Source organism: Saccostrea echinata, unplaced genomic scaffold, assembly GCF_033153115.1.
Source record: "Saccostrea echinata isolate AGI-Se365-2 ecotype Australia unplaced genomic scaffold, CSIRO_AGI_Sech_v1 ptg000015l, whole genome shotgun sequence".
NCBI classification, from domain to species: domain Eukaryota; kingdom Metazoa; phylum Mollusca; class Bivalvia; order Ostreida; family Ostreidae; genus Saccostrea; species Saccostrea echinata.
The window spans coordinates 14,545,293-14,657,505 of NW_026889764.1; the positions used below are offsets into that span (position 1 = coordinate 14,545,293).

At 33.0% G+C, this 112,213-nt stretch overlaps 3 protein-coding genes across 3 annotated transcripts; 2 read left to right on the forward strand and 1 right to left on the reverse strand.

Annotated features, from left to right (window-relative positions):
* Positions 1-20,097: 20,097 nt before the first annotated feature.
* On the forward strand, positions 20,098-21,405 carry LOC133187906 (thyrotropin-releasing hormone receptor-like). The gene has a single exon (XM_061323304.1). The coding sequence runs from the start codon at positions 20,098-20,100 to the stop codon at positions 21,403-21,405; it is 1,308 nt and encodes a 435-aa protein (XP_061179288.1).
* Positions 21,406-61,369: 39,964 nt separating this feature from the next.
* LOC133187568 (inter-alpha-trypsin inhibitor heavy chain H3-like) lies at positions 61,370-100,561 on the forward strand. Its single transcript, XM_061322980.1, has 12 exons — positions 61,370-61,877; positions 76,542-76,699; positions 79,208-79,318; positions 79,556-79,803; positions 85,622-85,785; positions 86,165-86,456; positions 87,151-87,854; positions 88,703-88,775; positions 90,271-90,366; positions 91,051-91,164; positions 98,171-98,581; positions 98,981-100,561. The coding sequence occupies exons 1-12, from the start codon at positions 61,776-61,778 to the stop codon at positions 99,259-99,261; spliced, it is 2,754 nt and encodes a 917-aa protein (XP_061178964.1). The 5' UTR covers positions 61,370-61,775; the 3' UTR covers positions 99,262-100,561.
* Positions 100,562-101,353: 792 nt separating this feature from the next.
* LOC133187907 (uncharacterized) lies at positions 101,354-105,762 on the reverse strand. The gene is made up of 7 exons (XM_061323305.1): positions 105,688-105,762; positions 104,749-105,387; positions 104,234-104,596; positions 103,236-103,639; positions 102,972-103,071; positions 102,780-102,865; positions 101,354-102,644 (listed from the first exon to the last, which is right to left on the reverse strand). The coding sequence occupies exons 2-7, from the start codon at positions 105,377-105,379 to the stop codon at positions 102,582-102,584; spliced, it is 1,647 nt and encodes a 548-aa protein (XP_061179289.1). The 5' UTR covers positions 105,380-105,387; positions 105,688-105,762; the 3' UTR covers positions 101,354-102,581.
* Between the last annotated feature and the right edge of the window lie 6,451 nt (positions 105,763-112,213).

Genomic DNA, 112,213 nt, shown 5'->3' on the forward strand with positions numbered 1-112,213 from the left:
CAGAAATTGATTTAATTAACAGTAATCAAGGCCGTCGGAACGGGGAAGGAGGGTGCAATCGCGCCCTCTTTTTTGAAATATAATAACACTTATGCAATATAATGTTAGAAGTAAAATAAAATCATTTTTTTAAGTTAATTAATTTGCCTGTTTAAAGTAATTACCAGTCCTGTTTTATTTTGTTTATTTGATTTGTGAAGAAATGACTATTAAAATGCACCCCAAACATAAGGAAAAAATTGCTCTGAGGAGGAACATCCCTCCCAGACCAACCCAGAGGAGTACCTGTAAAGTACAAAAAGAATTCAAAGAAATGAAAAGAAAACAAATCAAAAAGGAAAGAAACGAAGAGAAAACAAAAAGAACAGAGAAAGAAAAGACAATAGGCCCGTGAACCATATCACTTACCTGAGTACACTGGCTAGATAAAAGAAAAGCAAAAATCAGTTCAGTATTGATCAGAAGTTTAAATACATACAGGTATATATATATATATATATATATATATATATATATATATATATATATATATATATATATATATATATATATATATATATATATATATATATATATATATATATATGTCCCCCCCTCCCCCCTCCCCGCCTCACGCCCTTGGATGGGCAGGGGAGGAGGTATTATTTGAACAAGCTTGAATTTAAACTAACTGAGGATGCTTCCGTATTTATATAACTAATCATGGTTTTAAAAGGTTTTTACAGATTTTTTCCCTATATATATTCCTATATTTATATGTAAAAATTTGATCTATTGTGACCCCGCCATAACCCAAGGGGTCATGATCTGAACAAGCTTAAATACATGTATATACACTACCCGAGGATGCTTAACCAGTGCGACTAAATATGGCTTAAATTGCTGTTCTTGAGAAGAAGATTTTATTTTAAAGATATCACTTAAATCTATTCTTCTATATAACTTTGATCCCTTGTTGTGGCCCCATCCTATCCCCGGGGATCATGATTTAAACAAACTTGAATCTGCACTACCCTATGGTGCTTGCATATTAATATACTTGTCCCCTCTAAAATCTTCCCCCGGGAAAACTGGCTCTAGAACAGAATTTCCCCCCGGAAAATAGGCTCTAGAGTAGGATTTTTCCCACGGAAAAATGACTCTAGAGTAGAATTTCCCCCACGGAAATCCCACACCAGATTCAATTTTTCGGGGGGAAAATCCTACTCTGTGTAGTAGTTATAGAGTGCAATTTCCCTCAGAGCCAATTTTCCTTCCAATAAAAATACAATGGCTGTACTTATGTTATGAGGGGGAAGAAGGAGGGACACATTGTTACAAGTGTCCCTTTTTCAAAATGGTGACCAGATGTATTGAGACATACGAAGAATGAAAAATGAAAATTTTTAATCTCATTTTTTTCTCAGCAACCGTCCAACCAATTTTTTTTAAAGCATTAAAATCTTATTCTTTTCATCTGGTCTCTGAGTAAGGAATGCCAGAATTGGAAATAAACAGAGTCGAGTTGATAAAATGTGCGTGTAGTGTGCATAATCAAGAGATTAAGGAATAGAAGCATACTTGATCATTGTCTTGTGCATTTGATTAGCGTTCTTTTTTTTTTAAAGTCCAAGAAAAATATTTCCTTGTTCACATTTTCTCTAAACAGTGATAATGTTAAGCAGCCAATGCTTTAATGTGTTCTCCTTAATTACTTAACAAAAAAATAATTATTGGCAGCAAGACAGCCAAAGACTTTTTCATAATTAAACCCAACGCAAAATAAAATTTCAGCCATTTATCAATTGTTCGAATGATAATTATTGATTCAAAATCGATTTAAAACTTTTGTAAGCAAATGTCCCATTGCAGTCCATTTAGTATGGTTTCTATAAGTTTTTCGAACGTTGCTGGGGCATTACATAACCCGAATGGCATTACTTTGAACTGAAAAAGTCCTCGTTTGGTTGTGAAAGCTGTTTTTGGCTTATCTGCTGGGTCCATCTCCACTTGCCAGTATCCAGAACACATATCTAATGTTGAGAACAAAGGAGCTCCATATAAGTGGTCGAGAGACTCGTCAATACATGGTAGTGGATATGAGTCTTTTATAGTAGCAGCATTAAGCTTTCTGTAATCTATACAGAATCGAGTACTGCCATCTTTCTTTTTCACAGGTACAATTCCAACTGCCCAAGGACTCGTTGACGGTTCAATAACACCTTTTTCTAGCATCTCATCTATATTGTTTGTCTACTTCCTCACGCATATAGACAGGTAATCTGCGCAATGGTTCTTTGATAGGCACAGCATTTCCTGTATTTATTTTTTGCTTTATGATGTCTGTTCTGTCAAAATCCTTACTATCTGCAGCAAAAAGAGATGAATGTTTCTGAAGCAATGATCTGAGCTTCATCTTTTGCTTTGCACTCAGATTTTTGCTAGATCTCTCGTACAGATCCTCTATTACGGGATTAAGCTGATTCAAGTCTGTTGAATTCATATGATGTGTGTTTCCCATGACCTACTCAATTGGGCTCAGAGTGGCAACTACTGTGCCCTTGTCTAGAACTTTTACATCTGACGTCAAATTCCTGATACTAATCGGAATGCAGTTTCCCATATTGGGAAGCACTTTCCCTATTAAGCTCTGTCCGACCTGATGATTTTTTTATCTGGCTCAATCAGTCCAATGCCTCTAGGTGTCGTTTCCTTTTCTTTGAGACAAATATCACAAGAAGTAATGATTTCGGTTCTAGGTTGAATGCTCAGTTTATTTGCTACTGCTATCTTGTAGCAACCAACAACCCCATCTGAAATCAATGGTACTTCATTTCTTCCGAATTGTTTTCTTCTGTTTGTCAAGTCTATGGTACAGTTATTCTCAGTCATGAAATCCAGTCCCAATACACCATTTACAGACAGTTTTGCTACAGCTACTGTATTCGTGTAAGATCTATCTCCAATGTGGAAATTCTAAACTGTCTCCCCATACACTTCGACTGGTTCACCGTTTGCAGGGAGAATATCTCTAGTAAGCGATATGACCTCCTTTTCTCGCACTGGAATTTGGTTATACAGTACTTTAGAAATCAGTAAGGCAGTGGGACCTGTGTCGACCAACATTTTCGCTCGAATACCATTGAATGAGACCTCAACATAGATACCTGGATCACAGGTTCTGATGTTTATTCCAATACGAGCGTTTTCCATTTGTTTCAATTTCTTGTTCCGCTTCCAAGGATTTGTAGAAACAAACTGTTTGGAAGGTTGTTGATGCTCATTTCTCTTCGTCTGAGATTTGGTCTTCTGAGTATATCCATCTTTGTTTCTTCTTAGAACTCTCTTTGCAAATGACCCTTTCGTCCACAATTATGGCAGGTTACTCTTTCTTTCCAATTATCTTGAAAAGAAGCTTTTTGGACTTTTTGGCTTGAGTAGTTCCTTTGTTGAGGCTGATTCTCGTTTATGGATTTTATTTCTTGTCTCATATCAATCATCGCTTTTCCCATGTATTCCATGATGAGCTTGCTTAGTTCAGAGATATCTTTTGGTGTCTCCTTGTTGCTTTTTGGTCTGTAGAAACCTTTATTTTCAATCTGTTTTTGCTCCGCCTTACTATAGGCTTCTAGCTTTATAGGATGTCTGATGGCTTCGTTCAAGTCTCATGGTCTAGCCTGCTTTATACGTAGTCTCGTATCTGAGTCGGAAAGAGCATCAAGGAATTGCTCCTTAGCTAATGTCTCCCTGTCATCAGTGGGTACCGTTGGATAGGCTAAGTTAGTTAATCTTCTTATACTTTGTCCCAGTTCTTGAAGTGTTTCTGTTTCTTTTTACGCTCCCTCGACTGTGCTCGGTAGAGCTCTGTCTGATTTGAGGGTGCAAATCGCTTGCTAAACGCTCCAACAAGCTCAACATAATCGTTAAGAGCATCACCGGACATCACCGGACAAATTACCAAGCACTCCTTGTGCTTGTCCTCTCGATGAAACAGCTAAGTATAGTCCTTTCTCACGTTTGCTCCAATTTCCAAGCATTGCTCAGGCATCAAAGTGAGATTTGTAATCCTGCCATGATCTGGTTCCATCATACGTAGCAGGTTTTATATTTGGTCGACTTCCACCAAACATGGGCTGTTTGGATCCTAATTGATCTGTTTACCATTTTGCGCTCTGCTCTTGAACTTTACCCTGGCCCGTCTTGTGCTTTATTTTCTTTTTTACATCCTTTGTCAGCCGTTTCCGATAAGTTATATATAAGTTTTCTCAGCATTTGCCTTTAGTCTGGCGACAGAAACCTGTTCCTATTTTGTATAACACTCTCAATCAACTCCATCTCAAAATTTCTCAGATTGGCTCAGTGTATACTTCTCTCAATATTTCTCAGTGTTTGGTTATATGTATCCCACCGCTGTTGTCACCAGTAAATGTGACGTGTAACCGAGCGGGTGTTACAAAAATAATCAAAAATATTTACAAAAATATTATTTCTAAATTTAGACTGAGTTACTTGCTCAAAAAGTGATTCATGGGAAAGCGCAGATAACTTCTGAGAACCTAACAAAGAGAAATTATATACAAAAATTTGGGACGGGTAATAATTTACAGTGCAGGAAACTAATTTTGTTACAGCATCGATGCTGATTTGAATGCTTCCTTTGCTTGCTGATTTGAATGCTTCCTTTGCTTGCTGATTTAATGCTAGTTATCCTTATCCTGATGCTGTTTTATAATTAGGTCAATGCTACCGGAAGTAGCATCATGCTTCCGGAAGTAGATAATGAATTTCAGCATTGCCATTTAAAGCAATAAAAGTGCCTTTTACAATAATTTGATCATAATATCTCACTATGTATCAATAATGTGAATACTTTAACCGATATTCTTTCTTTCTTTTTTAATTTTTTACTGAATTAAAACTCATTGATTTTCTGATGCTAGTAGGATAATGCTGATTTTATGTAGGTCAATGCTGGTTTTATCCTTTGCTTGCTGATGCTGATCCTGGTAATGCTGTTTTTTAAATGCTGATGCTGATGCTAGCTCGATCCTGATGCTACTAATGCTTATGCTGATGCTGGTTTATGTAACAAAATTAGTTCCCTGCACTGTATGTCTCCAGTTAACTCTTCTCACTACAGCTCTATTTAATTGTCTCAATTAGGTCTCGACTGCTGGCTCACTTATTTATATCTAAGTATTACTTTATTTAGAATCTTTACTTAAATGTAAGATAGGGAAGGAAAGACTTGTTCAGTCACGTCTAATCCCTGTCCCACCGTAACCTAAGTTTTTTTTCAGCAGCTGAACTTCTAGACTGTCCTACTAACTGTGTGTATATGCACTGATAAGACAGCGCTTTTATACCTTTTCTAATTAGTATCCTTGATTTTCATTGGCTATTGACTATGTAATCTTCTCTCTACTAGAGAGTTCCTAATTTCTAATTCGAATTAATTCTGATCATGACAATTTGACCTAACGACAAATCACAGTATTTGCAAACAAAATCATTGTATTGACCATAGAATTTGTGAAATGTTGACTTTAAATTAAACGAGATTGTTGATTAACTTGTATCATCAACGTATTTACCAGTAGCCTGTCTCGTTTTAGAAATTGTTCGTTCTTGCAACATGATCTGGAATATCTTATCAAATGAGAACCATAATAACCCCATATGCAATTGATAATGGTGTATTACTAAATAGATAGAGATATTCAATGTTTTGTATTAATTTGCATATGGAATTTGTTCCGTGAATGGGACAGGATTTTTTGATATTTTCATGACTGCAAAACACGAGTAAAAAACATCACGTCTCGTGAGTGAAATAAATTCCATATCCAAATACAAAATATAAATTTTCTATTTATTATAAAACCAGAAACCTTGATTCAAGACAATGTCGCCCGTGTGGCGCAGTGGTTAGAGTGTTCGCTCTAGAATCGCAGAGTAAGGAGTTGATCCTTACGTCGCGGGTTCGAACCCCACTGGGACGTGGAGACCAGTCCTTCGGATCAGACCGTATAAACTGAGGTCCCGTGTAGGTGCTGGCACGAAAAAGATCCCTCGCTGCTCAATGGCTCTGAGTGTCGAGTATAGGTCAAAATTTGCAGCTCTACACCAGCAAATGGTGGTGGCGTCTCCATATGAGCGAAAAATTCTCAAGGGACGTTAAACAATAGACAAACAAACAAACAAAACATTCAAGACTAATTCAATTTCTACCATAGAGTTATCTGTTCAATATTCTGATATCATTTCAACATTACTTAAAATTATGATATTTAGTTCTTCTGAGATTTTTATTTTTAAATTTTTAGAAACATTCCAATCTTCAAACATTATTTCAACAAGTCAAATTCCAATTTTTCGATCAAATGCTAAGTCTTATCATCCTATTAATCAAAGTAATGTACACATGTTTCTGAAAAAGGAAATGACTCATCAACTGAGAATTCATTGGCTAATGATACATGGAATACCTTAAATCGACAGCGCACTCCTTTGTAATTAAGGTCTTCGTCTCCAACGGAGGACCTTATTGTTTTCGTTATGTTTCCTTTTTTCTCTATTGTTATTCTTCAAACCGATTTTGTGCACGCAATATCTTGGAAACGGCAGGGTTGATTTTCACAAAACTTTCAGATCTGATAGATATTTATTTGATCTTGACCGGAAATTTTATTCGTTTATGACGTCACTTCCAGTCGTGAGATATGGACGATTTTCTGATTTTCATGGGGTCTGCTTGTCCTGGAAACTCCTCCTACATGTAAACGACTTAAGACACATGTATTGAGTTGGTTGAGATTTTCAGTGAAGATAGAGGGAAGTTTGTATGTTTAAAACTTTCTAGGGCAAAAGGCGCCGAAGCTCGGCAGGGCTCGAAAAATAGGCTCACAAGCATTTTGCAAAATTTGATACGTTTTCTTTCATATCTTTATACCTGTAAATATTTTATGAAAACATATATATGTATAATAAATGTTGTGCAGAATAATAAGAGCTTCATTTCATACCAAGAAGAAAGGGGTTGACCCCTCAAATTAGGGGGCTCATAAGGGCAAAAAGTCTTTAATCTATAACTCCTTAACGATCAATATTTTGTTATAAATTACTGAAGCAAAAATTTTTAACTTAACAATTTGCAACTATATGTATTATAAAATTGGGATCATATATTACGTAATAAGGGTCATAAGGGGCCAGAATACCAAATCTTTACACTTTATATCTAGAAGAGGGGCAATATTTTGATAAGCAATATTAAACAAAAGATGTTCAGAATAATGTTCTAAACACTATTCACCCTTTCAATGTTTGCAAAACGGCCCCAATAAGTACTTGGAGGGCTGATCCCTAAATATTTCAATTCAGCATATCTCGATAAAGAAAAGAAACTTCTGAATAATTGTTGAACAAAAAAAATCTTCACAATCACAAGACCTTTCAGTTGAAATAAAAAAAGGGGGCTGACCCCTCAAAAAAGGGCTCAGGGGGGTCAATAGTCTTTCATCTATAACTCTTTAACGATCAATATTTTCGTATAAATTACTGAAGCAAGAATGTTCATCTTAAAGATATGCAACGATGTATTATAAATTGTGACCATATATTATATATGTATATATCTCAAAAAGGGGAAATACTTTGCAATTGCAATATTGAACAAAAGATGTTCAGAATAATGTTCTTAACAATATGCAATCTTTCAATTTTTGGAAAAAGGTCCCATTAAGGACTTGAAGGACAGGCCCCTAATATTTCTATTCAGCATATCTCGAAAACGAAAAGAAACTTCTGAATGGTTGTTGAACAAAAAGTCTTCAAAATCTCAAGAATTTTGTTTGATATCAAGAAAAAGGGGTTGACACTTCAAGTTAGGGGCTCAGAGGGGCCAAACGTCTTACATTTAATACCCTTTAACGATCAATATTTTATTTCAAATAACTGGAGGAAAAATGTTCATCTTAACGATATGCAACAATATATTATAGAATTGTGATCACGTATTACGTATTTATGGGCCATAAGGGTGTCAGGATGCTAAATCTTTGACTCTTTAGATCTCAAAAAAGGAAACATTTTGATAAGCTTAAGAGCAAAAGATGTTTAAGATAATATTATATATAAATCAACCATGTGAAATGTAAGGAGGGAAATCTTTATATCATTATCGTTTAACAAACATCTTAATCAGAATCATTTTCAATTTATCGAAAAATCGGACGGAAGACCAACTCGTTGCTCACAACGAGATCTCATCTAGTTGAATACTATATTTCTGGAAATCCAGTGACGGTCATGAAACATCGGACAGGACTAGGAAAGAACAGCTGCACTAAAATGAGAGATGATAATCAGGATTAGACTGCAGGGAGAGAGAATTATAACAAGGGACGGATAATAGTAGTTATATACATCTACAGGCATGAACTTTATTGCGGAAGCATCAATTAGCAGATCATCGTTCTCTGTAATTGAATCCTCAGTATATTTCATGTCAGTGAGAATGAGAGCAAATTACAGTACAGTTACCATGTATCGTGGTATTTTATTATTTATCTACAGCTCAATACACAGAATTTAGACACTCATTTATCTATATTTACATTTGCTGTGTTTTTTACTAAGCCAACTGTGAAATTGATTTGAAAGTCATTTTTGTGTATACTCACGCGTAGAAATATACACGGTGAAACTCGCGCTAAAGTGACGTCACAATGAGGCTACAGAGACGTAAATAAAAATTTAACGATAAAGGGCAGCAAGAAATTCAAATATTGAGTATAATATCGGTGCTTTTAAACTTGTAAAATGTAAATATAAGGAATGTTTTTAAGTCTAGTGTGAATTATTGGTGTGTAAATCACACAGACTTCCCAGCTAGCACAAAAACATTTTTAAAATGTTTTAAAAACATTTTATTAAAATGTTACGAAAACATTTTTAAAAAATGTTTTAATCACGTGATTTTGTATGGTTTTTTAAACGTTTTTAAAACATTTTAGCAAAATGTTTCAGCAAATGTTATCAGAACATTTTCCTTAAATGTTACTAAAACATTTTCGAAAATGTTTTATTCACATGATTTTGTATGTTTTTTAAAACGTTTTTAAAACATTTTACCCAAATGTTGCAATGACATTTCTTTCCTGAAATGTCACTTTACGTTTTCATTAAATGATATCAACATCAATTTGTATGACTTTAAAATGTCTTTTCATACATTTCATCTTAATAATTATAACTGAATGAATTCACTTTTTACAAATTTTAATACAAATCCTTATTTAATATGAAAAAACATATTATAGTTCCATTTCCGGTACAAGTTCTGAGTTATTCTGTTTTAACCCAACAGGTATTTTTAAAGAATAAAAATCCATTCTCTGAATTTAAAAAACAACAGAATCACATAAATCCTTCACACAAAAAAGAATAAACAGGCTTAGATCACTGTTATCATTTACGATCCCGCAAAAAACATGTATCTACATGTACATGTGTAAGTTCCACAGAGCGGCGGATCTATTATATAAATGGAATCGCACACATTGATCAAGTTCACAAGAAGTCTGTCCTGAATTGAATCAAGAAGCTCTTCTTCTGTAAAGCAGAACCTGTAAACATAGAGACAATAGTGTTTAAGTCATCCGTCTACATCAGATCTTTAAATGATGAAAATATAAAAGAACATTTTTTAAATCTTAAAATCACAAGAAATTTTCCCATTTACATTAGTGAAAAGAATTAGAGTTGCTGCATGTTCATAACTAAAACACAATAATATTATTAAAGAGCAATTATATTTACGTACCAAAGAGTTGCTTTTATCAGCTAGTGGCGGTTCTTCCAAATGTGGCAATTTGAATGAAATTCAAGTCTGTTGATGGAACTGTCATCTAACTGCAATATGGTTTCATGTTTCAGTATTAAGATATAAAGAGTTGTGATCAACATAAGACAAGGAGGTATATTTGTTGTTGCCTAAAGTATTCAGTTCAAATGCATAATAGCTTTGTTTTTGCTACAGATATGCATACAAAAATACAATGATGTACTGGTAACAGAAAAGTCACTTATAAAAATTATCTTTTGAAATCTCTGATGAAATTATACTCACAAGGCAGGTGTTAATAATCCAGCGCTAATTCCTCTGGCTTATATGATGCAAAAATCTTGTTTGAAAATCAGCAACAAGAAAACGCGCACATCCTGTTTACCAGAATTCAAATTTTTGCCTAGATAAGCTGCAGTCCACTGAACACTCTAACGCGCTGCCCAGCAGGAGAATTGCATAACAAGGTTATCATGACACTGAAACTGACCAGTGAGGCCACTCCTAATCTGCTGCCTTGGCGTGTAGGAAATATGATGCAAACAGACGAGATCGTCAAAAATCAGGCCGTGTTAATCATTGTAACAGTTTGCTTATTATTTTGTTTTCTTTTTTAAACTAAAGTATCTTTAGTTTATTCAGTGAACTTTATATTGATTACATGTCTGTCAACTCAATAAGAATTTTTGAAAAAAGGAAAGAAAAATACAGGGATAATGTTTTTGGAACATTTTTAAAAACAATTCTTCATTTAATCTCAATCCTCTCTGGATATTCTATATATTTTTTTTCAGAAACTTTCTCGGGAAAAATTGAATATTTTTAAAACATTTTGAAAATTACATTACAAAATATTGCATCAATGCTAAATAAAATGTTTTAGTCTTTGAAAGGATAAACGTTATAGTCAATGTTCTAAAAACATTTTTACAACATACTTTAAAAAAAAAACCCATTGATATTAACAATGATATAAATGTTTTAAAAATATTTTGAAAATGTTTCTATAGAATGTTGCATAAATTATAAATAAAATGTTTCAGTTGTAGGAGGAGAAAACGTTTTGTTCAATGTTTTAAAAACATTTTCACGACCAACACTGAAACATTTAAATATTAAACTATAAGCAATATTAAGAATGTTTTAAAAACATTTTGACAACGTTCCTTCGAAATGTTTTAGAAACGTAACAGTACTATATTTCATATATATAGAAGAGGAATGTTTTATTTCATGTTTTAAAAACATTTTTATAACGTAATATGAAACTGTTTAATATATGCAAACAAGACATACCTTTGGAATCATTTTTAAAACGTTTCAAAAACATTTTTTAAAATGTTCCTTAAAGATTTTACTTTAACCTTTTTGAAAACATTGTAAAAATGTTTTTAAAATGTTACAATGGGAAAGAAAAATGTTTTTAAAACGTTTTAAAAATGTTTACTCTGAAATGTTTTGAAAAAACTTTTTTATAACTGCAATAAAATGTTTTGGAAATGTTTTGTGCTACCTGGGTTGCATGTAGGCATATTATTCATGAAGCGCTAGCGCGCTTCATGAAATATGCCTACGTGACTCAATGTTCACTTAGATATTCAAACATAATAGAGTCAAAATTGAATCACAGCTGTATTTATACCTGCTTGTTCCATAGATAAACTTCAGCCTCTTGGTTTTGCTTGAAAAAAAAAAAACAAAACATATAGAGATATTCAAGAGCCATGAATTCCATGAATGGTAAGCACTAGAGGTTGTTTTTGGACTTTACAGCGAAACACCCTTACATAATGTACATGTAGTTGTACAACTAAGGTGGTATAGCTGTAGATCCCTAAACCTATCCTTGATCGCTGGAAAGTGAATTCGAACATGAAGCAATAATGAATGATAACTTAGCACTTTCGAAAAACCAGAATGGTAAGCTTATTTAAAAAAAAATGCAGATGAAACATTTTATTACATTTTCAACAGTGAAATACTGTGATTTATTCATTGAATAAAAGTGATATTCTCTCACAGCGTGAAAGGATACATAAGTGATATTCTCTCACAGTGTGAAAGGATATCAAAGTAAGTAAAATATAATTTCTGGTATGCAATAAGATTGAAATAGTAACTAAACCATCTTGACAGAGACTAAAACTGCTGATTTCTTCCCAAATACAATGTCTTGTCATCTTACAACTGCTAAGCCATGACGTCTCAACTGCTCAACTATGACGTCACACAATTACATTGTGTTAAGAAAAGACGGAGGCAAAGGGAAAATCAAAGAAAATGTAATAAATAGAAAATTCAATGTTTTGTAGTTGGATAAGGAATTCATTTCACTCGTGAGACAGGATTTTTTGATATTTTCACTGCTTCGCACTCGTGAAAATATCAAAAAATCCTGTCCCACTCGTGAAATAAATTCCATACCCAACTACAAAACATTGAATATCCTCTATTTATGCATTAAATTTTGAACAGTTTAGCTTTAAAGTTTGGTAACCATCATGTGACCCCGTCTAGAAGTTTCAAGGTAGCGCCTCAAATGAATCTACGCCGAAAAAAAAGTCCTGGGACTACTCTGATCAAAAGACATATAAAATTATAAATTTCACAAAATATGCTAGAAAAACAGCCCTACGACGTTACGTTACAGAAAATAACGTTCTACTAGCATTTTTCTTTTAAAAAACCGAGAAAAAACCATTAAAGGAAAGCTAAAAGTCTACATTATCAATTGACAAAAACTCGTTAATTTTTTAGACAGGGCCATTTTTGATGGTTCGTGCATGGCTCTTAAGCTTGCTCTTTGACCAAACGATAGGTTGCATTTGCAAACAAGATCGTAATCAAAAAAAAATTGCAAACTGCGGAATTTAAAGATTCTAAAAAACCATGTAACATCAACATATTTGTCAGCAGCTTGCTTCTATTTAAAAACATAACTATCAGAACAATCTTTTAAGTATCGAATCATTTGGGAGATAACATGCAGGTGATAGGTGAATATCAGATATATTAGTTTAGTATATCATATATATAAACAGGGGAGGTTGACGATGCAAAAGTTGAAATCCTCCCTTTCGTCACTTAGTTTAGTTGTTACATGTAGTTTGTCATAAACATATATGTAGATAATCATATATGTATATAGTCAGTAAAACATCAAAGTGTGTTTATTACATATTAGATGCGTTAATCAAGTAAACAGTTTGTTTGGAAGACTAGGGGTAAAGAGGATATTTTTAAGGTGTAAATGTATTTTGACCCCCTTTAACCCACCCTGGTGTCTCAAATTTGGATCCAAGTGTAACAGGGGTATCACTATGGAAGTATATAACACAACACTCCTGTCAGGGTTCATCAGATTTATTGCACAGTGGAGTGATTATATATATATTGTGTTGTATTAGCCCTGTAAATATCATAAAACAACACTAAATATAATGTAAATAATTATCACACACAATGTTCATTATTTTACATGAAGATAATAATTAGATTATCATCATTTATAATATTTACACTGTCATCAAAGGGAGATAACTCTTGAATATATAAATCTTTACATATTACTCCCATAATAGTCATAAAAAATATATTCCAGATTAAAAATATATAAATCTAAATCTCACCATTCTATGGGAATAGGCTTTCCCACAAATTGTTAATATAGAAGTATCTACATGAATGGTGATCTGTAATTTAATACAATTTATTTAAAAATATTATCCCTTAAAAATATATCAATTGCTCACTTTGAACAATATCATCAAATATATCTTTGATCATCATAAAAACATATAATCTGATTAACATCAAATTACTTCTGTTAAATACTTAATATTGATCTTGTAATCAATAATAAATATACATCATAAAATAACTTTCTTTCAAATTCATTCATTCACTTTAGTCAGTGCAAATGGAAATGACTTTTGCATACTATAGGATGAACATTTAGAATATGAAATAATATTAGTAACATACCAGAAATGGAAATCTGTCCAAAGTCAAAAATGTCTTTTATGAATATATATATAGTCTGGTCAAATCAACCTCTGAACAAAGAATGGTCTTAATAAAGCGGGAAAACTCCAACCCAGTCAATAGAACCAATAGAATCAGACCTTTCAAATCAATAACCAATAGAAACCAAAATAACAATGACCACTTCCAAAACATCTGACCAATGCCCTTAGGTATATATATGTATGTACAGGTAAGGGAGAACTAAGGGGTGGATCTAGGTTTTGAATAACAAGTTTAAATAAAAGTTAAAATATATCTTCTGGCAAGTTCTGTTATTTTATTTTTGTACAAATCCAACACTATTACACAAGGGACATGAATTTTGTGAATTTTGCCATTTTAGTATAGAGACTAACTGTTCATTGTAATCATGCAGACAGCTTGCCAAATGCCCTGGAGTAAAGTAGATTATTACAAAAGCTAACAGGAATTTTGATAGTTCTGAATTTACCCTTCGGGCACCTGCAGAGGAGAGATACAAGGAAAGTCAAAACTGTTACCTATATATCCATTGATGTTTTACATGTACACCAAAATCGGTTCTGCACTATCTGGGAAGAGGCAAGAAAAGCCCAAAGTTTCCGAAAGACTCAAGGTGAACTAGATTATATAGAGTTTTAGTAACTAATTTGCTCAAAAAAAAAAAAAAAAAAAAACGCTTACAATAATTTCCGAAAAGAAGGACTTGGGTCTCATTCCCCATTTGCCGCTTCTATTGGAAATGAAAGAGACTTTCAGACAGTTTTGGCTTTGATATGTCACAGACATATATTTTCTATTCAAAAGAAAATCCGCATGTAGTACAGATGGAAAATATATACATGTATACTAGACAAAATTGCTAAGGCACTACTTATAAGCCTCAGTTGTTAATTGAACATTTGCCTAATCGGCACTAGCATTTCTATCATATGCCATCTTTACCGATACCGTGGAATTGACAAATTTCTTAGTGTAATGACAAGACCTTTAAGGATATCCGCTTCTCAGCAACTTCAAGGATAACGCTTAATTTTATTGTTTAATTAATCAATTAAATAATGCATAGCTGGCTTTAATCCTCGTTTGCTGAAATACATCTGAGATTTAATAACTTTCCCTAAATAATGGTTTTTATCTGATCAGCATCGATATTTAAAAAAAAAATATTGGAATTTAAGTGTGACATGAAAATTGAAGTCATATACACACAATGAATTATATAGTCAACATTGATCTTAAATTTTAGAACTGATGTTAATGATAAACTATCTTTTTTTCAAGAAACTAAATATGTAATGATCATTTAGACAAAGATAACTACATGTTTTCTGGTTTAAGTACTGAAATGAATGATGAAATTGGACAAAAATTGACCATTTGCTAGCGATTTAACTATATGTGGTTTCGATAAAATATATAGAGAAAAATGAAACTTTTAGCAGAGATCTGTACATGTAATTTGACTGTTTGACTACTTAATTTAGAAAGTAACATTTTTGTCAAAGTTAAGTTTGAAAACGCATTTATTTAAAATAACCGACCGTAGCTTTACCAGCCCTCTTAAAAAATGGCCGGCACTAAATTAGATGAATTAGAATTTTGTCTCCAAAGCGGCATTTTTGGATCTGGTTAAGGTTCATTGTTTCTCGGATAAATGAGAGGAATAAATGACTAATTCTTTTATAAAATTACATGCAAAGTTAAAAAGCCATACCTGACAAATTTTGTTCTAGGTACGAAGAGATTTTGTGCAATCGAATTATCCTTTGGAAAATTATATAACCGTCAAAACAATTTTTGCATAAATAAACAGATAGCTTATTATAAACTTTCCCGGTGTACTACAGAATGGCTGCATCCAGAATTAGAGAATTAGAAAGTGACTTTATAAGCTAGGCCAGACATTTTGTGTATCGATTGATTTATTGTATGTTGTTTTACGTCCTGTCCGAGAATTTTTCATTCATATAGAGACGTCACCATATACCGTGGAAGGGCTTCAAATTTTTACCTTTACTTGGCACTCAGGGCCATTGAGCAGTGAGGGTTCTTTATCGTGCCAACGCCTACCGTGACGGGAGGCCTAGCTTTTAAGGTCTCATCCGAAGGACCCGCAAGTTTCACTTCAAAGTGCCAAGCGCTTGGCTAAGGAACAGTTACTACTTATTTTTTATCGACTTAAGTCAGTCGCGGCCGCGATTCGAACACGCGACCTTCCGATCACGGAGCAAGCGCTCTACCGACTGAGCTACCTTGACGGTTTTTGAGTATCAAAGTGTGGAATAACAAAAGGTTTCGTAAAAAATCCCGAAGTCCTGTACTGAGTAAAAGTAGGTAAAACGCGACATATGAGGGGTTATCAAAAAGTTCGTGGACTGATTCGATAAAATTAATACTATGTAGTCGTTGATTACAAAATTTATAGGGAACTCAAAACAACAACATTTGAAGAAGAGTTGAAAATTTCAGCTTGATATGTTGATTATTTTCCAAATTATCATTAAATAAAAAGGGAATTATATGATCACCCGGCGCTGTCGCCGTTTAGTTTCATGACGTCCGACAACGTCATTAATTCTCAAAGCACGGTCCTTCTGCCTCAATACACTTATCTTGATGAGATTCTCTGGAGTAAAGTAAAGACCTAAATCCGTCAAGTTTATATGACTTTACAATGTCATGAACTCCTGATTTCAATGCATTAATATTGTAAATATTAAATCAATACATAGGAAAAGATCCTCTCTTGATTTTGCCACATAATTTTCTTGTCGGAGTTCAATGTCAACCAATGATCAACGTCACTTTTCGACGTGACTGACTTTGGACACCCTGGCTACAAATCGATATTAACCATGTGTTTCTTTTCTTGCTGAATCTCTTTTGGATTTAAAAACAAGTACTTTAGATGAATTTTATTTTTCTGTAGCCTGTTTAAACATTTTCTAAGGCTATGCCAGGTTTTCCAGGGGCTGAAACCTAACCTTATAGAATGTTGTAAAATAATACCCTACCCCCTTTCGACGTTATTTTTAACCCCCTTTTTGTTTGGATATTCAAAATAAAATTTACGATAAAATTTCATTAAATGTACTGAATGAGGTAAAACTTGCAACTTTTACGAAAAAATTGTGTCATATCACTTGAGTGAAATAATGGGATTTTCGGATGTCAAATGCTCATATAAGAATAAGTTTTTCTCAGTTACACTCAGGTATAAAATACGTTCTTTTCGAGGCTGCGCCGCCTGGACATACCATTCCTTACAAAAACATTTACTAAAAGATAAAACCTATGATTTATAGTTTATTTTACAGTAAGAAAAGATGATGCTTATCAACTGTTTAAAAATTCATTGGTGTACATAGCGGTTTTATTTTTATGGCGCTAGTCCACGAACTTTTTGATAACCCCTCGTAAAATAATTATGTAGCTATACGTATACCATACAAAATTCCAAATTTGTGTACAAATTACGTAATTAGTTAACTAGTATATAAGCTTAAAGGCAGAGATTTTAAGCACCGCCTTCAAAAATACCTGGTCTGTGTACCCCTGTCAATCAAGTGCATTAAGGTACATCACTGAGTGCTAGAACTTGATTGACATTTACTTACTAGTCCCTGTGTATACCCTGTACACCTTGTTTGGCACTCGTCGTGAACTTCAAATTAACATTTGATCCTTTGATATTTACCAAACATGGTATAAACAATTCAGAGAAGCTGTATTACTATGGAATTTTTAGCTTGATAATATATATACACACCTTTAGTATTTGAAATAATTATGATATTCTTTATGATAATATCTATCAAAATTTGGTATAACTTTTTTTTAAAGCTCAACAAATACTTTGATAATTAAAATTTTTTTAATGGGTGGGGATGCTTTGACACACATTCAATTACAATTAATAAAAATTATTGAGATTAAACTTTATTTACTACTTTTTATTTCTAATTTAAAAACTTCTCAAAATCCCAACACAGGTAAAGTTTGATTTCTTTGGCACTCTACTGTGTATTAAATCACTTCCTGTGTATAGGGATTAGGAGACAGATGACCACAGGTAGACTGCTAGCCCTCAAGGCATTCACACCTGTACAAAATAAGCCCCTCCCTCACCTGGAATTTACCACCCGGTAAGAAATCTCTGCCTTTAAGTACATGACAGACTCTGGTTTACGACGAATGCCCTTAAAATATGTTCTAATAACCTTTCTTTTTTAAGAATACTAATTAATTAATGCAGTACCAAGGATTTAATAAGATGTTAGAATCCGGAGAGTTTGATATTTCAAAGGTAATTTTTCATTTCCCCTTCATTAGAAATCACGTTGTCATGAGAACCGTATGGAGATTATGTAAGTGTAAGACTAGCAAATCAGATTTATATAATCATTTAAACATGTTTTTAAAATTAATGTTCAACAGGGAGAAAGTATTTTTAACTGAGAAATAAAATTATACGCCACAATAAAATCTTTTTGTCTCTCCATTATAATGAGTTATTGCTATTTAAGTGTTCTCCAGTCATAATGGTTTGCTCAGCTTTCAATTTTCTTTTTCGGCACTTTCAGGTTCTCTCCAGTATAACTTTCTTGTCTTCTCCAAAAAGTCCTTGCAAGTCTGAAGTTAAACATTAAAACCTAGAGAGCTGATGAATCAATGTTGCTACAGAATTTATATGGTTGTCGGAAAATACGTTCACAAGCAACAATAAAGGGAAAAAACACCCTACACTCAGATCTCATTTTGTCATATATACTATATAGGAATGTATAATAACTGTATATACAGGCATAATAGCTGTAATTTTGTGCTAAAAACTTTGCTTTATCCAAAGGATCTTCTACTGTGACCTAGTTTCGAAGTTGGTGATAATTGGGCGACGTGACAGATATCCATACAGACGAGGTTTCGTTTCCATGACAACTGTTCTTCGTTAAGCAACTTTGAAGTCACAATTAACACATTGGGAGAACTGATTTGAGCTTCAGTAGGAGATTGAATCTAAGTAGACCCAGCCAGAATCCGCCGGCCTCAAGTGGTCTTCTATCTGTGGTACATATTTTTAAAAGAGGTAGGTTGATTTAAATTTATATTTCGTAAATAGAAATTTCTTAAATCAGAGGATTTAAATGTGTGATTTTGAAGGGTTTTTATGGTTGTATTTAAAAGGTAATCTCATGATACTGAAGCAAACTAAAATCTTTGAAATTCTTCAAAATCATATGTAAAGGTCGTACTTCGAAGAAAAGAAAATTTTCGATGATGTTTCTAATGCACAGAACCATTATTAATATCCCATAAAACTACAGTCCTACTGAGTAGAAATAATGAAAATTTTATTTCTAAAAATTAAGCTATTAAATGTAGCCAGATATATTAATTACATACATAAGAATTAGGCAATTTAGTCAGATAATTATTGTTCAGTAATACACCAAAAACGAAAGCCAAGAGGGTCCATTCGAAATTCGATCATTTTCTCTTACCATGTATATAATTACTAACTTGTCAGAAGCTCGATCTTTAATGTATTAACAGAGAAATGAAAGATTAGAAGTGATAATTTGAATTACATTTGACGTCTATAAAGATCATGCTCGAGTTATTCTAGCCTTTCGGGAAAAAAAGCTGTAGATAATTGCTTGGTTAATTAGAAAACATACGTTTAGAATTTTAAGAAGAAACGGAGAGTATACTGCATCCCTAACTTCGACTGTACATAGACAATACTAAAAACTTAGTTTTAGGTATGTAAGAAGCTTGGTGTCTGTGATATTCCACATTTATGTAACCTCGAATCTCTTACCTTTAAAAAAGGCAATATTTTACATTTAAATGAGTTGTCTTCCATTGGTTCTTCATATATTGTAACCTAAATTTTGATTGGTTAATTAATGTTTTGACATTTTGAATGTAAATCTTAAAATGACGAATGAACCTTCCCAGCTTTCGTAATTTAAGGTACAGGGCACAAAAATTTTCTTGTAAAATGTCACCCTTGCCATGAAAAATAATTGGAAACCATAATATTACAGACGATAACGATTACTGATACATGTAATGAATACTTTTAAACCTAGGGTCGATTTATGAAATACATGAAACTAATTTTCAATGCAAACTAGAACTAGAATTGTTGAGATACATTTATTGATATCATACATTTCATTTCTAGTGCAGGGATATGCTTAACGTTTGAGTGACGAGTTGAATTAAAGATAAAACACGGATTCTGAGGCGGGTTTAAAATGGCGTATTCTCTCGCAGATGGTAATTCAACGTCATCACTAACAGCCTTAGTTAACTCGACGCAAATTCCTTCTGATTCGATTCGTACCGGATTGCAGATATTTGTGAAGAATGCTAACCGTTATATTCTACCAGTCATTATTGCCATCGGAGTTCTAGGGAATGTGATTTCCTTTCTGGTGTTTCTCATCACTGCTCTCAAAAAAATTTCGACATCCGTCTACCTAGCAGCCTTGGCGCTCTCTGATACAGGTTTTCTACTCTGCGTATGGATTGTTTGGTTTGACAATATGGACATGCATTTCTTTCACACGAACGGAGTGTGTCAGATCGTTGTCTATTTGACGTTTGTTTTCAGTTTCACTTCTGTTTGGTTTGTTAATGCATTTACAATGGAAATGTACATATCTGTTTTTCATCCCTCCAAAGCTGCGAAAGTTTGCCGCCCGGTGTACGCTAGGATCGTAGTCGTCTGTATTTCGACCTTCGCGGGCATTTTCTATGCCTTCTCGCTGTGGGCTGCAAACGTGGTGAAGTATAAAGGTGGCCAGAAATGCCTCTTCATGCAGAACGCCGAAACAACAATGATCCTGTCTATACTAGACACTTTTCTCACTCTTTTGATCCCTTTCCTGATGATTATATTTATGATTACCAGGCTCCTGGTGGATGTCTCTAGCCTTTACAAACGACAAAGTAGCTCTAGGGAGTGTGGTAACGGAAATAGTCGCACCGATGCAGGAACTGACAGTATGGCGACCGAAGAGCCATCCAATAGCGAATCTCCAACCCGAAATCAGTCAAATGAAGCCCAGGGAAATCGTGCCCAGTCCAAGTTAAAACAAATGTTGTTAGTGGTCGTGATGGTTTTTCTGGTTATGAATTTACCAAGTCACGCAATCCGAGTCCAGTCATTCGTCCGATCCTTGGTTGATCATACCTACCGAACGGACGCGACCGAAGCCCTCTGGCAACAACTGTTTCAGATCCTCTACTATCTGAATTTTGGTGTCAATTTCATCCTTTACAGCTTGTGCGCTAAAAGTTTTCGAGTCTGTCTGATGCGACTTCCATCTGAGCTCTGCCAGTCAAATTGCCGATGCATCCGAGTGAAATGGACACGTCTCTTCAGTGTCTTTACTAAGAGTAAGGACGTGGACGAAAACGAAAGAAGAGCACTGGAACATTCTCGTCTCGTTGACATCCACCTCTCTGCCATGCACCTTTCACAGATCCCATCATTTGACAGTGAATACGTCTGCAAATCTCCCCCATGTCTCTTAAGCCCCGACAGCACTGCAGTATAATCATCACATCTAATACTTGCTCACATGTGAAAAAAGACTTCTCACAATAGAAATAAAACAGCTTCGAGAGCAAGATACATCAATTTAGGTCTTGCCCAGCAATTAAAAGTGAATTTTGTTTGTCATCAAGAATTCCAAACTACAAAAAGATCTGATGAAGTGCAAATACTCATAGCAACAAATAAAAGGAATCCCAACTAGATGCTATTGAAAAAGGTGGTCAAAGGAGGTGAGAGAGGACCCGTCCAGGGGCGTGCGACGATCTGTAGATATTGTATAAAGCGCTTTCTTCTGTTCCACAGTCTTATTTATAATGTTGTAGTGCGTCAAAGTCCATGTTTTTTTTTTGTACTCTGACAGTTTCCCATTATTTAGGAAGAGTTTTATTGTCTGTTATCTACTTTATCAAATAATGACAATTGTCTATTTGATTTTTTAAACACTTTTACTGACTTTTTCCTAATGTTGATGTAATAAATGGCCTGCTATTTTCCGATATGTATCGCATAAAAAGAGAACGAGTAAAACGTAATGTGATTAACGCAATGCAATTGTATATTTAAACTATTAAAAAAAATCTGATATTTTTTTTTGTTACATATATACATGTATGTTGATTATCTGTTGAATATTCTCCAGCAATACTAAATAAAAAATACGAATGTGATTAATGAGATGTCTTGTTATCACTTCTTATTCATTTTTTTTTCCAAAAAACATTTTTGCATTGCGTCACTGCCAAGTTTTTGTAAGGACATAGTTTCAACCACATCCTAATTAATTTCAATGTATTTCCCTTCAAGAAAAAAGATTTTTTCCATCCCTCAAAGTTAAGGCTATTATAAATGCTTCAATAAAAATATCTGAAGCCAAGGTTTTTTAAGGCCAAATGTAATATAATATATAAAACAAGGCGATGAAAGCTAAATAATAGTCTTTTACATAATTCATAGCCGTACATTATTAGTCTGCAAAAAAAAAAAAAAATGGGATCGGCGAAAACAGTTCTAATAATAGTTTCCTGTACATACACTAAACATAAACTGTTTATTTTATTGATTTTATTTTATTTAAATTGCAACTGTAAATTATGCAAATAACCTCAAAAATCTCTTGTACAGGTACTACATGACTGCATTTCTACAGCGTAATATTCCAGAGAACAGCTTTCATAGCTTAAACAATTTTGTCAGTTTTGTTGCTGGTATAAATGCATGTAATGCTTTAATAATTAAATATTAATATCGAGCCTGTGCCCAGAACTACATTATACTAAAAATGTAAGTTTAGATATAAATATGATCACAATCAATTATTCTATGTGTATATGTATAGCTTGAATATCTGTACATCTGTATATCTTCACATCTGTAGAAAATGTATAATGTGAACATACAAAAAAGGAATGGTAAGCAACTTCCAAAGAATCAGTAGAGTATTCACATATTGAATGATTTACCATCATACTTATAGTCCATCACTGAGTACACCTCTCCTTAGACAACGAAAAGAATTCTGGATTGGGAAACTAGGTACAACCTTTCTATATGGTAGCAATGACGAAGTCGATAGTGTTGGGAATCTTTCAAGTCCACAGTGTAGCAATGTGAATATGATGGGACTTTTTTAGAGGCGTGAGCGCAGTCATGGTTTTATAATAAACCTATTATACACGATGTATCTTTTGATTAATACTATCTTATGTAAATAAACAGTTAGATTTCATCACATTCACACCAAACGTTACTCTGTCCCTTTATAAATTTTAAATGGTCTATTCGAAAAGACTTTTAAAAAGTCCATATTTGAATTGTTCAACGCCAGAATACAGGCTCGGACTTGTAATTATGGATATTGCAAATCATAGGCTTTTTAAAAGGCCACGTGTTAAGGGAGAGAATACTTACCAAGTAACCCGGGGGCCTGTTTTACAAAAGAACTTACGACTTAGACCAAAATTTAATTTTGCTTATAACTTTCTAATTTACATTATATTGAAAATGTTTTAATCTTTTTAAAAGGAAAGTAGAAAAATATTTCTACGCTAGGAATTTCAAGCAGAATCATTCATTTTGCAAAATTTTATAATCAGCTAATGTTTTTGGTCTTAGTCGTAAGTTCTTTTGTAAAACGGGCCCCTGCATGTTTCTTTAACTTAAAGGATAACTGCACTTAACGCTGGGTTTTGGGTCTTCTGCTGCTTTTATATCTTAACCTTATTTCACTTTTGTATATTCACTATGGAATTCTTTCAATTTGGCACCAAATTTAAATGTTAAAATGATTTTAGACTGTGATACAATAAAATAATTCTATGTTCTTTGTCCCTACTGTTTTCCAAATATAGAGAATTTACACTTACCTTACTTGATTAAACATTAGATATACATGTACATGTAAGAATGACTCTAAAATTAGACCAGATAAATAACATGTATTAAAATACGTAATTACTCTTTCCCATCTCCCTCTTTATCCTGTATGACACAAGTACACTATTTACAAAGGTTACAAAGGTTTCAAAATGAAATTAAAAATAGGAGCACGTGCATGTAAGTAAAAAATATTTGAATCGATGACTGACAAATCAACGTGTTCGAGAACATTGTCTTAGTTAGCACAAAACATACTATCTTACAAGTCACGTGACGGAATTTAGTATTCACAGAGTTACCTGAGGTAAGAAATCACGTGGTGAATTATAATATTCAACATGCCACAGCCCTTGGTTTCAACAGAGAGAGAGCGAATGTGCGAAGAAGCAGTTTTTTTTTCTCTTTTAAACCCTTTTAAATCCTGAGCGCATGTTTGTCTATCAATCTCCTTTTGACACAACATCATTAAAGCAAATATACAACTACTGTTAAACGGAGAACAATAGACAAACATGCGCTGACTATATATAAATTCAGTAAAAAGTGGGCGTTATCGTACGGGAATTTTAGAAATTATGATGACCCCCACCTTTGAAAACAGCTTTGTAGTTCTTAAATACATATTTTTATTTAATGTAATTACGTAAAGTTGTAGATTACATGTTGACCATTCCTGCAATTAGAAGAAAAATGCTTGTTTTGAAAGTTTATTTTGTCGCAATTTTTGCATGTTATTAAGTGCAGTTATCCTTTGCTAAAAAGGAATTACGCAGTAAATATTAGTACTATTATAGTAATATTCGTAATTACGAAAGGGTCCAGTCTTCTATTCCAATACATTTCAGGATGAAGTTCACACCTTGTATTTCTTACAAATATGCATCGACTATTGCTTCCAAACTTTTTAATTACAAAAATACAGTGTCTAGATTTTAAACATCTGAAAAACAATTCTCCTGCTTGTTCATTTCTTCTTTCCCTACAACTATATTGTCCTACTGGACACATCATTACTGGTGACGTAAATATAATTAATATTAAGGATCTTAAACGATTTATTTGAATAGGGCCAACATTTATGGAATTCTGATATTTCAACTGGCGTGAAAATTTAATAAATATTATGAATTCTGTCGAAGATTGCACCAGGTGATGGGCCAAACATGAATAAGACGACTTGGCACTTTGTCAGAATGGATAAGAATATTAAATGGATGTTGAAATCTCGCAATAAACGATTGAGGGGCAATATGAAAACCATTATCCTTTTGCCTTCATTAATTTAGAAGTGAACAAAAGAATTAGATAGATTACACGATCAATATATTGGTCTCAGCTGACAAAGCAGCTAATAACATTGTCTTTATAATACTTATAATTTTATTTTAGATGAACCTGAACTTATCCAAAATCGTTTGTCAGTTTCAAATATTTTTTTTATATTCCCAACAATCAAATTGAATTTCAATTACCATACCTATACCGCTGTCTAAACTACATAAAAATCCTTTCAAAGATACATAGCCGGTTCCAATAAATGTTCTACCAGGCCTCTTTCTTTATTCCTAACCAAAATATTAACAGTAGTGACGTAGACGCTTCATGAGTACTTACGACAACATATTCTAAAAGTGGTGTTAATAAGATGTAGATACTTAAAAACAAAAAGTTAAGAACATTTAGAAAATTTGAAATCACAAAATTTTACCAAAATCAAAAACATCAACACGTACGACGTTTCAAAACTTTATATAACCATTAACCACGTAAATCAAAGTCCAAACTTTTTGACATCATAGACAGCTGCTTTTCAATAAAAATGGAACTCGCAAATTTACCTACCTTGTCATTGGCCATCTGCAAAATTATTTTGTTAAAAAACATTCTGATTTTTACACACAAGTACTCCGAAGTTAATATTAAATGATGCTTAAGATCCTCATAAACAATACCTTTGCGTTTTTTGGGATCAAGTCTTTGAACATGACTGTTGGAATTCTCATGGATACTTTAATTGTGCCTATTTATTAGCAGACCTTTTTTATCATATGAAGCAGAATTTATTCAACAACTCAACATGAAAAGGAGAAGTATCTTGCAGTGGCCTTCAATTCGACTTTAGATTTATCGACGACGTTATATCAATCAACATATTCATTTTCATTCTTATCCCATAGAACTGGAAATAAAAAACACAACAGAGTCTACCTCAACTTTTTCATATATGGATATTTTACTAGAAAACGTCGTTAATGGCAACCAAACAAAAAAACTTTATGATAAACGTGATGACAACTTTTCTATCGCCAACTTCCCTTACTTATGTAGCAATATAACATTATCAACAGCATATGGAGTTTGTATCTTCCAGTTGATTCCATACACAAGAGATGCTCTACGTTCAAACAATTTCGAAAACGAGGCAAATTATTGACAAATACATGTAAGTTGATGATACAAGAATATCAACAGTCCTGTTGAAAGCAACATTTCGCAAATTCTATGGTCGATACAATGACCTTGTCAGCAAATACAATCTATCGTTAAGTCGAAGGTTAACTGATGTTTTCTCATACAAATTGTTAGGTCATAATTTTCACACTGAATTGTATCCGTTTGCCAGAAAATGACAAGGAGCACACCACGGGTATGACTGATCGACAGAGGATGCTATCCCCTCTATGGCACCCAATCCCACATCTAATGGATTGAGGGGGTCTGTGTTTGTTCTGCTACCAATTTATATTATTTCAATGGACGTTTACTGTTCGTTATCTTTATATCTCGTATATTCTATCAGAACCCTGTAAGAAGATGGTGAAATAAGATATTTGACATGATTATGTGCACTGTTTAGAATTTACCATTCAATATATTACAAAGGTGTGCGATGCTGTGTGTAATAGAAACCTTTTTGTTCCTTAAGTTAAATAAATTGGTACCGGCATATATGAGTACACTGTAATTTAAAAATAGAACATGCATAGCTCGGGAATCTCAAATTTAAATGCATACGAGGGGTGATCAAAATGTTCGCGAACTATCTCTATATTTGCAAAACCACAATTCAGATAGGAATGAAATTTGACACACATAGAGTCATACACATGTTCTATAAATAACAGATGTCATATAATGTTTTGCTCCGTGATTGTGACGTCACAATGTGAAAATGATGTCAACATGTAGGTGATTTGTGACAAAAAATGGTTGACTTACTCGAACAACGAACGGCTGTAAAGTTTAACGTATATCTCGGAAATTCCTGTGCAGTAGAATATGACAATTTGTACAAGGTTTATGAAGACAAAAGACCTACCAGAAATTCAATCATTAATCGGATTGATTGTTTTACTGAAGCAGAAAGACGGTTAAAAATGATGTTTGTTCTGTTTCCCAGCGAAAGCAAGCCGGTAAAAAGATGTATCCTTAGTTAAGCAATTTGTTTTGAAAGATCACCAAGTTACAATTGGAAAAATAGTTGAATATCTGAACAATAATAAAATTATTAAATCCTTAAATTATCGTTTACTTTAGACTTTAAACAGATATTTTAAAAAAAGAAGGCGTCCATACTGTTTCCACATTAGATAGACCATGCTTCTAAGTCAGAGGAATCGGGTTGTGATGGTTACCATTCTAATTCTGGGAAGGGATATCCTTATCCGCCCATCCTATTGCCGAGAATTGGCTATTTCTGATAGATGGTCTGTTCTTGTTATAAAAAATAACTTGCAGGGTAAGAAATATAAGACTCGTAAAAATCTCTTAGCTTCTTTGAACAGACCGCTACAGAGCTTGTCACGTGACTGCCTGGATCACGTGATTCGCGCATGGGCAGAACAACGGCAGATGTGCATTAAAATCGGAGAGGACTACTTTAAAAAAATAATGAACACTGAAACCTCATGTTATTTCTTTTAAGAAAGTAATTCAAATTAGTTCGCGAACTTTTTGATCACGCCTCGTATTTGGTACACTTTAAGATCTCTTAAAATGAAATGTAAAACTCAAAAACTCCAAGTGTGACCTTTACCTTACTTGTACATATAGAATTGAGACTCATACATATATAAATGTATCAAGTCTCTACTATGAAGGAAACAAAAGTTAAAACTTATTTGATAACAGACGGTTAAATTACATGGAAATGCCTTAAACACATTGTAAATGTAGGCTCCCGAATGAACATTACATGATTTTTTTTTCTCTCTCTCTCTGTACTTTTTTGTTGTTACAAAATTTCGCATATACATGCTAAAGTTTATAATTTGTCTTTCAATCAAATATCATTGATTACTGATATCATTGTGGTTTTATTTTGTTTTCTAGTTTGTACGTTTTAGAAGAAATTCGTTAAACTGATCTCACTAGTGTTTTGCACCACCTTAGGTATTGAGACGGTCTGATATTAAAATAATCCTAATGTCGGACTGCCAATGGTAACTTTATAGACTGCATGCAAGAAAAAAGGGATGACATCACAGCAAAGTTTTAATTAAAATTATTTCAAGGTGAGAAAAATGTTCTAGTAAACGTATTTACAATTAACATGTCGTATCGTTTGGAATAAATAAGAATCCACAAATATCCATTGGCTGTTCAGTCCAATATTATAATCATTTCATTAAAAAGAAATGACGCAATGCACGTTCAAATAGTTTGAAAAATATACATGTATATATATATATTAGAATGGATAAAATGGCAAATAAAACGAGATTAATTCAAGAAAATAGATTTGAAATTTACTTGCCAATATTTCAAAAAAAATGCCATCTATTCAAAATCCACGGAATACATGTAATTATAATGAATAATACATCTAAATCTTGCTTCATTTTACAATCTTCTTAAATATTGTAGTCAAATTATTTACACTAAAAGAGTTAAAAAGGGGCCTTTCCCTGTTATCTACTTTTAACTAATTTCATTCCCTCTTTTCCTCTATTTAAATTTAAATTCTATTTATATACTAGTATGTGCTTATTCCCCGTTTTTAATTATAATTTTTCATGCAAAATTCATTTGCCATCAATATTATTCATTTTTCTCAGTCTACCTTAAAACATTTCTTATAATCATTCATTAGATTATTTACTTACTTATTGATTTATTTTTTTTAATATGTTTTCAATATGAATACATGTGTCAACACGATGTTATAGGACTTAATCATAGTAAACGGATTGCAGACTGAAAGCAAAAGTGGAGCTTTCATTGATTAAAACCTTTGTTTAGAAGCCCCGGCAATGACAAACATAGGTAGCAAAATAAATGCTCCTTCGCCAAGCGCCCAGCACTCTTGAAGTTTAAGTTCTGTGTCTTCCGTATACGACTATTAAACCGAATAAATAACCCTTTATCCTCAATAGCTCAATGTGCAAAGTAAAATTCTAAATTTTAAGTCCGTTGCCAGTTTTTGGTGAGATCTCATATTGGTGAAAAATCTCTAAAGGGACTTCAAAAATACTGCAGTTCTTAAAAGTACCAGGAATCAAATGCAGACAAAATTCAACAAATGAATCATGTGTCTAGATTGAATATCCCAACTTAATAACATACCACCAACATGTACGTCACTAAGAGAGATCCTTAAAACGTATTCAGATGATGTTTGCGCATGTGGAATTTGCATAGACATGTCGTCAGGGAAAATAAAATTTTAATTGTTGTATACCTATTCTTTTAAAGAGGTTTGTTCGCCTGTAGCCAGATTGGTCAGTTGGTAAATCACCGTCCAGACTTCAGAGGTTCGATTCTTTGCAATTTCTGCCTTTACATTTGATGCGAAGAGAAAAGATTGAATCAAACATGGTGATAACGAACAGTAAACAAGCTCAAAAGTCCATAGGAAAAAATACAAATCAGGAGTAGTGCAAGCACGGACCTCTAAGAACATCAGAGGTGGAATCAGGTACCATTAAGGAGTGAGCATCCCCTGCTTAATCGAGACTGTTGAATAGAAGAATAACAGATCTTTTTGCTAAAATCTACAAATGAAATGTTACCTTTTTGAGACTCTGTAGTTTCCAATTTACCGGTTCATATTTTGAAAAAAGACAATGTTTGCAAAGAACACAACATTACACAGATTTTCTAAACTAATTCATTGGACCTGCAAATTCGTATACAACGCGCTTTCCAAAGAAAGTCACAAAATGTATCCCAGTCGTAAAAATGATTTAACAGTATGCAATGTATGTTCATAAAAGTTGATTTAAAATGCCAATTTCAAAATTCTCTGGAGGTCCCTGACAATTTCCAATTCTCGCTTGAGACTTCATTTTGCATAATGTCATTCACTCATACAATAAAATACATCCAAATGTTTACTGTAAAAACTAAAGTCATTTGAAAACTTGTCTTCGTTATCTGTTTTTTGTATCTTCATTTCTCTATTTCTATATATTTACCGATTATATTTCTATATCTTTATATTTTATTCCGTTCTACTTAAAGAGGAAAGTGGTCTTCCCTTTGCTCTGCCCATTTTTAATCCCACATAACACAGTAAAAACCCAATAGTCTATCTAGAACCAAATTAAGAAATGAATTCTCAAATATGCGCTTATCAATGAACTAGAGTGTTCCAAAGAACACATGTGTCGCCTACATTATTCATGTACCAATAAAGATAACAATAAATAGAAGGGTGGCCAGTTATTTATTTGCTACAACATTTAAATGATTTATAATAGCAAAGAAAACAATCTACAAATATTAAGACTGATAGATCTTATAAAATCTGACATTCAAATAGAAATATGATTCACCAACCTGCAAAGCTAGATTGAAATATGAAATTTAAATTACACATTAGAAATATTTATTTTTCATTTTAAAACGACAAATGCGGCTTTAATCAAACTATCTTCCGGAAGAGATTTCAGCCTTCCTTTACTGAGACATTATCAGCCTACAACGATCCTTTTGGTATACCGATCCCAATGAATTTTCAGGCAAAACAGCATGCATGCTAAATAGTATAAATTTACCTCCTAAGTGTCAAAAATATGCTGTACATCGGCACAATCGACTATCGTGAAAAGAAGTTCAAAGGTCAAGTTCACATGTCACAAGGTCGGTAACCCTGAAATTTTACAAAAGCCTGAGTGCCAAGCAATTTATGTGCAAAATATCAAATCCATATCTTTTACAGTTCTCGCGATAAAGAGTGTGACAGACGGACAGACAAAAGCCGGGTAAAGTGATCCCTCAGTTTTGCTCTGCTCTGCAGGTGACACAAAATCTAGTAACTCTTTGATTTTGATTGTTCATACTGTACATATGCTTAACTCGTGCTAAAGTAGATTCTGTATTTTAATAATACATACATGTAGGTTTACAGCAACGATGATTGCTTACAATCAAACATTCCAATTACTAGTACATTAGATATTAGAAATTTATCTGGAGTTCTATGGAGTAGAAATTGAATTTGATACAGACGTTCAAGTACAATGATCTCTAAGAAAAAATCTCAATTTTAATGCAATGTTTCCCTTGATTTAGGCAATATATTGTAACTCTTTTTGTAAGAGTAAATAATATTGCAGTCATTTCTAAATAAATAAATAATGTTTTCCCTAGAGCAGAGATGGAATAATTGTAACACAGTCAGTATGGAGCAAGACAAAAAGTGAAAGACAAATCTAATTTGTAAAAGTGGTGAATATTACGGTAAGAAGAAAATCACTGAAGGTGATTTGTCAATATCCAGAGTTCATTTCGGACACATCAGGGTCGTTCAATCATTCATTATGCACAACTTCGCATCAAATCAATTAAACATATTTCATGACACGAATGAACACCCAAACGCTTCTAGAAGACACTATAAATGGTAATATAGTAATTTGTCAATAATTAAACAAAAGAGTAAAATTAGGAAATACTAGTTTTCTTGCATTTACATGATTTCCATTATTTCCTAATTATAATCTCTACATACGAAAAGCAAATCCTAAAATTTATCTGATGCCTGCCACAGTTATGTTGAAGAAGCTAGAACGTGACGTGGGGCTCGAAACATAAAGCCTGCAAAGTTTTTGACTTAGATAAGGTCATAAGTGTGACTTAGACGCAGTTGTATGACCTGCCTAAGTACTACTTAAGTAATACCGTTACGTAATCGATGTAAGCAAGGACTTAGCTAAGTCAACTCTGTTGACAAAACTTCTTTCAATATATTTAGTACATATTGATAAATTGACTTATTTCTTGATGAAAAGAATTATCAATGAAGCATTGTTATGTTTTAAATATTAAGTCGACGTCCTTTCCGATAATAACACGTAAGTTATATTAGTAGTATGATTCATATTCAATTCTAAAACTGTTAAATATAATACTTAATATTGAAAACAAATCTATAGGCGACACAAATAATGACATGGATATGACTTTGGTTATCATTTTAAGCAAGTTCCCACTCTGGCGTTTGTTAATACGTTTTTATTTTGACAAATGTTCACTCCCTTCGTTTTTGCCGTATAGCATAAAACCAAAATTCTCGCTACTTGAAATCGAAATTCGTATCTAAGAAATAAAAAACAATAGATAAAGTTAATTTTTTCCCGATGTATCAAAGAAGTAACAAGCGAAAAATATAGACGATTTCTGATACAGATTGTACATGTAAATATTTGCAATCAATTTCGAATATAAATATTTTCGAAAGTTATTTTTGGTCTGTCCCAAGCTGAGGATTTCTCTCTCTCTCTCTCTCTCTCTCAAAAGTAAGTGCACCCTGTCAGAATCCGCGCTAGTGAAATATGGAAATAACGAACATTATTCAAGCTCACAGTCTATTTAACCAGTACAAATCGTGGGCAGTCACACGGACCTCTAAAAACATCGTAGGTGGGATCAGGTGCCATAGAGGAGTGAGCATCACCTGGGAGACAAAATTCCCATACGCAGGTGATAAGGGTATATTGCTAAATAAGTAAGAGAAGCTGATGATTGAAGAATTGAAGTAATCACGTTTAACATAAAGTTTTGTTGTTAGGTTACCATTAACGTCTTTTTCTAGTAGAATATCCAAATATGAAACAGATTTGTCAGACTCTGTGGTATCTTTTATTTCAAGCTCACTGGTATATATCGAGTCGATATATGAATGGAAGTAACTATTGTTAATTGATAATACGTCGTCGATATATCCAAATGTCGTGTTGAAGGCCAAAGCAAGTGTTTTCTTCTCATGTAGAAGTTTTTAAATAAATTCTTCTTCATATGAATACAAAAATAGGTCTGCTAATAAAGGGGGGGATTAGTACCCGTGGATTTTCATCAGATTGCTGGAAGACCTGATTTCCAAAAACTACATATATATTATCAATCAGAAAATCAAGCATCTTTTTAATATCAAATTCAGAGCACTTGTGTGTACAATCAGTATACTTTTTTACAAAATAATTTTGCAAATGGCCAGTGACAAGGTAAGTATATTTACGAGTTCAATTTTTATTGAAAAAGCAGTTGTCTATGATGTCAAAAAGCCTGGACTTTTAATTTTTTTGTGGGGGATGGTGGTATAAAGTGTAGAAAAGTCATACGTTTTAATGTTATTGATTTCAATAAAATTTTTTAATTTCAAATTTTCTAAAAGTTCCTTTGAGTTTTAAGTATATACATCTGATTTACACGACATCTCGAATATACTGTTGTACGGTACTTCTGAAGTTTCTCTTTCACTGCTGTAAATATTTTAGTGAAGAGTAAAGAAGGAGGCTTGGTAGAACATTTACTGAAACCCGCTTTGTTTTTTTGCAATTGTTTGTAATGATTTTAGTGAGTTCTGGAATCCAGTATAGGTATGGTAATTCAAATTCATTTTGATTGTTAGGAATATTAAAAATACCTAAAACTTACATATGGTTTTGAAGAATTTCCCCCTTAGAAACGGAGCTTGGGGTATAAGTTCGATTACCACTTGCAGAATTAAATCCTAGTTCCTCTAAAGTACAATTGAAATATTGGGCCTTACAAACAAAGACAATGTTGTTACTTGCTTTGTCAACGGAGACCAGACTTACTGATCGTGTAATCTAATTCTTGTTTTACTTTTGCATTGTCGAAAACAGAAGGATAGATGGTTTTCATATTCCCCTTCAATTGCATAATGCGCGATTTCAACATCCATCTGGCACGTTTAATCCATTCTGACAAAGTGTCAAGGTCTTCTTTTTCATATTTGGTCCACCGTCTTGTGTAATCTACTTATTTCATTATATTTATGAAATTATGATGCCACTTGAAAGACGGGGGTTCCCTTAACTTTGGCTCTCTTGTAATAAGTGATTTCTGGCCCTCACTATTAACTATATTTATGTCACCAGTAATGACGTGTCCAGCAGGACTATAGTTGTAGAATGAACACGTAATAGGATTATGTATCAGATGCTCGATATCTAGACACTGTAGTTTTTTTTATAATAATTATAACCTTAGAAGTAATTGCCGATGTATATTTGTAAGAAATACAAGGTGTTGACTTCAACTTTAAATATGGTGAATACAAGACTGGACTTTTTTTATGATTAAGAATATTGCTTATATTGACTGCATCAATTCCTTTGTTGGTAAATTGAAGTTTAAGGAACAAACAAGTTGTTTGACCATTATTTTCTTCTGATGAACGTGGCGGTTTTAAGAGCATACCGCTATTGCACATACACCTTTCCTTTTTAATGCATAATATGAATAAATGGTAATAGTAATCAATGCTGTATCTGATTAACAAGCACTTTATTTTAGGTCTCTGCATGTAGTTATCGGTCTCAAACTCACTGACCATTTATCCATTGAGGGGACTTCTGCAATCCTGTCTCTAAGGGTTCGAAAACGTTACAAGTCATATGTAGAAGATAGAATGAAATAATGCTCAAAAAGATTTACATTCAACGTAAATTTAAAGACCAATTAATATAAATACTTCTAGTTTTATCAAGAGTAATCATTCCTTGCTGAATGATGTTTACTTTTAAATATTAGACCTGAATTCACTCCTGGATGAATCATAAATGTACATCTAATCAAAGAAACGTATTTATTGAACTCTTTTCACTAGTTAATAAAAGTTTGCGGTAGATTTAACAAATCAAAAAAAAGAAAAGCAAAGCTTGCGGGAAAAGGTGAACGAATATATATATATATATATATATAGAGAGAGAGAGAGAGAGAGAGAGAGAGAGAGAGAGATACAACATAGATGTAAAAACATGTTATAGATATCAGGAACTTCAAAGGTAAATAAAAACATTTATCAAAAGTTTACTTAAATCCAAAATCGTAACTACAAATTGGATTTTCGATTTGGTTTTTTATAAGTTTATTGGATTCTAAAAAACATGTCAAATTAATAACATTAATGATAGTGTGCTGTAAAAATGGGAAAGTAAAGAAAAAAAATGACATTTACTAATGTAAATTCAAAAATTCTATTATCACCTTCATATGGAGTTTATGTCTCAAAATTGATTTGAAATTCAGGAGCATGCTCTACGTACGTACCAACAATTTTTTTTTAAAAAAAGGGGCAAGTTATTGACAAACAATTTGAAGATACAAGGATATCAACAGTCCCGTTAAAAGTCGTTTAAAGTCAACACTAAAGTCAACGCATTCTATGGTCAATACAATGACCTTTTCAGAAAATACAATGTGTCGTTAAATTGAATGTTGACTGAAGTTTTTTATACAAATTGTTAGGCAATTATTTCCACACTGAATTGTCTACGGATTTTTCTGTTAACCTGATCATGACAAGGAACATATGGCAGGTGTGGCTAGTCGACAGGGGATGCTTACACCTGCATGGCACTTGATCCCACCTCTGATGTTTTTAGAGGTCTGTCTTTGTTCTGCTCCAAATTTGTATTGTTTCAATGGACTTTTGAACTTATTTGCTGTTTCGTAATCTTCATATTTTGCGATTGTGTTGCTTTATTAAAATGAATAAAAATAAATGTACATATGATGGACGGTTGAAGTTGACATTTTCAACATATAGATTTATAATAAATAACTCTCATAGTTAAATGACATTGATGAATAAATATAGATGAGGAATATACTTAATATAAACTCATAAAAGACAAAAATGTACACTAGGTCAAGATCACAATGTCCGTGGGCCACAGACAGACTAACAAAACGTCACTGTATCTTTACAATCCTTTATACTTGTAAATACAGTCATGTAATTACAAAAAATATGCCTTGTGTAAAAGAAAATTGAACTTCCTGATACTATAATAAGCATAATTAGAATTGAAATAATAAATAACCAACATGATGTGAAAATCTTTTATCAATAAGTGCATGGCTAAAACTTATTCAATTGAAATAAATATTCTCTTACTTTGCCAATAATACAAAAGGCTTTACCATTATAAGCAAAGCTATCAAAACATACTTTACCACTATGAGCAAAGCTATATTAAAAATATAAACTTACAATTGGTATTATGCACACTAACAGAGCATTTTGCTTCTATGACAGTAGTATAGCGCGAAATATTACAAACTCATATCGTGCAATTTAAAAAAAACAATGAAATCACGTGATCACAAGAATTGAAGTTAAAATTTACCAAAATATAGAACAATACATCTAACTTAAACTGATTTGAAAACTGATAATTATAAAAATATTTTTTAATGAATTTTTTTTTTAACTTTAGCTTAAAATAAATTCTGTGAATTACCTCAATGACAAGCAGTGTATGAAACAAAGAAAAATAACTCTAATGTAAAATCACCATCACTCATTGAAATGCTAACACCAAATATACTTTTACTCCTATATCGGATGAATCGTTTTTATCTCTTATAAAAATTACTGGATATTGTTGCACCGATGCTTTTGCCTTATGTGCGTCACCGTTTATTTTTTGTCATGAAAATTTCAAGTTGGTTTTATGAAGAATGGATCTCTTTCGTGTTCCCAAGAGTCTATTACAGCTAAGGTCTTTCTAAAATTAATATATATGTATATTTAATTTCTTAGAATACTTTGTAGGCAATTCTTTATTAAAGGAAGTGAATAAAACCCCTAACACATTATGGCGTTTACGTTCAATAGTTTAAGCCATCTTCAAGTTCTCTTATACTTAGATACTAGTGAATCAATGTTCTCTTAAATTCAAAATATTATTCAATTAATGTTTTATGGTATTTCCTGATAATGCAGAATCACCTCTGCCAATTACGAAAATAATAAATTCATGTGACTCATTTCCGACCTCTTCATCTGATGCAACATTATTCAATAGACTGAGTCAGGGGAACCCCTGACTGTTTTTCACCCTATTATGACTCTTATTTTTTAACTTTTCAAAACATGTTTATTCACAACCTCGTTAAAAAATATGCTACATAGCATGGTAGAAGGTAATGGAATTAAGCAACCAAACAAACACAAGGAATTCCCACAATAAATTAACAGAAAAAATTAATCTCGTTAAAAGGAATAAAAAATTAAAAATTTCGCCAAATGACATTTAATGAATAATATTTACATCAACTGAATAATATTTCCCTTTCCCTTCTCCCATAAAATAGGATTTTCGAGTATAGGCATTTTCCCACAATTTTTATCTTATTGTCAAAACATTTAATAGTATTTTCTCATTTTCATTTTTCAGACCCCCCCCCCTTTTTTTGAAAAAGATGCTACGTGTATGCTATCATTTCTGGTTAAGTTAATCCTTGAATAATAGATGGTTAATTATCACCCTCTTTGTTTTCCAGAAATATAGAAAAAGAGCCTTGCAGCGGTACTTTCCACTAAACCCACCCGTTACATCCTGAACCCATTCCTGAATGTTACTAAAGATACATCTCACCTGAGAAACGTATTTAAGAGATTTTTCCCCACTAAATTGGGAACATTTATTAGTAGAATTGCAAAATCAAAGACCAACAATACGGACCAAAATTTTCAACAAGAAAAAAAGACAAAGAAAATCAAACATATACCTTGCATACAAAAACGAAGTCCTAATATTAATGATTTTGGTGTATCATTGTTTATTCTTTCACCATAGAAAATGATTTGTCAGTAACGTCACTCTTACATACATGTAAGTACAAGGGTTTGAAACAGCAAAGCTCTTTCAACTTGGGTGTGTTAGAAAATGTTTTCGGACAAAGTAATTTATTGTGCACTGAGGAATGATATTTGATTAAATAACTATAATTTATTATACGTAAACAACAAATCGAGTCTATATATTCAATAAATTTGAGACAATATACAATGATTTTATATTTTGCAGTCATAGGATTCTTGGTGCAAACACTTGAAGTTTCTTGACGTTAGGTGAGGTCAAACAACTTGCTTCCACACCCGTCAATTTTTTTTTTTTATATATATTTCAGTTCCATAGAATTTTCATGTCTCTTCCCACGTCAAAGTTATAACTAAAGCAAACATGTTACTTTTTCCCTAAAATTTGTTTATAGAATATCGGATATCAGTTAGATTATAAAATCACTCTCTACGCAGTTTAGTGTCAAGTTTTGGAAACAATGCAAATTCCTTAGGAACTATGTCCCGGCGAAAAGCAGGACGTCGTAGTTCATCAAAAAATGCTGATATTTCCATCCTTAAAAAGCTGCTACCATTTAATTGTTTGGGTTTTAATCACGAGTAGGAAATCCATAGCAGCAGCTAAATGCATTCAATTTTCGCCTCTTTTGGGTATTTTCCAGCCTACACACATAAGTATCATAATTTTAATGAAATAATTTTTATTTTCAATATCTCGGTTCTCCAAAACGTTCATTGACTTTTTTTCACTTATGACCCTATTTTCAACGATTGATCATCGATATATAATTAGCAATAAAGCGGTTATAAGTTATTTAATTCAATTGAAAAAATCGATTAATGACATGTAATAAATAACATTTACATCCACTGAATAACATCTTCTTTATTTCTTATGAAAACCACGGTCGTTTATCAATACTTACACATCACTAAGCAAGCCACGTGTATAGATTTATTGAGTTCCTCTTCCATCAATTAAACAGAGCGTTGTGTTTATCTTAATATTTTGAAAAGTAATTTATATACCTAAATAAAAGCTTAGGGCAAAAATCAAAATAGCTTGGGGTATATTTAAAAAATTGCTGATAATATTCGATTGATAAAAAATTAAAGATTTTATAGCAGTTGAGACATTGCATTGGATCAATCATGACCTTCATGTCGACTTTATATGAATATATATACGGACATAAATATAAACAATAAAATGTCTTTCTTTGTTAATGCGGGAATTAAAGTTGCAGCTATTGCAGAAAAAAAAATATAGCTAACCTTTAACGTCGGTTTTGGAACTTTTTCGCTCGCTTTTGTTGCTTTATAGAGTAACTTAATTTCACTTTTGTGTATTTATCAAAGATCCTTGCCAATTTGGAACCAAATTCAAATGTTCAAATGATTTTATTTACATTTGCAATTATTTTTCTTAGATGAACCTATTGAAGAGAAAATATGTTCAATTCTGTATGAACTTATTAGGGGGTCAGAGGTCATGGCGTGACCGAATCGCACAGCGAGATGATATCTTGTCTACATATTTCTGTCCCGGTGACACTGGTTTCGGAACTTCTAAGCCGTTAAAGCGATGAAAAAGAAAAAATTATTGTATATGTTTTTTTTTTTTTTTTTTTTTTTTTTTTTTTTTTTTTTTTGTTCAACAAATGATCATTAGTTCTTTCTTCGGTGTGAAGAATGTTTTTAATTAGCCTAAAATCACGCTAACCTTTTTAACCCGAAATTCCTTTGAAGGTATGTAAACTGAAGACGATACCACCGCTTTTGAATTCATTTTAAAGAAATCATACAATAATAGTATTCTCATATCGATGTTTTTTTTTTCATTATGAACAGATATTTCCTGAACTGGACTGCTGAACATCAATGTAGGTATTCAAATGTTGGAGCGAGGCGAACTCTCAAGACCAAACAGCTTCTAGGTCATTGGGCGTCACAACATAGCAATACGGCCATTCGTTTAATAAATGCATTTTTTTTTCAGAATATTCGTCTCAAATGTAAATAAAAGTAATAAACAAAAATGTTAAAAAGTTCACTGGAAAATGAACTTGGTTGGTACATGATCAAATCTTCTGAGAAGCCCTTCGGGCTTCACAGGATTTGATCAAGTGACCAACCAAGTTCATTTCCCAGAGAACTTTTTAACATTGTTGTTTATTTCTAAATTGTACCGTGATACAATAAAATGATTTTATGCTTTGACCTTAAAACTTTCCAAATATGGAGAATTTACACTTATATGTACCTGCCCTTGATTGAACATTTATTTGATTAAAACATATAAACACTAACATTATACGAATAGGTCTAAATTTTGACTGACGTCAATAGTAATGGCATGTATAAAAAAAATACATGATCATTTTTGCCATCTCCTTCTGTATCTGTATGGCATAAGTACAATATTTACAACGGTTTCAAAACGAAATTTACAATATAGCTGCGCCCATGTACTACAGAAGATTTTAAATCTACGCCATAACAAAACAACAACAACAACAACAACAAAAGTCCTAGTTAGCACATAGCATGTTACCTTACAAGTTATGTGACGGAATTAGTATTCACAAAGTTATCGGTAAGAAATCACGTGGCGAATTATAATATTCAACATGTTCCAATTCATGATCACAATAGAGAGAGCGAATGTTAAAAGAACTGTCAAGATATTTCTCTTGACCATGAGAGCATGTTTTGTTTATGAATCTTCTTTTGACACAACTTTAACAATGTAAATATACAACTACATGTACTGTTAAATGGAAAACAATAGACAAACATGTGCTGACTATGTATAAAGTCAGTAAGAAGTGTGCGTCCTCATTTTCGTATATAGATTCAAGTGAAATATATAGAGATAACGAACAGTATTCAAGCTCAGAAGTCAATTAAACATTACAAAATAGGTGCAGAATAAACACGGACCTCCAAAACATCAGAGGTTGGATCAGTTGCCATGGAGGAGTGAGCATCCACTGCCGACTGGTCACACCCGCCGTGTCCTCCTTGTCATGATTGGGAAATAACGGAAAAATCCGTCGACAATCCAGTGTGTAAATAATAGCCTAACAATTAGTATGAAACACGTCAGTCAGCATTTGACTCAATGATAAATTGTATTTGCTGACAAGGTCATTGTATCGACCATAGAAATTACGAAATGATGACTTTAAACGAGACTGCTGACATTCTTGTTTCATCAACTTGTTTGTCAATAATTGACCTCGTTTTAGAAATTGTACATACGTAGAGCATGTTCTTGCGTATCGAATCAACTGAGAGATATAAACCCCGTATGCAGGTGATGAAGGTATATTGCTGCATAAGTAAGGGAAGATGACGATTGAAAAGATAAAGTCATCACGTTTATCATAAAGCTTGGTTGTTAGATTATCATTAATGTCTTTTTCAAGTAAAATATCTAAATATGAAACAGATGTGTCAGACTCAGACTGTAGTATCTTTTATCTCAAGCTCACCGGGATATATCGCATCGACATAAGAATGGAAATAACCATTGCTAATTGACCATAAGTCGTCGATATATCTAAATGTCGAGTTGAAGGCCAAAGCAAGTGTTTTCTCCTTTTCACGTATAAGATTTTGGACAAATTCTTCTTCATATGAATACAAAAAAAAGGTCTGCTAATAACGGGGCGCAAAGGTACCCATGGAAATTCCAATAGATTGATGGAAGACTTGGTCTCCAAAAACCACATAGATATTGTCAATCAGAAACTCAAGCATCTTTTTAATGTCAACTTCAGAGTACTTGTGTGTACAATCAGAATATTTTTTAAAAAAATAATTTTGCAAATGACCAATGACAAGGTAAGTAAATTTGTGATTACCAACGCCTAGTTAAACAGATTGTACATCGAAAATACATGCACATACTTTAATTTAGTGAAATTATATAAGGTTGCAAATTGGATGTTGACTTTCCCTGCAATAAAAAGAAAAATACTCATTTTGAAAGTTAATTTCGTCGCAAATTTCACTTATCCCTCATTGCAGTTATCCTTTACCTAACCCACTTACGCGGGTTAATTATTTTTTCTGCAACAGCTGCGACATTACATGTAATTCCCTTACTAACAACCGAATAAAGCATTTTATAGTTTAAATGTACATGTAGCAACAGTACAATTTGTATTTTTAATATATATGTAATGAAAACGCACAAAAGACGAAATGCACAGTAAAACATATTTTATCTTAATGAAATACCTCTATATTTTTATAGATCATCGAAAAAATTGAAATCGTTGTATATTTATCATAAAATACGTAACTTTATTTTTTATATGCAGAGTTTAATTATAATTTCATGCGAATAGCGCTCTCACAATATTAAGTATATAAATACATGTATTTTATTCCGAAGAAAACTTAACTCGAGGAACTGAAAGTTCTGTATCAACATGTTTACGTTCTTTGTCTATTCCATATCAACAAGTACCCTTTTGCCGAGATAATAGCAAATCATAACTTAAATAAATGTTCTCCATTTTAGAATATTAGTCAATTATAATGAAGAGTATCCTGGGCCAACTGAGTGAAAAAAAGTAACGCATATCATTTTCGTTTTTTAACCTCGGCATCAGATGTAGCGTTATTCAGTATACATGTACTTAGGCAAAAGGTCCGAGTGTTTATCACCATATAAGGATATTATATTAAAACATTCCTCAAAAATAAATTGTTTAACAACTTCACTGAAAATATAATGTCACTTCGAAGATACAATAAATGATGAGTTAAAATGTCGATGTTTAGATCTTTTCTCAAAATGCTCATTTCTATCCTACTCTGGATTTTATTATTGGCAATGAAGAATGCTCCTTTCGATTCTACTCTGTCGAATTTTCCTCTTGATTCTCCATTATTATTGCCAATGTAGAATGCTCCTTTCCATTCTAATCTAGATTTGTTTTTTGTCCATCTAAAATGATCCTTTCTATTCTGCTCTAGATTTGTTATTGTCAATGAGGAGTGCTTCTTCGACACCGCTCTAGATTTATGGTTGTCGTATAGAATGCTTCTTTTAGGAGATATTTTAAAAATACAACGCTCCATTGTTTATGATAAATAAAAAGACTATATCATTTTGCTTTGAAATCAGTGATCTTAGTAGTGGTAACGATGTGACCTTTATTAGACACGCTGAATTTCTAACTTTTAAGTTCCTTGAAAGTAAGCATAGTTTTTATGTACATGTATCACAGTTCACACAAAGATAATTGTAATATGTAAATATTTAACACATGAATAATGTTAAGGCAACGAAAAGTAATCGATCTCGAAAAGTCTATAAATAATTCAAATCTGTAAACAGGGCAGGGCATAAAAACGGACATCTAGAAATTCCAGAGGTGGGATAGGTGCCTAGAAGGAGTAATCATCCCCTGTCGATAGGTAACAAACGCCATAAGTCCTAAGAATTGATTAGGTAGACGAGGAATGATGAAAAGTTCTGATCTATTTTTCAAAAGTAAAGTGTTTTGAGTGTACATGTATGTTCATTCAAAGGGTTTTTAAAAAGCCACAAATCATATTTAGAAGGTAAATATGAAAGATGTTCAAATAGCTTTAAATATTTTTAAAAATGCATGTTACAAAACAAAGAAACAAGAAAAAAATGTAGCTTTGGAAGAGGAGAAAATTTTATTTTTCTTAAATCTAGCAATGTTCCCTCACATGTAGATTATTAATCATAAATTAATTTCAATCCTGTGGTAATAAACTCTTGGAGTAACATTAGCCAAAAAGGGAAAAAAAAAATTTCATTAAGGTCAGACGACACATTCCTCGAATATATATGCTTTTGTATCTCTCCTTAATATATTAAACTGTTAATCATTATTTCTGAACTGTTCTTAAACTGTCTTTTAAAAAGGTGCCCAAAAATTATACTATTGGTAATTCCAGTAGGATTGTATAGGAAGCATCGTCCTCTGTTATCGTACAAAAATGTCCAGTAAATTACCTCGGTTTTTTGTGAGCAAAAGTGTCAAGGTAGCAATACTATAATGACAAAGAGCTAGAGCCACGAACTATCAAAATGTGCCTTAAATTTTAGACAAAATTCAAGTTTGAAATCACAAAGCCTATCATATGTTATATTATAGTGCACAATGTCATGCTACTCTACATACATATTTTTTCCACACAGGCCACCGTCTTTAGCACATGCGCAGCATCAAATGCACCACTGAAGTTTAAAAACCACTTTAAAACGTTGATTTTACGGTAGTTATTTCAAAATTTGAATGTGGCCACACTCAAATACCAATTCCAAACTTTGCAGACAGAAAAATATTACATATATGCACCTTTATGCAAAATATCTTAGAGGTACTCGCGTGTGGCCAGTATGAATTTTACATTTTATGAACGTTGAGCTTTCAGAAATTGAAGCAAGGTCCTCCATTTTAACAGTAATTATGAGTTCATTATGTAAGTAAATAGCTGAAATTAGTTATTAGTATATCAGATTTATTCTTGATAACTATGTAATGTCTAATCTGTCAATTATTTTGTTGTAGAATATTATATAAATAATGCACGTTTTTGAGGGTAACAGTTGAAATTGACACCCCAAGGAAAACCATTGTCAACCGACGCGTCAGCGGAGGTTGACAATGGTTTTCCGAGGGGTGTCAATTTCAACTCTTACCCTCAAAAACGTGCACTATTTATTTTATTATACTGAATGTCTTATTGATTTCGGGTGTCGTAAGAAAAAATTCGGAGATAGTCGTTAAGTTCACGCTTAGAAAGCTTTCAAACTCCCCGCTTCTATTTTTCTCAATAAGAAAGCTTCGGAAAAGATTTACCAACCTCTTTATTGTTTGTTTGCTACTCAAAAAGTCCTTTATTATCTAAAGTTTGCACTCGCAAGGATGTTTCGTATGTCGTTCGTTATTTTCAAGTAAGCTACATCGGACGTAAGCTTTTATTGACGTCGTTTATTCGACTTCTTTCAAACGCACAACCGACGTTTTGAGAATTCTACGGTGAACCGTACGCGCATGATTTGAACGCATGTGATATTTTCGTAATGTTACCCGTTGTCAAGTGTGTTGCTAACGCTGAGGGTAATATTACGGATTGTTAAATGCGTCTAAACCAATCAGATTTTAGTATTTAACATGAAAGTATAATAACATAAAAAAACATTTAACATGTGTTATTTCATATAAAATTTAACATTACATTCTTTTCATTCATGCTTACGTACATCAATTGACGATGACGTCATAATTTGACCTTTTTGACGTATTTTCTACATACAATACGCAAAAATCATGCGAGTTTTGTACATGAAGCGGAAGTAATTTGATTTGTTCATCACGCACTATTTTAAATGAAGAAATCTATGGTATATATGTGTTCAAGATCGGTTAATTATGTTCTCAATCTAATCATCAATAATTGTTAGTAAAATATGTAGCTAACACTAAAACACTACGCACTAAAACACTAAGCCCCCCTTCTCTCAGAATGACTCTCTCTCTCTCTCTCTCTCTCTTTCTCTCCACTTTGCCTTAGCTTCTTTTTCTTCTTTATAAGCCTTTCACGATGTCTTAATCTTCCTCTTAGAACCTTTTCTATAGACTTTCTATTCTACATACTTAGCCTACCTATTTTACGATGTCCTTTTTTTTCAAGTGTAAGAAGCGATACATAAATACTACAAGTATTAAACATTTTTGAAAAGAGCTCATTTAGAGACACTTTTAAGTTTGAACAAAAGGGGGGACCACACCCGTTTAAAAATATAATTTACGACTCTTTTTTTTTTGACGAACACAGAAAAGGGAAAAAAAAACTTCTCCAACGCGAGGGGGGGGGGGGATTACACAACTCGGAAAATGTTTTGACAAGGAAAAAAAAAATCCTGAAAGAGGGTGCGGGCGGAAGACACTTCTCGTGAACAAGCCGCTATATAGACTCTTCTTTCCAATTGACAGGAGTCCATGTTTCTTGTGTGCGTGGAAGGACATCTATCGGTTACTTTATTATAGAAATAAATAACTCTTAAATTGAATATCTGCGGACCCCACCCCCTCTACAGATCCACGCATACGTGTATGAATCATTTTATATCTATAGAAAAGTGTCCGACCAAATGTCAAATGTGTCCGAAATTCTATTCATCTGAATGCATTTTGAGGTAAAATACCGAGATGATCCAATTAAAATGAAAAAAAAAAGTTGTCTAACTCACGATTTGCACACATTGGTTATATAAAATAAAGTATAAGACAGCGGCACTACGATGTCGGTCATGCCTTTCCAATACATGTATTTTGGACCCTCATTTGCTATTAGGTGGTTTGCCTACCGGCTTTCTAAATCACATCTAGGGTTATCAGACAAAGCATGGATCGGACAGCTTTAACAAATTAGATCATAAAGTCAAAAAATAAGATTCAAATGATTAATAGTGTTACCTATAAATAGAAGGGAATCCCTGCGGAAGTTATAATATTTCTATCCAGATCAGATAAAGCTTTCCAGAATTTATTTTATCACAAAATAATGTAGTATGTAGCAGTAAGTCAAACGTCTATAGTATTAGATACTTTTATACATAACTAGGACTCTTGCAGCGCTCATAATTATGTACTTTCATAAAATGATACACAGTCTAGGGGACACAGATTATTCTTACATGTACTATAGGATATAATACCAAACCAGTTTACACTCGCGAGCAGTTATCATAAATTGCAATATGAAATCAACACAGGTCTTCATTTTATAATACATTGATAAACTATCATTATGCTGATCAGATACTTCTCTATTCCAATCTTAAGGTTTTTTATTTTTTTTAAGAATAGTTTATATGATTGCAATGGAATTTATTAACGACGTAACGATGTAACGTATTTAACGTTACGTTACAAATAATGACGTTCCTCATGCAAATTTCAATCAAAACAATGCCATACTGTAAAATCTCTTCTTGAAAAAGTATAATAGATATCTAAAAAAGAAAAACAGTAATGACACGCTAAAAGTCTATACTATCTATATTGAAATCCTTATTAATTTTGGAATTAAGGCACATTTCGATGGTTCGTGGCTCTAGCTCTTTTTGGGTAAAATTTTATATTATTGAAGATCGTGTCGTCTGACATTAACATAACTCATCTTACATTCTTTTTCAACCGATAAATACTTGCATCCGATGTAATGTAATTCTTTAAACTCTTACTGTTTATTACTATTATTATGTCCATTTTTATGACATTTTAATGTAAGCTCTCATTAAAATATATGCATTGTTAACCCCGACGAAAATATGTTGTCTTTTCGAAATATAATAAACACATATTTAAAATAATAAATTTGGTTATAGGTACCCAAACAACTTAAAGCATGTGGTATTGCAGGTGTCATAACAGGATTTAGGTTGAGGTTCACGTAAATTCACTTATATATATATATATATTATATTTTAGCTTTAAAGCTTAAAGTGAAGTTTCTTTATGAAAAATTTTAAAAATATGTATATCTGTATCACCGTATCTTCTCGGTGGGTTATTGCATTACTTATATAGACAGGTCTGAAGAACTTGTAAAATTTAAAATGCATTGCGGACAAATATCAACATGATTTAGTTCTTAAAGACAAACAACTTGTAGCACTGACAAATATACAGAAGCGTAAAGATACTTTCATTCCAATAACAGCGTGTCACTTTGCATGATTTTCACAAATTGATTACCATATTACTCATTGATTTGGTGTTTGATTTCAAAGAAATCAATACTACTTTGAAACACAGAACCCAGCAATACCACTGAAAATACTGACCAATCGAATTGCAGTAAACAACAATTAAAAGAGGAAAGGCAAAGCATGCTTTACTTCCTATAATGATGATATCGATAGTTATATAGTATAACAGTAGCAGTGTAACCTCACTCATTCCATGCTTTAAATTTTCTTACACGTATAAACTCTTGCGTTAAAGAGTCGCTCCTTTTACGGAAAAAAATATCATTTTTATTTACCTCTTAAACTTGACAAAAACGAAAAATGACATCAAATATAGAAGTATTGGTATGGTAAATTATGAATCCATGTATATTTGCTAAGTTATCGTGTCTAAAAAAAATTCTCAGAAGGAACGGGGGTAGGGTTTACACGAAGAATTCGTCAAGTGCGTGTGGTCTGATGTTATAATTCTCATTCATTTCCAGTGCTGATCTTAAACACGTGCTTGAACAACGATACTTCTTTGCATTTTTCCAGGTTTATATACGGATTTTTTTTTAAACTGAATAAAGCAATAAATATACTTTGTCATTATAGTTATTTATTTTCGTATCTGTTCTAGTACGTATGACGAACACCATATTACGCCGCATTCGTTGTACATGAAAACAACATTTGTAGCGTTAACTGTATGTATCTTTTAACGTCAAATATCTAACCCATTTCTGCAAGTATTTGTTCTGAAATAGTCAACCGTTACATATTGCTGTTACACATACAGTCGCCATGGTTTACGTACCTGAAAGGTCATAAAAATCTATATTGAAATGTGTGCAGTTAATAGTTTTGTGATATTATTCAGCTCGATGTCTGAAATTATCACCATAATATCTATTTCAACAGTTAGGTATCTGTGTCATAAATTGATATATTATGCGTTAATCAGGCTTTATATATAAGTATTGATAATATGGATATCTTAACAAATTTCTAGTTCAGGCCACTATCATGAAAAAGGTAAAGTGGAACATGGAGATAACGAACAGTATTCAAGCTCAAAGTCCATTTAGACAATACAAAGAGCAGGGCAAACACGGACCTCCAAAAACAGCAGAGGTGGGATCAGGTGCCAGGGAGGAGCGAGCATCCCCTGCCGATCGGTCACATCCGCCGTGTGCTCCTTGTCATCATCTGGAAAAAACTGAAAAATCCACAGACAATTCAGTGTGTAAATAATAGCCTAATAATAAGTATTTGACTTAATGATAGGTTGTATTTGCTGACAAGGCCACTGCATCGACCATAATCTTAGCCAAATGATGACTTCAAACGAGACTGTTGATATCCTTGTTTCATCAACTTGTTTGTCAATATCTTGCCTCCTTTTAGGAAATGTTCATACGTAGAACATGCTCTTGCGTATCGAATCAACTGAAAGACAAAACCCCACATGCAGGTGATAAGGGTATATTGCTACATAAGTAAGGGAAGTTGATCGAAAAATGATTGTCATTACGTTTATCATAAAGCTTTCTTGTTTAGTTTCCAAAAAAAGTTTATCTCTAGTAAAATATCCAAATCGAGTCGATATATGAATGTAAGTAATCATTGTTAATTAAAGTACGTCGTCGATATATCTAAATGTTGAAGGTCACAGCAAGTGTTTTCTTCTTTTAGTGTAGAAGTTTTTGAATCAATTCTGCTTCATATGAATACAAAAATAGGTCTGCTAACAAGGGAGTGCAATTGGTACCCATTGAATTCCAACAGATTGTTGAAAGACCTGATCACCAAAAACGACGTAGAGGCATTGTATTGTCAATCAGAAACTCAAGCATCTTTTTAATATCAACTTCAAAGTACATGTGTGTACAATCAGCCTTCTTATTAACAAAATTATTTTGCATATGACCATTGACAAGGTAGGTCTATTTACGAGTTCCATTTTTATTGAAAAAGCAGCTGTCTATGATATCAAAACGCCTGGACTTTAATTTATCGTGGGGAATGGCTGTATAAAGTGCTGAAAAATCGTACATTTTTTATATGTTAAAATTTTATGAATTAAAATTTTCTAAAAGTTCCTTGGAGGTTTTAAATATCTGCACTTCTCGAATACACTGTTGTACAGTACTTCTCAAGTTTCTCCTCCACTGCTGTAAATATTTTATTAAGAGGTAAAGAAAGAGGCTTGGTAGAACATTTACTGAAACCCGCTATGTATATCTGTTTGTAAGGATTTTTATGGAATTTTGGAATCTATTAGGTATGGTAATTCAAATTCATTTTGATTGTTGGAAATATGAAAACTATTTAAAACTGACATATGGTTTTGAAGAATTTACACCTTAGAAAGGGAGCTATGGGTATAAATTGGATTACCACTTGCAGAATTAAATCCTAGTTCCTCTAAAATACAATTCAATTAAATGAGCCTTACAAACAAAGACAATGTTACCTGCTTTGTCGGCGGGGACCAGTACATACTGATCGTGTAATCTATCTAATTCTTGTTTCACTTCTGCATTGTCGAAGGAAGTAGATGGTTTTCATATTGCCCCTCAATCGCTTCATGCGCGATTTCAACATCCATCTGACACATTTAATCCATTTTGATAAAGTGTAAAGGTCTTCTTTTTCATATTTAGCCCATCGGAGGGGTAATCTTCTACTGAATTCATAATATTTATGAAATTATGACACCAGCTGAAAGACCGGGGTTCCCTGAACTTTGGATCTTTTATAATAAGTGATTTAAGGTCTTTATTATTTACTATATTAACGTCACCAGAAATAACGTGTCTAGTAGGACTAAAGTTGTAGTATGAAGAAGAACATGAAGACGTTGGAGGATAATGTTTCAGATGCTCGATATCTAGGCATCGTAGAGTTTTTTTTCTTTATAATTAAAACGTTTGGAAGCATTTGTCGATGTATATTTGTGAGAAATACAAGGTGTGGACGTCAACTTTAAATATGGTGGTATACAAGACTGAACCTTTTTGTGATAAAGAATATTACTTATATTAACTGCGTCAATTCCTTTTTTGGTATATTGAAGTTTAAGGGAAAAACGGGTTGTTTGAGAGGTATTTTCTTTTGTGAAACGCGGCGGTTTAAAGAGCCTATAATTTGCAATATCCATTATTACAGATCCGAGCCTGTATTCTGGAGTCAAAGAATCCAAATATGGTCTTTCTTTGACTTTTACAAATAGACTATTCAAATTTTTTAATGATACAGATTAAAGTTTGGTGCAAATGTGATGAAGGCCTAACTGTTTATTTGTAATGAATCAAAGGATACACTGTGTATAAAAGGTTTATTATAAGACCGATGTCCATGACTACGCTTAAATCTCTGTGTACTGTTAAAATGTCCCATCATATTCACATTGCTACACCGTGGGCTTGAAAGATTCCCAACACTATCGACATCGTCATTGCTTCCATATGGAAAGGTCGTGCCTAGTTTTCTAATCTAGTATTTGTCTTGTTGTCTACGGAAAGGTGTATTCAGTGATGGACTATTAGTATGATTGTAAATCTTTTCTAGAATTCTAACTTTCATTGGCAAAAAAGAATGATCAGGAAATTAAAATGCTTGTATAGAAGCTGCTGGCCCCCTTGTTAATTTGAAAGATAATGATTATCAAAACTAATAAATAATAATAGAATCTTAAAAGTGTAAGGCAGAAACACAGACTGCTGGAAAATCATAGGTTGGACCAGGCACCAAGGAGGAGCAATTCGACCAGCCATGTCTGTTGCAAGCGGACATTCATCGGATGAACGACAATCTATAGTCAAAACACTGTGCTAAAAATTGTTATCAGACAAAAGATTGATATAAGAAAGCATATCTAAGAGGGCACCTAATAAGGTGACTTTAGAAATTCAACAGCATACCTAATAAGGTGTGGGAACATTTACGTTTATACCTTTATGAACTTTTTCTTAAATGTTATCTATTAAAGGATTTTCTTGGGAATTTATGATATTATCACTTACCTCCTTCTAAAAGCAGAGTTTCACACAATCAGATATATTATTTTACTTGCAATGTTTGATAAATTTGAGAGCACTGCCAGAGATATAATTTTCAATATTATTTTTTTTTCTTGACTTTACTATACCGGCAGCAGAGATTAATTATCAAAGTACAATACGTACACACAATCAAATTGCATCACTGTCTTCCTTGGAAGACGGTATACAGAGTTAAAGAATTTTACAGTCTTCGGATTATGCACTTCCTCTCTGTTGTGATTGGTAGAAATTGCATGATGTAAAAAAATATTAATTATTTCCTTTTCGATTAACTTAACACTTTTTCAAAATTTTCAATCTTACGAGGGGCATTTGAAAAGTTCTGAGAACTGCTTGCTAAAATATTAACGGAAGTTAATAAGCTTGATACAATTGAAAAGAGCTGGAAAATTTGCACTTATATTAACGTAATTTTCTTACATTTATGACGTAATAACTCCAAAAATGACGTCAGAATCTCGATTGTTTGGCATACTGAAAAGTCGCGTTTTTTGTCCACATGAGAGGATTGAAAAAGTGCTGTCGAAGTCTTATTTAAAATGATATTTCAAAGAAAATTTGCATGGACGTAGGTAAGACTGTAAGAATGGGACAGTAAATCAGCAATTCCATATTTCATTTTTTTTTTTTTTTTTTTTTTTTTTTTTTTTGCTTGATTAATAAGCACAGTAATGTTATCAAAGGCGTTCATAAAAGATTTTTATTTATATGACATAGCTAGATTTTTAGTCAATTATTTAGCTCTCCACTATATTAAATAAAAGATCTTCTATATAAAACTGATGTGTAACAATGCAGCTGCAGTTTTCCACAAATATATCTTGAGTATCAGGACCCTTACCGTTTACAAATAAGACGTACATAGTCTTCCCCCGGACTTGTTTCTGTGCGTATTTTTTCATATTATTTCAACTTCGGCGATCCAAAACTCACTATTCTTTTTGACTTTCGACTCAAAAAAATACATCTGAGTTCCATTACCATGTACAATCTTACTATTTTCCATGATTTAAAAAGTTCGAACATATAGAGTTACAGTGGGGTCTGAACTAACTGGCGCCATTTTGGTTTTTACGAGAAAATATAGGAACACCCTTAGCTTAACCTCTCTTGAGCTTTAATCGTTCCCGCAAAATTGGTTAAAACACCTGACGAACTGATGCCAGCAAACTCTGTAACACCATGCACTATTCTCTTGTGATTGTCAACTTTGTGATTTTCTCACAGGAACGTCTTTTTTACCCAATGTTTTTCGCGAGATTCGATAATAACATGCTATGTTTGACACATTCTTAAACCATCTCAGAACTGTAGGAGCCCCTGAATATAAGTTCATATGATAGACTATAGTCTATGTAAAACTTTTTCCAACTGGCAGTTGTGTCCGTTGGCGTGCATCGGAGTAATGAACAAAACTGGACTTTAAAATTTTACTTCACTTAAATTGTGTCTCTTGTTACGTCATTTTTATGGTCAGTATGCTAGACATTCAAGATTCTGACGTCACTTTCGGAGTTATTACGTAATAAAAATTACAAAGTGACGTCACAATATGTGAATATTTTTGTGATCTGTCCAGTGATATCAAATTCAGTAATTTCCGTAAAATGGTTAATATTTTATCAACCAGTTCTCAGAACTTTTCAAATGCCCCTAATAAATGGCAAAAATGAACCTAAATAGCACTAATTTTTATAGGAATTACTATAAAAAGAGCAAGAGCCACTTAGGGCCTTTTTGGCCCTGAGAATTTCTGAAAAATCAAAACTGCTCAGTTTTGGTTGAAAATGCAGTATTTATCACTTGGATCCTTGGTGACCGTGTATCTATTGAACATGACGTAATTTTTTCTGTAGTCAATGCATTATGACGTCATAAAATGCGTCATTTTTCCCATATCCTGTAAATTCCTTTAAAAATGGCCCAAAATTGAAGTATTTTTCGATATTTTATATAGAGCACAACCTCTGATCCAAAATATGCAATTACATAAAGAAAGATCTGTTTCTGAAGATCATAAAACATGTTTTAATTTTTGGATCGTGGGCTGTGCTCATATTTTAATTCTTTGCTGAAGATAGTCAAATACGCATGTTTTCTGCAAAATTCAAGAACATTGCATTTTCTCAAAGCCTCTTATCCAATACCTGGATCCTCAAAAGGAAATTTTGTTATAGGAAATGAAAGAACAAAGTCTCTATTTTATTTTGATATATGCTGTGGGACAAAGGGTGATAGTCAATTAATTGATATAAGGATAGGGCCATTTTATGCATAAAGTGAACCTAGCTCTTTCTATATCTTTTATGGTTATCAGAAATGTTCTTTACTGCATGCAAGCATAACAGCTTGTATTATTATTATTTTCTTTTGTATGTTTTACACTGTCTTTCTACATGTATTTTCAATTAGATGATCGGCTGTCTCCGTTAAATCCTATCAGCATTTAATTGACAATTATTGACAATCTATTACATGGATAGCCAAGCGTCTGGTTGAACGATACTAGCATTAATAAAGAAAATTGTCTTAGGATTTTCCTGTGGTATTTACATGTTTTATTTTTGACTCCTTATATAGTCTAGATCCAGTTGGTCAGCATCCTCAGAATGTCAAGGTTTTGTGATTTCGGAACTCCACACAAATCCTTGACATAAGTCGTCATTTAAAAGTTGGGCTTGTGGTTACACATGACGTAATGGGTAATTATAAACAAACCAATGAAAATATATTTTTCAAATCCGTCGTTTTCAAATTGCCCAACTCAAGAACATATCTTTTGTGATTGTAAAGGAGACCGATCTTCAAAAAATAAATCCCCGATGTTTCATTTAAAGTAACTAGTCACAAATCCTACAATATCGACACGTTCCATTTTAAAGACGAGAAATATTTGTTTACAAAACTTACCTACAATAAAAGCTGTTTTCTGATTGGTTCCAGTCCTAGACCAGGAACAAATGAAATAGTAGCTTTCTAGCCCAGCTTTTAAATAACGACTTATGTCAAGGGTTTGTGTTGAGTTCCGAAATCACAAAACCTTGACATTGTGAGGATGGTTGATCAGATTTCAACAAAGTTTACATTTCCACTATGCGATGATGCTTAGTGGTAGAACTCCTTCCTTATACGTTTTTATGAAAGACACCTTGGAGCTATGATTTGAATTAACTTCAAACTGTATTACCCATAAACGAACCTTCAACATGAATGTAGTTTATTCTGACTAAATGGTTCTTAAGGAAAAGCTTTTGAAATGACCCACCCTGTTAATATTAATTTCTCCCTTTTTTTATTACCCCCCCCCCCCTTTACAGGGGATATGACCTTGCAAATTAAATATTTTTAAAAAAAATCTATGTACGTTTTGCTTAAATATGGTTGAAATTGGCCCTCGAGAAGAATGGGAAAATTTTAACTTGACCTCACAATGGATGGAAACATTGAGGGGTCAACAGAGCAACACTGGTGACCTTATATTAATCCAGTCTAACAGACAAAAACAAGTTGACCTGGATTCGAAAATGGATGGTGGTATTTAAATTTCAATCCGAAAATTAAACAAGTTCATGCAAACATTATATCATTAGAAGCTCAAAGCTCATTTAAAGGGCACGTGTAAAAAGAGTAGCTATGCCATGCACTGCATACGTTGAGCAATACACGTTCTTAGAACCAAGAGAAGGTGAACTTTACTTTCTTCTTAATAGGAATTCATTTAAAATCTTGAAGGGCTTACTCTATATTTTATGTGTGTGCTTTTTTGATTTGAAAAAGTAGTTTGTATTACATAAACTTAACCTGGTATAATATCCATTAACAATCTCTTATTGACCTCGATTTAAAAAATGGTATAATTACACCTCTTTATCGTTTAATTTTTTAAATTTTTCATCCCTAAAAGAGAATATTTGAATAGTTGTTATGAATTTATATAAATTAACTTTGGTATAGGTCCTGTGAAATCAGAAAATAATCATACATATTCAAGACAGAAACAAAGGATATTTCTGAAATGTCTAGTGCCTTAAACCTATATCCTATCTTCATATTGTAGAAAATACCTGTGAGAGTAGTGTTTTTCAAAAAAAATAAATAAATAAAAACAAGATATATTTGTGAAACACTGATGCCCCAGTAGGGCAGCTTATGGCGAAGGTTTAAGTTTCTCAAATGCAGGTCAAATTCCAAGGTCAAGAGAACAGAAATTTTGTTAACCAAAGAAAGGTCTTCCTGTGAAATATGAAAGCCCTACTACCAACCGTTGAAAAGTTATGACAAAGATTAATGTTTTATGAAGTAGGTCAAACGTAAATAATGTCAATGACAAATGCTCAAAATTATTTGCACTCTGTGGAAATTCTTGTAACGTAAAATACACATATGAAATATAAAAGTCCTAGCACCAACCATTCAAAAGGTATAGACGAGGATAATATATTTTATAGTGGGTGAAACTCTAATATTAAGGAAAAAGGGTCATAACAGTTAGTGACCAAGAGAAGGTTTTGTAACAAGAAATACACATATGAAATATGAATTCCCTAGAACCCACTTTTCAATAATTATGGCCAAGGTTAAAGTTTCTAAAAGCAGGTCAAACTCCAAAGTCAAGGTCAAAGGATCAAAATTGTTGGTACCCAACGAAAGGTCTTTTCACAAGGAATACACCTGTGAAATATGAAAACCTTAATACTAACCATTCAAAAGTTATGGCCATGGTTAATATTTTTTCAGAATGTGTCAAATTCCAGGGTATCTACAGACAGGGAAGAGTTCTCTTTTTTGCTTGGATTGGGCAAGTGGAAAGTGTGTATATTTTTCTCTTTTTTCCTCAAAGGGGTTTGTTTGTATAGGTAAGTTCTTACAGGGCCATAGATTTGAGACCATGTGAGATGCAATATATCTCTACACTAAACAAACAGAGTGATTTTGTTACTTCATGTTTATTCAAGTAAATTGGACTAGAGGACACTGAGACTTCGATAAGGTTCTAGAACTGAGGTTTCCGAGAACGTTGTAAACTGGGGCTCCGAGAACGTTCTAGAACTGAGGCTCCAATAATGTTCTAGAACTGAAGTTTCGATAATGTTCTAGAACTGAGGCTCCGAAATGGTTCTACAACCGAGGCCTCGATAAGGTTCTAGAACTGAGGATTCGATAAGGTTCTAGAACTGAGGCTTCGATAAGGTTCTAAAACAAATTTTGTCAGAAAATGAACTTGAAGTTTTTCAAATGAGCACAATTTTTACAATATCAAACAATCGAATTTCTGTTTTCCATAACTTTATCATTTTTGGAAAATATTTACTTTAATTCACAAGGAAATGTTTAAAGAACGGTAACCTCGTGTACGTTTAATACTGAACACAGGGGGATGTGACAGGAATTGTTTAATTTTCTAATACGTGTTGTATGGAGTACAATAACCATACCTCACTCGAAGCTTAAGGAAAGGCAAAGTATTATAATACATTTATCTCAATATGGTGCTGGTAGCAATGCAATACACACTTAAATATTACAAAAATCTGTTTAATTTCACTATGTTTATTATCACTTTCTTAAAAAAACGTGTTTGATACACACTAATTCGTAAGGTCATCAAGTTGTATATTAATCTTCTAATAATATGTATTATTTTAAATAAATGTCAATCCTAACGTGCTCGCTTATGTGTGTCTGTCTAGATCTGTCTGCAACATCAACATGTGTTTTAACATCTGACCATGTCTACCTGCATGTTAACATGTATTATATATAATAATAATTAATGATTATGTAATATTGGCATACATTTTAAATACCCTTAAATCGACGAAACAATATGGATTTTAGGGGTAGAATAACGTTTAATTCTTCTGAGTTAAGTCACCTTCATTGTTTCAAATTGAAGGTAACTGAAGTTAAGATTGTTTTGATATTATTGGCATTGTTCTGCTTTGGTTTATATATGCTTTGATAATTCTTGAAGGTCAGATACTTTGCTAATGTAAAAAAAAAAAGACTCCTTAACTCAGCCCCTTTGAAATCTCTTAATTTTGTTCATATAATTGAGCTGAAAAGCTCGAGTGAGCTTTTCTGATCACCCGTTGTCCGTCGTCCGTCCGTCTGTCCGTCTGTCGGTCCGTCTGTAAACTTTTCACATTTTCAACTTCTTCTCAAGAACCACTAGGCCAATTTTAACAAAACTTGGTACAAAGTATCCTTGGGTGAAGGGGAGTGTAAATTGTTAAAATAAAGGGCCAAGTCCCCTTACAAGGGGGAGATAATCAAGAAAAGACAAAAATAGGGTGGGGTCATTAAAAAATTGAAATATATAAGAAAAATCTTTAAAAATCTTCTTCTCAAGAACCACTGGGCCAGAAAAGCTGAAACTTATATGGAAGCATCCTGGGGTAGTGTAGATTCTAAATTGTTCAAATCATGACCCCTGGGGGTAGGGCGGGGCCACAATAGGGAATCCAAGTTTTACATTGAAATACATAAGAAAAATCTTTAAAAATCTTCTTCTCAAGAACTACTGGGCCAGAAAAGCTGAAACTTATAAGGAAGCATTCTACGGTAGTGTAGATTCTAAATTGTTCAAACCATGACCCCCCGGGGTAGGGGGGGCACAATAGGGAATCCAAGTTTTACATTGAAATAAATAAGAAAATTCTTCTCAAGAACCTCTGGGCCAGAAAAGCTGAAACTTATATGGAAGCATCCTGGGGTAGTGTATAATCTAAATTGTTCAAATCATGACCCCTGGGGGTAGGGCGGGGCCACAATAGGGAATCCAAGTTTTACATTAAAATATTTAAGAAAAATCTTTAAAAATCTTCTTCTCAAGAACCACTGGACCAATAAAGCTGAAATTTATTTGGAAGCATCCTGAGGTAGTGTAGATTCTAAATTGTTCAAATCATGACCCCCGGGGGTAGGGCTGGGCCACAATAGGTATATTAAAAGGGGGAATCTGGTAAAGAACAGCATGGCCAAAGTTACTCAGGTGAGCGATGTGGCCCATGGGCCTCTTGATTGTTTTTATTTTTTGTTTGTTTGTTTGTTTGTTTTTATTATGAACTATCGCATCGTTCTGAGAGACGTACCAAATTAGGGCCTATCGTGTCTTTTAAATGCATTCATTAATTTAAACGTAAATGAGGACATCTTTAAAAATATGTTTGTTTGACCTCTCCCGACCGACTGACTCAAAACTTTTTTTTAACCTCCAGGAAACAATTACTTTTTTTTTTATTCATTCAGAGGTTTTCTCATCCCATTAATAATTATTTTCAATTTGTAAGTGTTTTTTGAATAAAAAAAAAATTCCCTGCCTATCTACCAATTTTTTTTTATTCTGGGTCGGGAGAAGCAAGCAAACATTTTTTAAAGATGGCCTGAAGCATATTTCTTTTTCTTTGAATAAAAAAATCCTCTTTTGAACCCCTCTTCCCAGCGAAAAATAACTAATTTGAATGTTTAATTATAAATTCTCATTTTTTTTTCGTACTTGCTGCAAACTTAAGTCATGCAGAAAGTTAATGTTTTCTTTGATAACGTATTTTCTTTCCAAAGGCTTTTTTTGTATTCTTCTAAAAGGTTGTAGAGTTCTGGAACTAATCATGGATTTCAACACGTCAATGACAAAGGTCTTATTCTACAAGGTACTTTTTAAGTATTTGTTTTCTCAAAATCTTTTGCGTCTTAGTCACTTTAATTTTGTCATAGGCTAGGGAAATAAATAGTGGTTCACAGTATAAGATTGCAAAAAAATTGAAAAGTGCTCGGTCAGAACTCCAGATTTATGAGTATACAGGTAAAATGACTTCAGACATTAAATAATAATATGGTTTTCCAATTGAAGTAATTATAGAGAAGTTTCTATTTTTAAAAAGCATGGCAAAATCTTTCGTCGAAAAAACAAAACAAAATGAGGAACAGTCTAGTCTACTTGTGCATGTATCAAGTTTTACTGAATTTGGACCATAAATATGGTAAGAATGGTAAAATTGTAAAATTGTTTTTAAACGCTATTTCTCCTAATACATGTATGAAACATCGTGAGAGGTCAGGAAGAGAGGGGACAGGAAGATTTGCTTATTTTTTTTCAATCAACTCCTATATCGGTTATGTTGACTAAGTTACGTAAAGTGAAACTCCATGACAAAGTTATTATTGGAACTATCAGAGATAGAATTAAATTTACATGTACTTTTAAATACATATAACAACTATGCAGTGAGATCTTTGTAACTTTAAAGCTTGAAATCCCATATGTTAGTAAGCGCATCTCTCGGAAGAAAATCTGTAGATTTGCATACTTAGAATTGAATTGAACACCCAACCCAGCCCCCAACCCTCATTTATAATTCACGGCCCTTTTGAAATATAAAATGGTGTCGGTAAGTGTATTTGATATTTATTGAAAGCTATACATAAGGAGAATAATAATAAAGCCTGACAATTGTATTGACGTCAAGACGTTACGAACAGTTTGTGCTAATACAATTTAGTACTGAAATGTAGACCTAACAATTGTTATACAACATAACGAACACTTGAAATTAAGGGAGTGTGAGTTTAATTTAAATAACTCAATTCGTCGATTCATAAATGTTTCCAAAGCAAGGAAAAATCGAACTCAATTCGTTGATTCATAAATGTTTCCAAAGCAAGGAAAAATCGACAGGGCACAAACACGGGATACAGCCACAAAGGGCTAACCATATACTTGACAAGTAAAATGTGTCAATCTGTGTCAAGAAATATTAAACATCACAGAATGTGGGTTTTCTTTCGGGGGAGGGGGGAGCTTAAATGTTTACTCCAATAGTGCTTGATACTGAAAGGAGCAACATCTCTAAATAGAGATGATGTGGCCGGGCAGCTTCTGCGTCACTCGAATTTATCTTTCAAATGATCCGACAAAAACACAATTAAGATCTTTGGATATACAGAACTTTTCGTAAAAATAAGCTCCATTCCATTTTTTTTGTTTCTTCGAAATTTTTTATTTACCTCAATATAGTTTTGTGTTCCTACGTAAATCGATGACCTAGCATCGTTTTTTCTGATAACGCAAGTCCACCTAGATGTTAAAGTCTAGGTAATTTTTTCTCTCTCTGGCTATTAAAAGCTAAACCCATACAGCTATGCGGTCTGGACAGTAACTGGGAAGTCTCCAGAATTAAATGTGTTGAGTTTTGAATTTAAGAATATCGGATAGCTATATATAAGTCAAGGTATTGAAAATCGATGTTTTAAAAAGTTTAAAATAATACTAGTGTTTTGTTCAAGTCACTAATTGCAATGTATGGCAATTAAAGAATTTCTGCCTTGCCATATCTATTATTTTTGATTAAAGGATTTCACATGAACTGAAACCAACTCGATGATTAATATCCGGTTTGAAAAACTGCCCACTATTAATTAGTTTTCAATTTTGGCATTTTAATTTCTTTTTTTATCTGATCTTGTTTCTAAAATTCAAACGCTACGTAAGAAAATAAATGCCTCTATTTTGGTATCTGACAGTGACGCGATAAGCTTCGTTAACAGTAAGCTTTATTTTGTTGTTAAATATCGCATCCGATCACTAATCTTCACTTAGGAAAATATCAGATTCCTAATCAAGAATCTATTAAGTAGCCATGTCAAATCCTCTCCTCGTTTCTCGAGATTGGGGGTTCTTTTCCGTTTTATTTCCTTGGACCTTGCCAGTGTTATCCTTCTGGTTATCGGTATATAAAAAAGAGATTGGATCCGCTCCAGAATCAGGGGAAACAAGGATGCATTTGTCATTCATCAGTAGAACATTTTGGGTGGAAGTGTGATTCTAGGGCTGGGAGCCAGGACATTTGTCAGCGCTGGCTGTTTGCAGCTCCTCTTCAAATTTTGCCGGTGATGCGATCGTAAGCAGCACCGTCAAATAGCCAGGCATATACCATGAAACTTAGATGCATCGTTCAGATAACCGCTCGAATTGCGGAAAAGGAGACTTAAATAAGAAAGAATAAATTGCTTTAGACTTTTTTTTATTTTAGCATACTCTTAAAATGTGAAGGCCTTTATCGACACTGGCTGCTTAGTGTTCACACGTTGTAGGAGCTTGTACATTCCAATTTACATGTGGGAGTAAAACTATGGCTGACCTTGAGAATAATCTTGGATATCTTTGTATGTTTCTTTGTGTTGGATTATCGTTTTGCTTTACCAATTCCTTGGATCTAGATTTCCAGCCTAAGGTACTTAGTATGTTAGTTTGTAATAACTAGGATTTTCTTTCCCTTATGTTATTTTTTTTCGTTAATGGTTCTTCATTATCACGTCCTTAAAAAAATAGGACAATAGTACTTACATTGCAAGTTCCGGTACTATGAAACTAATCAGGTGAGGTCAGGTTGTATTGATGCCAGAGTACAATTATCAGTACATCTGGAATTGAAATCATCAAACCTAGCTACAATGTAGTCACGACTTCATAGTTTGGTTAAAATAAATCATAACACACAGAGCCTGGATACCAACCAAATTAAATTCCGAAGAATGACAAACCGATTAAGATCAGAAGACGTTATAATATATACCGAAAAATAACATAATGGAACATTTTGAACATTTTATTACATACAGTCAATCTGTTGGAGAGACTGTGTATGTATGAAATATATTATTTATAACCTTATTATTAATATATGTATCTATAATCGTGAATAATATATAGAGATCGATGACATTAGCGTAAAAATACTTTTCTGGCACCTGTAACACCTAGAATGAGTAAAAATATATTTAATTATGTTGTATTTGTGTTTCCATGACATTTTTAACGGAGCACTTCTACTTTTTTTCATAATTATGATAATTATATGGGGCACCTGTTCTGTAAAGTCCTCAGCGAAGACTATGTTATTCCCCCTAATTATCAATATCGGACATCGAAAACATTTATCTTAGGTGAACTCATTATTTTTGTTATGAACAAGTTGTTTTCAGTATTTGTTAAAATGTTAAAGATTCTTTGGTTACTGTTTTGTCCTATAACGGAGGGATAAATTATACCCCACCCCCCTAAATCTCTCTCTCTCTCTCTCTCTCTTTAGAAAAGTGGTTTTGATTCTAATGTAACTCTTGAACGAGTTCCTTGATATAGTGATCTCCTGAATATATTTGACAGATATCTAGCTCTAGTAATTATTCTAAAAGGAGTATGCATGTTGACACTGAAATAAGACCCGCGCATCTTTCAACATGTAACATCACATTTCAAAGTTGTCCGTCTCCGTTTTCAAGTTGGTATCTTATAGGTAGTAGTGTATTATTTAAATGTGAGTGAAAGCATGGTGAATTTAAGAATGGTGAATGCCATGTGGTATTCATGAAAATTGACGTCCATTAAAATATTCATGTTCAATTTAAAGAACATGAAGTTTTTCTATATGTAAACAAGAAGAAAAAAAAGTTTCCAGTGGAGACATTCATGGAAAAAGGGTAAACTGAGTACCATTCTTCCATGAGAAATAAATTATATTCCACTCTAATGAAGCGGAAATGCCTAAACGAGATTAACACGTTGTTCAGCATGGCGAAATGATGTTGATGGCCTTCCCAGATACATTTGGCGCGCTGCAGTGTAATTGTTTTTCCATGTGAATAGAGGCGTTGTTTTGACTGGCTAATTAATGCTGGTGTATTGGTCATCCCTTTGTGTATTCATTCATAAAAATGTGTTTCGTGTTAAGACTGCTTTTCAAGGAACATTTATACAAAATTTGCGCATAACCTGTATTCTAAGCATATCTTTCTTCGACTGTTTTTTAAAGTTCCGTCATACTTGTCATGAACAATACGAAATTTGTCGGTATGAAATACTATTTGCATATCATGAATTGAAAAGGTCTACGGTAAAAAGACAGAATCACAGTGCTAAAAATAAATAAAGTTTCAATAAGCTTTGTAAACTTGGAGCCATCTTTGGCAATTCAGGTGGTATGTCAAAATTAAAACTTACACTTACTCTGCATACAGACTGATATGCATATGAAGTATTTTTTTTTTTTTTTTTTTTTTTACATATTTCTGGATGAAAAGTTGGGCTAAAAGCTTAAATATAGACTATGGGTAAGATTAAAAATATTGAAAATATTCTGCTAGGGTGTAAAGTCGGTAGGAATATTTCTACTTTTGAATGTATATGATATATAAAAAGTACACTGTACTCGGTATAAAAGATAAGTGACCACGACATCTAAATGTAGAAATTTATAGCCTATACGGGAATTCCTTTGGTCGCCACCCCTAGAACCACTCAATGAACAACTCCATGCTTCCTCTAGAGCAACAATGCCAGGCTTCTGTTTCTACCCCGAGAACCACACCAAGAACAATACCGGCTCTTGCTTCCCCCCCTCCGAACCCCTTTACTTCATGAATTATGCCAGCTGCAGGCTTCTGATGTTATTCCGCCACTCCTAACCCCCCACCCCCCGCCCTCAGGCCATGAAAAGTAACTGTCTTCTGTCGCACCCCCTGTATCACTCAATGAACAATGACCAGGGATGGGGTCAAATATTTTCAAATGAAATCGATTAAATTACATTTACTTTGGATTTAAAAGTAATCAATTACAAGATGACTACAGACATTTTGAAGAAATTGATTACATCTGATTACTTTTCTAACGTAAACATGATTACTTTTGATTCTACATTACATTATGTTTAAAAGGCTTTCTTCTTACAAATTCTTTGTTTGATGTGGGAAAGAAACAATATTTTTACAGTACATTATATTTCTTTAATCAGTACTCATTTTACACTCTTTTTAATTACATTTAATAATCATTTACATTTTTGTCCCCCGCTTTCACTGAAAGTAGGGAATTTTAATTTGGGTCTGTCTGTATTTCTGTCTGTGTGTAACACTTTCGTCCAGATGATATCTCAAGAAGCCTTTGAGCTTTTCTAATAAAAATTTTTTACACTCTGTGTGTAACACTTTTGTTTCAAGATGATTTCTCAAGAAGCCTGTGAGTTTTTGCAATGAAATTTTATACCACAATTCCCTATGACATAAAGAAGACCCCTATTGATTTTGAGGTCAAAAGGTCAAAAATAAAGGTCATAAATTCATTCATTCTGTTTGTGTGTAACATCTCCATTTCCTGGCAATATCTGTAAAAATCTTTGAGCTTTTGCAATTAAGTTTTATATCACAACTCCTGACGGCTTAAAGAAAATCCCTTATGATTTTAAGGTCAAAGGTCAAGGTTAAAAATCATACATAACAGATAACATATTTCAGAAGAAAACTTTAGTTTTTTTCGGTATCTTTAATAAAATTTAATATAACAGCTCACTAAAACGTAAAGAAGACTCCTATCGATTTTGAGATCAAAAGATCAGAGGTCAAGGTCATAATTTCATACATTCTGTTTGTGTATAGCACTTTCGTTTCCGGACGATATTTAAAAAAAAATTTTTTTTAGAAATATAAACATCACTAAGGTACAGTACCTTGAACTTAAACCGGCTTTTGTTGTCAATCCGCCACCATAGACCCCCCCCCCCCCCCCCCCCCAGTCTCTCCTAGAACCACTGCATAAACAATTCACTGTTCTCTCGCCACCCCTAGAACAACAATACCAGACTTCTTCTGCGAACCCCTAGAACCACTCCATGAACAATGCCAGGCATTTGTCGCCACCACTAGAACTATACCATGAACAATGCCAAGCTTCTGTCGCCACCCCTAGAACAACTCCATGAACAATGTCAGGCTTCTGTTACCACCCCTACAACCACTCCATGAACATTGTCAGGCTTCTGTGACCACCCCTAGAACCACTCCATGAACAATGTCAGTCTTCCGTGACCACCCCTAGAACCACTCCATGAACATTGTCAGGCTTCTGTCGCCACCCCTAGAACAACTCCATGAACAATGTCAGGCTTCTGTTACCACCCCTACAACCACTCCATGAACATTATCAGGCTTCTGTGACCACCCCTAGAACCACTCCATTAACAATGCAAGTCTTCTGTGACCACCTCTAGAACCACTCCATGAACAATGCCATGCAGGCTTCTTTCGCCACCTCCCAAAACCACTCCATGAACAATACATGCCAGACTTTAGATCCACACCATAAACAGGACTAGACTTCTGTTGCCATTCCTAGAACTCCTTTACTTCATGAACTGTGCCAGGCTTTTTATTGTCATCCTGTCATCCCTAAACCCCCCTTACTCCGTCAACAATATCAGGCTTTTGTCGCCACTCTCGAACTTCTCCATGAACAAGGTTTACGTCTGCTTTCTTGACGAGCAAAAACACAGAAGCTGACTTAATTTGTGAAGAGAATTGCCTATTGGGAGAGATATAAAAAAAATTGTCTTATTTTGTACAATTCTAAACTTCACGAAACAAGCAATGTTCTTTGGCCTCAGCAAAGATTCATAGATGGGGAATTTAAGGTTCCTTCAATGGTCGAAAGCTTAGTTAATATCACATGGTACTTGAATTTTTATTATAAAATATGTACTTACCATAGGAAAAGAAAATTATGAAATTATTATAATATTTCTTATCAAAATGGATATATCACGAGTCCTGCTTTTTGGAGAATAGTGAATTCTAATGAGTTTCAGAGATTAAGCAAACAATTAACGAATCACTTTCATGCTTAGGAAAAACAGTACTTAGGTATAATAACTTTATTACTGTAGGAAGGAATAAAAGATCTTATAGTCATCAGGGATATCAAACAACTCGCAAAATCTGGCGCCATTCTTGCTCCAAAGTAAATATGATTAAATAAGAAATATTTTAAAAGGCTTTAAAGATTATGGCCATACCGTATAACATTCATCATTAATTGTTCCGCAATAGTATGACTCCAATAATTTGTCAGTAAAAATGGAGTTTTTAGTGTTTTGTATGTTTTAATCAAGGGATATCTGTACCAACATTCTTTTTTATCTTAATAACTTGTTTTAATTCCAACATCTTGTTTTTATCTTAATATTTTATATATATATATATTGATGCTTATTCGTTTCATTTGTTTCAATTTTTCAAATTTATTTTAATTTCTTTATCATCATGTTTTCTTTTGGTTCCTGGTAGATTGATTGATTGTATGTTGTTTTACGTCCCATTCGAGAATTTTTCACTCATATAGAGACGTCACCTTATACCGGTGAAGGGCTTCAAATTTTGACCTTTACTCGGCACTCAGGGCCATTGAGCAGTGAGGGATCTTTATCGTGCCAACGCCTGCCGTGACACGGGGCCTCGGTTTTTGAGGTCTCATCCGAAGGACCCGCAACTTTCACTTCAAAGTGCCGAGCGCATGGCGAAGGAACAGTTGCTACCTATTTTTTATCGACTTAGGTCTGTCGCGGCCGAGATTCGAACTCACGACCTCCCGATCACGGAGCGAGCGCTCTACCGACTGAGCTACCGTGAACGGTTAGGTTCCTGGTAGAACATAGGGCCTCAGCAACAGTCCTCCAGCGCACTCTGTTTTGAGCAGCCTTTTTCAATTGTTCCCAGCTATGTCCACACTGTCTGATTTCCTCTTCGCACGACCTTCGCCATGTAGTCCTTGGACGCCCAACCCGACGTTTGCCTTGGGGGTTCCACTTAATTTAATTTCTTAATATCATTTTATATTGGCATTTTTACAAACTTTCTTAAGTATGCCTAATCACTGACATACAATGTACCTCAATAACTTTCAACTTTAGTTTATTTAATGTGCATAAAATGAACATCTTTAGTTATTAAAAATATCTTTCTTTGTTATCTGATATATCATCCGAAACTAGAAAAAAAGAATGGTGGTATCTCCCACACAATTGTCCTTTAACATAACCTGTTTACATTTTCGACTTTTGCTAATCACAAAAAAGTTTCACCAATCTTAAGGAAATTCAAATTTATGCAAATCAAGGGTCAAGGTCACTCCAAAGATGAGGTATTACTAAAATATAAATGGTACCCAGAGTCTCTGAGGAGACTGTGGCATTATTTGTTTGAACTTACAACAAACAAAAGAAGCATTGGAAATATTGAAAATTCCAATAAATACAGGTCGGTCTTCCTATGTGGCAGATTATATTGAAATCGAACTAAAACTCGGTGTAGGAGGAGTAGCGTTTTGAAGATTTTTATTGTTAATAACCATGCATATTGCAACATCGTTTGTCAAAAAAAGGAATTTATACTCAGAATTATGTAGATCTCAGTATAGTCTACTTGTATATGAAGCTTTTATGAAGTCGGAACTTAAATTTTTGAAAGTGTTAAACATGATTTTCTATTTTTAAGTAACCGTGGCAACATTATTCGACAAAATCAAAAATTAAATATACTAAATCTGTAGAAGGGGTAGCACTATGAATGAATTTCACTGATATTCTTTTTTAAGTGACGACCAGCAGTCGATATAAAGAATTCGGTATCTTAGTGTAATATCATTGCGTACTATAAGATTTATTTTACTTTTTCTTATTTTTTTTAAATTTATTATTGTTTTCTTTAAAATAGAAATAAAGCTGTAGTAGGACGAGTAGCGTTTTGAAAGATTTATCTCCAAAAATTCTATATTTAGTAATCATGACAGCACCTTTCGTCAAAATCATAACCAATATATGGAATACTGCATCTTAGTGTAATTTACTTGTACAATAAGCTCTATCAAATATAGGCTAGTATCTGCAAGCATATTCATCTAATGCATTACGTCGCGAGTTCGATTCCAACTATGGGCCGTGGAGAACGGTCCGTACAAACCGACATCACATGTCGCAATAGATGTTGGCATGAAAAAGATCCCCCACTTCTTAGTGACCATAATTGCCGACATCAGGCTTTAAATTTGCAGCCCCTCATCGGCAAATGGTGGCGTCCCGAGTGAAAAGGACGCAAAGAAGCAAACAACCAATCAACTTAACACTTAACGTACTTACTTATTGAGGTCCTTTTTGCCTCTGTCCAAGATGGTTCCTTGTTTCAGTTCTTCCTCTCTATCCTATCGCCAGCTGTTTCTTGACTGGTTTCTCTTTGTCCTGTCATGGGGGTTCCAGGTCAGCACCAGCTGCCAATTTATGCTGGATAGAGGTATCCGAAGGGTATGTCCTATCCATCCCCACTTCCGGCGTAAAATCTGCTCAACTAGAGGTTCTTGACATACTCTTTCACACAGCTCTTCATTCCTGGTCTTTTTTTTTTTTTTTGGCCATCCATCTGATTATTCTATAATTTTTATCTCCCTCTGTAAGATGGGGGATACGGGGTCAACGTTTTACATTGGCCCTTTCCATAGGAATATATCAATTTCTTAACATAGGAATATATCTATTTCTTCATGGATACAATGTACAAACTTGATTTCAGTCAAATTATGAAGATTTAAACAGTGTACAACACGTAAGCCTTTTAATTCAGGGGCACAATAAGACTTGGGGTTTTAGCATATTTTGATTTCAAATGAGAAACAAAACTGTATATACTTTTTTTACCAAATGCATACAATTTTAACATTAAAATGAATGTTTTTTTTTCATCTGATATACGCTTACCTTTCCTTGGCCGTATATGAATAAGACATTTAAACTCTTGCATTTCATTACTTACAATTAATACCATTCAGTTCCCTTTTCATTAATAATATGTTGTATGTAATTTGTATAGGTATGATTATAAACAGAAATTAATGCTTGGTTTAATTCAATGATTATTTTCTACAACAAAGTTGAATTGCATTCGTTCTTTAAGACTTCTTATTTCATTTGATCTATATTAAACAATTTTTGCATTGTTTTTGTATTATTAGTCATGAATGACTTATCGACACTTCCTTCCGTATCTTTGAAGAGTTAAAGGAAACGACTACTACTTAAAGAAATGTGTACACCAGTACAAGTCTTTGTGTTTTTCTGGTTTTCTTCTTTTCCACGTCTTTCATAATCGGAATCATGTGTATTCCCCATTAATCATATTTTACAAGATCTCCTGACTTACAAACAGTATTACCAAACTTCCTCAAAGCGATAAATTGCACTCCATGCAGTCATCAAAAGACAGATTATTCTAGAGTTCGTGTAATCTATTAAACTTAAACCAGCATGACACGTATATAGACTTCAGAGCCTGCCCCAGTGGCCATTATGTTCCTTGTTTACACTTCCTCGTGGGTTTTTTTCCCGCCACTGGCTGACCAAAGAGGAAATGTGTGCAATATATTTCAAACTCGCAGACGATTGTCAGGTGATAAGCTTCTGGTGATTTCTCAAGGTCATGTACGCAGTAAAGCTTGTAAATCAAATCAAACACGATCTCTCTGATACTTCCACGGAAGATTTTCATCTTTATCTCTCACCGAAGCCTCTGGAAGATTTGAAATGGGCGTTTTTATAGGTTAGAATGGCCCTGTAACATGTAAATAAACCTTGTATAAAGTGGAATCTGTCGTTTGATACTATTGTGTTCATTTGAGAAAAAAAGTTTCATGAGTAGTTTTAAGCCAAATGCATGTTTGTGCACATTTATTTGAAGTATTTCTTTCAATGTTACCATTTGAAGCATCAAATCATATTATACAACAAATGCAGGGTACAGAAAAATTGCTAAAAAAAAAGACGAATCTAAAATAGGCTAATTAAAAAATACATGGCATAAACAGGTTCCCTATTTTTCTGGTAAAAACTACTTACAAATTACTTATTTATCTTATCCGAACACTTTTTTCGTATACAATTGATTACCTTGTAAATCCAGCTGCTATAATTATATTTTCTAATGAAGAAATGATCGATTGCTCAAATAAACAAAACATTACGCCCTGCGATACAGTGTATTTTTCAAGTATTGCTCTGTTTCAGTTTGCTTTGTTTGCAAAAACAATTAGATTGAGATAGAGAGATATATTTTTCCATCACTGATTTGTGGGGGTTTTAATTGAAATATTTATTTTGTTGTTTGCTCACTGTTAGAAACTTATGTTTCTCCTTGTAGAAACAATATAGTCGCTAATTAAAAGATGGATCTGTTTTGGTCTTTGTTAAATGTTTAACAGGCAGAACCTTTAAACATATTTAACCCATATGTGTTACAGTGTATATTTGCGATAATTTAGAAGGAAAAGATACAATCTTAAATGTAGTTGCATATCATCAATCCTTTTTTTTTTTATTCATTAAAGAATTTTTTTAGATTAGTGAATATATTGTATGGGACTTTCAACCACTGAGAAAGTGCCCAGACATTGTATCGTAGTCGACTATAGTATATATATACTGAAAGTGTCCCAGATCACTGGCGGATTTAAAGGGGTCCCAGGGGTCCCGCCCCCTTTAGAAACCAAAAATATACAGATCATTAAGTCAATTTTGGGGTGTTTGATTTCGCATTAATTATACCTAAAATATAGCTAAAATGAGTCAAAAAACTGTTTAGAAAAATTCCTTAAACCTGAGAACTTGCGAGAATTCTGCCCACACCCCGACCGCCAACTGGTTGCCCCCCCTTTTTTTTTTCAAGAATCCTAGATCCTCTAAATAAGCCATGCATGGAGTATAATATTCCCAGTTAGCTCCATATATATATACATGTACCTTCCCAGAATATATATATTTTTTTTTTTGTAAAAAAAAAAGTGTCCAAAAATGATCTTTATCTTTACAGTATTCATTTGCGAACTGGGTAAATAAACGATTAAAATGCATAGAATTAAACTTTTAACCTAATGATACTTTTAAGCTTTTTGTGTGTTCAGAGCAAACTTTGCACATTTTGTGTATGTAATTTTGCAATGTGGTGTTTGGTTTTTTTTTACCCTTACTTTTTGTGTCGCCTGCAGAGCAGAGCAGCACTTAGGGATCACTTCACCCGGCGTCTGTCTGTCTGTCTGTCTGTCACACCCTTTATCTCAAGAACTGTAAGAGGTATGGATTTGCTATTTTGCATATATATTGCTTGGCACTATGGCTTTTGTAAATGTCTATGCTTACCGACCTCGTGACCTTTGACCTTGACCTTTGACCTACTATTCAAAATAGTTCATAGATTTTTTTTACACCTTTAATGAAGGTACAAAGCAGGCGACACATGCGTTCCTTGGAACACTCTAGTTGATTTAGTGGTTAATAAACAAAACTTACTTCGATATTCGCCAAAGGCTTAAATTTAAACTTTTTTGTTTCAGAAATTATATAATATCCCTGTACCTTAAAGCATGCATTTTTTGGTCAATGCAAAACACCTCTTGAATTTATTTTTACGTCAGCGGGTACACGCTGCAGGAATAGGAATGTATATTATTCACTGTTTGCATTACTTGTTTTCATTGTCCGACTGTCTTAACAAGGAAAAAATGAAGCACGAAATGAGCGTAGTGTATTTGGGCGCACCGTTTGACGTTGCCAGGTGTTCGTTTTTTTTCAACAGGTGCTCCTCGATTATCATTTTTGATTACAATAGGTTTAACCCTTTCAGATCAGAAAGCTAGAGATAGCGAAGAGTTACCGAAATCATTACAATTAATTATAGGTACATGTAAAACCACAAAGCACAACAGATGGAGGAAATATACACATGATTATCCTAAATAGGTTCTTGTTTCACGAAGATAACATTCACATTAAGACTGAAAGTCGATTAGAAATATATATTTTTTATACATATTAAATATATTCTCTCTATACATTTCAAAGCTTACAAAATAAACAATTTACATGTAGCGTTTGAATTTTAATTTTGCATATATTGCATTTATATACATTTCACCAGTTTTTACGATCATGGTGAAGACAAGAATTTTGATAAATCTATTATTATGCTATGTAGAGTAATCTCTATTCAAAAAACTGAAAGCAACTAATTTATGTGAATATGCCACAAATGTGAACATTATTTCACCAAAGCAAACTAGAATAGGACATGAATATCTCATTTATGTCAGTCGTTTAGTATTAAGAGTCTTATTATGTCGCGGTGAATCCTGTCCGCTAACCGACTTAATTCGGTGATGTTTCAAGCTGGCATTTACGAGAAGTTATCCATATAAATAATAATCAAACACCTGAAATAATTTATTTCATGCAATGGTATAAAAATTCATAGATTCACAGTGAACTTTGGTTAACCATTTCAATAGATTATAAATTAAAGGTTCAATTTTAAACATTAGTAATAAATACGAATGTATGAAAGCACAAAAAAAAATTTATGTATATTGGTCTTAATTTTATTCCTTGTGAAATTTATATACATCAAAATGCAATTATAAAGTACAATAATAGATCGATACATTTTTTTTTATCTACTTTTGCACAAGGAAGTGAAAATGTATATCATGTCATATGGTTAATGCTAATTCAATCGACATGGTAATTTTTAAGCACTGTTTGCACAATTGATACATTTTAAACGAATATAATCAATTATTGTTAAGATTTGATTTCTTAAACTTGTGATGAAAACATCAATCTAATAGAGAACGAATTGCATGACGTTTTTTCTTTGGAAATACTTTATGAAGATTAAAATTTTAATGTTTATCAGTCTCTCTCTCTCTCTCTCTCTCTCTCTCTCTCTCTCTCTCATAGGAAGTACTGTTTACCTTTTCAGGTGCTATCAGTATATACCATCAGTATATACTATGTAAGGATGTTACTTTGAAAGATGAATTGAAATGAAGAATTAAAATTTTCTTCTTGAAAAATGAAGAGGTACCACGTCACGAATCATCAGCCAATATTAGAAAATTTAGTTTAAAATGAAACCAATTTAGTTTAAGGAAATCTACCTCACCCTTATTGATGCATGTTTGACTAGTATTTGCGTGTCTACAAAACCGAAGAAAATATATTGATGCTGCCAATGTGTCTGAAAGTATTTTTTTTTTCCCCAAAAAACTGGTTTGTTTGCATGATTTGCTCACTCCTACAAAGTTATTGTGATTTATACAACCATTCACCACGATTATTTAGAGTTCAGTTTTTTTTTACATCATATAGACAAATGTTGTTGTTTTTTTTTCCCAGTAAAAATGGAATTTGTAAATTTACATACTTTACATGTTTATACCTTGCCATTGGTCATCTGTCTTTTTTTTTTTTTTTTTTTTTTTTTTTTTTTTTTTTTTTTTTTTTTTAATATTCTACTTGTTCACAAGAGCATGTTCTACGTAGAATCAAATTTCTAAAATGAGGCAACTTATTGACAAATAAGTTAATGATACAAGGATTTCAACATTTTCGTTTCAGGTCAACATTTTGCAAATTCTAAGGTCAATACAATGACCTTGTCAGCAAATGCAATCTATCGTTAAGTCGAATGTTGATTGACGTTTTCATACAAATTCTTTAGCTATTATTTTCAATTTTCGTTTGCCCGATCGTGACAAAGAGCACACGGTGAGTGTAACCGGTCTACAAGGGGTGCTTACTCCTCCATGGCACCTGAGCCATAGTTAACCTATTCAAGACGTTTAGGAAAGATAAAACATGTTTCATAACATTAAAATGACAGTCTACAGGAAATTGTTGGTCTCTGTCTTTAAAATTCTACGAAAAAGAGCTTTCAGACCTTTGAAGTATTTTATCATTTAAAAAAGGGGTCAACGTGATGCGAATGAAACATGGCTTTTGTAAAAACTAAAGCTCAATAGCAACTTTTCAGCTCAGTTGCCCATTTGGTTGGTAAGAAAGTGTATTATTTTTTACACTGACAAAACTTTTTCCCTTGCGTGGCTACTGTTATTATTGCGTTCTAGCTAATTAAAACAATATTTTTTACAGTCCGTTGAATGTACAACAAAGTATGATAGTATACTAACATGTTTATATTTTACTTCAGTGGGGTCAATCTAATATGCGATATTTAATGGAATGCGATTTTTTTCCATTCAAAAAAAAAAAAAAAAAAAAAAATCAGAAAAGATGTCTCATGCTCTCTTTAAGAAACGAAGTAGTATTTCCATATTAAATAGTGCATTTGTTCATCATAAAACCTTTATGTCTTCATAACTTGATATGTTACTTTGATGACTACAAATATAAGTAAAATATAATATACATAATGTCGCCCGCTTGGCGCAATGGTAAGAGCGTCTGCTCTAGAGTCGCGGAGTAAAGATGGATCCTTATGTCGCGGGATCGAATCCCATAGACTTGCTCAAGTCTCAGGGTTTTTTTTTTTTTTTTTTTCAATTTTTTGTTTATTTTGTATTGCTGTCTTCTGCTCTATGCCATAGTTAAATGTTATCAAACATTTATGTTTGACATTATCAACAAGTATGAAAGAGAGCAGTAAAACAGAGAGACTTGAGCAAGTCTACGAATCCCACTGTGGGACGCTTAGACCGGTCTTTCGGATTAGACCGTATAAACCGAGGTCCCGTCAGGCGTGTCGCAGAAGGTGCTGGCATGAAAGATCCCTCACTGCTCATTGGCCCTAAGTGCCGACTATAGGTCAAAAATTTCCAGCTCCCCACCGGCAAGTGGTGGCGTCTCCATATGAGTGAAACATTCTGGAGAGGGACGTTAAACAACAAACAAAGAAACAAATATTAGTAAAAGCGTATACTATTCGAAAAGCTAATGTTGGGTTAAAGTTTCAAAAACGGTGATTCGTAGCTACTATTTAGATATGCCAACTTAACAGATAATAACTAAAGATTTAAACACTCGAAAATAGGACACATATCATCTATAATTAGAATTCAGCTTCAGCATTGTCCCAGCATAGGATCATTTTCCAAACATAGCTGATTTTACAATTTGCAATTTTGCTTAAAGGGATTATAACTTCTTCCGGACTTAAATCAAATAACATGCTTCAAGAACAGTAAACAATCTTACAAATTTATACTTTAAAGGGGAAAACTAATTTTTACTGATTCGTTTTGAAAAGCGGAAAAAAATAAGATTTTATGAAATCTTTGGAAAAATTATCTGTTTGTATATATGTCAGGTAAATCGTTCAGATCGCTTCATTGTCTGACGGAAATAGGACATAGGTTATCAATTAAAATTTATAATTGAAAAAAGATCATAAAAACTTTTACACAAAATGCATTCTGTTATTCATCAATCATAAAAATGAACCCTGTCATAAAATTTGAATTATATTAGCCGATACACGTAACCTCCATTCTGTAATTAGCTGAATCGCCGGGATTCCTGAAATATAATTTATTCTGTAGTTGGGGTTTCACACACTTTTTTGGTGGAGAAACTCTCCTAGAATTTCATTGATATAATCCTTCAAAAGAATAACTAATGAATCTAATATTCAACATGAAAAATACAACAATGTACCAATGCATTTAGTTCATGTTTTGAAGAGTTAGGTGTAACTTTAATGATCTTCTACGCACGTTTTTTCCACTGAGGACCATGCGATCAAGCGTTATAAAATGTTGTTTACACATATTTTGATTTATTACTTTGTACCATTGGTCGTTTTTCATGTTAATCAAAAACAGCTTACAGTGAGAATTAGGATTTGTAAAATATTAGACAAAGTACATGTATTCATTTGTCTTGTTCTTCAAATAATAAAAGCAGCATCCAAACAGTAGCCGTTTCTTTCCAATATTCCAAGGTGATACATATTATAAACGTCATCACCCTCAAATCATTCTAGACAGGATAAATAGAGTGTACAAGTAAAGACACATAAAATTATCATCTTTATTAGTAAAAGCGTATAAGATTCGAAAAGCTAATGCTAGGGTATAAGTTTCAAAAACGGTGATTTGTAGTTACTATTTAAATATGCCAACTCAACAGATAAAAACTAAAGATTTAAACACTCGAATATAGGACATATATCATCTATAATTAGAATTTTCGATTTAATATTGTTGCGTCTCCATTTCTTTTTTTTTTCTTTTCCAGACAACAAGAATCGTATCTTTACATATACAGTCCAGTATATTGTACCGATTTTCCTCTACTAGTGTGACAAGTACTATAATTAACGACGACGTCAGAGCTAAAGAAACCACCTTTGATGTCACTCTCCCCGAGGCAGCTTTCATCTCCAACTTTACACTGTAAGAATACTTTATATAAATGTAACTTATGTTTATTGACATAAAATCTACACTGTACTGTTGATGTTAAAGAAATATCTAAGACAAAAGTCTTGCAACATTTTGCGATATAGTTTGGTGCCCTAGCCCCAGGATCATGAATCAGTTTTAAGCTTGAGAAAAAATACATCTTTTTAAAGTTTCGTTATAGATAACACATAAATTAAATTATTAAATTTTCCCTTTCATGTTATTAATCTGTCAGGGTTCTAATTTATATAGAGGGCTTGCGGCAGATGTGACCAGTCAGAAGGGGATGATTACTACTCCTAAGCACCTGATCCCATCTCTGGTTTCCCAGTGAATTCATGCCTTTTGCCCTGATCACATTTCGTATTGTTTACTGTAAAATGAGAATAATTATAGTTTGTTACGTTTGCCTTTTTCATTTATGAGACTGCTCCATGACCCTGGGGGCAGGGCTGTAGCTCAAAACTTTTACTCCGTCAAAGGAGTAAATCGAGTTTAAATGCTAAAATGATTTATTTATTTTAAATGAAACCACAAAATCTTCCATTTATTACATACACCCCCAAAGAATTCGAGATAAAATACAACACAGAGTTTGATACATCTGTTTCATGTTTGGATGTTTTTACATGAGAAAGGCATTTTATGGCTAACTAACAACCAATCTAAATGATTGACGTGATGACTCCATCGTCAACTTCCCTAATTTATAAAGCATTATACCATTAACAGCTTCATATGATTCGATAAGCAAGAATATGTTGTGCGTTCGAACAATTTTTTTAACAATAGTTAATTCCATTCATATGTCGACACGATACAGTGTATATCCCAGTGAGCTTGAAATAAAAGATACTACAGTGTTTGACATGTCTGTTTCATATTTGGATATTTTATGGAAAAAGACGTTAATGGTAATCTAACAACAAAACTTTATGATAAAAGTAATGTCTTTGACTTTTCAATCGTCAACTTCCCTTACTTATGCAGCAATATACCCTCATCACCTGCATAGCGTTTATATCTCTCAGTTGATTCGATACCAAAGAGCATGCTCTAGCTACGTATAATCACTTTTTAAAAGGAGTTGTTATTGACAAACAAGTTGATGAAACAAGAATATCAACAGTCTCGTTCAAAGTCATCATTTCGTTCTATGATCAAAACAATGACCTTGTCAGCAAATACAATCTATCATTAAGTCAAATGCTGACTGACGTTTTTAATACTAATTTTAGGCCATTATTTACACTCTGAATTGTCGAGGGATTTTCCCGTTATTTCCCGATCATGGCAAGGAGCACATGGCGGGTGTGACCAGTCGGCTCACTCCTACATGGCACCTGATCCCACTTCTGATGTTTTAGAGGTCCGTGTTTGCTCCACTCCTGATTTGTATTGTTTGAATGGACTTTTGAGCTTGAATAATGTTCGTTATCTTCAAATATTTCATTAAAAAAGGCAAGTTACGGATTAATAAGGCGATGATACAAGAGTATCAATAATCTCGTTTAAAGTCAACATTTCGCAAATTCTATGATCGATACAATGAACTTGTTTGCAAATACAGTCTTTTGTAAGTTCGAATGTTGGTTGACGTTTTTCATACAAATTTTTAAACAATTTTCATACTAATTGTCTACGGATTTGATCGTTTCCCGATTCATGACAAAAGACGGCTGTGGTGACCGGTCAACAGATATATATATTCCTATGTGTCACCTGATCCCACCTCTGATGCTTTATAGATCCTTGTTTGTTCTGCTCACAGTTCTCATTGTTTAATTTTATTGTTTGATAATTATAATTTTCTTCACATTTCATTTATAATATTTTTAAGGTTCATATATCGTTCAGTTAAAATGAACTTTACTGTGATAATGTGAATTAGATATATATTATCATAATCATTTTTGGGGGACATTGTATATCCCCCTAAAAATCAAATCAGCAATATCAAAAAGTGCTTTATTTGAATGGGCAAATGGAGAAATTGTGAAATTCACATATTATCTTCTATATGATGTAATTTTGTTCCCAACTCGTTTATGGTTAAATGAAGGTTTATAGTTTTGAAAGTATTTATAATCATAACCTTTTCTTAATACTTGTTTATCTGTTTCTGTTTGCATAGATCAGAGGAAATTCGAGAAGACAAATTGTTTCTCATTTTTTGTTTTGGTTTTAATCAGAATAATACCCGTCATTTCATGATATAGATAACATTAGCTAGAGGTATTAGACTTTCTTTCAGCAAATTACACAAAAATGTTACTACATACTCAGCTTGCATTTCCTCTGCTTTTAATTATATATCAATATCACGATTACAAATGACATTTCATAAAAATTCTAACACTAGGATTAACTTCATTCATTAATTATCACCTTCTCTACTGAATGTCATCTCCAAAAAGATGGTTAATTTATGAATTTATGCCCCCCCCCCCCCCCCCCCTGAAATGATGAAAGCATATATTACAGAAGAAATATTTTTAGGGAGATTGATGGAAACATTTATCCAGGAGAAATTAAAGAAAAGGATATTGCTAGAAATACATATGACAACGCAAGATGGAAGGGTCATTCTGCTGGTCACATACAAACTAGGTACAAATTCATACTGAAATGTATCCATTGTGTTTGTAAGTATCTCAGATGTATAAAGGACATTCCATTCTTTCATATTCGAAATTAAATTCAGAAATTTGTAATAGGAAGATATTGATCTGCATATTTAAGTTTTTCTATCACTTTTCTTTAACAACATAGTTCTTTAATATGCTATCCAATGATTTGTACTGCAGTTAAATGTTGATAAATAATGTATGACAACTGTTGTTTCAGACCAAGGGACACTAACATGTTCAAAATTTCAATAAATATCGCGGCCTTTAGCGAAGTAACCTTCATTTTAACATACAACGAGTTGTTACAACGACGACGAGGGATCTACGACCACACGATCTATGTGAATCCCGGTCAGATAGTAGACAGTTTGTTAGTGGAGGTCACAATACAAGAGTCACGTGCCATCACCCAGCTGCACGTGTCACCACTAAGGAATGATATTCTCACTGAACACCAGAACAGAAGTGAGTAAATTAAATAAAGATACGCATGATAGAAGGTTCTTAGCTGCGTGACATTGCTCTTGACAAACTTCACAGTGTGCTTGCTGATGGGGCAAATATCGTTTCCATTTACAGTCCCTGAAACGTTCTACTTTCCCACTTGAACGGTGAGCGAACGCTGAACGAACGGTGAACGAACGCTGAACGAACGCAGAGCGAACGGTGAGTGAACGATGTGTGAACGCTGAACGCAACTTTGTGAACGATGTGTGAACGGTGAACGGTGAGCGAACGCAGAACGCGAACGGAGCGCAAACGCGAACGCAAAGTGAACGGTGAACGAACGGTGAACGCTAGATGAACGATATATTCGGAATGCCTCTGATCTTTTCCTTGCATTGACTATTTTATTGTATTATAATGTCAGGTGCCAAAAAAAAAGTAATAAATAAATAAGTAAACCAATAAATGAATGAATAAATAAGTAAATAAAATAAATTCTCCAAAATTGTCCTAAGAAAGACGATTCATGCACATTAAGTTTTTAATCATACGATTTTTAACGCATTAAAACATTGCAATTGTTGCCGAACGCTGAAGTATAAAAGATATTTTTTTTAGTTGGAAAATAAAAATGTTCATTCTTATTTGATAACAAATCAGAGAAAACTTCTGACTTATAGAATGAATTAAAGCGATTGTAACATCCATTCATATATCTCCGTGTCAAGGCGATTTCATGTAAAGTAATGAAAAAAATTAATTACAAAGGTCAGTGGACGTTTTGCATTTATACGCTCGTATTTTAAATTTTAATACAATAATATATTATGTGTCATTTCTATTTTTCATGATGATTTATTGAGCAGACTTCTACATGTATCTGTAGATGGCCGAGATTATACTCGAACAAGAAAATACAAAGATACATATTCATTTTATTTGTTATAAATTCAATTTTCAGAACTTGATATTTAAGTAATATGCTGTTATAATTTTTATTAAACAGACAAATGAGAGAGAGAGAGAGAGATTCCGTTTTAGCCCCCCCCCCTCCTTCCTTTCAGGCTTCACTAAATGTTTGTACCTATATCAAACAATAACTCTGAAATTTTTTTCTAAATATATTAGACAATGAAAGTAACTTTTTTTTTAAATCAACAAATCATATCCATCTGTTTGACAGTATTACTCGTTTTTATTTTCCTGCTTCAAGTTCACACGAAGTCCACGTGCTTGTCCTGTCAATCAAAATCATTCGACCCTGTGCAGGTGTGAAAGTTTCGTCACATCGAAGACGAAGTGCGAGTATTTCCAACAAGTTATAACATTTATTTTTATCATTTCTAGATTTGATACCAACATTTGAATAATAAATGAATAAAATATATTGGGCATTAACACTTGAATTTGAAACATACTCTCTGCCAATTTCAAATACCACCGCCGACACGTGTACATTGTGAACTACTATTGTTTTGTGACTTTTTTAGATGCATGTTTGTTTTGAGACTGAAATTTTTGTTCTAAAAAAGACCTTAACTTTTTTTAACAGGTTAATTAAAATTTTCTGGAAATACAGTACTGACTAAGTAACCGATTTAGGGGAAAAGGGGGGGGGGTTAATCATATCGAATGGCAAACATATAAAGTTACGGTGAAGAAAGAATTTTTTTCTCTATAACTATAGACTTTACATACATGTATTATAGTAGCGAAAATTCTGTAGTGCATTACATTTTAAATAAATATTTCCTTTAAATACACTATCAATTTAATTCGCTCCAAAGATAATAAATTAACAGGATATCCGCAGTACTATGTATAACTCTCAGAACTAGTTCTATCATATTTTCTGTAGTAACTGAGTTAAAAAACGCGTTAGAAATAAATATTTTCGTAATTTTGCTGCGTAATTATTTGACTTAGATAATTATATCTCCATTAACGATTTGTCGTCTTTAACAAAACAACAAAATTGCCCTTAGTTAAATTTAATATTTCAGCATCGTTCTACATAGGTACAGAATGTGCTTATAACAACATTTATTTTCCAGAGTAATTTAATAAATAACCTAATAGCTAAGTTAGAATAATAAAAATATATATCTTAGATATTTTCCCCCATGAAATAATGATTCTTCAAACACGATATGTTAGTTATTAAATTAAAAAATCTGTAACTCCTTACCTACAAAAAGATAAGTCCTTTCACTTGGGAGTTCCGAATGGCAATGAAAACTGAACGATAGGTGAACGCTGAACGCAAGGTGAACGCAAAGTGAACGGAACGAAGAGCGAACGCTGAACGCTTTGTGAACGGTGAACGCGAGCGCACGGTGAACGGTGAACGCAAAACTGTGAACGGAGAGCGAACGGTGAACGCACGGTGAACGAACGGTGAACGCACGCTGAACGAACGGTGAACGAACGGTGAGCGAACGGAAAAATGGGAAAGTAGAACGTTTCAGGGACTGTAACCATGCCTTATGACGTCACAGTGAACATACAAATGGTATAAAAATGGTATATTTTTACATTGTACCTTCAATAGACACATCTGTTGGAATACAAAGTGTAAAAGTAAATATTTGAACAAAGAGATTGTATGAAAATTACACGTTAATCTCAGTAGAAGAGTCTCTTACCTTCAATGTAAAACTTTTTTTTCTTAAATTAACAAAAATCAATAATTAATTTATAGATATATAATATTAAGAAAGAAGGTACACAAACCTTAAGAAACCTTGGGATCAAGTGGTTATTACTTACGAAATATCAAGAATTCTTCCTCTTCCTCTATTAAATGGTAGAACTTTGAAGACAACATCGAAATGAATTTGAATTTGCATGTGCAAGGAGTTTGCTTTTGATTTAAGCAAAAAATAGATAGATACATGTATCTTACTATTTGAGTACATATACATTTCATGTCATTTGTTGATAACAATGTTTGAAAGTCTATGCTTAATTTTAATTTTAAAAAGAAGTACTAGACCTGGAGGCTTGTGAAAACTTGGTTAACAGCACCATATAAACTTAGTCCTTGTCAAAAATTTGTAACGAATCAACGTCAAAAAAGTAAAATTATAATTAAAATAAATCTCTTAAAACTTTCACAGCGATTATATAACAATAATTTAATATTATTGTCACGTAGCAATACATTTCATAGAGGGACATTTTTAAGTTAAAGCTTAGTTGTAATTAGATGCAGTAATTGGACAATTTAAATTCAGAGGTAAGTTTTGTTACATTAGTAGCCTTGTCTTTTCTCATTTACAGCACTAACTAACTAACCTCTATTGCCATGTAAATTTGTAGGTGAATAAATCACATTGTGTGTACGGTACAGAGTGATAAATTTCTTGATTTGCTAATTAAATGTCCTCACATTGTTATTTATGATAGGTCTTTAAAATATTTGATAATAAAACAAACATAATGTATGAGAATTACACTGACCTCAAATTCTGATTTTTTTCTTTACGCGACATACATTTCGTCTTTATGAATAAGCCATAATTTGTTTAATAGAACACGGTTTATTTACAAGTTGCTAACATACACCTTTTTTCCCTTTTTTTTACCCTTAGCATTTACGAACTATAATAGTGAATTGTTAAATCATGAAAGTTTTGAAATTATTCAACAATAGTTTCAAAGATTCTCAGTATTCATAAATCGTCATGTACTTTTTTACTTTATAACATGAAAGCAATTATAAAAAGAGTCAAAATCTTTGTTCTCAGTTTTCTATTGGTACTTTCTTATTTTGTCTTTTAAAGATCAGAAAAGACGAAATGCCAAAGGAGTATTAAGGAAAAAAAGACGTGAAAGTTTTAAATTATTTTTTCAAAAATCAATCAAGGCCTCAAGGTTGATTTGCAATAATCGTTACGAAGTGTAAATTGATGTATAATTTCAAATAAAAATTTCGTTTGGTATTTTATTTTTTAAGATCATTCAATGATGAATTCCAAGTTCCCTTTAGCGGAAAAAATGGCCTTCATGTACATGTACTTTTAGTGGAATATGAATTTTAAAATGGGTCTATATAAAGCTACCAATGACAAAGCCGGTACATGTAGTTTGATATTTAAAAATATCAGAATTGTATTTATTTATTACAATGTTTACCGTTACAATCTTATTTTGAAATAATTTCATTTCCATGTTTTCTATAAAATACAGTAAAATATGGAGTTTGCATTTTGGTGTAGTTTTATTTCTCATGTTATTTGTCTCTGAAAAACTTGAGGTAAAAGTAAATTTTATAATTACACGTGTATATTTTCTTTTGTTTGTTTTTGAAGTGATGATTAAGTGATAAATCTCCCATTGCTCCGTAGTACTTTTGAACTCATCACTTTGATTTCTTAGCTGAAGCGAAAAGTGAAATAGATGGCGGTATGGATCCACATATGGTAGTGCAAATAAAAATTTCAGAAATTCACTGTTAAGTAAAACTGTGTGGGATTAAACATACTGAAACATTGATCATGTGAAATAATTATGACTGCCCTTGGCTCGAGTTTGGGATCCACTGTAAGAATCTGTTTCGGAGATTGGTTTTTCAGCAATGGGTATTTTAGTTATTGTTGTGCAAGCTGGATTTTGTCATTGTTTATGACATTTATAGTAAGTATGCTACCAAAAGCAATGCAATGCATGAAAGTCCAACTGTATTAAGATTCTTACATGTATTATATTGACCCTGAACAGTTTTATTCCTTCATTTGTCTTTTTTTTTACGATACACTGCAAAAGTTTCCGCAGTACTGTACAATGTTAGTTAAATCAAAAATTTTAATCAAATAGTGATAAATGTAATGTTCTGGATATTGGACGACTCTACTAACTAGGTGTTTTGTAAGAGTTAACCATTCTGTACATACAGATTCAGAAAATATAAGCCAGATTAATAATCATTAACATTCTGGAGATGCCAACTCCATCATTTCAGAAGGAGCAAATGGTAACGCCATATACATTTACATAATGTGACCTCAGAGAATGATTCTCTGCAAATTAATGTATCCACGGTGTGTTTATCATAATTTTTTCTACACAGATAAGGTTCTTTGAAGTCTTAATGAGAAGTTTCTTGGCTTTTGATCACTTAAAAAGGTCATAATATTCAAAGAATATATAAAGTTGATTCATGTAAAAGTCGATCGAGTTGAGCTTTTATCCTACAAAATATGGATCAAGGTGAACAACAAATAATATAAACACACACACACACACACACACACCCTCACACACAATGTCATTGTTGATTTTTAGGTCTTTGTAGATTTTATATTTATTGTTAGTTTGTTTCTGTTGTAAAATATAATTTCAATAGCTGTAAAATATTATTTGCCAATACAACGTATTGTTGGGTAGAATTTTGACTGACACGATTCATATTAATTGTAAGATAATCGTTTCATACTTCGTATGATCAATATAGAGAATGTCACTGGTCGACAGGGGTAGTGTTTTTAGCAGTTTTACCCTGTTTATTGCGAATCGTATTGTTAACAGAATTTATGAGGGTGATCACCTATGTTTGATGTCTTTTCTTTTTTTCATTAAATTATGCAAAATAGACTTCATTAAAGAAAAACCGCATTGTTTGCAAAATAGAATTGCTTATGTTTTGGAGAGGTAGTCTTTGAAGTTGAGATCTATTTAACACCATTATTTAATTAGTATTCTTTAGGCATATGCAAAATAACGTTACCCTTTAAGAAATTGATGATATAGGTATTAAATTTCGGTAATACAACAAAGATATAACTTAAAACATTTATCAAGCAACTCCTTTTACAAATTTCTTTTTCATGTTTAGTTCAAAATATCTATGCATCTGTTCGGAGACCTTCACTGACTTCTGCCTACATTCGCTACAATCCTTCACCAGAAGATCAGAAGAGGGCCTCGATGCAAGGAATGGCGGGGTTATTTGTTGTTGAATATGACGTTGAAAGGACCACAAATGTTGGAGAAATTCTGGTAGGGGCTTAAATGTGCAAAACATTTCTGTGTAAGAAATTTTACGCTCACTGTTGTCAAACTTCATTTTTGTGCGATTAACCTTTTTAAGTTTTGCATGCAGGTTTCTTGCCCGAGCAAGTACATTAAGTTGAATTCTGTTAGCATTGTTAATTCGGTATAAAGAAATCGCAGAAGAAAATCATGTTGCATTTAGTAAAAATGACAAAGTAATTTTATTCTGAGTACATCATTCAGTAATATACAAAATGTTGTAGGAACTCCCGACTGTGAGAACATAATGCAAAACAAAGACAGATGAAGTTTGCATCTCAAGAGTTTTGCGGCCCTATTCCCCGATTTCCTGAGATGTTGTCCTTATAATGCTTATTTATTATAGGTTGTAAATGGTTATTTTGTCCACTATTTTGCACCGCAAGGAATACCAAGGATGAGGCGGAAAGTACTTTTTATTTTGGACTCCAGCGGCTCGATGATAGGAACGAAAATTAATCAAGTTAAGATTGCAATGTCTGAGATTCTGTCTAACCTCGACAATGGGGACAAATTCAACATCATTCAGTTTGCTGGTAACGTCACAAAATGGTGGAACCGCTCGGCGTTAGTCGAGGTTAACCAGTACAGCGTGAATGCCGCCAGAAACTTCATAAATGACATAAAAGCGGACGGATGTGAGTGTTCTCATGATGTTGAAAAACTGTTTGTGTTGCCCTGTGGTGGCATTTTGTCTTTTCCCTACAGTTTATGGCTGTAAAAATGATATGTATTGTGTGATATAAACTGCGCAGACAAGATATTAAAACTATTGTCTACTACTTTCTTTATGAATGATGATAATGGTGTTAATGGCCACATATTTTTTTACCCCTATACAGCATTTAAATCATTTTCTTGTAACATATACGTTAGTCACCTTTGAGTTCACAGCCTGTTTTGAATTTTCTTCTTATTCTTCATATTAATATTTCTCTTACTGTTACAACCATCAGAAACAGTTTAATAAATGAGCCACGGAAGTTGCACCAACCTATAGGACAACGCTCTTTCCTCTTTGCTTTTTCTTGTGAAAATATAAAACTCATTATAACCGATAACGCAAAAATGATAAACGGATTCCAGTGTGAAGATTAATCCTAAAAAAGGACACATTATTGTTAGATATCGGCACTCTGAATAAGAAATACCAAATTGCTTAGATGAAAACTAACCTTTTTTAGAAATAGAAGGAAAAAACCAAACAAGTTCAAAAACTGTTCTAGATTCAAATTTGTTTTCCTTTTGCATGCTTACATTTATTTTGTTTTTGGTCCCATTTTAAAATCAGCTTTTAACGTATATGAAGTCATGATTTCATACATTGCGCAGGGACAGACATCAATGCTGCTGTATCGAAGGGACTGCAACTGATCCAGGAGGATGATGAAGATGGTTTCTCTTCCTTAATAATCTTCCTCACAGATGGTGCGGCGACGGAAGGAGAAACAGATCATTCTAAAATACTGGATACCATAAGCAAAATAAATAAGAAAAGCATTCCGATTTTCAGTCTTTCGTTTGGCGAAGACGCCGATTATGGGTTTCTGAAAAAGATGTCAGCTCAGAATAACGGGTTTGTTCGTAAAATTTACGAGGCATCAGATGCATCTCTCCAGCTCACAGGTTTTTATGGTGAAATTGCATCCACTTTATTATCAAACTTGACCTTTAGATACTTAGATGATACCATTGTTGGAAAATCTGTCACAAATACAATTTATCCTAGCTTCTTCGAGGGATCTGAAATCATTATCGCGGGAAAAATATCAGAACTCAATATTTCAGCTATGAATTTAGAAATATGTGGTACGAGTTCTAAAGGACCTTTAGAGTGGCGAACCGCAACTGGAAACAATATATTTGATTTAATTCAGGATGCTCCAAGTGAATTAGTGGCCTCCAACTTTTCAGATATTACAGAGAAGATATGGGCATATATGACAATCAAACAGCTCTTAATTAATAGGCTTCGTGAACGGAATAATACGGCAAGAATAGAGTTAAAAAAGAAGGCTCTGGAGCTTGCCTTGAAGGTAATTATGTAAATTGGTGTCAAAATCAGATATTTTTATAGCAGATATAAAGAGAACCCTGCACAGATGGTCTTATGAACACAGTAAATTAAGAATAGGGTTTAAACCACAATTTATATTTAGAAATTGACTGCATTGTACTTACTCCTTTTTCACTGTCTTAAAAAATCTACTGATGGAAGAGCGTCACCATGACGAGTTATTCAATGACTTATTCTAATTTAATCATTTTTGTTGATATCGATGTACCTGTAAATCACTAATGGCCCTTATAGAAATCTATTACAAAAAGATCGATGGTAAAAGAATCTTATTTGTTTTAAAACTATCCTAACAGTGGCTCGTGGTTTCTGCGTAGTAACTCGGGAAAAATCGGGATTTGTAATGTCACAGGAAGAAAGTTTGTCGTTTTCACACCCTTATTTTGTAAACATCGATAAACAAGAAGATGATATTTTTAAAGCATTTGAATGCAGCATCTTCAATCAAAAGACATTTTCGAAAAAAAAATCTACAATTACAAAATGAATATGTACAGAAATAGGTCTTTCGCGATGTGACGAAAAATCTTACAAATTTGATTTTACACAAATTAAAATGGCACGCGGTAGAAAGTCTCATAGTTAGAAACTAACCCACATTTGTTACGAACATTGAACTCTATTGTAACAAAGGTGAATTTGTGTCAGGGGTTGATATGGTGGTTAAAACTTTAAAACAATTCAAGAAAAGTCCTTAGCCTTGACTGAGAAAAGCATAAGAATATTGATTTACGACAACAGAATATAATTTGCGACATCCAAAGAACGTCTTACTTGATACTGTATTTATTATTTTCATTGTTGTAGTATAATTTTGTAACACCCCTGACGTCTATGGTGGTGACAAGACCACAGGACGAAAATGTGATTCAACCCAATGGTAAGAAATAAAGACGGTTCTTGATTTATGAAGTGTCATAAAAATCTTTCTAAGCAAGGCTTGTCTTTGAAGAGACAACTTGGTAAATATTTAAATAATTACTCTGGTTTTCTCATTTTCTGAACGAAGGAACTCGCTCTGTACATCGTCAGAAATTTTTGTAAATTGATAACACAGACATAAATTATTATAATGTATATTATGCCAAAATATTTTCGATAAATTTCCTGTAATATCATTTCAGTCCTTATATGATATATAGTCGCCCGCGTGGCGCAGTGGTTTGAGCGTCTGATCTAGAGTCGCGGAGTAAGGAGTTGATCTTTACGTCGCGAGTTCGAATCCCACTGCGGGACGCGGAGACCGGTCCTTTGGATGAGACCGTATAAACCGAGGTCCCGTGTCGCAGTAGGTGCTGGCACGAAAAGGATCCCTCACTGCTCAATGGCCATAAGTGCTGAGTATAGGTCAAAATTTGTAGCCCTCACCGGCAAGTGGTGGCGTCTCCATATGAGTGAAAAATTCTCGAGTGGGACGTTAAACAACATACAATCAATCATCTATGATATATAGAAATTCTCAAGAGAAGAAAGAGCAAATAATTTTTAGGAATTAGTATCATTAAGGACAAGATCTATTCAATAAATGGTACCTGCAGATTTCTTAAATTTCATAAATGAATTCATTTAATGATAGTTTGTTCAAATAAGGTGTATCGGAACATAATTTGTAGAAAGAGACAACAACAAAAGTCATATTTTAAAGTGTCAATTTCAATGAGGTATGAGTAAACAAGATATAATTATGTTAGTTTTGATGAAATGTATCCAGATTGCCTACAGACTCTCCGAAAACGGTAATTTCTTTGTTCTTGTCCCATTCTTTTGAAGAAAGATTGAATATAATAGACATCGGGATTACTTCTGACATGATTCACAATGAAAAACATGAAAATGCTTCATTTTCTATAGTACATGTGTTCAATTACGGTTGCAAAGTACGGGAAAATGCAAGTTGGAAAAAATTGCGATGTCGTTATAGATAGAGCACGAAAAAGACAATTTAAACTCATTTACCAGATCTTACCAGATCTTGACCTTTGAGTTGCTCATGAAAATAATATAAAAAATGGCTATTTTACAAAATCGCCATTTTAACTTATGTATGAAATTGGTGTACATGAAATTATTCGCTTATAGAAGTTTTTTTGTATTTTTTTCTAAATGATAAGTTTGATTTGTTTCAGCTTACCATGGGTTTATTTATATTGTCTTTTCTAATTTTTTTAGCTTTAATATTGATAATATTTAAGCTGATTATTGGTTATTTGTGTTTTTTGTTTATTCTATTATACATTTTTTTTCTGTTTCAGCTGACTATGGTCTGTTTTACATTACTTCTTTTCAAATTACTTTATAAATTTGATACACCTGAAACACTAATTATGGATTATATGATTTTCTTTCTTCTTACTTAAATCTTTTTTTTCTTTCAGCTGACTATGGGCTAAATGATAGTCCTCATTCTGTATGGGGCAGTGCCTTAACGGGAAGCAAAGGCTTGGCTCTCGCTGGAAATTCTCCTTCCTTTGGTAATGTTAGACAAACATACAAATGTACGAGTAAACGATTTTAAAAAGTTAAATCAATTTTTTGTATTGTATGATATATGTACGTCAATCTGAATGTAGTCATTGTACAGAATACGCGAGGCAATGGAAATTATCCTTCCTTTAATTTGGTAATGTTAGTCCAACACAGGAGTGAACAGTTATGAAGGTTTAATATTGAATTTTGTATTGTACGATAATACTCATCCTAAGAGATATATATTTTTTATTAACAAAAGTTCGGAATGTTCCTGTCGAAGCCGAACTTTTACACCATTTTAAAACAAATTTAAAACAATTACTGGTAGCGACTTAAAATAGTTTTTTTTTTTTTTTGTGCACAACTTGTACAGTTCACACCATTACTTCAAAACAAACTGCAAACAATGCCACATAAATACTTTATTCATTTGTTACATGCATTTATTTCATAAACCATGTACATGGATTGTTTGGGGGATGTGTATTCCAGAAACTTGGACATGGTCTGATGTAATTTTAACCTGTGGTCTTGAAGAGAGAGCCATCCTAGAGATTAATTAATGCTTGTACTTTATCAATGATCTTGCTTTTCTCTCACCATATCATAAACACATGGAAATCATCTAATATTGCTATAAAAATTACAAAAACAAGTTATATAAAACTAATATATTCTCTTTAAAGTTGATAGTGATCCTCATTTTATCGTACGAGTCAAAGGTCTGGACTCCTCAGTATGTTTTGATGTAATGGGGACCGACGGAGATGTTTACAATCTTGTAAAGGATGAGATCTCAGGTAGGTCTATTGCTTGTCATCAGTTTCCATTGTAATTCACTGCTTTATTATGTGAAACTGTCAACAGTGTGTTGAAAATCGTGAAAATACAACAAGATTTGTGGCAATATTTATGTTGACATATGCCATCATAATCCGTTTCTCTGAAGAAAAAGTGAAATTAGATATAGCGGGGCAATCTAAGCAAAATTTATTTAACTCTTGTTTATTTTCACAGCTTTAAACACATCTCATGTCATACAATGTCCCTAATTTATTACAATTTAACTGTGTTTAGTTTTTTGTATCAAATAAGGGGACAAATTCGGCTGTTACCATACCTTGTCCTTTAAAAGATAGATGAATATTTTCAATCGTACAATAGTGATATTAAAAAAATGGTAAAATATGACACTGAAAGAATCTACGAATGATTCTCAACCTTGTGATTCTAAATGTTCGTATTTTTCTTTAATCGATAGCATAATGGTTGTACTACTTCTTTCCTGTATCTATACATAACATATTATTAAAGATTTCTTCAAAAACTCTGTTGACCTTAGTTCATGTTAGCTGTGTCATTCAATCGTGAAAAAGACAGTAATTGTGTAGAAAAAAGATCTATGTAAGTCATTAAGACTATTGTTATTTTAGTAATTATGATTTAACTGTCATTGTATTTGGCATGCATGGCCTACATTTGAAAACTTTTCTTTATTTAAGTGATTTCTATAACTCATGTCTGCTAGGTAAACCATGTGCCATAATTATGAACTAATTGCATAATTCTTTAGCAAACCATTTTAGCAATTAATTAAGATGTGCAAAAATAATTAAATTCTGGCTTTCTGATAACATACTTTTGAAAGATGAAACGAACAGAATGAACATGATTGTAGTTTTCAAATGAAAATTAAAAAAAAAAATGTATTCAAGAACGTTTACAACGTGCTAATGTCCAAGGTCCTCATCATATTTAGGAAACGTCTAGTGTTATAAAGAATTATAGATGGAAAGACTAAAATAAACAATCTACTATTATCACACGTTATGTAGAGGTTCATCATTACTGTTGGGGCAAAACTCAGCTACAGTTATAACATTTTTTTTTAAATATAAAGTACATCAAGTCGAAAGCATATATTAAGCTCATGCTTCCTTTTCCTACACCATACAATCAATCAATCCTTTCCCTACATTCAATTAAAGAGTGAAATTATAGTTTGTTATCATCCCCAACAACAAATGCAACAAATCATAAATTATATTAACACTAGGTTTAATCGCTGTACAGATGCTTTAAATCATGCAGTTTGCCAACAATAAAACTTCACCAACTTTTCTGCAAATTCTTTGCACTCTTTGACAGGGATCGTAGCAATATAAACCTCACTTTTAGATCTTATACCTAATAGCATATGAAGTGAATGTCACTTATATTGCATAATGAGATCGTATCGTCGAATTGAAATTTGGCACAATACTTATTGAGTGAAGCACATGGCCATTGTACTTAAAAACTTCTCGAATCCTAACGATTAATTTACATCAAGTGTCAAATTTTCTTAATATTAATGTATTAGATATAAAGCGAGGCTTTCTCCACTGATTGAACTTATTTTCTGCACTAAAACAAAAAGTTGAATTGATATTTGTTTATTAATTAGATTTGATACAACACTGCCACGTAACTTTCTACAATCCTTAGTATACTGTATTTCATGTGAATGTCCTAGCAAATATATCACATCACCCAAACATTTGCAATTGTTTCCAATAAGGAATTTCTTCAAAACATCGTTAACTTTATACAAAATACGAATTGTACCACTTAAGATCTGACGAGACTTTCCTCAGATATCTGTTTTTTTTGTCTCTTTCTCTCTCTCTCTCTCTCTCTCTCTCTCTCTCTCTCTCTCTCTCTCTCTCTCTCTATATATATATATATATATTAATAATTATCATTATCTTTTGATTTCTACACTGTTTTCAAAATGTTTATAAAAAATATAAAGACCAACAATTTTAAAATCGGCAATTCAAGTGATATCCACTGGGATTTTATAGGAAATACCATTACCTAGTATCCAGCATAAATGCCTGCAGGTAATGCACATTAATTTTTGTGATAAATTTGTTAAAGTAGCAATATGTAAAGTTCTGATGAAAAATATATATCATCGAGGAACGTCACGTTTTATCCAAATTTTTTTTATATGTAAATATACCTCACGAGTTAGCAGAAATGTTTTACATCCTTCAATTAAAGAAATCCCTGACTTGAAAACGAAAGTATGGAATATGATCAAATGTGTAGTGTGTAATTGATGCTTTGTCGTCAGTTTATTTCTGACATGGTTTTTCCTTTTCTGGCAGACCTTTGGTTGGCGTTGAAAGCACATTACTAATTTGTACTCATTACAGTAAAGGAAAATACTCATGATCAAACCAAATTAATCGAAATTTGCATTCCAACAATCTATGTTTTTCTACACATTTCATGCTAAACTTGAATAGCCTTTCACACTAAATTTGAATGAATATTGCAGTTTATTAATAAAAGAAATCCCATAAATTCCATTCAATAATATCTAGCGTATAGCGATGGTCTCGCCAAACCCCGATGGTCTGCGCCAAACCCCGATGGTTTGATGTCGGTACGGACGCCAAGGTCCGATGGTCACGCCAAAGTCCGATGGCTCGTTTCCTATGAGACGCGCTGCGCTAAAGTGCGATGGTCTGACACGCCAAAGTCCGATGGTGCCGAGAAACAATCAACGTTTATGACGTCACAATATTCCGACGTCAATCCTTGACGCCTTTGTCCTGCATTCAAAAGCCATCAGTTCAGTATTCGTCCTCGCATACAATTTTACCGATTTTGCTTATTGCTTGCACCCACCAGAGATATTAGGGCTAGTCCTCGCACACCACTCGACTGATTAGGGTTAGTCCTTGCTTCGCACCAACCCGAGAAATTTAGGGTTTGTCCTCGCACACTAGTCGAGTGATTAGGGTTAATCTCGCACCCACCCAAGATATCTAGGTTATAGTTGTTACACACTTTTCGAGCGATTAGGGTTAGTTTCGCACCTATCCGAGAGATTAGGGTTAGTTTTCGCATAATGATATTAATTTATACTTATTCAAGACCTTGGCATGGCGCGGCATTGCAGTTTGGCGCTGTAGTACTATGACGCCACAGACGTCAATCGTTTTTCCCGTTTTTCCGCACCATCGGACTTTGGCGTGTCAAACCATCGGGGTTTGGCGCAGACCATCGGACTTTGGCGTGACCATCGGACTTTGGAGTTCCGTCGCACTTTGGAGTCCTACACACACAAGGTCCGATGGTCACGCCAAAGTCCGATGGCTCGTTTCCTATGAGACGCGCTGCGCTAAAGTGCGATGGTCTGACACGCCAAAGTCCGATGGTGCCGAGAAACAATCAACGTTTATGACGTCACAATATTCCGACGTCAATCCTTGACGCCTTTGTCCTGCATTCAAAAGCCATCAGTTCAGTATTCGTCCTCGCATACAATTTTACCGATTTTGCTTATTGCTTGCACCCACCAGAGATATTAGGGCTAGTCCTCGCACACCACTCGACTGATTAGGGTTAGTCCTTGCTTCGCACCAACCCGAGAAATTTAGGGTTTGTCCTCGCACACTAGTCGAGTGATTAGGGTTAATCTCGCACCCACCCAAGATATCTAGGTTATAGTTGTTACACACTTTTCGAGCGATTAGGGTTAGTTTCGCACCTATCCGAGAGATTAGGGTTAGTTTTCGCATAATGATATTAATTTATACTTATTCAAGACCTTGGCATGGCGCGGCATTGCAGTTTGGCGCTGTAGTACTATGACGCCACAGACGTCAATCGTTTTTCCCGTTTTTCCGCACCATCGGACTTTGGCGTGTCAAACCATCGGGGTTTGGCGCAGACCATCGGACTTTGGCGTGACCATCGGACTTTGGAGTTCCGTCGCACTTTGGAGTCCTACACACACACACACACACACACACACACACACACACACATATATATATATATATATATATATATATATATATATATATATATATATATACAAGACTTGATCCAAAAGTATGTTGCAACTGTATAAAATCTTTAATGACAAAATCTTTGATAAAATTTTATTAACAGACCTATTTTTGTTTTCATATGAGGCAGAATTTATTAACAATCTTATACATGAGACAAAGAAAACACTTGCTGTGGCCTTCAACTCGACATTTAAATATATCGGCGATGTACATATATTATCAATTAACAATAGTTATATCAATTCATATGTCGACACGATATATCGCAGTGAGTTTGAAGTGAAACATACCACAGAGTCTGACACATCAGTCTGTTTCATATTTGGATATTTTACTAGAAAAAGACGTTAAAGGTATCCTAACAACAAAGATTTATGATAAACGGGATAACTTCGACTTTTCAATTGTCAACTTCCCTTACTTATGCAGCAATGTACCCTTATCACCTGCATAAGGGGTTTATATCTCTCAGTTGATTCGATACATAAGAGCATGCTCTACGTACGAAGAATTTCTTAAACGAGGTAAGTTACTGACAGAAGTTGATGAAACAAGAATATCAACAGTCTTGTTTAAAGTCATCATTTCGTAAGCTCTATGGTCGATACAATGACCTTGTCAGCAAATACAATCTCCCATTAAGTCAAATGCTGACTGACGTTTTTCATGCTAATAGTTAGGCCATTATTTACACTGAATTTTCTATGGATTTTTCCTTTTTTTTTTCCCAATGGTGATATGGAACGCATAGCGGAGCACACGGCGACTTAATCCTCCATGACACCTGATCCCACCTCCGATGTTTTAGAGGTCCTTGGCTCCTGATTTGTATTGTTTGAATGGACTTTAAGCTTGAATACTGTTTATAATCATCACCAATATGTAGATATAAAAATGAATATTTTATTACAATTACGATTATATTTAAGTGTCGTCTAAAACGGTCCTTCTCGAAATACCTTCCAGTTTTTGTAATCAGTTTATTAATCAAACGCAATCACTCAATGACAAATGCTTAGACAGAACTTTTGATTCAAATATTTCATTCAACGAGGTCTCTTTACTGTTTTTAGTTATTAATGTGACATGATAAATTTAACACTCACATAATTATAAAAACCGATTCCTCTTTCACTGAATAATGAAAGTTCTCTTGTAAGAACACAATAACTTCACTTTATATCTTAAATATATATTAGACTTACCTGCAAGATCGGTTATAGTACTGAGTTGACTATATTTTTGTCAATTTTTTATTCTTATCTACACGCATTTTGAATATATGAATACCTAGTTCAAAATTAGATGTTAGGAAATTGCATTAGATATAAATTCTGATCATATTTAACACTTTGAGTCACTTTTGGATTCAATTATCCAGTTACAAATCAACATTGAAACATTTCACATGTAGCCCTGAAATGATGCATTAGAACAGACTATCAAAAGAAAAGACATTTATTGTCCCCCGCTTTCACTGAGAGTGGGAGATATTAATTTGGGTCTGTTTGCCTGTCCGTCCATGTCTGTCTGACATTCTGTCTGTGTGTAGCGCTTTCGTGTCCGGAAGATTTCTAAAAAAGTCTTTGAGGTTTTACAATGAAAATTTATATCACAACTCCCTGTGCACAAAAGAAGGCCACTATTGATTTTGAGATCAAAAGGTTCAAAGTCAAGATCAGGCTTTCATACATCGCAAAGTAACATTTTCCATAGCGCTTTTACAATAAAATCTTATCACTTCTTCTGGCATAAAGAACACTCGTATTTTTTTATTTTGAGTTCAAATGTCAAGGTCATCCATACATTTACTCATTCTGTTTGTGAGTAACACTAATTTTCGGACTTGCCTTTGAGATTTTGCAATGAAATTTTGTATCAAACCTCCGTATATCGCTTAAAAAAACCATATTGATATTGAGATCAAAAGTCAAAATTAAACTCAGAAATTTATATCTTGAATAAAATGGTTTTCTGGTGATAATTTGACAACTCGAGTTCTCTTTGAGGTTTTGCAATGAAATTTTACACGTTTAGTCAGTATCACTTAAAAGGATTCCTTTGATTCCTTGATTTTGAAGTCAAAAGGTCAAATACCAATGTCAGAAATCTATACATTGTATACATAGTTTTCAGGCGATAACTATACTTCTCTGTGAGCTTTTGCAATGACACTTAAGGTTATGAATTTCTTTAACCAAAAAAGACCCTATTGAATTTAAGACCAAAAGCTGAAAAGTCAGGTTTGACTTTTTTCTCCATCTGCATATATTTTGATTTCTTCTTTTTTCCTTAAGCGGAGGCACAGTTTCTCTGTATCACCTTGTACTCTACATTATTGGTTTTTAACAAAGTTTGAATTTCCATTTAATATGGATTAGTCAGAAACAAATCCACATTAATAACTCATTGGATATAACAAGTAAAACATATATATCTTATTTTTTGTAAAATAATCAATTTCGTTTTTTTAACCTGTCTTTCTATATTACTCATTTAGAAGTACAAATCAGAATCATACAAACTTTTTTTTCACCTTTATTTATATTCAAGAGAAACATACCAAATTTAACACCCAATAATTTGCAGATTTTTTTTTCAATAGTGAATATCATTTAAACTATTTAACATAAATAGTATTATATTTATTGGCATGAATACATGTTGCAAAATATGATCAAGATTAAAGTGATTAATCTAAAATTACAATTTAAGTGCAAAAAGGTCAAGTTAATTGTAATGTTGCTTATTAAGATGCACACTGACCCCCAAGTTTCTTAGCGATTTTGAGTCATGCTATATGAGCGGTTATCTATCCTTGATATAATTCATATCACGAGTGACATGCCTTAAAGTCTACCTGGTATGGGTGAGCAGAAAGCTGAGTGGAGCAGTAAATGAAGTAACCATCGATATTTTGGACTGCATTAGCGATTTTGCTTACTTATTTCAGGAATTATCGTAAATGCTAAGGTTGCAACGACAGGAGACGACAAGGATTCTAATTCAACTTCCTCCAATCATCGAAATAGAACTAGAAATGACAAGTCAAAAGTTAAGACCTATTTTGGAGAAGTAACAATATCCGGGGATCGTTCTGTTATAAATGTTTCGCCTAGTCGTTGGAAGGTGAATGAACACATTTACAAATGGCAACCGGCACAGACCATAACTGTTCACAAGACCAAGCTCGTTACAGATGGGACAGGGAAAATGATCGCCATCATGTTTCCTCATAAAATCACCTTGTTGATTGTCCGACATATGAGGACAAAAAGACAATTAGAGATGGGGCAGATCAACTTCCTCGGTTTTTACATAGTGGATGATAGGGGATTTTCTTGGTATACACATGGTTTATTAGGTAAACATATCGTATGATTTCTTTTCTTTTGTTGAAATGAATTAACAATGAACATAGTTGTGCATTATTTTTTTTAAGTATGCAAATTGAAAAAAAAGAATGTAGATACCAATTATATTGATCGTTATTAAATTTAATAATTTATTTATTTATTTCATCATTTTATTTTTTTTTTATTTATTCATTTATTTATTTATCTATCTATTTATTGTAAGGAAATCAAAGACACTTTAAAAGTTTTATTACAAATTAGTGTTTGTCTACATTGATAAACATATATCAAAATGTTATTATAATCTGACGTTTAATTAGCCGGACTCATTGCTCAAAGAGAAAGGTCTGACACAAGTTAATTATAGCAATGTTTTTTTTTTTTTTTTTTTTTTTTTTTTTTTTTAGGGCAATTCATTTACAGACGAATATCGTTAGAAAAGAAGAAAAAATCAAAGAATGGAAAAACAAGAGGAAAATTGAAAGTAGAAGGAAACATAAAACGCATGCGCCGAGTAACAGCTTTACTTGGTAAAAGAGTAAATTTAGCAACAAACTCTTATGTATCCTGTTGGATGGTGCAGAAAAATGGCCGACGTTTGATTGACGGTGTATATACTGATTATCTTGTCCGGAATTCAACAACGTCACAAAAAAGAAAACGTAAACGAAGCAAATCTCAGACCTAATTGTCCTGATACTTTTACTTTTACATAAATGATCAAAGTGTCTTCATAAGTGAAAGTCATGTTAGTTACATGATAAGGAATGACAGAGAACAAGGGAACAAGGAGGGTTATGGTCCAAACTTGGCCAATAACATACATGTACTTCATCTGTTTTGCTTATACAGCCAATATTAAGGCTGTGATGACTCAGTTTTAATTAAGAAAATGCATTCACGCGTACAATGAAATTCCTGTTTATATGGTTATGAGAAAAAGAATAAGTTTTTGAATTCTTACAACCAATAAGGTCTCTATTTGATTTAAGAGGCTAGGACAACGTGTTTAAACCGCCAGTATTTAGTTCATTTTTGTGGTGGTCGTGTACATTATTGTAAATACATCACTTATTTGATATTTTATTGATTACGCTATATACAATAATTGACTTTTGTGTCTATTGTATAATAATGATTGATGAAGAACCACTTCGGGGGATCTCTGAATGACTTCCCCATGAATTAAATACTTTGTTTGTAAAAAAAAGTCATCCTTCGAATATCTCAAACATGATGAAAAATTGTTCATTAACCCTGCGACAGCTTGAAACGAAGGCATTTCAATTCCTGATGGTGGTGACAAAATATAGCGCTAAAATGCCTTACATTTTTTAACAACAAACTATTACATTATCCTTTCCTTTAATAATTCATGCGCACTTAACACTTTTAATGTAGAAGTGCAAAATATGATATTTTATTATTATTACCTTTCAGTTTTAATCGAAGAATATTTGGTTTTGTATTTTCTTTCAGCTTGTGCTAAAAATATTGTATTTATAAGATCTGCAAGCGATAAAATGTCCTTTGCAATTTTTTTTTAAAAAAAAGTAAGTGCACTAAATGTGATTCCATTAAGCATGTAAAGATCCCAAATTTCACCTTTCTGAAATTCTTCATGCATAATATTGTTGATGCGTCATACTATGTACCTGCGAATATGCGTTAGACAAATTTGAAATGATTCATCATTTAATGCATGTATTTTTCGTTAATCTTATTTTTGTACACATTTAACATGCAAAATTGACTAATTTTTCAATACGGTTTAAGTTCATCGTACTCTTTCTTGAAATATCCCCTAACCGTGTAATTTATTGTTATGAAATTTTTTTTCTTGTCATTTTTTGTTGATGTAGTTCTTCATTTTCAAGTTAACGAGTTACCGCCATGATGACGATTAAACAAAACCACTTGTGTACATTATTTTCTTTTCGCCTTTGATTCAGTAAAGTTTGGAATTAAAGCTTTGTTAAGAACACAGAGATTGTGTTTTTCTTATTGCTTATCATCTCAAGCCAAGGAATTTTCCTTTGATATTTTCAATAGTTTTGTGTTACTTAATGACTGTAAAAATGAAATACATATATCTTATGGAAATAATGGTGGAAAGGTATTGATGAGAATCGTAATTTGGCAAAAGAGGACTACTTTATCAAACTCTTTAAACCAAAGCTTAATCGAAAATGATACATTATTATATAACATATTGTAACATTTTATGCATATTATGTGTTCAAGTTAATGCAATAATTGTACATTATCTAATACGGCAACTTTACGCTACCTTGATCTATTATGACGTCACAATGAACTTTTGCTTTTGGACGTTACCAGGTAACCTACCTGACATTTGTATAACTGCCTGAAGAGCCTAACATGGCGAAAGCGCTTGCAGAAAATATTTTGTGATTTTTTGGATTTTTATTTTTAATACACCCAGCAAAACTGTACCGGTTCTTCATTTTGTTTTTGAAATTATATATATATATATATATATATATATATATATATATATATATATATATATATATATATATATATATATATATATATATATACTCAACTGTGGTCTATACACACTCGGTAGTGTCGTTAATGCAAAAACAATAACAGGTATCCACTTTTTGTTTATTTAATATGGTAAAAGTAGGTCTGTAAATTTGATGGCCCTTAAACTAAAGCCCTTAAGCAGTATTTTTAAGATATACGCTTAATAAAACTCTTATGTGCACTCTCTCACTTTCATCAGATGCAATGAAATGGTGAACAATAAAAAGAAGTAACATTTTTATTGGATATGGTGTCTATATTTTGTATCACAGAAATGTTAAAGCACTATATACACAGTTTAATTTGTCTACCTCAAGAGGTAAAATAAATAAACAAAAAACAAACGTACTTAATACAACACAACTCTTCATACAGGAAAAATTCAGACAATATAACTGTGATCTACAAACAACATAACTTTTGTCATCTACATACAAGTTGTCTTACAGATTAAAAAAAATAAGTTCATACATACACATTACAACAGCCTTGATATACTAATGACAGGGCTTATACGCAAAACTCCATTAATACATTAATTTGTTGACAAATATAGAACAGCATGATATTATACATGTAGTGGCCTGTCAAGCAAGGAAAAGTGAATCGTAAAACAAATATGTCACCAAGACTCAGAATAGTAATATCTCCTTCGCTGCTGCAAAGGGTCAAGGAAAGAGATATTCTCTGCAAAATTTATTCTCAATAAAAACAATGTAATGTGACAACGAAGAAGCAGTGAATAGAATTCTTTAAATAAAATTTATAGAAAGTGTAATGACTAGATATAATTGCATTCTAATATTGAATGTATGTCAAACTCCCCAAAAGGTCATTCAACATGTTAAGAATATTGTACTCTGATTTCCGAGAACATCCAATCAATAAATTAAGTATTTGAAATTGATTGATCAAACATTGTCACTACAATTCTAATTTATTATCATTTATTCTAATTATGTCGTGTTCGTGCCTAGATGGAATAAATCTGATAAACGGCTAACAACAAGCTATATTTAAATTGATTCCTTAGAGAGAACGTTTTAATAAAAAATTTAAAATTACATAACAAGAAAAGCAATGAATAATTTAGCAATTATAACAGAAAAAAATATGCAGAAACATTACATTTACATATAATGAAATGATGTTTTACAAATTATTCATAAAACAATTATGGATTTCTCAAATGTCAAAAATTCCTTACCACAGAATGCTCTCATTTGCACTGAAGTTTTTTCCAGAATCGGGCTCTGGCAAAGCAAAGGCCATGCAAACCGTGAGGTCAGAGAACCACTACTCTAATATCTGTTTCGGTATTCAGAAGTAGAAAACGAGACAGAAATTTTCAAATCAAAAACCTCATTAAATCCAGAGGTAGGAAACTGTGAAATCACAGCAAAATGGTATCAAATGGGGGTTTGATATCGTTCGCATGGTGAAGTCGGTCATTCAGCCAGCTTTGGGTCCAAGTTTATTCTTTTTTGCATATGGACACTGTTTAACTATTAATATCTGAAAAAGAGGGAAAATTCCAGGTAACAGCACATTTACTAAAGATACTTCATATTTGATATCTACGTGTGAAAGAAAAGTGCTGTTAATGCAGAAAATATGTTACAGAGCAAGAACTTTCAATAATAAAAGTACCTCGTCCATGTATCCAATATATTTCTGCTCACTATTAAAGGGTGATCCTCCCACCATCAAGTTGCAATTCGTGCTGATAATTTTACCTATAGAATGTAGGACGAAGATGTAAATGAAATAGGAATACAATGTGAAAAACGAAGTTTACTCAAAGGAGACATAACAGAACTTAAAAAGATATTGGAAACATACCATTCAATCCATTAGAATTGTATAGAACTTCGTTGTTGACGATTATTGTTAAAACTTTGTCCTGTAGGTACATGCGTACTCTGTACCAGTCATAAGGATCCTGCAAGGAGAAAATATCCATTGGTTATTAGTCAAGAAACACGTGCACCTGTCATTTTTATCAGAGGCTTTTTTTTTTACAATCTTTCTTTTTACTTAGCAATTTAAAAATCAAAATTAAGGAAATTTTAGAAATATGTTCATTTGAAGTATTCTCTCACTCACTCGTCTTGGCTTCCTGTAGATGTTCAATGATTTTGATTCAGTCTTGAAGATGAATTCCATAGTTCCGTTATGTGGGAAGAAATTGATTTCAATGGACGGAGGCAGTACCTGCTCCATTGCTGCATATGATTTACAACCATTCGAAAACAGCGTGACTTTCTTTGCATTTTGCACAACAGGCTTAAAGTTAAAGCTGATGTAAATGTTCCTTTCTAGACTATTTCCTTTGAAAGATTGCAGTTCAAAAGGGGTATATACAAACAACATGGCCTTGTTTACGGCTCCTTTGATGGCCTTAAATCGCCGACTGTGTATCTTTCTGGTTCCGGTGATATGTTTTCCGTCTTCATCTTTCAATTCTTTGTCAAGTGTCATATTTAGCAAGGTAACACATCGTTCATTATCTGTTCAATATAAATATTGATGACTATTAATCATTTCAATTTTTCGTGAAAAAATATAACACAGTAAGTAAAGAAAATTTACGACTAACCATGTAGGTTAGTTCAAAAGCATATTTGAAACTTTTGATTTAAAAAATGAGATTTTTGTCAATTTATGGTTCAGTTGCTGACCGCACTTGTCAAAGACCACAACACTACGCATATATTAACTCGACTTTTCTTTCAAAAACGAACATACTGATATTTCACAATGATTTACAATCTTCAGAAATATGATAATATCTTCTTAATGTCATATCTAAAGTTTGTTTTGACCTTATCGTTTGATTTGTTGGCTGTTGGTTAATAGGTTATGAGGGCGCATTCTTTGACATCTATAAATATATATCCAAAGATTATGAAAATTTTTCCACATTCAAATTTCTACTTCTTTATCACATTTCTGATAGATAAGTGTTCTCCTAAAGAAGATGATTAAAACAATAAAAAAAACATAATCGTAGTTTAGAGCAACAAAAAATGTTTTCGCTTTTATTTGTTTCCTACTTTTTGGCAAATTTATGTAAATGTGAACTATTTCAACATGACACTTACATCTCGGATAATATTTAACTGGTTTATCAACTGGCAGGATTTCTCTTCCTGGCTTGTTAGCATCCCAGACACACTTACACTCCTTGTCGTCCCAGACCATGGTATGAGATTGACAAACTTCATCAACCCACTGGCCATTAATCAAACGTTTGAACATATTCCTATGCTTCTCGTGTTTCATAACACCAGATTTGCAACATGAGCAGTTTTCTACAGCTTCCATTAGTGGCCAGTCACAGCGACACCTGTCTTCACGGAATTCAAGGCCAGCAGGACATTGAATGTAGTAACCTGACCAGGGACCGGATAAATAGTGATATACATTCCTGTTCTTGGGATTAGCTCGAATATTTGCTGAACATGCTGTAAAAGAAAAAAGTTATTCAGTGCTTACAAGGGTAACTAAAGATGTACAGTATGTAAAAGTGCAATATGTGTTAAAGAGTAAGATAAATAAGGTTTAAAATCAAGGTACAATAAGGGAGAAAATAAATAGAGTAGACCATTTTACTCACGTGTGAAAGTAGTTGTTGGTGGACCTTTATCCAATGGTCTGAGAGGTGGAAGTGTTGTTGTAACAAGTGGAGTTGTAGTTATGCCACCAAATGGTGTTGTTGTTTCAAAATTATCGAAACCGTCATAGAACGGATCCGGTGTTTTGCCATCTAAGACAAGGGACATTGTGGTTGTCGTAAATGTTTCCAAAAGCGTGTTTTCGGACATCGAAGGATTCATTCTTTTGGATTTATTTGAAAGTTTTCCTTTTGTAGGCTTCTTTTGCTTTTTGAATGTTTTCGTCGCTTTCACAGTTGGCTTCACTTCATTAATAGTTGGACTTGTCTGATCAAACCTATTTACATTGGTATCTTTTGAAGATGTTATAGTATTGGTGACAGAAAAGTCCCCAGCGCCTGTTATGTCTCTATACCCTCCTTTGCGCTTGTTTACTAGGTCGGTTCCAGTTGTTTGGCCAGTTGGAGAAGCTCCACTAATTCCAGTGTAGATGTTGTTTCCAATGTTGTTGGTTAAGGACTGGACTGATTCATCTGGTGTTAATACTCCTTCTATCTTTGATAAAGAGGGTGCTGATTCTACTAACCACATGCAAAGCTGACAGAAAATTATTCCCCAAAGTGATGAAGACATTTTTTTTCCTGTAAGAAATGATATTATATGAAATTTTAGGCTTGTACCCTCAAATCTAAATCTATAAAACTGCAGACTCTGATGTATGATATTTAGATGAAGAAACATATTTTGTTCCAACAAACGTTGTGGTAAATCCAGTGAGAAATTTGCATTTGCTACAAAATATTTCCTCTTAATAATATCAAATTCAAAGTCAAATTCAATTGCTGTTACTTTGAAATGCCAAGCGGAATACATTTAACTTAATTTTTATGCAAAAAAGAACAAATATCAAAATAACATTGCTCTAAAACAGAAAATCTTACCCTCTTGTTTTAAAGTCCAGCTATAGAAAAAAAGATGCAATATTTAAGTTGAAGATTCAATAGAATTTCCCCTGGTTTTACCAACCTAGTAAATAAGTTAGGTATTTATTAATCAAGAGGCCGGTCGCTGAGGCTCTTTATATGTGTCTGCTTTGACAGCTAACGGTCATATCGCACGCTTGACTTCATTCAAAATCTATTGATGCATGACACTCTCAATTTTAGCACAGATTTGCGTTGTTTACCTGTCTATGTGCTATATTTATTTTTTGTCTTAGGGGTCGCGAATTTTCCTATTTTTGCATTTTAAATACTACTATATTTTTTATATTGACGTATCATGGACAATTTAGGGATGATGTCATGGAGGTTTAGTTATAGCTATTTATTATGTTGGGTGTGACAAATCACGATTTAATTATGAAGACAGTGACTGCATGTTTAAATGGTCCTTACACAAAATCATGCATTCCTGTATATCAAAACATTCTTATTTAGTGCGTTTTGTGGGATAATATTTTTCAACTTTTAAAATAATCAGACCTAATTTGTTGATGAGGAGAGCACAGTCTTTATGATTTAACAATCTTTTCATATAGTAGGTAAAAGTTAATGACAAATGTTATATTTAAGTACGAAGAATTCTGATTAGTAATTAATGCTTATTTTTGGTCACAAATATAATTTTAAAAATATTATTGAGGCAATTTTAATTACTAGTTAATTCTAGAATACACTTAGATTCCTAGATCCCTCAGGTATAAGAAATTCTACTTGTCAATATTTATCGTAGTCAGCACAATTGTAGACGCAAACATCAAAGTATTTCTATTCTTTTCATTTAGGTTTTGAAGGATGCAATTTGAATAAAATTGTCATCTTATATACAGTAAATTTTATCCAAAAGGTTACACAATTTTCTTATCATTCAACATATTCATTTCACAACAGATGTAAAAATCTTTTTAAGACAAGCCTGTAATTTACCTAATGATATATCTTTTTCTGATTCTTTTTTTTTTCAATTGTATATCAATCGTGGGAAAAAAACACATTGATTTTAAAATGCTCGTATATTTTTTTTTCACCATTATAATTGTTATGCTCATCAATTTCTTCTTTTTGTACTTGGTTTAACTTGTTTCTTTGGAAGGCATGTAACAAATTTAGCTTATACAATACTGGAGAAGAACAGATAATAGGAATTCTAAGGAATGGTGAAAATCATTTAAAAAGCATTTTCAAAACAATTCAATGACGTTAAAACATACAAATGGGTAAGGTCACAATCAATCAGTAAATCTTTGACGTTTGAACATCCGTAACGTCACAATTATACAATCATCTCTGTTCAGTTTCAATCAACTTCTTGTCCATCATTCATCGAAAAATCTCGACGTAATTTTCATTGAAAGAAATCAAGGAATGTGAATATATTAACTCAAACTAATCACGTACACACATTTTATTGATATCACAGTTTTCCTCATCAATCTCGATTTATTGCTTTTTTTCTTCAGCTATGAAAACATTGTTATTTTAAAACCTGAGAAAAAGAGTTGTAAAAACAAGTTTTCCAGAGAAAAAATCATTTAGAAAAATAATTCGGCATTGAATGCCTTCTAGTGTAGAATTTGCATGCTTCTGATTGCAAGTGCGTTGTCTTAATAGAAGTTTAATTATTAGTGTTCCATTACACACACACACACACACACACACAGAGAGAGAGAGAGAGAGAGAGAGAGAGAGAGAGAGAGAGAGAGAGAGAGAGAGAGAGAGAAAGGAGAATTAAATTCAACTAGCTTTCTAATCTTAATATAAAAATAGAGAAAACATATTCTTGAACGTAAACCTGATACTGAATATTTTTTACATAATATACAAAACAAAGAAAGCAAGATTTAATGTTTTATTTTTTCATACATCTATTCTATACCTATGAAAGTTATTCGTTATTCGCCTAAGTATTAGCATTGTAATATATCACAACGTTCATTCGACGTATCAAAATTAGCCAGAATTGTTAAATTTTGTCATACTATAAAACCTATTGCATTTCGAATTCAGATTACATTTATGTCACATCATGTTAGATTTATTTTTGTAAAATTTGAATGAGTAGCCTCACCATTATGTTAATATTACCAATATAAGAAAAAGTTACGGGTCTAAAAATATCCAGCCGACGATACACGCATGAAGATGTAACCGGCAGAGCAATCACGATCTGCAGACAAGCCTTATTGTCAGAAAATTTTATTATCACGTGTCTTTTATGTCCAATATGGCAGATTTGTGGTTTTCGTTAATTATTAGCTTATCGCTATTAAATGATAATACACATGAATAATTAAATAGGCCATATACTTTAGGGTCATCCATTTCAGCTGTTTTGTTTATTAAATTATACAGTTTTGCCTTTTGAATTTAAAATTATTGTCTTAATTGTCAATCATGAAAATAATTTACAGGGCCATGATTGTTCTGTTTCTCTGAAACAATGATGAATGTTTCCGAAGTCAATGTACATCTTTGATTATAAATGAGTTCTTAAACAAATGATATTCAGATAACTAAATAATTACTGACTAATTTCTTTAAAAGAAATAATTATCCAGTGGTCTTTGCTCTTTGTTTTTAAGCTTAGTTTTAGCGGTTAAGTTATATGCAGTCAACAAGAAACTGTTATTTTTCAAATGTCCTTTAAAATTTTTAAAACACAATATTACTAGTACTGGTTTATTTAGGGCTTAGTGAAAAATATTCACCACAAAATGCCAGGAATCTGCAAATATATTTGAAGTGAAAGAGTCACGCACCTGGCACTTTCATAAATCATTGGAAGACTTTAAATCATGAAACAATAAACTGCATGCGCAGCGTGAGTATCACAAGAAAAATGAAACCAATGAAAATTAAATTAGAGAATATCCATTCAAAATTTACAAACATATACTGTGAAATCATCAAAATTCGTGGGAATAATTTTCGTGGATTGCTAAATGTTTAAGGTTCGAGGGAACGTAATTTCGTGTATTGACTCATATCTACAGCAGGAAAAATGAATTTGAAATATATTAATTCGCGGAGGATGTAAATTCCTGGATGAAGGGTACCCACGAATTCCACGAATATTGAGTCACCACGAAATCTAATAAGTATGTTAATTTGAGTTCAGCTGATATCAAGGATCATAATTTTTTTTATACAAATACTTTCCTTTTGGTATGCTTTCTATATGTATACATGTAGCTTATCATATTTCCCCTCGTGGGATGGGACAATTCAGTTTTTGTATGGTTCTTCATGTGTCTGTGTAGGCAAAAACTACTGAACCCTTACTCACTAGGTAGCTAAACTTTGATAGCATTGCCTATGAAAGAACGGTATGTAAAGAATATCGCAAGGTCAAGGTCACTCTTGATTAGATAATAAATAAGTGTTCTGGCCATACCTCCTGAACACGTAATTAGAATGAATTCAATCTTGTGTATCTTTTTGCTGATGACCGATAGAAGTGCAATGACATTCATATATAATCGATGGGCAAATGGACATATTTTACAAAAAATCTGAGAGGCAGATATGAAATATAATTCCTTACACATTGATTCATTACACATTTAAACATTGCTATAAATGGACATATCATCTTGCAATAAAGGTCATGGATATAACTGGGGAAGACGGAGACAGCCGTTTAGTTAGAAAACAACATTTAGATGCATTTCTATCGTCAATGTCCCCTATTTATGTAGAAATAATATTTTATGTAGTAATGTTCCACTATCACCTGCATATGGTGTTGATGTCTCCCAACTGATTAGGTATTAGGTATTCAACTCCCAACTGATTAGGTATTAGGTATTCAAGAACGTTCTCAGTACGTTATCAAACAGAGGTAGTATACTGAAAACTAAGTTAATATTACAGGTCTTAAAAATCTCGTTTCAAGTCATAATTTCGCCAAATCTATAGTCTTTTTGATACCATTGTCTGCAAATGCACCCTGTCGTTGAGTCGCATGTTTCACACGTATATTTAGACAATTAGTTTTATAATTATTTCACTACGGCTAACTCTGTTTACATGATCAATACAGAGTCCTACGGCGGGTTTGACCGGTCGACAGGGGATGTTTACTCCTCGTAGACACCTGACCCCACTTCTGGCGTCTCCAATGGTCCGTGTTTTTGCCCTATTCATGTTTTGTATTGTTATTAGGATTTTTGAGACTAAACACAGTTCGTTATTTTCATCTTTTCTAATGTCAATAGCCTCCTCGGTTTCAAAATTAATCGTACTCATGCTCTTGAGTACTGAATAAACAAATAAGACCTTAGATAAGAAGGTGAAGATAACGAACAGTGACTGATCTCTAAAAAGACTACGAACAATACAAATCTGTGAACAGGCATAAACACGGATCCCCAGAAGTTCCAGAGATATAGTCAGGTGCCTAGGAAAAGTAAGCATCCCCTGACCGGTCACATCCGCCGTAAGTCATATGTATTGGTCAGGTGGACGGAGTATATGTAGTCAACTTTAGCATAAAAGCAAAGGTATAGCTGTTGGTATGAAATATGCCAGTCAAAATGCAGTCAAAAAGTCAAAGTGCTAGGATATATTTGCTAACAAGGTCATTATAACTGACTTTAAACGAGGTTGTTGAAATCCCTTTAACATCAACTTGTCTGTCAGTAGCCTGTCACGGTTTAAAAATGATTGTACTCAGAGCATGCTCCTTAGTATCGAATAGGTCTAGAGACATAATCGACATATGCAAGTAGCAGCGGAATATTACTTCATAAATAAGGTACGTTGACGATTAAAAAGCTAGTCATCTCATTCGTCATACAATTTAGTTGCTAGTTTGCTCTTATCGTCTATAGTCAGTAAAACATCTAAACACGAAACAGATATGACAAAGTTACATGCATTTTTTCATCAAATAATTTTATAATAAATTCTAATCATCAAAAATGCTGGAATATAGTACAATCAGTAGGCATGTATTTGAACAGAGAAGTGTCGATACAGCGACATATTAACTCAGCAAATAGATATATAGTTTAAATTTTCACACATTTGATAAGTTTGTCATTTTATTTATCTTATTCATTCATTTTATATGGAATTCATATTTAGGGTCTTAAATATTAGAATATATTAAATAAATATTATTTTCACATAAACTAAAATCTTGTTTTGTAAGCTTTCTATCTATTAAAAATGAGTGAAACATCAGTTAAAGCTGTTCTTTCTTTCTTATTTAATGAAGAAAAATTTGTTTTTCTATCATTTCATGTCCGTATATGACCTTTTCGTCATATGTAAAAAAGGAAAAAATAAATATAGTAACTAATATTCTCTTTTTTTTAAATTACAGAAAATTTGGGTTAGCTTATATTAGTGTTATCTAAAAAAACTGTTAATTTCTTTCCACACAAAAAGAAAAACAATTTTTTTTAATACAGAAAAAAGTTGTCACATGATTGGTTGCAGTATTTTTTTTCCCTCCATAAAGATAAGCAAAAATGTGGTTACCTTTACTTATATAAGACAGTCGAATTTTATCTAACTAAAGCATCAATAAGAGATATTATTTTCATCAGACTAAACTTCAAAAAGTTTTAGATACAATAAATTTGAAAATAAAAAATAAAAGTACATATAATCATATAATGGAAAATATTGTTTCTTTCTCGAAAATCATTAAAACGCAATAAAAAAAAACAATCCTACAAATTAATTAATCATTAACAAAGAAGGAAAAAAAGAGACAGTTTTTAGAAGTCATATGTTAATATTTGGTTTCTTACACAATAGAGATTGTTTGTATAAAGCGTATAACTTGGGAAAACTTTTCATTTTGAAATGTTGAAGACCTTGCACTTTACATGTACCAACTTTGGATAATACTTCTTAGATACACATGTATGCCTACCCACCCAACCCCACCCCGAATTGGAAAACAAATCTAACAAAAAAAGTACCGGGAAATCTATCAAAGATTTTATCGCATCGGTAAATATCGATATTTCTCTGGTTAAAAATGAACCCTTTTTTATTACACCAAAGTCCAATGTCATTATTGTATATTGTTGCAATAGTTAATCAATTAACAATAGCTACTTCCATTTATATGTCGTCTCGATGTATTTCAGTGAATTTGAAATAAAAGACAAAACAGAGTCAGGCAATTCTTATCATATTTGGATGTTGTATTGACTAAAGACGATAAGGGCCAACTAGCAACTAAATTGTATGACAAACGAGATGATTTTATGTAGTAATATTCCACTTTCACCTGCATATGGTGTTTACATCTCCCAACTTATTCGATACTCGAAAGCATGCTTCGAGTATGATCACTTTTTACATCAAGGCAGGCTACTGACAGATAAGATGATTTTAGAGGTATTCCAACAACCTTGTTTTAAGTCGGCAATTCCTAAATTCCGTCGTTATAATGACCTTGTTAGTAAATATATCCCAGTACTGGGTTGTATTTTGGCTGACGTGT

Coding starts and splice junctions, on each gene's coding strand:
- LOC133187906 (XM_061323304.1), top strand. CDS start 20,098: ATGGCGTATTCTCTCGCAGATGGTAATTCAACGTCATCACTAACAGCC.
- LOC133187568 (XM_061322980.1), top strand. CDS start 61,776: ATGGCTGACCTTGAGAATAATCTTGGATATCTTTGTATGTTTCTTTGT. Junction 61,878..76,541: donor ATCTAGATTTCCAGCCTAAG/GTACTTAGTATG, acceptor TTTCTTTTCCAG/ACAACAAGAATCGTATCTTT. Junction 98,582..98,980: donor GTATACACATGGTTTATTAG/GTAAACATATCG, acceptor TTTTTTTTTTAG/GGCAATTCATTTACAGACGA.
- LOC133187907 (XM_061323305.1), bottom strand. CDS start 105,379: ATGTCTTCATCACTTTGGGGAATAATTTTCTGTCAGCTTTGCATGTGG. Junction 104,597..104,748: donor ACCAACAACTACTTTCACAC/GTGAGTAAAATG, acceptor TTTCTTTTACAG/CATGTTCAGCAAATATTCGA. Junction 103,640..104,233: donor AGTTAAATATTATCCGAGAT/GTAAGTGTCATG, acceptor TATATTGAACAG/ATAATGAACGATGTGTTACC.